The 107646-nt window shown below is 40.1% G+C and overlaps 4 protein-coding genes across 6 annotated transcripts; 1 reads left to right on the top strand and 3 right to left on the bottom strand.

The window, feature by feature from the left end:
- Positions 1-6869: 6869 nt before the first annotated feature.
- On the bottom strand, positions 6870-43567 carry rhoq (ras homolog family member Q). 3 transcript variants are annotated; one of them, XM_047351382.1, is made up of 6 exons: positions 43027-43558; positions 42668-42726; positions 17997-18161; positions 12616-12711; positions 11638-11667; positions 6870-11323 (listed from the first exon to the last, which is right to left on the bottom strand). In XM_047351382.1, exons 1-6 carry the CDS (start codon positions 43166-43168, stop codon positions 11162-11164), a joined length of 654 nt encoding a protein of 217 aa, XP_047207338.1. In that variant the 5' UTR covers positions 43169-43558; the 3' UTR covers positions 6870-11161. The 3 variants fall into 3 exon arrangements, with proteins under 3 accessions (XP_047207338.1, XP_047207339.1, XP_047207340.1); XM_047351384.1 differs by having other exon boundaries at positions 11182-11323; positions 11567-11667; positions 43027-43567; XM_047351383.1 differs by lacking the exon at positions 11638-11667 and having other exon boundaries at positions 43027-43546.
- Positions 43568-56793: 13226 nt separating this feature from the next.
- LOC124858952 (double homeobox protein 4C-like) lies at positions 56794-58646 on the bottom strand. Its single transcript, XM_047351295.1, has 3 exons — positions 58625-58646; positions 58024-58208; positions 56794-57516 (listed from the first exon to the last, which is right to left on the bottom strand). The coding sequence occupies exons 1-3, from the start codon at positions 58644-58646 to the stop codon at positions 56794-56796; spliced, it is 930 nt and encodes a 309-aa protein (XP_047207251.1).
- Positions 58647-66934: 8288 nt separating this feature from the next.
- tmem254 (transmembrane protein 254) lies at positions 66935-76891 on the top strand. Its single transcript, XM_047350923.1, has 4 exons — positions 66935-67070; positions 70788-70891; positions 72927-72986; positions 76215-76891. Exons 1-4 carry the CDS (start codon positions 66984-66986, stop codon positions 76333-76335), a joined length of 372 nt encoding a protein of 123 aa, XP_047206879.1. The 5' UTR covers positions 66935-66983; the 3' UTR covers positions 76336-76891.
- Positions 76892-77694: 803 nt separating this feature from the next.
- On the bottom strand, positions 77695-90937 carry LOC124858765 (serine racemase). The gene is made up of 11 exons (XM_047350975.1): positions 90728-90937; positions 87831-88152; positions 86322-86438; positions 85968-86209; positions 85689-85854; positions 81808-81907; positions 80734-80809; positions 80432-80557; positions 80061-80228; positions 79914-79971; positions 77695-78542 (listed from the first exon to the last, which is right to left on the bottom strand). The coding sequence occupies exons 1-11, from the start codon at positions 90841-90843 to the stop codon at positions 78444-78446; spliced, it is 1590 nt and encodes a 529-aa protein (XP_047206931.1). The 5' UTR covers positions 90844-90937; the 3' UTR covers positions 77695-78443.
- Between the last annotated feature and the right edge of the window lie 16709 nt (positions 90938-107646).

Consider the following 107646-nt stretch of genomic DNA (forward strand, 5'->3'; position numbering starts at 1 on the left):
GAAATGGTTTTCCAACAGTCTTGAAGGAGTTCCCAGAGATGCTTAGCACTTGTTGGCCCTTTTGCCTTCACTCTGCGGTCCAGCTCACCCCAAACCATCTTGATTGGGTTCAGGTCCGGTGACTGTGGAGGCCAGGTCATCTGGCGCAGCACTCCATCACTCTCCTTCTTGGTCAAATAGCCCTTACACAGCCTGGAGGTGTGTTTGGGGTCATTGTCCTGTTGAAAAATAAATGATGGTCCAACTAAACGCAAACCGGATGGAATAGCATGCAGCTGCAAGATGCTGTGGTAGCCATGCTGATTCAGTATGCCTTCAATTTTGAATAAAACCCCAACAGTGTCACCAGCAAAGCACCCCCACACCATCACACCTCCACCACCATGCTTCACGGTGGGAACCAGGCATCTAGAGTCCATCCGTTCACCTCTTCTGCGCCGCACAAAGACACGGTGGTTGGAACCAAAGATCTCAAACTTGGACTCATCAGACCAAAGCACAGATTTCCACTGGTCTAATGTCCATTCCTTGTGTTCTTTAGCCCAAACAAGTCTCTTCTGCTTGTTGCCTGTCCTCAGCAGTGGTTTCCTAGCAGCTATTTTACCATGAAGGCCTGATTCACACAGTCTCCTCTTAACAGTTGTTCTAGAGATCTGTCTGCTACTAGAACTCTGTGTGGCATTGACCTGTTCTCTAATCTGAGCTGCTGTTAACCTGCGATTTCTGAGGCTGGTGACTCGGATGAACTTATCGTCCGCAGCAGAGGTGACTCTTGGTCTTCCTTTCCTGGGGTGGTCCTCATGTGAGCCAGTTTCTTTGTAGTGCTTGATGGTTTTTGTGACTGCACTTGGGGACACTTTCAAAGTTTTCCCAATTGTTCGGACTGACTGACCTTCATTTCTTAAAGTAATGATGGCCACTTGTTTTTCTTTACTTAGCTGCTTTTTTCTTGCCATAATACAAATTCTAAAGGTCTATTCAGTAGGACTATCAGCTGTGTACTGTATCCACCTCCTGCACAAGACAACTGATGGTCCCAACCCCATTTATAAGGCTTGAAATCCCACTTATTAAACCTGACAGGGCACACCTGTGAAGTGAAAACCATTTCAGGTGACGACCTCTTGAAGCTCATCAACAGAATGCCAAGAGTGTGCGGAGCAGTAATCAAAGCAAAAGGCGGCTACTTTGAAGAACCTAGAATATAAGACATATTTTCAGTTGTTTCACACTTTTTTCTTCAGTATATAATTCCACATGTGTTAATTCATAGTTTTGATGCCTTCAGTGTGAAGCTACAATATTCATAGTCATGAAAATAAAGAAAACTCTTTGAATGAGAAGGTGTGTCCAAACCTTTGGTCTGTACTGTCCTCCTGTTTCTCCTGAAATCTACAATCATCTCCTTTGTGTTAAAATTCAATATAAGATAGTTTGACTTGTACTAGAAGTCTGAGGTGTTCAGAGTTAAAAGGGATGGTGAGAGTACAATGGCATGTGGTGCTCCTGTGCTGCTGATTATCTGGTAAGACACACCACCCTTCTTTCTCACAAACACATAACATAAATATTGAAGGTAATTCTAACAGAATATGACATTTCCTTGTTTAAGAAGTGGTGAGTATCCCCTGGAACAAATCAGAGGTAAAAATTCAAACCGCAATATGAAGAACAGATTTGCACAAACATTCTAAAAGTGATCATTGTCACCGTTTGCTTCAGCTTCAACATTCACTAGAGTATTAGATTATGGTTTAGAGGTTATCAGGGACATTGTCTGTCCAAACAGGTAGGACAACCTCCCGGACCCAAAATTCTTTAGAATAGATGAACATATGCTGAGGTCATGCCCTCTAACCAGGTTGTATTTAGTTGGGCTATATGTGTCCGATATCACATGTGTTTGATGATCTGAAACATTTGAGTAACTAAAAAAGTAAAAACAAGAAATCTGTGAGGGCAGAAATACTTTCTCACAGCACTGTAAATATAAGTTCACTGGGGTGGAGAGCAGAGAAAACCTCCCGTGGTCTGAGCAGATCTGCTGCTAGATCTCCTTAATGCTGATCTGATAACAAAAAAAGAGAAAAAGGAAATTGGATTAGCATTAATTTCTCCATCAGAAGTAATTTACACTACTTTAGTCTCAACACAGGTTTCTCTGCAAATGTTGTTTCAGTTCTAAGCATTCCATCAAAAAAGGATAGCTCACCTGGGTGATGAAGAATGCTGGCAGCATAAAAGGTATCACAATGTTTTTGCTTTTCCTTTAAATGAGAAATGCATCTTTAAATGTTCCATCATAAACTAACTTAACTGAGCCTCACCATCAGAAGGAGCAATCTAATAATCCTTAATCTATTGCAGCAAGTATCTAATCTGCCTTCAAATAAGTACATTTAAAATAATTCGTTCTATCAGCTAATATTTTCCCATGTGTATTCATTTAGCATAGAAACAAATCTGGATGTCGATCAGACACAATTTGGATCAGAGGCCTGTAGGGTGTTTAGTGGTTTTTATTTTCTTGTAAAACATTGATACAGAGCATGCGGGACTGTGCAAAAGTCAGGAGCAACCCTTAGTTACCTGCATTTTGCTTAAAGAGAACGAGAGTTCCTCATTTCTATTTAAAGTTATTTTTATTTATATTTCTTCATGCTCTCTTTAGGTGATTGAAAACTATTCTTTGGACAAGAGCTGCTTTTTCATTCATTCAACCTATGAATAATTCAGATATAAAAATGCACACAACTCGTGGCTTAAATGATAGATCAACACATAGTGGTTCATATTTGTAATGTAAAATAAAAAATAAATGTGTGCTGTCCATTTGTATCCAGCCCCCTGAGTCAATAGGTTGTAAAACCACCTTTTGCTGCATTAGCAGCTGTAAGTCTTATAGGGTTTGTCTTTACCAGCTTTGCACATCTAGATACTGAAATCTTTGCCTATTGTTTGCAAAATGACTCAAGCCCAATCAGTTGGATATAGAGCATCTGAAAACATCAAATGTTCAAGTCTAGGCACAGCTTCTCAATTGGATTTAGGTCTAGACTTTGACTGGACGATGCTCTGGCTGTTTAGGGTCATTTTCCTGCTGGAAGGTGAACATCCAACTCAGTCTGAAGTCTTCTGCAGCCTCTGCAATGTTTTCTCCTGTATTTAGCTCCATCCATCAGCTCTGATCAGTTCACCTCACCAGAGCACCTTCCTCTGTTTGCTTTGCCTCAATGTGACTTATGCAAACTGCAAACAGGCCTTCTTGTGGCTTTCTTCTCACCACTCCTCCATAAAATCCATATTTATGGAGCACACCGCTAATAGTTGTCCTGTTAGCAGATCCTCCAACCTGAGCCTTGCAGCTCCCCCAGAGTAACCATAGGGCTCTTGGCTGCTTCTCTTATTAATGCTCACCTTGCCTGGGCTGTCAGCTTAGGCGGATGTCCATGTCCTGTCATGAGGCTGAACAAGGACCCAAGGTTATCCTGCCATCAAACGGAGTTAAGAGGATGTTAAGAGAGTTTAAAAAACGAATCGTCAGAGAACTACAGCAAAGAGTGGCATCTTGAGGTCACACAGTCTCACACAAAACATATAAGGTGCTATCTACATGCCAACCAGGAGTTTGGAAGGTATACCAGGAATAAACCCTTTCTGTCCAACCATCACAACCATAAAGATGGAGTTCGATTGACTCTTCAGGAACCTTGGCTGGAATCGTCTGCTTGTGTCAAATGAGACTAAAACTAAGCTTTTTGCCAATAATAATAATAATAAACATTCCAGATTGGTCCGATGTAAAACAAAGGATGGATTTGTTGAAAAGTATTTCATCCCTGCTGTTATGGATGGTAGAGGATCTGTGATCCTGGGAATAAATCAGGTAAAAAAAAATGTAAAATGTGTCTTGTTTTATGCATATATACAAATTTTATGTGCAATGGAAAATGTAAGTGTGTCAGCTTATGAATCAAGTGCACAAGGGTAAGATTGAAAAGTTTTGTCTTCCTTTTAGAACATGTAAAATAACTATCAACATGTAATAGACATATAGTGAGGTATAATCCCCTACATTTATACATTTTGTTGTGTGTATAGCTGTAAACATTCGAAATAAATCTAAATTAGGCAAAAACACCATAACTTTCATTAATCTTCAACAAATACTTTTAGAAATAAATTGAATTGATTCCAGACCTGTTGATGCAGCGCTTCCAGAGGTCTATCATGTCATTACAAAGGTGCTGTCGCCATCTTCTGGCTGTATGGTGGAAATAAACTAGACCCTAGTAAAAGCCTCAGTCTCTGTAACTGCATATAAGTTCGAATAAAATTTGCAGGTATATTTAATTGGTTAAAGAGGAAAAGGGAATTAAATATACCACCGTCAAAGGTAGAAGTATGAAACTGGTTCTGGGACTTAATAAATCCAAAATCAAGGTTGTCTGTGGAGAAGGAGTTAAGAAAAAGACGTAGAGCTTTGAATAAAGCCAAACAGAAGAATTAGAAAGCACACATGCTTGTCCCTTTAGTAATAGGATGTTTGAGCAGCCATATTGCAATCGGTTAGGGTTCCAACATGCATATTGTTTAGTTGAAAAAATACAGGAGTCCCAAATGCAAAAGTAAAAATACTAAGGATATTCTAATATGACCTTAGCTCCTGCCACGGGGGATATGAATATTTACTGTTATCTAACAGCAGCCATTAGAGCTAATTACAAGTCATGAGGAAAACGGGAAACCTCAAGGTGATTCATGCAAACTACAGGTTGAGCAGAAACATTTCAGATAATAAAAATAAAGTTTACCATTGATAATTTTGATTTTAAAGAGGAAAAAAGCTATCTAAACCAACCAAGGGTAAAGTAATTGCTCCCAAAACCAAATAACTTGCTGTGCCAACCTTGGCAACAACAACTGCCATCAAGTATTTGTGATACCTGCCAATGAGTTTTTAACCTCACTGTGGAGGAATTTTGGCCTACAGAAACGTTTTTAAATTCAGTCACAGCATGAATGGCCCTTTTAAGGTCACGCCATGACATCTTCATCTGATTGGTCATGGGAAGGCTATGTTCTTTAACTTCTTTAGATTGGGAAAACATGTATTGCGTTTTGAGATCTTTTAGTCTACTTCATGTTGTCAGACAGGTCGTGTTTAAGTGGCTTGTTGAATTTGAAAGTAAGGAAATAATAAATTCGGCGGGAGGAAACCTCCAGCAGAACGTGAACCAGGCTCTTTATCAGGGGGTGATTGCTGCCACCGACTCGGGGTTGAGAGCAGAGCTGGTCGAAGGTTGGACGGGGCAGTAGGCAGAATTTGCTTGATCATGTTTGCATTCTGCATTTACCACAGCCCATTTTAAAGCAAAATATTGACCTAACAAGTTCATTAAGGGGATAGTTCAAATGTTTGATAATTAGGTTCTTTTGGAGAGTCATTAGCAGATAATATCTTACATCCAGTAGATAACTTTATTATTATTAATAATTAAATAACAACAGATGGAATTTTCCTGGATGCTAATGCTAATCAGAGCTGGTACTCACAGCAAAGCAGACATCTACCATCTTAAAACAACTGAAATCTCAAAAATAAAGTGGTTGATGAAAACGCTATTTTATACACCATTAAACCACTATCCTGTTTGGGCTGTGTCTTTACAACCAGCATATTTTTAACCTATCCTGGGAAATTTTAACTCCTCCTGGAGGGGACCCAACGTAGCTGCAGATACTGCTTTTGAATTGGCCCGGCTCTGGTAGAGGGGCCAGGAAGGAGACACAGAAAATCACAAAGCACTCATCCCTGAGTGCCTTCTATTGGACAGTGTTTTATACTTTCCTAAACTAGATATTGACCATTTTGCTTTTGCAAATTTCATTTGAGCACTAATCTTTGACCATCAAACTGCATTGAAATGGCTTTCAAGGCCAATTTTTGTAAGGAAAGCCAGTCTGTAGAGCTAATAATGACCTCCTTTCTTCCTTTTAAAAATTTTAAGTGCAAAAGTAAGATTTGTTTTTCAACATCCAGAAAACTGGATCTTACTTTTGCATACTGCATGCAGGAGTTTGGGGTCCAACATTTTATTCACAGATACTTTAACATGGCACGCGAGAGAACTGAGATCAAATTAATTACTCTTCAAGTCAGCTCCATCGACTAAGCTATGTCTCATAAAGTCCATCTGTTAGGCTATTATTATTATGGTTTTTGTTCTGATGTTAAGCTATTTTAGAGATCCTGCAAAACAGAAACACTGAACAGATAGCAATCACTAATAATTCACTCAAGCAAGCTGATAACATGGTCTTTTGAAATATAAAAACAGATGTGCAGCTTGAGTGTGGGTTGGAAAGATGGCTCAACCACATCAAAATGTCATATGCATGAAGTGGTACATGTGCTCTACCACAACGCATCACCCTTTCCTATCAATGTAGGAAGTGTCCAAAGTTTGAGGCAGATGGTGCAAGCAAATATTTCAAAAGAGGAGGCAAAGTGCTAGCTGTTCGCTGTCAGAGATAACGAAACTTGTACAAAACTGGACTCAGCACCTGCAGCTCATGCTCCAACTCAAAATATGGACAGAATATCATTAGTCCATCCGTTTCCATGCCCACATACACCAAATGGTGTATGTGGGCATGGAAGAACATGCAAATTTCACTTGTGAATGCCTTCATTTTAACGTAGGACTTTCTTACTATAAGACACCAATTCAATGTGCCCACTTTCTCTTTTTATGAACAGCAAAGTCTGCGCTTCCACAAAAATCATCACAGCAAACGATATCTTCACACTTGTTTTCTGCAGTAAATCTGTCCTTTGCAGAATTAAACCCACCAAAAGCAGCTAGTTAACACAGGAAACATGTTTATTGAGAAATGAGGAGCATCAATCAGAGAATGCGTTGTTGACTGTGGCACTTAGGTCCTTGATCCTGAGGAGAGGGGGGACCTTCACATGACATAAGCAAGCAAAACTGTCTGAGAGCTTGGGCCACTCACCTTGCAGCAATCTGTGCCGCTGAAAGGACAGTTATAGAACACAGGCCGGGCAGAGAGAAGAAGCACCTTCAACAATAAAGCTTCAATTAATCATACCAGACAAATTAACAGTAAGAATTGGCACCTTTGAGTAATGTCTTTAAAAATGTTAGAAAAATTAAATGCATTTTAAATGACAGAGACACGTTTTTGATATTTGCCTGGCGAAAAACACTCAATCACAACCTTAAAGTTTCCCCTACTGCACCTTAAATTGATATGTAGGCTTAAAGCTGCTGCATTCACCTCTAAGTCTTGCAATGTATTGTCTGCATTAATTCTATTAAATTATTTTTTTAACAAATTGAATAGCACTATTCATATAAAGCGTTAGATTACACTTACACCAATAAAATCATGGACAACATAGTATAAGTCCTGCCAAAAAAAACTGCACTAGGATGGCTCCTCACAATTTGCCAAATTTCTCTAAATATATTTGGAAGGCTTTTGGTCTTCCACCAGCAGTTTCAGTCTTGATGTGAAGGAAAAAAGGTTGATATGTGCAATTTGGAGGTGTAGATGCATCTCCCCAACTTGGAGAGCATCTCCATGTGCAAGGGAGGACAGCATGGATTGTTTGTTCCAGCTTCTTGCCATAATACTTTGTCCACCTAAGATGCATTTTGGTGACTTTGGCTACTTGTAATTTCAGACTGGTGTGGATGTGATAGGGCTGTAGCCTTGACATGAGCCTAGCATGGCCATACCTCCTTCAAATCCCCTGAAGACAGAGTCAAACAGGTGCTGCTAGCCTGCTAGCAGGCTCCTCCTCAGCTTACCCAGGATTCAGATATGCTGTAGGGTCAATACATCCCTTCTGGCCTAGGACTGTCTTGGGACCCCCCAGAATTACCTGGAGAGGGTCTGTGTGGATCGAGGGATGTCTCGATGCCACTAAGATCCGATCTTGTATAAGCAGAAGATAATAGTCTAGAGGTGGGTTTTACTAGGCCAGAATGTTCAAAAGTTAAACAACTGACAATAAGCAATCAACACAAAAAAGCAAAAAAAAAAAAAAAGCAGTCAACACTGTTGGATGATTGCTTTTTTTTTTTTTGCCAGGGGTAGAATATAGGTAGAACATAACTGTAACCTAAAAACAATATAATCTCAGTTTCATTGTTTATGTGATATTTCGTGTGTTTAAATATATTTTGTTTGATTTTATAAATCTAATTTAGAATGGTTCGGCAGCATAACTTTGTCAGCTACATTTGAAACGGACATGCAAAGCTGACATTAGTTAGCTAGCTAGCTAGCTAGCATTCAGGAGCTAACACAGCTAACATTAGCGTTTGGTTTCCGTTAACACTAGACAGGAGCTATATGCCAGTAACTAATGTAAATGTTTAAGGAAATACTAGAAAAGAACTAATATCTGTGGAGAAAGTCTATCAAGCAACAGCTATTAATTATGATTGGTATATAATAGAAGTTACTAGATGTTTTAACTGTAACCTATCAGCTTTTAAGGCAACATTTGACTTGATTTAAATGTTTTGTGTCTTTACTGTAATTCCCATAATGGTGACTTCTGAGAGCTAAAATTGAAACTTGTTGCAGAAGTTGAGCATGATAAACCTCTGATTGTTCATGTTGAGACGCTGTGCTACACCTGCTGTGCCTGACAGAACCGTGTGCTTCAGACAGATGTTTCCAGAACAGTGGGTGTGTTGGAAAGCAAAGGGAATGTGCATCTTTGTGCTGAAAAATAGAGCAGCAGCAGCTGTGCTTCATTGTTGTGCAGTATGAACATAATAATAATGATGCACACACATAATATATCTCCACAAGCAGCAGCAGCTGTGCTTCATTGTTGTGCAGTACATGTACAGTTTTGGGTCACCCTAGGCACAAAACTTAAAAAAAAGGCATATATCATCATATTTTAGAGAATGAAAACCTAAAAATTATTAAAGTAGGAAACATAAATCACTGTCAGCATTTCTGATGTTTTTCAAAGTGAATGAGTAATTTTAAAACACAATTTTCTAAACAAAAATAACCTTTTGAGTCAAACTAACTAAAATTGGAAAGGCACTACAACATAGCATTCAAGTTCTTCTATCCAGTTAACTGATGAGCTCTGTGAAGGTAAATAAGTGGAGAACAAATTGCTCCTCGCCCACAATAGCGGTCTCTCTGCTGGAAACACTTTTTGCACCTGTGCTTATAAAACTATTTAAATCTTGGATTTAAAGGACAAACCTGAGGGAACACAACACAGTTCATGCCCACAGCTAAGACGGCTAGCGTTAGCAGGGAGTAAACAGCCAGACCATTGAGATGGAGCATAGATTATTAAGAAAGAATATGCTATTTTTAACAGCAATTTTCTTTATGTGTGTTCTATCAGTACAAAACCTCTGCAAAAATGCTTTCTACAATCTTCCTGTATGTTTAGCCACAAAATTAACTTCTGTTGCAATTGTTTGTTTTCCCTCCTTTACTAAGCAGAAGGGACAAAAGTCCCTACACTGCAGCTGTAGTCTGATTGTATGTCAGTATTTTAACTTCTCTCACATCAACCACTGGTGTAGCATACATTTTTTAGGGGTGGAAAACACATTGTTGAAGGGAAACTAATGGCAGACAGGCCTGCAGAGATTGAATGAGAGGACAGAGAGCATCCTTTGAGTAACGTTTTAACAGAGATTATGTGAAGAAAAGTTAGACTTTTTAACCACCATCTCACACAGTTGTCCGGAAAAATGAACTGATGCATGTCTATGCATGGTAACAATGCAGGTCAGAACCAGAGCAGACATTATCTTTCTGAATGCTGCCAGAATTGTTGTGTTATAAATTAGAGTTATTGTCACAATCGGTAATTTGCCCCTGGTCTACACTACAGGCAGACTAGGCTTGAGATTGATCACTATAAATATCTCTGCAGGGTGCCAGTTTGCTAAGTATTCAAACAACAGCTCTCAGACAACAGTTTCCCTGACTTCCTCCTCCTGATCTTCACTTGATGAACTCAAATCGGACCTGGAGACTTTGATATCACAACTATTGTCTTGCTATTGCTATCTAAAACATAACGCCATCACATTTAGCAACTTTCTGCTGCATTCTCTTTTTTTCTTTTATGCTTTTTATATACTTTACGATCGAGAAGTATGTAAAAAAAAAATAAAAATAAAAAGACGAAAAACGTATTAAAAAAAGAAAAATGATGATATATGCCCTTTACTGAAAAGTGTGCATTTGATTCTTTGTGAACTAAATGAAATTAATTTCTAAAATCAAGTTGGTCTACATTTTCTCTCTTACAACTGATAAAAACATAGCATGTTACTGCATGATAAAAAAGTTATTTATCAGCTGATAAATATGTTATAAATGATATTTGATTTAGTGATACAATCTTATAAACTCTGGATAATCTAGATCCTAAAAATGGATAATAAACTATTTCATTTTCTTGTGAACTCCTCAGTCTCATTCTACTATGGAGTATTTTGGCATGCCACACAACACAACAATCATAAGGCAAGAAACCATGGAAATAACTGTCATTTGAATAGCACAGTACTCTCAGTGGTGTAATCTCAGTGGGTCCAAATGCAGAGTAATTTAAAAAGTTTTAAAATAAAAATGTAAAACTGGGCTCTGAAAAAATCTCACATGATAGACTTTGATTACTAAATACATTTTCTTTTTTCTCATTTTGGAGATTCAGGCATATAAACCTATTAGTCAAAATTCTTTAAAAAAAAAACAACAGATATTTCTGAATTAAGCATTCATCTTAAAGCTGAAATGTCCTTTTGTCTTCCATGTTTTCATATGATAGCAAACAGTGACAGAAACAAACCAAACATGATTAAAATGGTTATAAAAGAAGGTACTTTTGAGGCAAAAGTCTTGTAGAAGAAGAGAATGACTGGGCTTTGAGCTCCTTTGGTAAAAACTGCATTCTCAGCTCCAGTTTTGAACAGCAGGAGAGAGTTATGGTATTTCAAGAGTCTTGTATCTTATAGTTTGCTCTTGTTTTGTCCATCAGTCCTCCCAGTTTTTTACTTCGCATTTTTCCTTTGCCTATAGTCCATGTTTGGTTTGTGGTCTTTTACTAAAGGGTCCCAGGGCTGCCACATCACGTGATCAGGCAGCAGTTGATGCAGCGGTGCCCCAGACGTCTCTTCAGGGATCCTTTCTTCCTCTTTGGAGCAAGAATGGCGATGATGGCCTCGTCAAACACCGTCTTCAGGCCCTTCTGGGTCAGCGCAGAACACTCCACATAGCAACAAGCCCCAATCTAGTATGGGAAAACACCGGAGAAACTGTCACAACTATCAAATATTTCACCAGTTCCTAACATATCATGGTTGACTCCACAGGTTAAACTGTATTAAAGGTATTGCACACATGTCCACTACTATAAAAACAACTAAGTATTGGAAAATGCCTGATGCTATGGTATGCAGCAGTCAGGAGAAAATACTTTGAAATACATGTTCAGTCTATTTTTCCTGTCCTGAACTTTAACACATAAGTTAACCAAGGCTTGTGGAGTCCAAGATGGAGGTCTTGGGCCTTTTTCCAAATTCTCCAAGCGTTGCACGGTCTTACTTTGGAGTGAATTTGCTGGGACGTCCACTCCTGTAAAGAATGGCAGCTGTTTTAACTGTTTTCCACAAGTGAATAATTTTCAGAAGTAGAAAAAATATTCCCGGCACAATAATGGACTTCAAATTGTTTGGAAATGTCCATTCAACCTTCCAAGATTGATGAGTGGCAACAGTTGTACTCTAAGGTTATTGCTGATGACTTCCCACCCTGGGCACCTGTGTGCCCTAGAGCAGCAAACCGACAAAACTCCTGCTTTTATAGTTTAGGTTACAACAATGATGATCAGTTCATCAAGTGCACTTGATAGGCAGCACCTGGTTGCTGCTTCTCCAGTTAAATCCTGTGGAAGCAGCAAGGGTTTACCAAGTTTTTCCTCACAAAAACATTTTGGTTTCATCCTTGTCTAATAGTGAGTGGAATCTGTTTTGCAATTTTGAATGCCTGAGGTTGAATTCAAATCATTTTACAAGCCCAGAAAGACCAGATCATTGTTTTTATGTCCAGATATATTAAACTCTGGACTGACGTACTTCATTTTACCATGATTGTAACATACCTTATTTTGCCCCGTAATGACTTCTATAAAATAAGAATCCTACCTAAATGTTATTTTACCAAAACTGCATGGATTCTTAAATTAATCTACATAATAATTATTGTTATTTAGATGTTAGGGGAATTCTCTATTCTTGCTTTCTTGATGACAGGGGTAATTCTTTACAGACCACATATGGGATTTATGTATTGGAGCCCTGAATGCTGCTGGACATCCATGTTGACCAAGAATATATTCTTGGACTCATTTTACAGCAAAAAATGCTCAGAAGTCCTATTCCAAGTATTTCAGAAATAAATTACATTTTTATGGTTACATTCTTGAATAAAATCAACACACCTTTAGCTTGATTCTGTGAGAGTAAAGCTGAAAATAGGCGCTTCTCTTACATCAGCTGCTTCACTATGTTTTGACATACAAACCTCCTTGGCCAGTTTCTGTCCTTGCTCGGTGGCGACTGGCTTCTCCTTCATGTCATTCAGTTTTGCAATGGTCTTAGGGTCATCACGAAGGTCAATCTGGAAAATATTAGCAACCCTTTGTCAACATAACACATGACACATCTTTAAGTTGATTTTATCAGTTTATATGTTGCGCAAATAAAAAACATCTGATTTGACCTTTCATCCACAAGAACAGCCATCCTCCAGGTCAACTCAAAATGTCCTTGCTGGACTTTTTAGGTTTAGCCAAAATAACCTGTTCAAGAAGTGTTGTCTTAACGCCTGCCAATATATGTTAAGGTTTCTTTTATGTGAATGATCTTATTTCGCTAGTTTAGACTTTTAGAAAGCTTTGAAATAATGCATAATATGTAATAACTTTAAATATTAATGAATGTGTTGAACCCTAAATGTTAACTTGTCCTTTATACAATAAAATGATTGCATGCTTAAAACTGTGAGCATGAAAAGAGCCTCAGTTATAAAGTAGCATTATGTCTAAAGTGATAGTTGATTATATCATAAGACTAAAGAATGTGGTTTAGAAAAAGGAAATAGAACTATAACAGCTTTGACTGCTCTGTAAAGGCTTTCCACAAGGTTTAGAAGTGAGTTTCTGGCAATTTCTCACCATTCTTTCAGAAGTGCATTTGTGAGCTCAGACACTGATGTTGGACGACAAGGCCAGGCCTGTGGTCTCTGCTCAAATTAATTCCAAAGGTGTCCTATTAGGTTGAGGTCAGGACTCTATGCAGACCAGTCAAACAGATTATTCATGTCATGAACCTTGCTTTGGGCAGTGGTGTTGTGCAATATTGGAACTGAATGGGTCATCCCCAAACTACTTCCACAGAGCCAGGAATAGAACATTTTTCAAAATGTCATTGTAAGAGTTTCTTTCATTGGAACTATGAGACTGAGCCCAACACTTTAAGGACATCCCCACACCGCTATTGCCTTGGCACCAGACTATAAGCTTGACATAATGCAGCCAACCAAATGTCGTTCTCCTGACAACTGACACAAACCAAACTGGTCCATTGGATTTCCAGACACAAAGGCAGGATTTGTCCAGTCCAGAAACAGGTCTGCTCTCGAGTTCAGGATACCTTGCTTCCCACCTCTGCATCCGACACTTTTAAGAAGCTCTCTACACGCTGTCCTTAGGCCAATTTAAAGTCCACAGAAGTTCTGTAGGGCGCTGATTTCTGACCAAACAGTTTTGGAAATAGTGTATAGAGCTTCACAAAATATCACAAACTATCATTATTGCAATAAAAGTGTGCGCAACATTCACATAATCAACTTTGACTGCACTAGCTGTTAGCTTATTCTTTAAGTATCATGCATTCAAGCTTTCTATGCCTGTAATATATTTGATGACACTAGTTTTTTTTTATAATGCAGCATAAAAGATTTTACATGGTAAAGAGGTGGCAAGGTGGCCAAGTCATTAAGAAACAACAACTAAGCTGTTTCAATGCCCAAACAGCAGACGTAATCCGAAAGCAACATTTTCAATAAAATCTTGGTATTGAGAGGGAAATATTACATTTATTTTTCAGTAGCCGGATAGACTACCTATTATTTGGAGTCCGTTTGCTTAAAACCCAAAGCAGAAAGATTATAATTGTTAAATTATTTGTTATTTATTGTGAATCATTTCATGTCACAACATTCAGCAATATTATTGCATATTGCATGTTTTCCTAATATGGTGTAGCCCTAATAATGTAGCATTTTTTTTTTTACCCAAGTCTGCTTCTGATTGGCTGATCATCCCCTCCTGATGTCTCCTGTCTCAGAAGAGCAGACTGATGTGGAGCAAGAACGCATCAGAAAGCCTTGTCTGACTGGGTCAGAGAAGACTGATCAACATTTTAGATGCAGTTGCGATAAATGTTTATGTTTGCATTGTACTCTACACTATGTTTGATTATTTTGTGTTATGTTTCTGTAAGATTTTGTTTTGTTTTTCCTCCACACTTTGGGTGTGTTATTAGTGTCCAATTCAGTTCCTGAATCCAAAGGGAGGAACCACCATGACACCCATCAACCAGACACGTCAACCAAGCTACCAGATAAGAGTTTTGGAACTGCATACCTAGAGAAGTCCATTCAGTTACAGCCACACATTTCCTGCTCTATCATGGTGGTTCTGGTGTTGACAGCTGACACATTTAAAGTCGTTCCAAGATTTTGAATTGCTCAGATATTTTTCCCCCTCTCAGAACAATGTCAGGGCTTAGAACTCAGAATCAGTCCATTACTTCTTTTCTTTAGCTCACGAGAGACCAATAAAGTTTAGATAAATCCATTTTCGTCAACTTATTGCTACTGTGAAGGTCTGTGGAGTTAATATAGTGGATAATTGCCAGCGTATAAGTGGATAACAGAGAACAGACCATAGGTTGATTAATAGCAAATTTAATTCTTAATACTTTAGATTCATAACCTTTAGTTAAAACCCAAAGATCTTTGCTCTGGCTTTGAAACATATGTAGTTCTGAGAAATACAAAAACAAATTACCAAACTTTTTTCTGTAAAAGGTGTAACAGAGATCCGTCAGTGCAAATGAAAATAATTGACCCTTTAGATTGAATTTATGAAACAGATTGGTTTATAACCTGAGAATAATTGAATGTAGCACAGTCAGGCTATGTACTGTTTGGTTTACTTGCTTTGTAGAACAGCTGAAGTCTACAACTGACAGTGGGATTTCTCAATTTCAAACAAAATCATGTTCACCCTCACTTCCTGCTTTGTGCAATACTAGCTCAAAGCCAACCACATGTTTCCTCACTCCTCGGTTTAACTCACTGCAGAGCTCTCTTTATCTCTTTACCAGCAATAATAACCAGCTACAATCAAAGCTTTCATCTGCTTTTTATATCCTTTTCTTTATTTGTGAGTAACGGTTGTACAGCTTGTGCCCAGAACAGCAGCCAGTCGCAGAGCAGCAACTGAGTTACGATGGGGACTGATAAAAGAGCACAAAACATCAGCTGACACAAGATAAATCAGACACCCACTCCATCTTCCTCATCACTGCCGGGCTCTGGCTGCGCCGGCATTCGGTTGCTGGGGAACACTGACCTATAGGTGTGCAAACGGCTTTAAGGGTGCACCGGGTTTTTACTAATGATTTTAAGGCCTCATCGAATGCTTCGCTTAGCAAAATAAATCTGAAATCCCTTTTCTTAGAGGATGTTCTGTCCACTTGGCTTTATAGAAAAGAAAGCACAGCTGCAGATTCTGGTTTTATAAAACGGCATAACAGTTCAATAAAACAACATTTTGTAATTTATTGCAACAAGGGGGATACTAATGCAATCACTGTGTAATCTGCATTTCTAAAACACATGCAAAACATTTAATGCTCAAACTATGCATTTTATGCAAACCCGCTTCACTGTGGACAAACACACTGGCGTTTCAGTAGTTTCCAATTAATCTTTCATTCTTTGTAGAGCACTTTTCACACAAAACGAGGACAGAACAAAACGTTTTAAATAAGAAAATAAAACGGGAGGCAACAAAATTACATAACAAATAAAACTGGAGAACAAATGAGCTGGGCATAGAGAACAAACTGAAATGTACAGAAATGTGCAGTTAACAGATGTGACGTTGGTCTAAAGGTCTGAGAAAACCCAACCGTGTTAATGACAATGATAGGGAGACACTCAGAGGTAGACATAAAAATGGATTCTGAAATATTAGGTGTTAATACATGAAAAAACACCATTATAAAAACAATTGCTAATTAATAAATAACTGAAAACCAAAAATGAAATAAAATCCTATTAGAAAATTATTGTTGACAATAAAGCAAAAATATATATAGTAACAACTAACCCTAACCCACGTAAAAGTGCTATAAAACTAGTTAATTTAACCTCAGGATAAGATTAAATTAGAAATAGTCTTAATTTTTTCATTTCTCCCCATAATCAGCTACAAGCTACAGCAAAAACAAAAAAACCATCTCTACAGGGCTCAGAGCCATAATAAGAAAATAATGCCGCACCCTGGGTGTTTGCTCTTATTTTTGGGTATTTTCAGAAGACCTGTGGAATCACGATGGCTTGACACAGACAAAGCAGGCTAGCATTTAGCTTCTAGAATGGTCTTCCCAAAGCAGTGCAATAACTCCTCGGCTGTGGATTGTGGAATGTGGTGGGATCGGACCTCGGACTCCACCCTCAAACCGTTTTGATTGGATAGTCTCCTTCCCTCTAAATATTCGGTTTTACTCTTGCAATGAAGCCAGTTTTAAGTTGGATATTCGACAGACATTCTCTCCGTGCTGCTCTACCCGTCAGCTATGGCTTTTCATTACGTGTGCCGTCAAATAGACGGCGGTTAGCGAGACTCTGTGTATTCACTCCTGAATCCATTGGTTCCTTTAGAATTTCCATCAGCAAATTCCAGTTGATTGGAAAATCCTAAAAATACCCCGAAGAAAAATCAGTAGCTTCCAGGTGACCCAAACACTGAAACTCAGTGCTGAATTGTGTTACTACACAAGACTACTGAGACACACATATTTCTATCAATTTAATTGATTTCCTTTAAATATTAATTGGCAGTTTTCACATGACACGTGGCCTTCACACACACCATATAATGGTCTTTGAAACATTTGAAGCAGAACTGACCACACTGGCCTCTTCCCAAGGCTACAACCTCATGCCTAAAAACAGTGCTGGGAGTATAATTTAATATGGCTGTGACTGGGGAACGTGTTCAGTCACTGTTCTGGCTGCAACCTAAAAGAACAATCCACCTTCTCAATACTAATAAATACAGTGCCGTGATCCCTTGCACAGAGAGCTCAGGATTCCCTGGGCGTCTGGTGCAATATGGCACACACACCTTCAAACTGCGCACAGACTGGGACCAGAAGGAATTTTTGAATTTTTCACAAAGCAGTTCAAATAGAAAACACACATATTATACAATAATACTGCCAGCAAGAAGCGCTGGCATTATATTTAGTGATGCTTAAGATGAACATTACTATCTCAAACCTAAATGGTGTCTCCTCAAACCTCAGACAAAAGAGGATTTATTGTTATTAAATATCGCCTTCTATATGTCTTATCATTGAGCCTGTATACCAAATTTGGAGCAGCAACAATGTGAAACTATTGCACTTGTTAGAAGACCTCTTCAGTCTAACAGCTGTAGGATTAAAACTCTTCAAATCATGAGGGGAAGATTAAAATAAAAAAAATTAAATACAAACATCCACAGTATAGAGCATTTTAATGAAGAAAGGGCTTTATCACAAACATAAATCAACTGAGTGCAAGCAGATAGCTGTAGAAATATCGTAGAAATATGAAACACTGACCTGTGTGCCAATGAGCAGATAAGGAACACTGGGTGCATACTCCTGCAGCTCCGGCACCCATTCCTCACGGACGTTTTGGAAACTGGCCGGGTTGACAACGGAGAAGCATATAAGGAAGACATCGGTCATCGGATAGGACAGGGGCCTCAGGCGGTCATAATCCTCCTGGAAAAAGACAGAAATGTTACCCTTCAAGGAGCAGGAAGATTTATTTAATTCATGTCATTTTCTGAACATCAGAGAAATTATTATTTTCACCTGTTAAACTATTTCAGATTTACTGCCCTTTAGAGCAGAAAGCAGCCCCATTAGAAACCTACTGTCGTCTTTGATTTTGAAGTGTGAAAACGGGTAATTCACAGACACCAGAAAGCTCCCTTAGCCTTAAACACAGTTAAATAATCACAATGCACCAAACGTCTTCTGCCGATACCACATACAGGTCCTTCTCAAAATATTAGCATATTGTGATAAAGTTCATTATTTTCCATAATGTCATGATGAAAATTTAACATTCATATATTTTAGATTCATTGCACACTAACTGAAATATTTCAGGTCTTTTATTGTCTTAATACGGATGATTTTGGCATACAGCTCATGAAAACCCAAAATTCCTATCTCACAAAATTAGCATATTTCATCCGACCAATAAAAGAAAAGTGTTTTTAATACAAAAAACGTCAACCTTCAAATAATCATGTACAGTTATGCACTCAATACTTGGTTGGGAATCCTTTGGCAGAAATGACTGCTTCAATGCAGCGTGGCATGGAGGCAATCAGCCTGTGGCACTGCTGAGGTCTTATGGAGGCCCAGGATGCTTCGATAGCGGCCTTTAGCTCATCCAGAGTGTTGGGTCTTGAGTCTCTCAACGTTCTCTTCACAATATCCCACAGATTCTCTATGGGGTTCAGGTCAGGAGAACCTGAAAGACTTAAGATTTCACAAAGACTTGTCTCTTAACACTCTGAGACTTGAATTGGGCAAAGACTCGAGACCTGACATTGATTAATGGAGAAAGACTCAGAAAAAAGGACCAGTGAACATCTCTGGCCTTGGCTAGAAAACTGCTACCCGAGGGCAAAAGTGGTGGTATCCACAAATTTGATGAAGGTTCTGATGACCCAAGACAGACCACACCAAAGGAAAATTGTCATACTGTGATTCAAGATTACAAAACTGCCCTGACATTGTGCCTAGCATCTACTGTTTACAATGGGATGGACAGGATGTATGTGTGGGCGTCATCCACCCCTGGACATTATCAGATGCTCCTGGAAACAATGATTGGTCCACTGGGAACAAATGTACATCCCAGATACTTGACAAGTATTCTATACGACCAGCACACCTTTTCTCAAAATGTGACCCTTATGAAACTGAAGTTTGGGTAATTTTATCTAAAATAACAAATGGTTTTACCACCTGCACCTACTAAACCATCTAGCAGACTGGGTCATGTACATACACATCACTGGTCTGCATGTGAGCCAAGTTACATCCAAACTGTATGAGTGCTTCTAGGTACCTAACTGTTTGTTAGGGAGCGTACTCGTGTTGTATTGGAGCTGATGATGAATCTATCACAAAGGCGTTCAACCTGTGCTCATACGGCAGATGAGTAAACTACGCATCACTGGATGGGTGTTGAGGAGAGATGATTCACAAATGTCAGAGCTGCTCGTCCAATTACCTCTGAATGAGAACAGCATCCAACTATTTTTCAGAGAACTAGATCAGGGAGAACCTTCAAAGAATTTTCAGGCTGCTCAGTGTGAGGATTGTTTGGACAACGCCGTCCTGATGTGATAAGAATGAAGACCATCAGTTGCTCAGAGCAAGGCGGGATTGAACAGAACCGATAGTTTAGAACAAACAGAATAAAATGCGTTCCTTTTTCCTTTTCTCCAGCATGAAGAACTTTCTGTGACATAATCTGAAAGGCTGTTTTGACCTTTTACATAATGTAGTGATTGAATCATGCTCTTTAAATCCAGCTGTTTAACATCTACTTGAGTTAAGCAGAATTTTTCATAAAGGCTGCGAACGATAACCCTAAAGATGCGGTATGGTTTGAATCAGTGTAGACGTCAGATCTTTACCTGAGAGGCATGACATTTCAAAGAGGTACCCATACAGGATGCATTAAACCTTAAAAAGACTTTTGTTATGAGAAATTCAGATCCAGTGTGTGTTATGCCTCACTTATTTCAGAGAATAAAATAGACGTACCTTGACAGAATGAAGCTTTTCTAGCTCAGAAAGAACTGAAACGTGTGAGGAGTGAGGGAATATTCACTAATGGTGAAAGTAAGAGCATTTCCACATGCACAGTGTGAAGGCAACTCAGGGGGTTGGGACTGTTGAGCCTTAAGGAACCATTGATAAGTGAGACAAATCAGAAAAAAGAAAAAAGGCTTCAATTTGCTACCGAGCATAAAGGTTGGACTCTGGAGCAATGGAAGTAGGTCATATGGTCTGATGAGTCCATATTTATCACGTTCCAAGGAGAAGAGAAGATCCGTATTAAGTGATCCATCCATCATCCTACCCCAGGAGCCTGTGGGGGCTGTGCCATGATCTGGGGTTACCACAGTTGGTCAGGTCTAGGTTCAGCAACATTATGTGCCCAAAGAATGAAGTCAGCCGACTCCCTGAATATACTGAATGACCAGGTTGTTCCATTGTTTCTTCTTCCAAGATGACAACAGCAGGATTCATCAGGGTCAAATTGTCCAAGAGAGGACGAAGAAATCATTTTCACACATGGACTGGCCACCACAGCATCCAGACTATAACCTCACTGAGAGGATATGCTGGATAAGAAATTTACAGAGGTCCGACTCTTTCATCGAATAATAAAAGCAATGGAAATAAATGAAACAACGCCACAGGCAACGCATGTGGGACTTGTTTTTTTGAACAGCCTCGTATGAAAAGGCCTACTTATCTCTGCTACCTTTCAAAATGGCCATTCCAGCATGGCAAATTTGCGTTAATGTTCAAAAGTCAGGAAATGACGACAAAATGTACCTCCTGGCCTAAACTCGCTTACATCAGAGTAACAATTACGTTTACAACATCTGGAACTGTGGCAAGCAAGGCTGGGCGAGAAACAAAGTTATAGTTACCACCACACACTGAGGAGGATGGGAAGGGAGCTGAAAAAGTCCTTTTCGATACCTGCAGCAAAGAGTGGGTTCACCACGTCTCCACAGGGCTATCTATATGCCAACCAGTTAGTTTGGGTGACATACCAGAAAAAGGCCTTTCATGTCCTACAATCACAAATGTACATGTGTGGAGTTTGTTACACTTTACTGCAACTTCAACTAGAACTTGACATTTGCTCTGATGTGACAAAAACTGAGATTCCAGGCAACAAACACTCCCAGTGAGTCTGGTGTAAAACAAATATCATAAACACTGTAAAGAACAGCAGAGGATATTTGATGCTGTGGGCCTGTTTCTCTTCCAATGACCTTGGGAACTTTATTACACAACATGGAATGATGTCTGAAATACCAGAACATTTTTAATAAAAATTAAACAGTTACATGAAAATTGGTCATCACTGGGTCTTTCTGTCAAGTAATGATCCAAATCAACGCAAGAATAGCTCACTAAGCACAAAAATGAAACTTTTTTCATGTCAGTCCCCAGAACTAGATTCCATAGAAAATCTGTGAGGTAAGCTGAAGTGAGGAGAGCATAAGAGAGGAGCCAGGACTCTGGAGGAGCTAGAGAGATTCAGCAAAAAATAGTGCTCTCTAGGGGTCACCGACTGCAGTTTCCTGGCCAATCACCGATCTTTAAAAAGCCTGACCTGCCGATTTTGTCCGATTCAAAATTTTTTATTAAACAGACATTGTCAGGTGTTATAAGGTCACAATGCACCTTCAATGTTCCAATCTTATTTTATTAAAAAACACTGAACAATACCAATGAAATGATACAAACTTGTTTTAACTGCACATGAGGTGGTGCTTTCAAATATAAATGAAAATGAGCATCGCAGTTCCTTTAGTCTTTCATTTTTCACATTTTAAAAACTTGCATAACAGGTTAGACAAGTTGATAAGATCAGTGGATAAGATCGGTTTCACATGTAAGTATCAGTCGACCACAAGCACCCAAAATTAAGGAAATTGGGGCCGATCGATTGGTGCACCCCTAGTACTCTCCTATTTGGTTGTACACAGTACTGGCAGCAGAGGTACCAACAATTGTTCCACACATGATTTCATACTGTTGTATAAAAGATACTCCAGTTAAAAGTTGGATCTTACTACATTTTGCAGTGCTAGATTAATCTGCTATCAGAAGGGATCTAGTTCATTTTTTGAGTAATTCCAAATGGACATCGTGCTAGTATTGATTTTCTTAAACCTAAAAACAGCAACATTTCCTTAGTGTAGTTTTAGTTAAGCAATACAGCTCGATGTACAAAACTAAGGTAATTAAACCGATCTGGGAAAAAGAGCCAACATCGCTACTTTTCTAAAACCCGTTCAGCTGTTTTTACTCCGTTGGTCCAATAACAGCAGATATCTGCATTAAAATGTGCTCACACTGTCTCTCCATACATGGGATGATGCAGTGCACTGTGTCCTTGCGTGTTCTTTTCCTCTGCCTCCGAGCTGCAGAGACCTGTAAGCCACTCGGCAGTTTACTGTAAACAGGACTGGAGCTTGTCTGACTCGACTCTGGTTCCTCAGTAAACTTCCAACGCATTACCAAACACAGTAAAGGTCTCCGTACTCTCCTGCAGTCCTGAGTTTAACCGGCAGGTCCCCCAGACATGTTTACACTCCTGCTCAGGCGCTTAAGATGAAAGTTTCTACAAAAAATAAGTCAAACAGTTTTATTAGCTTAGTGCAAGAGTTTATGCAGACATCCCGGACGCAATATGTGTCTATTACTGTAGGAGTCTTGCAGAAAATATATGATCAGTGGAAAAGGAAAAGAGGGAAAGAAGAAATATGGTTGCACAATATGATAACCTTGAGTAAGAATAGGGTTCATCAAGAGTAACAGGTGGTGCTACTTTAGTTTCCACTATGTGACTGTCCATGTTTTCTAAAATACCTCCAAGCAGCTGAGTTTGTCTTTCTTATATGGACACAAGTGTACCTTCTTTCAGCCAGCTGATCCGCTGTGTGCAGTCGGGCATCATCTGCCCTATGCTCCATAGAGCTACAGCAAACATCACTTTCTCTTCCAGCTCCTTAAATGGAGTTTAAACTGTAGGAGAGAGGCAATCGGCAGGTTTGAAACTGTAAATCGTTGGCTTATCTTGATGCTTTTAGAAAGCCATTAATCATTCAGGTCAAAGCTCCGTCCTGCAAAGCTGAACTGTCAGCCGCTTTATGGGAACCATGTTAGAACCTGACTGCTGACTAATATGATTTCTCATCAATGTTTATGAACCATGTAACTCAAACCACCAGAAAGGCCAGAAGAGCCTCAAACAGGAATGACTTCAAATTTTATTCCCAAAACTTTGTGATTTTTACTGCGATGATGATCCAGTATTGGATATTGTTAAAACCTTAACAAGGAAAAACTAACTGGGATCTCCCATATTTGTCATCTTTTTGATCTGAAAACAAAACCCCATACAAGATCCACCATTAATTACAAAACATAATTATTTTAAGGTTTGGAGAGCAGAATCCATGGTTCCATCAGTTATAGGAAGTTGTTCTGGCCAGAAGCAGACCTTCACACCACCACCACCATGCTGGTATGATGTTCTTTGTCTGATATGAGTCATACGGCAGCTTCAGTTTTGTCTTGTCAGGTCAATGAATACTTTTCCAGAAGTCTTTGAGATGACCCAGATGTTTTGGGTTAATGTGACATGGGTCTTTGAGCAAAAATGGCCTCCATTTGAGAGTTCCAAGGTGAACATCATTGCTGACCAAAAACACTGTCTTTTGGTTATTGCTGAATTGTTGTTCCGGTTTCTTTTGTGACCTCGTAAATAAGTCGTCATTCTGGTAGTCCGACCACTTCTGGGAAGGTCCACAGCTGTCCCAAGTGTGGAGAGTGGCTCTACCTGTGGTTCGCTGGAGTCTCCAAGCCTCAGAAATGGATTTGTAACCCTTTCCAATGACTGTTTCCCATTTGTTATTGATTTTCTTTAGATCTGGGTATGATGGTTGCTTTTTAGATATCTTAGCCTACTTCCTGTTATCAGACAGGTTCTATTTAAGCAATTTATGTTCCAGGTCTGGCCGTAATCAGTGGATTCAACGGCTGCAGTTAGAGCTCTGCTTTCATTGCACCGTGTGTCACACGGTGCAATGATATCAGTGAGTCATTGCCTCCTCCCCTTATTCTCTGCTCTTCATCTTACTCCCCCCCCCCCCTTCTGCTCCTGTCGTCTCCTCCGGGCCCTTTAAACCGCCTACAGCATATCAGCAGAGCTGGAGATTTTTGCACCAACATGGCCAACGGGTGAGAACTCAAGCCCCGACACAAACCCAGCTTTACTTCTGTTCCTCTGATGTGCAAATCTGCACATTTTAGACACTTGGAACTTACTGCATAAATAAAAGCAATGCCTAGAGGTGTTCTGCCGGTTCTTTAATGATGATTAATGATGAATAATTACAGCCCGGACTCTATTGCATTCTGTCTGAGCATGCCTGCATGGTGAAAACATTCCTTCAGTTCAACACCAAGATGCAATTTAACGTTTAAGAACAAGAACTGAAACGACAGCTTATTGAGAAATGTAATTTTACTCTTTATAAGCGACACTCTGCCCAGGAAAATTGTTGGATAATCTCATTTGTGCCTCTGGAGGAGCTTTGCCAAATCCCTGATGATGTCATTAAAGGTTATCTCAAATTTATGATGAAGAGTGCAAGTTAAAAGATAGAACTGTAAATTCTGTTTTTGTACTAATACCAAGAACAAGAACAAAAACATAAAGATAATGATCTTCTAAACAAAGTGATGTACAGTGTTTTGTCTGGCTTAATCCTAGAGCTTGTCTGCTGTCCAAAGAAAAGTTAAAAACACACAAACGTGGCAGCGTTGTCGACGCTCTGACTGGATCCAAATGTGAGCAAATCTGCAGCTGCAAGCAATTCCCTGAAAACTGTGAATGGATTCAAGTCAGTACACTTGATTAGAGGAAGGAAAACACAGAACCATGACTGCATCATCTTTCAGCAGAACGTCTGGATTACACACTTGGAGAATGTTGGAAAGATGTGAATTACTGTGGCGGGATAGGAGGATGACTGCACTGTCTGAAACAGGATTCAGTGTTTCTGGACCTGGATCAGCGCTGCATTATAAATCGGGTCAAATCTTTGACTCTGCTGCTCAGACTTGTTAAATACTGCTTTAACTGAGTGGGAACATTTATCAAACAATCATGAGAAATATCTAATAGTTTTAGCTTCTAGTAAAAAAGAGTATTTGGTTTTTCCCATCTGTAGCCAAAATTCACAAAATCTTTCCAAATGTCATCTAGTTGCAGATTTGTTGCATGTCACTTGCTCTATGCTCATTTAATGCCACAGTTTGACATTTTCACGGAGTTTGTACAGGGATTAAATGACCTTTTCTGGACAGGACCAGCAACCCCCTGAAGTCCCTACTGGTTGCCAAGCAGCTGGTTGGTGGTGGTGGTGGTGTGTGTGTGTGTGTGTGTTTAGCACTGGAACCGGTTTTGGTGAAAACACCCCCGTTGATTCCAACATGTTCTCCTGTGTAGACCAAAGTACTCTAGAGCATAGAATGAAATGTGAGACAACTGCTTGGCTCAAACTAGGTCATCAATAAGACAATGGTTCCAAGCACAGCAACAGATCTACACCACAATCTCTAAAACAGAAGGACTCAAGGTGTTGCAGTGATCGAGTCAGAAGTCCAGACCTTAACCTGACCTCAAACGCTGCTGGGACCTTCTGCAACCTGAAGATCACAACAAATTGCTCTATAATGACATGAGAGGCTGATAGACTGATACAGAAAATGGAGTTACTGCAGCTGAAGGTGATTCTACATGCTGATCAACCATCGGGTGCACTTTTTTTTAAACAACCTTTTTCGCTTTGACTTCTTTGTCCAATAAATAATGATTGTTTCTGCAGTTTTCAAACCTGCTGAAGACCAGCTAATTTTTAGGATTTTGTTATTATAATGCTGTATTACTGTGTCTTAGTAGCTTAGTGAAGACAGGCTTCAACCTTCACCTCCATCCTGACCGGCCCCTGATGGAGGATTTGAGACTCTCCAGTAAGAAATCCCTCATCAGCCTGTACAGCGGGGCTGTTTGGGATTTGGATTAATGGGTGAAGTGGTAAAGGTGATTACAGGATGTGCACTTGAGTGTGAGGGCATCTGATGGGCTGAGCAAATGAGGAACATGCCCAAAACAAAGTGTGGGTTAATAGGGCAACGTGATATGGGTCACAGCACCTGAGTTTCTGTCCCCGAGGCGTTTCCACGGGCACCGCAGCACTTAACATCCTCTTCCTCCTCCCTCCTGGTCCTCATCAGGCAGGCAGCAGAGCTAGACTTGGCTGAGTGCAGCGGCAGCAGGAAGGGGAATGAATGAATAAGTAAAGACTTTCACCTCTGCTCCCCTCATCAAATTCAGCCAAACGGGCCTTCCATATGGAGTGAGTCCATAAGCAGAGTCGACATGCAGTGAGGGACAGGACTCTATCAGAACCACTCAAAGCACAGAGCCTGAGTCAAAGCCCAGCCACAATTATGTGACACATAACACCGTCGTGACAGCGTGAAGTCCCCTTCATGTTATTCAACTGATACCTTATAGAACAGCGAAGCATTGTGGGAGATCTGGACGTCTTGGGGATATAAATATTACAAAGACTATTAGCTGAACATGTGCAGCATTGGTTTAGATGTGGAGATGATGAAGCTCTACAGTGGCTTAGAAAAGTTTTAAGCATTTTTTTAAAATAAAACTCTGATCCAACTTTCACGGTAGTTAAAGCTGCAGATTTGTTGGGGTATGTCTCTACAAGCTTTGGACATCTAGAGACTAAGGTTTTCCCAATATTCTTTGCAAAATAACTCAAGCAGTTAGATTGGACGCAGAACCTCTGAATATATATGTTTTTTAAGTCTTACCACAGAAGGGATGGATCTAAAAGATGGAAGAATGGAAGTTCCTGAGGATGGTAGACCTGTGCACTCCTGGTTTAAACCATTGCATTGCAGCTCTGGCCTATGTTTAGGCTTGTCCTGCTGGAAGGTGAACTTCCACTCTGTTTGCAACTCACAATTTTATGTTGCTATGATCACATAAAAAAAAATATATATATATCACACTGAAATGTATTAATGTTTCTGGTGGCAATGTGACAAACTTCAGAAGGAATAAATACTGTAAATTTATGAGAACAAAAACAAATGAAACTAAAAAGGGCTGAATTTAGCCACTTCATCTCCAATTTCTTCTCATATTTTACCTCCCACAACCAGATCTGCCTCTCTCTCTTCCTCTTTCTGGCTCCGTCTCGCTGTTTCCTCCTCTCTTTGGGGCACCGGGTCTTTGATCAGGCTCTGAAGCTATAAACATTACCAGCTGGCCTTTCGCTCCACATGAGGAGGTCAGCCGAGTCGGAGGGGCAGGACGGAGGCACAGTGGAGGTGGGTGGGGGGGTAGTTGGGGAGCAAGTAACTCTACTCTCTGCAACTGGCGGCATCCAAAGCAGACATCTGGGACAACTTCTCCATTTCAGACACCCTTTCTAATTCAACTAAAAACAAGCCACCCCCTCATACACACACACACTATGAAACACTCTGAAATAGACAATAAGGCGTTCTGCTTTTTCCAAGCCAGTTTTAACCCTTCTGCCATCCAGTAGCAACAGGTAGCAGGCTTGGAGCATAGCTTCTTATTCGCATGCTTGAACCTTTAAGTCTGAATGCAAGCTAATAAATATTCCTTATCTGACCTTTTGAAGCTCAAGTTTTGTCTTTGAGACCAACAGATCGTGTTTCAGTTACTGTCTGAAGTGTGACTGTTACAGCAGTCCCCAGAGCAAAGTGTTAACGGTTTAGCGTTCTGCAAATGCAGTTTAAGGCTGCTCGGAAAGACAGAAGGGCAAAGGTCATACGTGCACAACATGTGAAGTGGAGCACTGCAGTACAGCTGAAAGGAATCCACATACAGGGCTGCCGTTAGTAAATCCTGCCTGCATACATTTAACGCTTTTTCACAAAAACTCATGCCGCCTTTAGGCTGAAGAAAATGCTGAATCCACTTCCTTCCTCATGCACAGTTTCAAAGCTGATTTAAAAAAAAAGAAAGTAAAAGAAGCGCTCCTGCAATGTTTACATCTGGCCTGCATTCTTGTCCTGCTGCTCCATTAATGGTGTATCGCTAAGTTTTTTTAGCTGGCAACGGTCGATCAGCAGGAACAAACCCCAAGCATTGGTATGTGTATCTTAATGCCCCTTCTGCTCAACACTAAACATCAGCCTGGTCTCAGGAGAAAATGTGATATAACTGTGAATCTTTGGCTTCATGAAAATATGCATAACATAATCTGCACATTTTGATAACTTTCAATTCAACACCTTTAATGAGCTGGATATGCGGTTTGTGCATCTCGCTCAGTTTGGGTGCTTAGAGGTGTAACAGGTGTATACTCAGCTTGCCACATTCCATTGCTTCTTGAAAACTAGCAAGTTGGTCTTTGAGCTCTTGTGTCTCAATAACAGCTATGGTTCCATTGCTTTAGTGTGGAGTGCTTATGGTAACACTACTTAAGAAAAAGCAATACTATATGCTGGCACCTCGTTTAGAATGAGAATGGTGATCACCTGTGGCTGATATATTCATCGTCCGACTGCATGAATCCACCAGTTCACTATGAATCTTAGCCTCGTTACAAGACAGCAATCTGTAATCCAACATAGTTCACCTTGGATCCTGTTATAAGTATGACAGCGCAACTCAAAATAAATAGTTTTTAAAGCCAAATCTCAACCAAGCAGTTTGTAATGGATAAAAAGAGTGAATTGTTAGACTAAACTGAATTTTAATCTTATTGTTCTGCCTTACAGTTTTGTGACCGACTCCCACCTGATGCACAGGTAGGGTTAGTGGTGGAGTTTTTGAATCTGATGGAAACTGCAGTGGTGAGAATAGATTTATCTGTTTATGATTCTTTTTGTTACAGCATATTTTATCGCTAAGAGGGTTTTTATGAGTAATGCACCGACCAGTCGGTCAAATCGACTAGTTTACCCTTGAAGATCAGGTCAAATGTTGAATTTTTTTTTTCTGTTTGATAAAGTTATTTAAACTGTTTTGATCAATACATGCATCAACAATCAGCACAGTCTATGCTGCACTTTCTTTTGAGTTTGAAAGAAAATCAGGAAAGGGTTTTAGATGTTACTTTGAATCAGAAATGGGGGTATTTTTGTACTTATTTCAATTATTGTTGTATTTAAAACTACTACTTCTATTATTGAACCTGAAAGAAACGTTTCTGTTTGATGGTGAAATTTTGTTACATTCAAAAAACTGAATTCTAGTTGTAGTAATAGATGCACCAATAAACCAGCCAAATTCCCATTAATCGGCTTTGACCGACGGTTCAAATACTGGAACAGAGGATTTTTTTTCCTATTGATTAAAGTCATTAAAACCAAGAATCCCCACCCTCTACTCTCTATAAACCATGAATTAAAAAACAACACACATTTGTGCACTTTTTTGGAGTTTAAGAAAAATCATATAAAGGCTAGGGATTTGCATTGAAACATTAATGGGGATACTCCTATAATTCCTTCATTTCTGTGGGAAAAACTACCTCTATCAATGAATTTGCAGCACATTGTTCTATTTCAAACAAACAAAAAATCTGAATCTGGACTTCAACCAACCAGAAATTGGTGTTGGCCATAAAAGGCCTGAACGGTGCATCTCTAGTAGTTTGTTTGTCTCGCTCTGTTTTTGTGAACATTTGCTTCAGATTACTTCACACTCAAACATTACTACTTCGTTCTGAACTTCTCTCATTTCGTGCCGATATATTTATGATTTTGAATCTGTTTATTTCTCTTGGTAGTTAGGCATTTTTGATGATATATGGAGAAAATGATCAAGAACCAGACTGTGCAGTTGTTCTCTAATCAAGTCAGTAAACAGAAACAGCTCAAAGTCACACTTTTTTTCAGCACACAATCAGTCTTTATTTTACTTGCTAAGACAGTGAATGTATCTAACCAGAACACCTTTTTTTACATGTTTGCCATGTGCCCCACACGGCTTGTGACAAACTCTAACCTTGACGTTTACGTCCACTGATAAAATCCAGGAGCTATTTAAGCATGACCAGCAAATCCATTTTTGCCCCTTTTGCTCCAGGAATTACTGCTTTTTAACAGCGACGCCAATCAGTCAAATTCTCAATGATTCTACCAACCAAATTATGTTTTTACTGTAAAAAAAAAAAGAAAAGTAAACAAATAATGCAAATGTCTTGCACTGTTGCTTTAAATAAACTGGTGCTTGTCATGGGTTGCCTCAGTCTGTGTGTGCACTGGCTCTGCTGCTGAGAGGAAAACATTATTGTGCGTGTGTGTGTGTGTGTGTGTGTGTGTGCAGTTTTCAGTACAGTCTCAACTCCTGAACGCCCACTGAATGACACATTGTAAAGAGAAGGCCCAGGCATTAGACAGCAAAATCTGTGACATCACTACCGGACATAGGAGCCCTGTTCTCCGCATAATAGAACTATTGAAGCCCCCTCACTACCATCACTGTCCAGGGTAAACCAGACTCTGGCAATAAACCCATGTGTGAAAACCATCACCTGTTGCAGCTTAGTGTCTGGAAGCCCCGTGGGCGTTTTGGAGGCCCTCTTGGATAGTTTTTGCCATGTGGATGAGCACAGGGGAGAAGTGCTAGACAGAGTGAGAGCATTTAGTGCTGTGAAAAATGATCTACCCCCTCACTCATTTACTCTGTTGTGGCTTTTTTCCCATTTTTAATTTCAATATCAAACATAGGTAACATGAGTAAAAACAAAACTATCTTTTAAATGTATATTTTATATCTTTTAAAAAGGGACATCTGATCCAACCTGACTGTGGAGGTTCCTCCAGCTATTTCCCAGTGTTAGTATTTTAATGTCTCTTCTACACATATTTCTTTGATGGCACTTTCTTGTATTATTTTGGATGTTTGCTAAGCTGGGTGCACACAGTTAGTAAACAGCCTATGTTTGTGCAGATTATTAATTGTTTGTTTCTTTTGCTGAGGTGGAAGGAACTAGCTGGGGGGAGCAAATGTGATGTGACACCAGGAAGTGGAGGAAGCCATCAGGCTGGTGAAAAAGGGGGACTTAACTCTGGAGAAGCTGTCAAACTCTGAAAGCTCCATTGTTTAAAAATTGTTTGGTGTTAGAATGTCTTAGTTTTTATATTTGTGTTGTAGTTATGATTTGTAAGAATGAATTAGTTGTTTAGGTTTATTTATTGTTTGGCTTAGTTGTCTTGTCCCTCCCTTTCTTGTTTCATGTAGTGCTAGCCTGTATGTTTAAATTCCCTTATGTTTGGTGTAAGAAGTCAGTCCTGGTTTGTCAGTTTAAGTTAGGTATTGGTTGATTCTTTCCTATGGGCCCATTTTTCTAGATTTGTGTGTGTGCTTTTGATGGATTTTTGTCAACTTTCATGGAAGAATAAATGGAGGATATTTCTTGTATACTTTTGTCCTTTGTCTAACTGTTTGGTCCTTGACAATTGGTGTCAGGAGAGGGATGCATCCAGTTAAGGACATTAGTATTCATTCATTTTTTTGTTAAAATGAAAGGAGCCAAAGGAGGTAAAGGCAAGTTAGCCCCTGTAGATAGGGAAGAACAAACCGACCATGAGTATTGTGAAGTGGCTGATGGTGAAGATGATGGACAGGGGAGAGAGCCGACTATATCTGATCTGGCAAATATCCTTCAAGCCCATATTGGTCAACAGAAAACTCGAGAGGAACGATGGGAGAAGGAGATGGAATGTCAGGACCACAGGTTTAAGGCTCTCCAGCATCAGTTCAGTTTATTTCAAATGGAGGTGCAGACACACCCTTCTATAGGCCTGAGGCCTGTAGTACAAGACCCTGCCCACTCCTCTGCAGGCTTGAGGCCTGTGTCTCAGAAGAGGCCGGATGAAGAGGATTTGGACCATTTGCCACTGGAATCGGTGCCCTCTTTGGTTAAACCAGGTGACTCTATACCTATCCCTTTCTCCAAAGAACCAAAATTGCAGAAGTTAAGTGATGATGATGACGTTGAACACTTCCTTATAACTTTCGAAAGGATAGCATGCGTTTGCAGATGGCCCAAACATGACTGGGCATTTCACTTGATTCCACTCTTAACTGGGAAAGTATGTACATATGGACGTGGATGACTCAATGAACTATGAGTGTGTTAAGGTTGCCATTTTACAGAAATACGAAATTAATGGTGAGACTTGTCGTCAGAGGTTCCGCTCTCTCCAGGTGGAACCAAATGAGTCTCCCAGGGAGCTCCATGTGAGACTCAAGGAGCTTTATGGGAAGTGGGTCCAGCCCCAAGATAAGACTGTTGAAGAAATTAATGAAATTATAATTCTTGAGCAGTGTTTCCGGATGTTGTCTCCAGAACTTCAAGTGTGGATTAAGGAACGTAATCCAAAAGATGCAGCAGAGGCGGTTTCGTTGGCAGATGCATTTGTATCAGCACGTAGGAAGAGCCAACCATGGGCCTTTAAAGCAGCAAAACAGGATTTTACACCGACCCCGGGTAACACCGGTTCGACTGAAACTGTGGGTAAGCAGTCGGGAAAGGGGAAATGGGGATTCTCAAGTCAAATAAAACTCCTGAAAAAACCCATATGCTATTTGTGTGGTCAAGAAGTCCACACAAAACCAATGTGTCCTCAAAATCCTGCCAAATTCTCGCAGATGTGCTTTGTACCCAGAGAGAACCACGTATTAACTAAACAAAAGCAGCCGTGGGTGGAAACTACTGTGGAGATAGGCTCAAGGCCCTGATTGACACCGGAAGCTCCCAGTCACTTGTACTTCGCAGGTATGTTCTGTTGGACCACTTGTTTGCTGAGTATTGGACTATCTGCATGTTGTTGGACATCACTGTGCCTCTCCAATGGCATTGGCCATTTTGGTATCCAGGACAGCCGCTCCTACATATCCCATCGAGCATTGCGACGGATATGACGAGCGTCCCAAGTCTGACGTCACAAGACGCTATATAGGAAGGCCTCCGTTCTGAACACGCCGCCTTCTGCTAGAGACCGGACTAGCAACTGAAGTGCGCTCCTTTAAGAGAAGAGCTCCTGGAAGTTCATTCATTCTCTCTCGTTGGACAACGAACAATTCATTACTGAGGTTTCTGGACTAGGAAGGCCAGAAATGTCACTTTGCCGATTGAAGACGTGAGCTTAACACGTAACTAAGAACACGGAGTTTCGAGGAGTCAAACCGCTACCGTGCTTCATCCCAAAGTTGACTTTTGATGGTCAGATCATATTTTCCCTTCTCGACAAGAAGGCCAGAAGACGAAGACTGACCGTTTTTCCTGAAGTTAATTGTGGATGGACAATTAACCCCTTTCCACCTTTCCTCGCTCGACCGCCCCCCCCCCCCTCCGCTCAGAAGGAAGACAACTACAAGTAAACCTATCATTTACTTTTATTCCTTTATTAGAAGGCCTGGGCAGGGTCAGAGGTTGTAGTGCGATGAGAATCGCTAGTTAGAATCTCATGTATTCTGAATGAGATGTACATGTAACCTTGTTTATTGGAACTTTGATGTGTTGTGTTGATGTCTGAAGCCGCTGTGCTCCTAGCTCTGTGCGTGTTTTACCACCTGAGAGTCAACGCAGGTGCGGGGTAAGACTGGACTGTTAAAATAACCTCATGGTGAAATTCCCCATTTTCCTTTGTCTCCAATCTCACTGCTCGCTAGCTTGCCGCCAAACGTTTTATAACTCTTTGTCCGCTCAGGAGTTGGGGGAAGTTTTATGACTCAGAATAACTGAGTTACAGTGTAGCTGCGCCCACTCTCCACTCACCACCACACCCCTTTTCCATATTCTCTTTCCTTCTTTTTGCCATAACTGCTGGTTGATTCAATACACACCCACAGCTGTTTGCTTTATTTGCTTAGTTAGATGTGTTACCCTTGCTATGTAGAATTTTGCATGTTGAGTAGGTGAAGATTAATAAATATTCACATAGATAAAAAGAGAGCGTTTTGTGTTTATTGTGTGCAAAAGTGATTCGTCAGTCAAGATAAGGTTAAAAGTTCCACACGTTTCGGCAGAAACGGTCGATTAAACAGTGACATCTTCGGCAATAGTTATTAATTATTACGGAGTATTTGACAGTTGTAATTGTCAAAGGCGTTGAGCCACAATTACAACACCAGAAACATGTCTGGTCTCGATTCATAAATGTGGATTTTGGTTAAGAAGTTAATTTTGTCAAATTATGATTTTTGATTATAATTATTGATCAAGGTTAATCAATCAATAATCATAATCCCCAACATATGGCGTTCCTTTGACGGGCCTTAAAAAGACAAACATCAAATCACGGTTGCACAGAATAAACAAGTGTGACCTCCGTTAACTAGACGTTTTATTGTGAGACTTTTGAGTTTCGCACAGAACGTTTGTGAATTAGGGGATATTTTGACTAGGTTGCGCTCAGTTCTACTGCAAAGGATAACATTATCTTTCAGAGGTGTTTGTTGTGGATGCAAGGTGAAAGTTGGTTTAACTTGTGGAAAAGTTCAAGTGAATTTCCAGTCGCCAGCCTGCTGCTGCAGCTGTAAAAACCAGCGCTGATAAGCAGCAGACCTGCCCCCAGTGTCTGCTGGGCGTAATTACAGTTGTGACCAACATTCTCCCAGTCAGTTAGAGAACAACACCTACATCTGGTGGCCATTTAATAGATTACAGATTGCAGCTGGATTTCCCAAACCGCAGACCTGCACTCAGTACCATCTGGTGGTCACTAGTGCAAATTGATTTCCTACTTTGATTTTTTTTAAATCACTCAGTTCATTAACACAGGCAGATTATTCCATCACCTATGATCAAAAGGGCATAACTTAAAGTTGAAAGTTGAAGTTACAGATCATTCATTGCCACTTTTGGATAAAATTTAAGCGTTTTGCTGGGTTTTATTGTGTGAAACATGTTTTGATCTGACTCATAAAACTAACTTAGCTGTATAACAGGAAGGTAGGTGATTCATATTAGGGAACACTAACATTTATTTGAAGCTAAGAACAGCATTGAATGTTTTAGTTTCATTTCCCATTTTTAAAATTTTATTTTTGAATTTTGGGTTTTGGGTTATTTCAAAATTCTTTCTCTTCTTCTTTCTTCCCCTTTTTGCGTGTTTGCTTGATTAACCCCATTAAAGCATAGACTTGGGTAAGCCACAGTTTGAACGGTCAAACCTGTGTGCCCATTTTAAGCAAACCCATACACCTGGAAGAGACAGGTATGAATCAGACAGCTAGCTGAATAGCTTAGCCAGTTGTGTGCGGCTAATTAATTTAGTGGTGGTTCATAGATAAACAGTTTTGTGTGTTTGCATTGTGCATTTTGGGCCAAAGATGGAGGGAACATCCCAGACTGCAGCTGGAGATGTGTGTATGGTGGAGGACCCCATAGGAATGCAGGCACAAGAGGTGATTGGGTCATTGATTCTGTTGTCCCCCGAGGAGCGTAAAGGCCTCAATGATTATGGCATTGAGCAATGTGAAGCCAGGATTCAGGAGTTGCTCCAAGTCATTAAAAACCCACCGAAGGACAGACGGGTCTCAGATGTGTTAGGACAGCTCACTCTGTTATATCAGCGAAGGTTAATGTTGGAAGTTGACCAGCGCGTTAAACTGCAGTTCGAGCTGAATGATACTTTGCAGACAGTGGATGTCCTTAGAGGTGAAATAACAGAAGTTGGAAATAGATTGGAAGCAATAGAGGGTAGCCATGCCACCCCTCCCCCCCTGGAAGAATGGGGGGACGGACCGAAACCCACCTCACAGGTTGAAACCTTTGGAGGTGAGCCACACCTGCGAAACCCTGAGAGAACCTGCAGGTCAGATCTGGAGGATGTAGAAGCTGCTCTCCAGAGATTACCTTTCCACGCTCATAGGGTTCCCCATACATCCACCGAGGCAAGAACAGGTGCAAGTAGTCAGAATAGGTTCAGTGGTGCGGTGCCCCACCCCACTGCAATCAGCAGCCATGAACGGTACCTGGCTGGGGACCCAGCAGGTGTAAATAGTTCACGGTTTAGATGCGAGCAGCCTTCAAACTTGACTCGCAGTACGGTCCTCTTCGATCCCTCACCCCCGCCAAGGCGACAAGAAAGCTGCCCCTGAGATTCAGGTGGTTCCTACCGCACTCAACCGCTGCCCAGGACCCGAGTCCGGGAAGCACAGGGCCCACCGTTGTACCGGGAGCAGCCTCCACTGCCTCCGCCAAGGATGAGGCGTGATGCACTGATACATCCTGAGTGCAGCCGGAGTGAACTCTCCGATGACAACTCAGATGGGCCGGGACCAATCCCTGAGAGCGTATTGCGCACCCGCCAGCTTGAGTCCCTTGCCAAAGACATAGAGCGTTTCGACCCTAATAAGGCAGAATCAAACATTGATGATTATCTTAGGGAAGTTGAACGCTGTCTTCTAGATTTGTACTGCCCATCAGCACAGGAAAAACTGAAGCTCATCTGGAAGACAACATCCAGGAGCGTCCATGTTTTCATGGAGAGCCTGACACCCGCAGTCCGAGACCGTTATTCAACCCTTTGCGAAGCTTTAAGGGAAGAATATTCTGTGTACACGGACCGGGCCTCCGCCACACTTGGTGCTTTCACTATCCAGCAAAAGAAAAGCGAAGCACCCAGGGAGTATTACCGGCGCTTGAGAGCCGTTTACTTCCAAGGACGCAATGCACCGGCATTGTGGAGGAACATGCTTTTAAATCCTTGTTCCTCCACAATCTTCATGAAAGTGTACGATACAATGTTACAATGTATTGCAGAACCAAGGCCATGAGCATGGAAGAGATCCGCAAATATGCTCAGATGGCGTGGGAAACACGTGCTCGCCCGACCAAGGGACCAGAGGGCGAGGCTAGGGTTTTGCAGGTCCGGACTGAAAGAACCAGCCTTGCGTTAGAAGGTCAGGAAATACCTCCAGCAGTAACCCACGCTAAGAACCGGTTCAGGGAACAACGTAGGTTTGGTCAGCAGGACCGGGGGGTTGGCAATGAACGGCAACCAAAGTCTGGTAAATCTGATAACCCTAGGTCCAACAGGCGCCCTGACTACCAAGCGAGGCCGAAAGGTAAGACTGATGGAAAAGGGTGGGACCGACATGCAGAGGGAATTATGGGGAGAGGGATGAAGGAGGCCTTACGCAAGATGGTAACAGAAGCGGTGCGTGAGGCCACCGCACCACCACCACCTTCAAAACGGGAAACCGACCACCTAGATAAACCAGACCCAAACTTCCCGTCAGCATGACTAGGCGTGGACCCAGTCTCCACAGCCATCAGAGTCTACCTGATCGGATGGGGAGACAAACCTGGGAAACTCCAAGTACCCATTGGGACCTCCCCAGGAGAAACACCACAAACCATCTTTCCAAGGTTCTCAGGTAAACTGAACCAAAATGGACAAGCACGTCGTCTACACTGTGTGATCGTGATTGGAGGACGTTTCCAACTGAGTTTCTATTCTAAAATAAAATCAGAGATCAACCTGATGCGCCCAATCATGTTTGAGGAGGTGAGTATAGCCATGCTCTCCTTCAATGAACCATTTCAGGCCGACGTTTGTGACGTAAGCATCACCAGCCGCACCCAAAACCGATCATGCATCACTAGTTGGGTGGAGCTGGACATCACACTTGAAGACACGGCTCTGGTGCACCCCATCTATACAGGTCCTTCTCAAAAAATTAGCATATTGTGATAAAGTTCATTATTTTCCATAATGTCATGATGAAAATTTAACATTCATATATTTTAGATTCATTGCAAACTAACTGAAATATTTCAGGTCTTTTATTGTCTTAATACGGATGATTTTGGCATACAGCTCATGAAAACCCAAAATTCCTATCTCACAAAATTAGCATATCATTAAAAGGGTCTCTAAACGAGCTATGAACCTAATCATCTGAAATAACGAGTTAACTCTAAACACCTGCAAAAGATTCCTGAGGCCTTTAAAACTCCCAGCCTGGTTCATCACTCCAAACCCCAATCATGGGTAAGACTGCCGACCTGACTGCTGTCCAGAAGGCCACTACTGACACCTTCAAGCAAGAGGGTAAGACACAGAAAGAAATTTCTGAACGAATAGGCTGTTCCCAGAGTGCTGTATCAAGGTACCTCAGTGGGAAGGAAAAAGTGTGGCAGAAAACGCTGCACAACGAGAAGAGGTGACCGGACCCTGAGGAAGATTGTGGAGAAGGGCCGATTCCAGACCTTGGGGGACCGGCGGAACCAGTGGACTGAGTCTGGAGTAGAAACATCCAGAGCCACCGTGCACAGGCGTGTCCAGGGAATGGGCTACAGGTGCCGCATTCCCCAGTCCTGGGCTACAGAGAAGCAGCACTGGACTGTTGCTCAGTGGTCCAAAGTACTTTTTTCGGATGAAAGCAAATTCTGCACGTCATTCGGAAATCAAGGTGCCAGAGTCTGGAGGAAGACTGGGGAGAAGGAAATGCCAAATGCCAGAAGTCCAGTGTCAAGTACCCACAGTCAGTGATGGTCTGGGGTGCCGTGTCAGCTGCTGGTGTTGGTCCACTGTGTTTTATCAAGGGCAGGGTCAATGCAGCTAGCTATCAGGAGATTTTGGAGCACTTCATGCTTCCATCTGCTGAAAAGCTTTATGGAGATGAAGATTTCATTTTTCAGCACGACCTGGCACCTGCTCACAGTGCCAAAACCACTGGTAAATGGTTTACTGACCATGGTATCACTGTGCTCAATTGGCCTGCCAACTCTCCTGACCTGAACCCCATAGAGAATCTGTGGGATATTGTGAAGAGAACGTTGAGAGACTCAAGACCCAACACTCTGGATGAGCTAAAGGCCGCTATCGAAGCATCCTGGGCCTCCATAAGACCTCAGCAGTGCCACAGGCTGATTGCCTCCATGCCACGCCGCATTGAAGCAGTCATTTCTGCAAAAGGATTCCCGACCAAGTATTGAGTGCATAACTGTACATGATTATTTGAAGGTTGACGTTTTTTGTATTAAAAACACTTTTCTTTTATTGGTCGGATGAAATATGCTAATTTTGTGAGATAGGAATTTTGGGTTTTCATGAGCTGTATGCCAAAATCATCCGTATTAAGACAATAAAAGACCTGAAATATTTCAGTTAGTGTGCAATGAATCTAAAATATATGAATGTTATATTTTCATCATTACATTATAGAAAATAATGAACTTTATCACAATATGCTAATTTTTTGAGAAGGACCTGTATGTGCACATTAAACAAAGACCTTTTTCTTGGTGGCCAGGACCTGCTGGACAGGCTGGCCCCACTCATTGACTGCCACCAGGACCAACTCTGGGTCCAGGCAGAGGTGCAGAACCCACTGAGTGTAAGCAGCAAACCATCCTTGATGACAAACCAGGTTGCCAGCTTAGAGGAGCCCAAAGAACCTCTCAGGCCCTTGTTGGTGCCAGACATAGGCACCTCTGTGACACAGCTGCACCCAGCAACCCAGAAAACTCCTCCCAGATGCAGTCAGCACCCTTTCTTTGCTCTTTAAAGAACCCAGGTGTGAAAACTTACAACCCCAAAGTGTTGGAAGGTGTACACCTGGAATCCATGTTCATACCAGGAATGCTTCTAGCATTCTGGCTGGAAAATTCATCAACCAGTAGAGAACTGTATGACCGTTTGTGCCAAAAAAACCTCCTTTTAACTGAGGCACAATACAGCCACACACTCCTTTTAGCAGACGGGCTCCGCCCTCTCCTCAAGACAGCCAGAGTGTGCACCTCCAGTGTGCAGATTGGCATCAAACAGCTCTCCCATGCTTTCAGCATGGCTACAACAGACCAAAGGGGGGTCACGTTATCCTACGCCCATTACTCTCCTGTAGGGTGCCATAGGAGCTACAAAGCCACACTCCACACCCTCCAACAGATGGCGCACTGGCCTCCAACGTCTTACGACACCCAGGTCTACACCAAAGGATGTTTAACCTGCCGCCAGTTTCAGCCATCCCAGCCAACCAGTCAACCTCTGCTTCAGCGAAGGGGGGTTACATTACCTTGGTTCCACCTTCAGACCAACTGGGTCGAACCAGCTCCAAAAGTAACAGGAGGTAACAAATTCCTCCTAACGGTGACATGCAGCTTCATTAAGTGGGTTGGATGCTTGCCAGAAAGGTTGACACCATCATCCCAGCTGCTGCGTTTTTGCTGAACCAGATGAAGTCCTACATCGAACTCTCCTCCCCAAGAACAGAGCTTGTCTCCATGTCCGGGAAAGGAGAGACCAGTGCGTAGGACCAGTTAAATAGGTGAGTTCCATTTTTAATTTCAATATCAAACATAGGTAACATGAGTAAAAACAAAACTATCTTTTAAATGTATATTTTATATCTTTTAAAAAGGGACATCTGATCCAACCTGACTGTGGAGGTTCCTCCAGCTATTTCCCAGTGTTAGTATTTTAATGTCTCTTCTACACATATTTCTTTGATGGCACTTTCTTGTATTATTTTGGATGTTTGCTAAGCTGGGTGCACACAGTTAGTAAACAGCCTATGTTTGTGCAGATTATTAATTGTTTGTTTCTTTTGCTGAGGTGGAAGGAACTAGCTGGGGGGAGCAAATGTGATGTGACACCAGGAAGTGGAGGAAGCCATCAGGCTGGTGAAAAAGGGGGACTTAACTCTGGAGAAGCTGTCAAACTCTGAAAGCTCCATTGTTTAAAAATTGTTTGGTGTTAGAATGTCTTAGTTTTTATATTTGTGTTGTAGTTATGATTTGTAAGAATGAATTAGTTGTTTAGGTTTATTTATTGTTTGGCTTAGTTGTCTTGTCCCTCCCTTTCTTGTTTCATGTAGTGCTAGCCTGTATGTTTAAATTCCCTTATGTTTGGTGTAAGAAGTCAGTCCTGGTTTGTCAGTTTAGGTTAGGTATTGGTTGATTCTTTCCTATGGGCCCATTTTTCTAGATTTTTGTGTGTGCTTTTGATGGATTTTTGTCAACTTTCATGGAAGAATAAATGGAGGATATTTCTTGTATACTTTTGTCCTTTGTCTAACTGTTTGGTCCCCGACACTGACGTTATTGGGAAAAGGATTTGTCCCTATTCATGTCAAGTCATGAATTGAAACTTTGGCTCATCAAAATGTTAGATAACCAAATTTAGTTTTACTAGCCACACCCAGGCCTGATTACTGCCAAAGCTTTGAAATCAAGGCATCACTTAAATGGAACCTGTCAGACAATATGGAGTAGGCTGAAAGGTTTCAAAAAGGCAACACATCATGCCCTGAACTAAAGAGATTCAAGAAAAACAAGAGATTGAAAGACACTAGAAGGGGTTACAAAGATATTTAAAAGGATTTTGGATTTTTGAGTCATTATCTACAAATGCAGAACACATAGAACTGTGGTGGACCTTCTCAGGAGTGGCCAGTCTGCCAGAATTACTCCAAGAGCACATTGATGACGCATCCAGTAGGCCCCAAAAGAACCCAGAACATCTAAAGCACTGCAGGCCTCACTTGGCTCAGAGTTCATGATTCAACAATAGGAAAGACTGGGCACAAACCACAGCTTAATAAAGAGCACAAAACCCTTCTCACATTTGCTAAAATAATATACTGATGATCCCCAAGAAATATTCTGTGTTTGGAGGAGAAAATAGTGAAACTATTAGAAGGTGTACATTGTAAATAGGGTAAAACTAATACAACATTTCAGAAAAATTACATCATACCGACAGCCGAACATGATGATGGTAGTATGATGGTCAGGGATTGCTTTGTTCCTTTAGGACCTGGAAGACTTGCTGTAATCGATGGAATAATGACTTCTCAAGCAGACATTTCTCAAGGAGAATATCAGTTTGTGACCTTAAACCTACTTGGGTTATGCAGCAGGACAGTGGTCCAAAGCCCAGCAGTAAGTCCACATCTTAATGTTTTAAAAAAAAAAAACTTATCTGATTTAGATAGTGACATAACTTTAAACAGTCTGTTCATGCTTGAAAACTGCCATATATGGCTCAGTTAAAACAATTCTGCAACGAAGAGTGGGTCAAAATGATCCCACAACGATCTAAAAGATGCATTGCCAGTTACTGGACACTCTTGATGGCAGCTGTTGCCAAGGTTGACACAACCAGTTAACAGGTTCAGAGGACAATTACTTTTTCACATAGGGAAAGTTTTTTTTCCCCTTTAATTCATTGATTTTTCCCTTAAACTGCATTTTGCATTTACTCAGGTTATCTTTGATATTAAGATTTATTTTATGAACTCAAACATTTAAAAAAGTGACAAGAAAAAAAGCAGGAATAGAAGAAATCTGTAAGGGGTAAACACTTTTTCACAGCACTGTATGTGTAACCAAAAACAAAATGAACTGTACCTGACCAGCTGTGTCATACAGTCCCAACAAGTACTGCTTCCCTCCGACGTTGACACTCACTAAAAGAAAATGACAAAAGAGCAGCTGAGTGGAGGGAGCAGAAAGATGAGGGTGGGGTGAGTAGACAGGGGATAAGAGGGGTGGTGGTCTCAGGGACTTGAAGAAGGCAAACAAGTGGTTCTGATTATAGCAACAGATGCAATGCAGTTACAGAAAGAGTGGCAGAGAAGTCAGACGGGATTAATCCACGCCGCTCTTCCCCTCTTGTTACATTTCAAGCTGGGAATTTATCCCCAAACAAAGAAAAGCAGGAGTACAGGAGGTCGTGATGTCATGGTTAGTGGTATATGTAACCCTACCTGCATAATGATCAAACACCGTGGGCACATACTCCTCTGGAAAGGCGTCGTTGGCATAGCTCATCAGGAGACACGTTTTACCCACTGCACCGTCTCCAACCACGACACATTTCAGCATGATAGAGCCGGTTCCGTTAGCCATGATCCCGACCGAACCACCATCATCTCCCCAACGCCTTGTTGTTCCGACCTCCTGCCGCTGCCGCTGCTGCCGCTGCTGGGTGGGGATCCCCGCACCGCGGCGGGCATCACCAGCCTCGGAGGCGGACTGCAAGGTGCACCGTGTCGGGCTGGAGCAGCATCTCTCCCCCCCCTCCTGTCCACCACCGGATACTGTCCTCCTAGATTTTACCCAGACTTTGTCCCGCTGTTTTCGGTTCCACGGGATCAGTCAGTCCAAGGAGCTCTGGGTTTCCTCTGAAGCCGAGGAGGGACCGTGTGATCCAGCGTGTCTTGCTCCCTGACGCTCCCCGGCGCACTGAGCCGCTGCTGCCGCTGCTGCTGGACTGGACAAGCTGGGTGGAGAGGCGGAGCTTGGCTTTTAAACCTGAGAAAATAGCCTGCAGTCCGCCTGCTGGGGGATCATGGGTTAAAGGACGGGGAGAAATTACATCATCAGCAACATGTTGCAAGAAAAAAACGAAGAAAAGCATGTAAACAAAAACAAACTCTGTTCATGTGGGGAAGCAGAATTAAAGAAATATCCAGAACAGAAATTCATTTTAACTGATACCATAGTTTTGGAACTATATTATAGTTATTCTTATTATTGCTACTGTTATTACTTTACCTGGACCGGATGTGCATCTGTTCTGCTGTACAGTGTGGAATATCCATCCATCCATCCATCCATCCATCTAACCATGATCAAAACTCACCCATACTTTCCATCTCTACATGCGTGATTTTATATTATTTCCAGGTTCAGAAAGGAAGCGAAACTCTGTATCTGCCCAGGGGTCCCCTCCATCTGTACCTCCAGGGCAGAACCAGGTTGACCTACAAACAAATCTTGTTTCAGTAGCTTGAACCTTGTTCTCTCCCTCATGATCCATATCTCATGACCAGAGGAGGATGGAGCATTTAATTGACAGCTTCCCCTTTTCAGCTCCTTTTCCACCCAACAGTCCAGAGCAACGCCCACATTACTGCAAACAAAGCTCCGATCAGTCTATCCAGCTCATCCTCCATCCCACTCCACTCGAGCATTATAACGTAAGAATGTAGGAAAATGCTTTATATTTGTGTAGGCCCTGAACTTTAGTAACCTACTGCCTGGATTCTTTTAATGACTTTGTGTGTGTGATGAATAGATGACTCATCTTCAAAGTGTAAGTCTTTGTTTCTGTGTGTGATGGATGGGATGTGTGGGATGGGACTACTGAGCTGCAGATGGAGACACCACATGAAGAGGTGTGAGTTTGTGAGACAAGAAGAAAGAGATCTGACCTCTGTGCTGCATTTGGCCAAGTGTGGGCTGTCATATTAGCAGTCATTACTGTCTTCATAATACACATCTGCCTGTAAAGTGAAAAAAAGAAACCACGTGCATGCATAGATATGCACTCAATTTAAGGCAAATGAAACTAACGACAAACTAGTTAGCCAAGTCACAGTCGACAGAAAGCTTCATCTCATCGCTGGAATCTGAATGTGGGCTGAGAATATGATGAGATTAAATGAGCACAACTTTGAAGGGGACACTAAAACACTTCGAAGATGCATTTGTAAATTAACTGTGTGAATTTCCTAACACTCAAGTTATTGACATCTTTACTCCTTCTCACACCAACAAACTAGTGCCGCATTATGAGCTGGATGCAAAATGATTTACAAATAAACATCAGAAAAGTGTGGCACACACCTTAGATCATTAATTAACAAACAGCATAACAGACACGTCAGGGAGAAAGGTATGGAAAGGTTAAAGCAGGGTTAGGTTATAGAAGCTTTTATTATCTAAGTGACCTCTGTTTCATTCCTTATCCAAAAACATGGACGGAGGATTCAGAACTGCAAACCTACAAATGCTTGGACTTCCATCTAAACTGATAGGGCAGGAGTGGAGAGCATTATTCAGCGAAGCAATCAGGAGCTGCAGAGATCCACAGCTCACGTGGAGAAATCTGTACACAACTATTAGTTGTGCAATCCACAAATCGGGTCATCATGGAAGCCATTGGAGAGAAAAAGGCTATCCATGTATGAGGTTCAGTTTGCAGTGTAAGGGATATATGTGGAAGAATGGGCTCTGATCAGATCAGACCAAAGCTGTACTTTTTGGCCTACAAGCAAAATGCACTGGAGGAGTACTAACACTGCACACCACCCTGAACAAAACACCCTCGCAGGGATGGCATCGTCGTGTGGGGATGCTTTTCTTTAGCAGGGACAGGGAAGCTAATGAGAAAATGGAAGGAGTTAAATATAGGGCTATCCTGTAAGAAAACCTGTTAAAGGGTGCAAAAGGCTTCAGACTGGGGCAGAGGTTTAACCTTACAGCAGAATAACACTAAACACACAGCCAGAGCTACAATGAAATGGTTTAGATCAAAGCCTATTCATGTGTTAGAATGGTCTAGTCAAAGTCCAGACCCAAACACAGTTGAAAATATGTTGCAGGACTTGAAAATGTATGTTCACAGATGCTTTTCATCCATCTGACTGAGCTTGAGCTATTTTGTAAAGAAGAATGGACAAAACTATTAATGTATACGAAGCACTTTGTGTTGGTCAGTTATATAAAATCCTCACAATTTATGCTGTGGTTTGTGGTTGTAACCAGACAAAATAAGGCGAACTGTTCATGGGTATGAATACTTTTGCTAGACATCATAAAATGTGTGCAGACTGATCTCTCCTGCTGTCATCAGATCTGACAGCTGCTGCAGCAGCTCACCTGACCAAACAACAATTACCTCATAGGTGTAGATGTAATGCTGAAGGTGACGCATTGAGTATTGCCCCCTCTACTGGGCAGGGAAGGAAAGCTCCAGGACATTTAGCTGAAATAAGAAATGTAGATTTAGTCCTTATGGGAAGACGTTCAGTTGGCTGTTTTACTTTGTTGCAAAAAGACACATTTTGTGAAGTTTGCATTGTACTCATCTGAGATAGTGCTGGAAACAATCCCCACTGTTTTTCATCTGGGAGATAATTGTTTTGATAATGTAATTTATTTGTGGAGAACTGTTTTTGTTGAACTCTGAAAGCAAACACTGAACACACTGCTTTCTGCCAATATAAACTCATAATCATGTGTTTTTCCTTTTTAATCAATCTGGCAAAGAGTAACCAAGTCTATAATCTCTCAGCCGTTTCATGACTTATGAAGATCACCCAGCACCCGACCCATAGAATGGCATGTTCTCTTGTTTTTCCTATTTTGAGCAAATGAGGCTCCGTGTCCCTTCATATTTATACTCCAGGGAAACAGGAAGTCATTGACCAACAATAAAAGATGGATCATCTTGAAAAGGGAAAGCCTAAATTACAAAGAAATGTCACCCAAAATAATGCACTACTTGAAGATTTTTGCCACTATATCACAAAACGTAACAACATTAAGATGTTAAGACATGTCACTTGACCAATCAGAGACTGAGACTGTTAAGCTGACATTCTTCTTTGTTTGCGGCATGTTGATATACAATTAAATCCTCAGCATGAATAAATAAATAAATCCTCAGCATACAGTTTACCTCAAGTCCATAAACTTCAGAAAAGCCAAATATTATGCAAACTGTAAACTGAACATGGCGTTCCCCATAAGAAATGGCTGAACAGTAGGCTGCAGCTGCTGGTCCTGGCTGAAAGGTAGAGGGGAACCAAACTGTGGATGAAATCTACATCGGCATGTAAACACCAGCTGGACAGGAATCAGGAGACAATGAAAGGAGGAGGATTTTTTTTTTTTTTACCAGGGGGACAAAAGCAAAACGTCTGACACACACTGCAGCTTAAATAACTGTAGGAAACCTTTACATCAAAACAACAGAAACCCAAATCTAAATGTAAAAGTAAAGTTTAGTTACTTAGTGTTATAAAGTAAATCCACCTTAATTTTAACATGATTGAATGAAATTGGTTAATGGATTATGTTGATAAAGTTCATACAGTTTTTGTAAAACTACTTATACTTAAATTTCAATATCTCAAAGAAATTAAATTTGCCATAAATATTTCTTAGGCATTTCTATCATTTATTTTACTTGAAATTAAAAGTGCTAAAACAATTACATTTATTCAGACAAACTTCACACAGTGACTTTCGATAGAGTCTAAGAAAAGCTAAAATAAAACACTTTAAAGTTCTAAGTTAATTTAGCATTGTTTCTATTTGTGCCCGCATGGTTTTTTGTCCGGTGTGTCTTTGTGTTGCTCTGCGATGGACTGGAGACCCGTCCTGGACAACCGGGTTCAAACAGTGGGTAAATGGATATATGATTTAATTTTTCCCTTGTCCAACAGTGAGGGGAAATACACCTTCATGCCAGTTTACTGCAACCAGTGAAACCACAGAAAAGTTATTTGGATAGTTAAGTATATGCCTATTTTCTGCTAAAGTTGTACTTAGTATTTTGCTACCGGTGAGGTCAAAAACTTTATGTGGCTCTTGTAAATGTTTAAATCCCATTTGAGTCATTTGTCATCTTATTAGTTAATGGCTTTTACTCACACTTCATATGTTAAACAAGGTAAACATGTTAAGAACAGTCAACCAAGCCTTCTTGTAAGATTAAAAAAATACTTCATTGTCATCGTAAATGCTTGTGGCAAACGTTTTAGTTTATTGTAATTTTGTAATTATGCCTTGCAGTATATACAGCTGCTTTGCCTTGAAAGAAACTGGTCTTGGGTTCAAATCCCAGCCTGGGAACTTTTTGTGAGGGGTTTGCATGTTCTGCCCTGTGCAGGCATGGGTTCTTTCCAGGTACTCCGGCTTGCTTCACCGGTCCAAAACTATGACTGTAAGGTTAATGGGTCTCACTAAATTATGAGCGTGCGTGTGTGCATGGTTGTTTGTCCTGTGTGTCTCTGTCCAAGGTGTACCCGGACATTCAGCCCATGAACACTGGACATAAACACCAGTCCCCCCTCAACCCCGTGAGGACAAGTAGGGATGGATGGAGACAGCATATATGGGATGATTTTCTGCTATTTATAAAAACATAGAATTTCTGTACTTTAAAAATTAGTTTGATGGATTTCATTTCTTGGGGCAGAGTACTGAGACAGAGACTCTGTCTACTTTTAGAACTAGGCTTAAAACTTTCCTTTTTGATAAAACGTATAGTGGTTTAGGGTTTCCTGAGCTGTCTCTAGTTATGCTGCTATAGGGTATCAGTATAACTACTGATACCCTATAGCAGCAGCTGGTTAAGGCAGATGGTTGTTTTTTCTGGCTCTGGTTCTGCTGGACATTTCTGGAGACATTTGTCTCTGCACTGCACTGGTGCTTCCTCAGGGTGAAGGAGGTTGTTGAAGGGAGGATTCAATCTAATCTTCTGGTTTAGATAAAAAACATTTTATCTTATTGTCATTTGAAGATGTACTGATTCTGAAAATAGTGCATAGTAGTTGGATGAAACTAATTTGTTTGCAATTAAATTTAACTCCCACTGTATTATACTAAATTGAGTTGGACTGAATTGAATGAATCCCAACTGGGTGAGGTTTGTTCTGTAAATTGCCTTTAGATGACATCTGTTGTGAACTGGTCCTATATAAATAAAATAAAATTGAACTAAATTGGCATAGTTGGTAGCTCTGTTGCCCTACAGCAACAAGGTCCTGGGTTTGACTCCCGGCCTGGGGTCTTTCTGCATGGAGACATGTTCTCCCCGTGCATGGTTGGGTTCTCTCTAGGTACTCCAGCTTCCTCCCACAGACCAAAAACATAACTATTGGGTTAAGTGGTGTCTTTAAATTGCCCTAAGGTATGAATGGGTGTGTGCATGGTTGTTTGTCCCGTGTGTTGCCCGGCATTAGACTGGCGGCCTGTCCCTGCCTCTCACCCATAGACTGCTGGAGATAGGCACCAGCTTCAATGTGACTTTGTGCGGAAGAAGCAGGCATAGAAAATGATTGGATATATGTGCTAACTGAACTGAATTAAATTCAGCTGAACCTAACTCTGTTTAACTGAATTGAACTGAACTAAATTAAAATAAATTTAACTGCCGCGTTGTTAGCTTGCATCCCGTGTTTGAATCCGTGCAGGGTTCTGTTTGCATGAAGCTTGTATGTTCTTCCTGTGCATGTGTGGGTTCTCTCTCTACAGCTTTCTTCCACACTCCAGAATCATGCATGTTAAATTAATTGGTCACACTCAATTGTATCTGAGTTTGTGCATGACTGGTTGTCCTGTGAGGGAAAGAATTGACCTGAAATGAGCTGAATGTTTTTCGGCGAAACAAAAACTAAACTATGAACTGACCTAAGTTTAACTTATTTGAAATGAACTGAATTGTCCATCAGGGAACTTTACTGTTCAGAAATTTTTTCATTAACTTAGTCATATTCCTTCTCATGTGCAAAGCAATGAATATCATCTTTCTATTTCTGTATGTTTATAGATGGGGCCTTTGTTTGAATGAAATCGCTTGCAGCACTTTGCATGTCTTGGCAGTTCAAACCCAAATGCAAGAAATGAAATGTATCTGAATGGCTTAATTATGATATTATGTTGATTATTTGTGCTTTTTTAATAATCATATCAGTGGTGTAGAATGACTTATATGTATTCACAGAGCACTGCAGTCCAACCTGCTGAAACTTTGCTCTTCTATTTTAGGAAGGGCAAACAAATCTAAGAGCCTTCCCTTTTACATTTCCTATCGGTTATCCAGATGCTATCTCCCAGATCGAAATGCATGAGCGCATGCAGGAACACACACACACAAACACATACTTCCTGTCTGTCACAGCCCATGATCAATCACAGTGTGGGAGTGCAAACTGAGGCCGAGGCCGAAGACAGGGAAAAGTGGTGCAGTGCAATCATAATATGCTCAGATGAGCTAAATTAGAGCATGTAGCTGTCATGGGCTCCATGGGAGGGTTTGGTCAAATTACAGGCTGTATTTTTAGAGAGAGCAAAGCTTTACCCCTGCAACCGTCAGCAGCTGAGGACCATCAGTCACATGCCCCTCTATTACATGCACAAGTATTTGGTGGACAACAAGAAACTGCAAAGGTTATTTCTACAAATCTCAAAATCCCATCTCAGGAAGGAACAGTATTGATTTGGTGTGTTTGTGGATCTCTTAGTAGGAAGCTGTTTAAGCCAATCATGCTATCATTTGGCTTATTTGCAGTATAGGAAACAATGAAATCACATGTCAGCAAGACACATCTCCACCAGGGTCAGTGAGTTTGTGTCAGTCTTTGATCATACAGCAGTTCCTGACTTGATTACGGTACAAAACCTTTCCAGGACTACAGGCAAGCAGCAGCGAGATCCCTAGGAGCCAAGGCAGAGCAACAACACAATCACAACTAACAGCAGTCTATATGTTTCAAATTTATAGGACCTTCTTCCTGCAAGGCAACAATGTTACCAGCTGTGCCACTGTGCAGCCCAACATTATGGATTATTATCTGACTGGCAATATAAAGCTATGGCTGATCTATCAAATCCGAATCAACGTAAATACCAGATGCTTTGCGTTTTGAGGTAGCTTCACACAATCTAGTATTTATTTTAGATTGACTAAACTCTTATACCCCTTCTATTCTCCTTCATAACATTTAAAACAAATTATTCATTAATGATTAAAGTAAAAAGTGTTGAACTTATCACTCTTTGGTATGTTTTTTCTTATTTTTCACATTTTGTCCTGATTTCCAGTACGTTCCTTCTCCTCCAACAGAGTAAAATCAATACAAAACTAATATTAAAACATGCCTCTGGATCTGAACTAGTGTTAGTACACAGGCTGCACATTGGTGCTGTTGTTTGAACTGTTGGTTTGCAGTGAGAATTTCATACGGTTTGAGTTAGAGCCAGATGCATTTCTGCATAGAGTTTGCATGTTCTCCCTATGCTTTTAAGGGTTTTTCCCCAGGTATTATGGCTTCCTTCTAAAGTCCAAAAACATGCATGTCAGATTAATCAGTCTCTTTAAATTGGCTCCTAGGTCTGAGTGTGTAGTTGGTACATAGTTGGTTGTCTCTGTGTTGCCATGTGACAGGCTGGCAACCTGTCCAGGAAGCATCCCGCCTCCCGTCCACCGATTTCTTGGAGATAATAGGCAGCAACCCCTCAGAATCCTGTAGGGATAGATTGGTAGAGAAAATGGATGGATATGTACTTCATTATTTATGAAATCTAAAAAAGATCCCTTATAGCATGTTGTTCTCTTGATCATTAAAAATGTAAGTAAAAAAAAAAAGTTCATGTATGTTGCACTGGCAGCCTTTAAATGGTTTCTTAAAAATAACTATCTTATTGATTAACTGATGTCATCATTTGAAAATTTACAAAAAAAAAACAAACAAAAAACACTTTTGTGACAAGAATTTCAATAAATAAAAATATGTTTTGGTTCATAGGCAGCCTTGTTTAAGCCCTTTATGCTTCATGTTCTGGTCAATCCTCCTGGAGACAGTCTGCAGCATTTCCTCTGCTGATCTATCTTTAGTACGTCCTACAAGCCAAAGGGTCATGTTGTCTCTTGCGTCTAAGCCTATTGTATGTTTTCTGCATGCACAGGGAAAGGAACTTGCATCAAATACTAATATAAGGGTAACACCCTTCCTCTCATCTTGAGTATGCAGCCGAGAGGTCAGAACAAGCAGCAACCAGCTTTGAGCTTAACATCCTGTTTATTTTGTTTTCATGGCCAGTTTGATGAGGAAATTGGTTTTATTTTGTCAGGTGAGGCACAGATAAAAGGATGAACCACTTTATTCTTTACTTGATGACTTAATCCGTGGTTGCATCAAGAATATTGATGCTACCACCGGGTTCAGCCAGAAGGAAGGAAGTGTCTGAACTAAAAAAGTTAGCTTCACAAAATAAATGTGATGGTTTAGATGGGTGACCAGTAATATAGGGTGACCCTATTGTCTAAACTTGTTTTAGGCAGACAAACATACTCCTCCTTTTATTTGTTCTTTTTTATTTATATGTGTTTTGCGGTTTAAAGCTGTGGCAGGTGGGTACAAAGCAGGGCTAACTGAGGACCTCTAGTGGACTAAAGCAGGGACACAAAAACAAATAAATCATGCAAAACAAATCCCAAAAGAAAAAAATAATAGGAGAAAATGATTAAATAATACAAATTGAATAAAGTTAAAAATTGCACCTAATATGGTTTGTATAATATGGAAGATTTAACAAGCTTCTTTCTTCTTTATAATTCTCACTATTCTTTCTCATAGTTTCCATGTTGTAAAAAATACACATCTAAAACCTTCAGTGAACCGGCCTTTAAGGCTTCTGAGCACTTAACTGTAGAGGTTTTCCGGACACCACCTCCCAGGGCAGACCCTGAACTTGCTGGAGGGAATTTATATCCCTTGTGACCTGGGAAGACCTTGGGATCCCCTAGGATGAGCTAGAGAATGTCGCTGGGAGACAGATTTCTGGGTTTCTCTGTTAAATCTGTTAACCCTGCGACCTAAACATGGGTAAGTAGGAGACAACAAATGTTTATGGGGGTTTAGATTTTATTTTCAACCCACTAAATAACATGCAGATTTTTATGAGAAAAACAAATACAGCAGTTTAGATTTTGCTCTTTAGTTAAAAATGGGTTATTGCCTTGTAAACCTTGTCTAGTGGTCAGTCTGCTGACACAGCACTGTCTCATCCCTGTTTACTGAAAGGCATTCAGTCAATCCCACCACTGCTGACAGACACAAATGAACTGCACGTGTGCAAACACCTTGATAGTCATTACTGATCCTGACCATTTTGGCTTCTTAAATACAAAGAATATCATGTAGATTGAAAACTATTTCTGACAGAACAGGAGGAACTATTCTCTAGGAATAACAATGGCCAATAGCAAACCTAGATGGAGGCACAACGCAGCCCTAGTGTGATGTTTTAGAACAACTTGAATTCTCAGGATTCTCCAGGCTATGACTATACTTTTATGCACACTCTTTTACATTGTGATCACAAAAACTTAAGTTGTGTGGTAGTTTTCTATTTGGTCCTGATTACATTTACAAGAATTTGACTCAAAATCTTTCATGTCTAATCTCATCCCAAGAGAAATTATGGATTCAATAGATATTGTCTTTCTTCATGTTATCATGTGGGTAACATCTACCTGAACTTAACCATTTCTGATGCATTATATGCAAATGCATCAGATCTGGATACAATCAGAATTTCTGTAGTGTTTTTGTGTGAAAATCACATATTAGCAAACGCTTACATAACAAACCCATATTGCACCCATTGCAGAAATGACCTAGTTCCCCCCCTGCATGATAGCAGAGCTGTCAAATACCAATGACAGAGGAATTTTTTCATGGATTTTTCTGATAACATATCACAGCCAATTCTTCAGTTATGCATTAACACAGGGAAAATTATTGAATGAGGAAAGTGAAGCTAACAGTCTTATAATTTTGAATTGTGAATTTAACTTACAAAGTGCATACAATCACTGATGTTAAAACTATTAACAAGATACATTAATGTATTACAGTGGCAAAAAAGAGTCACAGTCATAGTTGATATATTAGTACTAAAAAGTGTGCACTTTTTGGCCCTTTTTTCCACAAAGTGGATATTATTAATCTCTTATCTAATAGAGTTGATTAAAGTTGATGCAAACTTATTGAGTGTAGTTTTTCGTTCGTTCGTTCGTCGTCTTCCGCTTATCCAGGACCGGGTCGCGGGGGCAGCAGACTCAGCAGAGACGCCCAGACGTCCCTCTCTCCAGACACCTCCTCCAGCTCCTCCGGGGGGAGCCCAAGGCGTTCCCAGGCCAGCCGAGAGAGATAGTCCCTCCAGCGTGTCCTGGGCCGTCCCCTGGGCCTCCTCCCGGTGGGACGTGCCTGGAACACCTCCCGAGGAAGGCGTCCAGGAGGCATCCGGTATAGATGCCCGAGCCACCTCAACTGGCTCCTCTTGATGTGGAGGAGCAGCGGCTCTACTCCGAGCTCCTCCCGGATGGCTGAGCTCCTCACCCTATCTCTAAGGGAGTGCCCGGCCACCCTACGGAGGAAGCTCATTTCAGCCGCTTGTATCCGTGATCTCGTTCTTTCGGTCATGACCCAAAGTTCATGGCCATAGGTGAGGGTAGGAACGTAGACCGACCAGTAAATTGAGAGCTTTGCTTTTCGGCTCAGCTCTCTCTTCACCACAACGGACCAGCACAGCGCCCCCATTACTGTGGCAGCCGCACCGATCCATCTGTCGATCTCCCGCACCATTCTTCCCTCACTCCTGAACAAGACCCCGAGATACTTAAACTCCTCCACTTGAGACAGGACCTCCCCTCCAACCTGAAGAGGACAAGCCACCCTTTTCCATAGTTTTTACATAGGTAATTTCTTACCTATATTTGAATTGAAATGATAATAGTACAGCAACAGAAAATTCATAATAGACATCAAATAAAAGAGGGTTGTGACTGTACAATATTTTTTGTGTAATGAATAAAATGTTTTGATAAATACTTAAAGTATCTATTTACTGGACTATGAAAGTGTTGGTCCTTCTTACTGCTGTATGAATTCTTCTGAGATATAGTTGTGATTGCACAAAGGTTTGCTGGTGGTATTAGAGTCCCCTGGTAAAAACATTTTGAATCAGAGCACCAACTTTGAAAGTCAGAGGCTTTTTGCTGGCCCTGGCCTTCAAACCCTAAATAGCTGCAATACATATAACAGGTCGTTAAAGTTGCAGTATTTTTAGGGTGTGCATTTCCTTAAATCAGTGCCACACAAAGTAATTCATAACATTTTGGGACCATGTTCTTCAAGTGTTTGAATGCCAGTAATAAATAAAAATACATTATTTGCAAGTATTGTTATTTATACTTATTTTGATCCCTGACCACATCAGTTAGGAAGCTAAGAACTACTTAAACTACAAAAAGACCTACATAGGATCATAGTAATGCTGTTAGCTTGAATCTGAGTAGCCACAAGGGTCAAGCAAACAGCCTTAGCTACATACTCTGATTGCAGCTAACAGTTACTGAGAGTCCAGCTAACAGCTACTCAGTTAGTGTGTCCCAATTCATGGGCTGGATCCTTCGAAGGACCCGGTCTACGTGGGCTGGGTCCTTCGTTGACCGCTAAAACCACGGAGGCCGGAAGTGAGCAGCTGCGGATTGGGACGGTCTAGCCTCACGGCTGGCGAGGCAAGACGCCAGTTACTACGGCGGGAGCGGACAAGTCCGAACACGTCGGAACACGTTTGAAGTTAAGCGATGTCTTGATAAATCAAGCAGTAATTTTTCACAATTTAATCACAGCTTTTGCCACTGCGGTCCTCGTGGCTGCCCCCTGTTTGACCAATCTGCTTTGACCCGCAATGAATCATGGGAAATGATGGACCGCATCACGACCCATCCTCCAAAAAAATGACACATTTGTCAGCCACATTTGAAGGAGTCTTGGAAGCATTCATGAATTGGGACAGCCTTCGTCGCCTCGCTGTGACGTAATCGCAGGATCCCGCCCCTGAATTGGGATAAACCCAGAGTTTAGTTAAGTGCTAAACAGAGTCAAGATATACAGCTACTCTGAGTCAAGCTTGGTGCCACTCAGAGTCTGGCTAATAGCTACTCAGATGCCAGCTTATGGCTACTAAGGGGCAAGCTAAAATGTCCTCAGAATCAATAATTGTGTTGTCAGAGCCATGCAAACTGCTACACAGACTCAAGCTAATGGCTACTCTGAGTAGAGCTAACAGCTATTTGAGATAGAACAAATGTTTGTCATGTTACGCGACTCAAAGTCAAAACTCTCATAAAAGTTCAAACTAATTGTATTTTGGCTATTTCTTCTTTCCATTACTATGCCAAAGACAGTTGACTACTAAAGATTTTTTCAGTCAAACACATTTTATGTTGCTTTACTAGCTGTGAGCAGTGTACATCTTAAATGTTCTGCTGTGGGTCCAACAAACCCAGGAGTAATTGGTAAGTAAATTATTGGATGGTTAGAACCTTAATAGATGTAACAGCACCTTTCCCTTGGAAAAACAAATATTCTGTGATAATGAAACTACACAAAGTTGACTTTAGATTACATATCAAAACATTCATTGACAGTTGGACTCTGAATATTGAATAACCTACAACCCTAACGGTCCCTGCATTAAACTACATTAATTTTAGAGTTGAATAAAAAATGGCTTATAATTTACATCCTGGAAGAAAATAACTTTAGAAAAAAAACACCTACCCTTGGTTCTTTCAGTTTACTTGCACTTTTCTTCAATGCTCGATGAAAAACAAGTCCATCAAGATACAATTTTTTCATAGATATGTTGTGTAAACATAATCTGAACCAAGCTGTTGTTTTACGAACTGATGCAAAAATTATTCTTGAATGACCAAAGAAAAGAAAACAATTTAAAATTTTCAAAATACCAATTTATTTTATAAAATGTAGAATTCATCAGCTAGTTATATAAATAGTGAGTAGATTAATAAATACATGAACCCAAAACTGTAGTAATATTGAGTTAAAAAACCTTAAATTAAAAACATGTTGATTTGGTTTCCAAAATTACACCAGGGTTCTTTAAAAGAATATACAAATGTCCAAAAAATCTGCACAGAAACATCAGCAGAAAGCAGTTTTTTCTTCAGATGTACAACTGTCCAGTCCTTCTCCCCCCAACCAGTCCTCACTGAGCTCCCCCAGAATGTCCTGAAGGGACAGCACAGGAAGAGGATCATGCTGGACTGCCTTTGGATGTCCTGGCTCGTTGCTCTCCTCCAGAGGCATTCCATTCCATGACGTCTCGAGCTGACCTCCAATTTGTGAGCTGTTATCTGCGCTAACTTCCCAATATCCAGAATCAGGTGTGTTTGGAGTGGAAGACATGGAGCTGGAGGAGGAGTTACTGTACATCTGCTGCTCTGGATACAACACGGTTGCTCGGTTGGAGCTTGAGCTGAAGCTCGTCATCTCCAAAGTTTTGCACCATAGAGGAGCGACGGGAGAGCTCTGGGTGCCTGGCTGAGGCCACATACCCCACATGGGTGGATTGGAGGTTCTGCCCATTTGCTGCTGAAGCCCAAATATTGAGCTGTATTGTCCATGAACCTCAGAGGGAAAGTAAGCAGGAGGACACTGACCATAGTATGTGCCCTCCATTTCCTGCTTCACAGGGGCTGGGTAGGCGGGTGGGGGCCCTTGAGGTCTCAGAGGAATAGTTGACCCATTGCTGGCAACCCCTGGAGGTGAAGGAAAAGTATCATGGTGTGGGCTGTTAGACTGCCACAGAGCTCTTTTTGCTCCTTTACATTTCAGGGTGCGAGCTCTCCGGTTTTGGAACCACACCTGGACAGGAAATTTTAAAAAAAGAGCATCGTTTAAATACAGAGCTGAATGAACACACGTTCAGTTAATCATTTGCTGAAGAAACAGGTATCAGTGGAGCAGGAGCAACTACATAAATAAGAGCCTGATAAAAACTGACTGCACTGCATTTCAAGATGAAGCAATAAAGGGATACGTTGATGAACAGTATCTGGAATTTATGCAGGATGCATTTGAAAACAATTTTCGTCAAAAAATCTTAAAAACCAGCAATTGTTTCAATATGATAAATAATAATTTTTTTACCATCTTTATGCATAAAATTTATATTTTGTGTATTTTTATGTTAAGTTTCAAATTTTTCTCGTTTTTAAGGTTTATTTTTTTAATGCTTTTTCACAATACTCCTTTCTCTTCTTTTGCACTCTGGCCTTTCACTTTGCTGTTGTGGCAATGCAAATTTTCCATTTTAGAGACCAATACAGCATAATTGTATTGTCCTAATTTATGATTTTCTGGGGTATTTACCTGGATGCGTGATTCTGGTAAGCCAGTGGTCTGGGACAGGCTCTCTCGGAGGCTGATCCCGGGGTACGGGTCAGTCATGAAGGTGACACGCAGAAGCTCCACGTGTTCTTTGGAGAAGCTGGTCCTCTTCCTGCGGCTGGCGCTGCGGGAGGAGCTGCTGCCGGAGGCCAAAGGCCTGGCATCGTCTGAGGAAAGAGGAGAGATTAGAGTATATATCTGGAAAGAAACGGAGCTCATATTTATATTCAGATTTTTTATATATTAGGTTTCTAGGGTGGTGTCATGCACACAACTTTGCCAAAGGAGCAAAGGCAAACAACTTAACACCCTTTTTACTAATACATTTTTTAAAAATAATGATGTGCTTGTTATTGCAGAAGAGCAGTAATTCATAAATAAGTTTCTGGTAATATATATATTTCTAATGAGACAGTTTGGCTGCGGCTGTTTCATCCAAATACAAAGGTTTTACCAACATGGATATACAAATTCTGACATGACATGAATATCAGGATAAAATAGTTTCTTTTCAGCTGAAAAAAAAAAAAAAAGCTAAATAACTCTGTTCTCTCTAAATCTAATAAAAAGCCAACACTCTTACCATTACTGGAGTCCTTCCACATCACAGCAGTTGAAATGAACTAGTTTTTGGATGCAGCTGCTGGGACTGAGGTCAATTTGCCAAACTGTCAGTGTCTGTCTGTCTATCGTATCAGAACACCTTTTATACACTGATCACCTGAGAACCCTGAAATGACCCACCAAAGCCAGAGCACACTGTAGGGGGTGGAGTTGGATTTCTTTAAGGAATAATGCTTGACGGTAGTACTCTGACCCCACAGCATCACCCCACCCCCATCACCTATCCAGTACACATTTGCAGGCACTCTACTTCAAAGTTGTGGCATGGTCAACAGCAACTATGGTTCTGCAGGCTGAGGTCGGGCAGAGAAAAAAAACAAGTCATTTGGGAGTTAAGAGCAATTCATCGATACCACTTGTCTAAAAGATTACTTAATTGGGGTTGTGTCACATGAGTCTAAATATTGAATATTTATCTAAATATTTAATTTCCCTTTTCGGATTAATAAAGTATTTATGAATTGAATTGAATACACTATGTGTGGAATATAGGTCATACAAGACAAGGCACAAAGATAGAAAATCCTTTCCTGCATGACTTTTAGTCTATATTTTGCTTTTCACATTTCTTACTGTTGAGTGCATATTATTTAAGCCTATTCCAAGTCTTCTGAAATGTGCCAAATATAATATTTAAGAAAGACTGAAATCATGCTTTAGTTCTAATTATGCAATGAGATATCAGATGACTTAACTATTATTAACTAAAGTAGAACCAAGTTTGCGAACTGCCAAACATTAATCAACTAACGACTAAAGAACAATTAAAGAATTATTTAGCTCAAAAACGTTTGCAAAGTGAAAACTAGAGTAGTGAGATGAAGCCAATCAGTGGCTTTCATATGCAGAGCAGCTCTGTGTGATTATGAGGAGAAAAAAAAAGGAGGCCTCGTGCATTGAGTAATTGGACTTGATAGCTGAAAGCAGCCTCATTGCTGTCAGTGGGTGCATCAAAGTCAGTAAAACAATTGTCTTTTGCTTAAACATGTCCAGGCCTCTACCAGAGCTCTAGACCTGCATAAAATAGTATGCATACCCTTTGACTATTTGCAGATTTTGTCACATTACATCACATATCCTCAGTTAGATTTAGTTCTGGATTTTTTTACCCAGTTCTTAAGGGACAGCACCCTACGGGTTTGAAATCTGGAACATACAGGATACTCCCGCTTGCGGACTGACTTTAGACACCAGGGATTCAAAGCTATCTTAAACTCAACTGGTTTTATCCAAGTTGTTCACAATCCTACTCACTCCTGTCTTCATATGTTTGATCTTGTGCTGATGTGTGGCATAGAGTGTGAATAAATATCAGTATTTCCTTACAACCCAGTCGTGTCTGAAAATTTTTAATAATCTTGGTGATGTGTAGGATAAGTTTTTCCATCACAACCTTTTGCATGTAGGCAACAAGGTTCTTGTTTTTGGTCTAATCCGACCAGAGCATCTTTATGTATCAATATTTTTTTGCGAAGCAGTATATCTACCTAGTTTCTCTTGGTTGAATTGAGGACTTCTGGGAAGCAGCTACATGTGAAATACACTGATAATGTAAACACTAAAAGTCAATGGTGAACAAAGGGCAGGAGCAGATTTACAGTTTTGCAAGTACACAAAAAGACAATGCAGTCTGGAGTTATCAGAAGGGAACACAACAAGCACCACTGTTTTATCTTTTATCTGCAAAAGGAAGAAAATCAATGTCTCTCTTTTGTGGACACACCAACTTTCTCTGTATGTGCTTCACTTAAATACTATCATAAGCCCTCAGCATTTTTACAAACTGGTGGAAATTTACAAATTTATGTAAGAACTGCAAATTTCAAATAATGCATGATACTCAAATAACAATAAAAGAAAATACTCTAAGTTGTGCCATCATTATTTTAAATATTTCTGATAACAATCTGAAAAAGGAAAAAGTCCTCTATCACTGAGCCCTCCCATCAGATTACTACTTATGTCCCACGTTTACATACAATGATCGAGTGATTAAAGATAACCAAAAACTGTTGCAGCTAACAGGCTATCCAGCTAATGCAAAATCACTATAAAGAGTTGCACTTGGTTCAGGTCTGCTTACACAGAGATATGTGCATATTTAAAAAAAAAAAAACAAATACGCATGTAAACAATGTCTCACTTAAAAGTCGCAGTATAATCCCCTAGTGGACGAAAACACTGAGGTAAATCTCTTTCAGTTTGAGCAAGGATGGATGGATAGATGCATAGTTAATGTTTTCAATCACCAGCAGGAACAAAGGAAGCACATATATTGTGAAATGGAAAACATTTAGGACAGCTGCCAATAATCCCAGGAGTGGACATCCTGGCAAATTCACCTCGAAAGTAAGATTGTGAATTGGTCAGGGAAACCCCAAAAATACACAAGTTCCATCTCAGACTGTACTCAATTAGTAAGTAAAATGTTAAAGTTTATGACAGGAAAATTCGGAAAAGACTAAACAAAGGAGAAAGCCTCTTCTCTCTAAAAAAAACTTGCCAGTATGGCAGAAGGTCAGATGAGACCAAAGCAGAGATATTTTGCACAGAACTATGTGCTGGAGACAGCAAAACATAACATGCTAGCACAAACACAGCACAGTGGTGGAGGGCTGACAGTTTGGGCTTGCTTTGCAATCACAGGACCTGGGCACCTTGCAGTCATTGGATCAATCATGAACTTCTCTGTATACTAAATTGTTCTAGAGTGAAACGTGTTTGACAGCTGGTTTGGCCCAAAGTCGATCATAAACAGGGCAATGATCCCAAAGACAGCATCTAAAGTACAATGGAATGACTGAAAAACCAAAGAATCAAGGTGTTGCAATGACCCAAACAAAATCCAGACCTCAGCATAGTTGCATATGCTGTGGTAGGACCTACATAGAGCGGTGCAGAAACAAATATCTGTTAAACCATAATGAACTGAAGCAATGTTGTAAAGAAGTGCGCCTCTAAACGTCTCTGCAACGATATGACTGATAAAGTCAACCAGAAAACTAATACCCAGAGTTATTGCTGCTAAACGTGGTTCAGAAAGTTTTTGGGGTGTATGTCGTTTTCCCTATGAATCAGAATCAGAATCAGCTTTATTGCCAAGTTCGTACATACAAAAAAGGAATTTGACTCTGGTACACTTTGCTTTACTTCTGTTTTTGCTTTACAGAATATACAAATTTACAATGTACAATATACACATATATAATAAAAAGGTGCATTTGCAACATCTGTATGCTGTTGTTTTGTACTCTATTGAATGTTCATCAGAGAAACAGCCTGGGAGAAGAAACTGTCTCTGTGGCGGCTGGTTTTAATTCAATTCAATTCAATTCAAAAATACTACATAATATATTTTTAGCGAACAGTGCTCTGTAGCGGCGGCCTGAACAGTTTATGTGCAGGGTGTGTGGGGTCTGCAGAGATTTTAGCAGCTCTTTTCCTGACCCTTGACCTGTATAAGTCCTGGATGGAGGGAAGGTCAGCCCTGATTATTCTCTCTGCAGTCCTGATTGGTCGTTGCAGTCTGGACCTGTCCTGTTTTGTGGATGAGCCAAACCACACTGAGATGGATGAAGACAGGACAGACTGAATGATGGCAGTGTAGAAGATGACCAGCAGCTCCTGTGGAACGTTGTACTCCTTGAGTTGCCTCAGGAAGTACAGTCTCTGCTGGGCCTTCTTTTGAACAATGTCTATGTGTGAAGACCATCTCAGGTCATCAGAGATGGTGGTTCCTAAGAACCTGAAGTGTGAGGTTGATAGCATGCACAGAGAGGTTTTTATACATCAGGCAACCCTATTATTAGCCAAACATATGGGAGGCACCATTATAAGAACCAGAATAAACTATAATGGACAAGTTTGTGAGTACAAACAAGGAATTCTACTTCGGTTTCCATCACTCACATCATATATCAAACATCAGTCTAAAACAACAATCACAATATGTAAAAACACTAAAAGTCTAAACAGTTTGTGTCCAGGATGTGAGGGGTCTGCAGTGCTGTTACCTGCCCTATTTCTGACCCCAGGCCTGTATAATTTCTGGATGAAGAGAAGATCAGCCCCAATGATCCTCTCTACAGGTTTGTTCATTGTAGTTTGGACCTGTCCTGTTTTGTGGATAAGCCAAACCACACAGTGATGGATGAACAGAGGAGAGACTGAATGATGGCAGTGTAGAAGATGATCAGAAGAAGGTTGTACTTCCGGAGTTGCTGCAGGAAGTACAGTCTCTGTTGGGTCTTTTCGATAACAGAGTCTATGTATGTGTGAGGACCACCTCAGGTCCCGAGAAAGGGTGGTTCCAAGGAACTGGAAGTGCTCCACAGTGGACACAATGTTGTTGAGGATGGTCAGGTCATAATGTGGGTGCTACATTTTTCACCTGTTGTGTTGCAGTTCTCATTGAAACAGCAAAAGAAAACTGTTTTCAACCATTGACCAAACAATACCATTTTTGAAAGATTCAGTCAAACCAGAGCTCCACTTTTTGCATGAAGATGATGACAAAGCAGCTGCTAGAAAACTGCAGTAAAAGCATACCCTGACAGATAAAGACACAATGTAACACTATCTGTCATGGATCGGGCTTTCCATGCAATGGACGTCAGCATTATTGAAGTGTGAAAACATCTTGGCGAACGAAAACCTTTCAAAATAAGGTTACCAGCATCCAAACGAGAGATTATGAAAGAAGCCTTGAAAACAGTTCCCACAGTCTATTACTGTACCTATTCTGCTCTGCTTTGTAAATTGTATTTATGTTTATAAATTATCAAAATCAAGAAATATCTGCATCAATTTAAAATTTTAACAGTGAAATGAAAAGAAATTAGAGCTTTGTATGTTTTTAAAACCAATCTTTAACATTTGTTATATGATTACTTAAATTACTAAAATGAGTATTTCATTTCAGTCCACCTCTCTTTATGTACATCAATTACCAACAAAAATCAGACTTTTTGCAAAAAGCAAACGAGTTTAGTTTAAATTCATTCTAGTCAGTGTGGGCATTTAGTAAAATGTTATTTAGCTAAAAGAAACCTTCAGATTGCATCCAATCTGTACCTCTGTGCTCATGCTGAAATAGCACATGGTGACAGTGAAGAGGGATAACTCCTTTTTAACAGGAAGAACCTCAAAGGGTGGGAAGTCAACTGTCAAGCATAGAGGGATGATGATTTGGGCTTGTTTTGCTGCCAAAAGACTTTGGCACTTGGCAGGTATTAGGTCTCTGCAGGTAAGAAACCCAGACAAAGGTGAAGATAGTAAGACAACATTCATGACAATAATGTTAGATATTAGCATAAAGAGCAAAGAGGGAATGTGAAAAAAACATGCTCAGAGTCCTCCAAACCTCTATGAACTTTTTAAAAAAAGGACGTGTAAAAACTGATCTTAATACAGGTCCTTCTCAAAATATTAGCATATTGTGAGAAAGTTTATTATTTTCCTTAATGTAATGATGAAAATTCAACATTCATATATTTTAGATTCATTGCACACTAACTGAAATATTTCAGGTCTTTCATTGTCTTAATACGGATGATTTTGGCATACAGCTCATGAAAACCCAAAATTCCTATCTCACAAAATTAGCATATCATTAAAAGGGTCTCTAAACGAGCTATGAACCTAATCATCTGAATCAACGAGTTAACTCTAAAGACCTGCAAAAGATTCCTGAGGCCTTTAAAACTCCCAGCCTGGTTCATCACTCAAAACCCCAATCATGGGTAAGACTGCCGACCTGACTGCTGTCCAGAAGGCCACTATTGACACCCTCAAGCAAGAGGGTAAGACACAGAAAGAAATTTCTGAACAAATAGGCTGTTCCCAGAGTGCTGTATCAAGGCACCTCAGTGGGAAGTCTGTGGGAAGGAAAAAGTGTGGCAGAAAACGCTGCACAACGAGAAGAGGTGACCGGACCCTGAGGAAGATTGTGGAGAAGGGCCGATTCCAGACCTCGGGGGACCTGCGGAAGCAGTGGACTGAGTCTGGAGTAGAAACATCCAGAGCCACCGTGCACAGGCGTGTGCAGGAAATGGGCTACAGGTGCCGCATTCCCCAGGTCAAGCCACTTTTGAACCAGAAACAGCGGCAAAAGCGCCTGACCTGGGCTACAGAGAAGCAGCACTGGACTGTTGCTCAGTGGTCCAAAGTACTTTTTTCGGATGAAAGCAAATTCTGCATGTCATTCGGAAATCAAGGTGCCAGAGTCTGGAGGAAGACTGGGGAGAAGGAAATGCCAAAATGCCAGAAGTCCAGTGTCAAGTACCCACAGTCAGTGATGGTCTGGGGTGCCGTGTCAGCTGCTGGTGTTGGTCCACTGTGTTTTATCAAGGGCAGGGTCAATGCAGCTAGCTATCAGGAGATTTTGGAGCACTTCATGCTTCCATCTGCTGAAAAGCTTTATGGAGATGAAGATTTCATTTTTCAGCACGACCTGGCACCTGCTCACAGTGCCAAAACCACTGGTAAATGGTTTACTGACCATGGTATCACTGTGCTCAATTGGCCTGCCAACTCTCCTGACCTGAACCCCATAGAGAATCTGTGGGATATTGTGAAGAGAACGTTGAGAGACTCAAGACCCAACACTCTGGATGAGCTAAAGGCCGCTATCGAAGCATCCTGGGCCTCCATAAGACCTCAGCAGTGCCACAGGCTGATTGCCTCCATGCCACGCCACATTGAAGCAGTAATTTCTGCCAAAGGATTCCCGACCAAGTATTGAGTGCATAACTGTACATGATTATTTGAAGGTGGACGTTTTTTGTATTAAAAACACTTTTCTTTTATTGGTCGGATGAAATATGCTAATTTTGTGAGATAGGAATTTTGGGTTTTCATGAGCTGTATGCCAAAATCATCCGTATTAAGACAATAAAAGACCTGAAATATTTCAGTTAGTGTGCAATGAATCTAAAATATATGAATGTTAAATTTTCATCATGACATTATGGAAAATAATGAACTTTATCACAATATGCTAATATTTTGAGAAGGACCTGTAGAAAACAGGGTGTAAGCCTCAAAAATAAAACCTGGGAAATATATTTCCTCAGAAGAGTTTCCAAAATTAATCTAGAAAAGGGTTTATTTTGTCATTTATTTGAACTCCATCACTTTTGTGAAGGTAACACAGCAATCTAAACAAGCATTGTTTAAAGCAAAATTGTACAGAATTTAATGTGTTTTATTGAGGATCACAACTCCCCTCATACATTCCTATACGGTCCTTGAATTGGAATTATATTTGACCCACTAACTCAAATGAGCACCTGATTGTGAAGTGGGAGGAAAATGATACATGGTTTTAATTTTTTTACAAATAAAAATGTGAACAGTTTAGCAGTGACTTTGTATACATCCTGCTTTGTAGAACCAAGTATAACTACAATTAAAGCTGCAAGTCTGTTGGGGTGTGTCTCCACCAGTTTTGTCCATTTATAAATGGAAATATCTTCACATTATTCTATTTAAAATACACTATATTGTCAAAAGTATTTGGCTGTTTAGTATTACATGTACATGAACTTTGATGACATCCTATTCTTAATCTATAAGGTCCAATTTGTTGATGGACCCACTGTTGCCAGCAATAGTAATTTTAACTAATCTGTAAACGTCTTCCACAAGTTTTAGGAGTGTGTTCATTGTTAGATTAGAAAATCAGATTTGCAGCCTCCACTCTAATTCATCCTAAAGGTTTTTAAGGACAATTATGTGTTTAAGGTGATGTATAGAGTTGGTTTTCTCCCACATATGTTGTTTTGTACATAGATCCTCTACAGAAACTCAGTTAAATTTTTCTCTGATTTGACCAGAGCTAATTTTCCTTTGTTTGTTTATAGTTAGTCTCTTTAAATTAGACAAATACTTATTTCTTCTAATACCAGATTACTGGATAGCATGACTACTAGCTGTCCTGTTGAGAGATCCCACCTGAGCTGTTGATCTCTTGAGCTCTATCTGAGTCACCATAGGCCTTTTGGCTGCTTCTCTTGACCAGCTTGTTAGTTTAGGTGAACGGCCATGTCTTTGAAAGTTTACAGTTCTGATCCTGCATTAAACTTCTCCACAACTTTGTCTTTGACCTTTCTGCTGTGTTCCTTGGGTTTCACTCTGAAGCCTTCACAGAACACATTATTTGTATACTAAAGTTCACACAGGTTGACTCCCGTTTTCTAATTCGGTGACTTCTGAAATTATTAAATAATTTATAAAACCAAAACTCCACCTCTAGGGTTGGCGTGTGCGTGTCGTTTCTAACCGGTCGTATTTGACAGCGACACCACCACAGCGCAGTTATGGCTTCGAGTGACGGAAACGATTATTTTAAACGGACCAGTCCGTTTTGGGTCGTCACTGTTACAGTGGCAGTTGGGTACTTTTCCGTAAGTGATTTAACTTTCTCTGTTTGAAAATAACCCGGTCAAACATTCAATCATTTTTAAAACTTATATGGAGTATTTTTCTCTGCTGGAGTTGCCTAAATTATCCTCCCCGACTCACTTTGAATTATTTAAACAACCGCTCATCTGTATTTCAGTTTAATTTTCTTCTCTGTCGCCATTTAATATATCCTATTTAGTTAAAAACCTGTCAATGCGGCTATAGTGCTGATAGCTAATCTTATCGGTGTTAATTAGGACCTCAGCTGGGTTAAACAGACTTCAGGTTAAAGTCCATTCTCTTTGTTAGTTTTCCATTGACTGGAGCTGCAGCAAACAGCAGCCAGTTCACATTGATCATTTATTGTGCCCTGTCCTGGCGGATCAGGCAACAACAGTACGCTGGGTCCGGTTGCCCTACAGTGTTAGTGGTAGATTTGCTCTACAACAGTGGGAAATCACAAAGTTCCCCTGTTGTGATCCCATCTAAAGAGAATAAACATGTTCAAGATCCCAAACTGTACTTATAGGAATATGTATTTTTTTGAACAATAACCATTGTTAGTTGTTAGGATTTTGAACTAAATCTGATGTTGTGTAGTCCATATTCCTTAAAGACTGTTGCGTTTAGTTGTATGTGTGTTATTATTTTTAATAATAATAATCCATGCTCCATGTGTGTAATGCTTTAGGAATATGTCCCAACACACTCAAAAGACACCTATACATGTAGGATGTAGGATGGAGACAAAAATGTCAGCTCCAGAATGCATCTTTGCTACAGCTTGTGATATGTAAAACTGTACTCTATTATGAACGTTTAAAAATACACAATATATCTAAGGCTCCCTTACACATGATCCCGCTTACACTGGTCATGCTTGGGCTGAGGTGTTCTTTGATCATCATGCGAATCCCTAAAACTCTGAATATTTCGGTCAGTTTTCAAGCTGTTGTTAAATAGAATAAAGGGTTCTTTGATCATATAATGTCTTAGGTGTAATCCACATGAAAGCAGTAAAAAAGCCCTTTGCTGAAGTGCAACCAGGTCTATGTTCAAAAGTTAAGCTAAGTTGCGTAAAACTAAGAAAGCGAACAGATTTCCTGCAGTTAGCGAGCTCCTGGAGCAAGCAAAATTTGTGATGTTTAACAAGGCCCATAAACTACATTTTATTTATTTAGTTTGTTTGTGTCTCTTATCCAGTCTCTGGTTAGTGACCTTCAGACTTTTGTCATTTTATCTTTTCCATTCTTTAGCTACAAATAGGATAAATCCCAGGTGCACACACGAAGACCACAGAAGATGAAAGCAACGTTCAGTTCTGGTTCAGCCTGAAGCATGTCTGGCCAGTTTTTCTGGGTCTTGCTCCTCGCTGTGTTTTAAATTTCAGGGAGTCAGATGCTTTCTAGCTAACTTGTATGAAATGATGCAGATCTAATTTTAATTGGTAGAGAGGTGGAGAAACACGTCCAGACTGACTGTAAAGTAAAGGGATATTCATTCAAATTCATGTGCTCTAGATATCTTCTGTTCTTCCAGCTTCATGTGACACAAGTTTTGCAGAACCGATGAACTAAAAACCAAACTGATTTATTTCGGTTTCTCACAAGAAGCTGCCCTTTGTTGGTCGGAGTGGAAACTGATGCAGGGACTCATTTGTTGGAGTTCACACTTTGTTAGTGCCTCTCTGTAGCTTATTGTTGAACCGGCTGCTGGAGGCCTCCTGGACTTCCCAACATTCATCCATACAACGCAATCAACCCCAGAAGAGAGATTTGTTAAGAAAGAAAAGGGACGGGGCGCTGGGAGCGTGCATGAAATATAACCTGGGTAGACTTAAACATTAATAAAAAGTTTGAACTTTTTCCCAGCTTGTGCCAAGTGCTGTTCACCTGCAGGTCGCTCTATGATTCTGTGCTGAGGGGAAACACGGTTTAAATATGCTGCGATGGAAAAATCTGTATGGGGTAAGAACGCTGTCAAAAACAATGTGTACGTAAAGACAGAAATGTGTGCATATTAGTCAATAGTTGTCCATAACTAAAATCCAAAAGAGGTATTGTATATTTTCTCTATAAGAATACAAAATAAAATGTGACAGCTTCAAGAAATTACAAACACAAAGTTCAAGTTTAAACTTGTGGTTTATTCTTTATGAATACAATATACTATAAGAGTTTGTGAGTACGATTGATTTTCTATGAAAATACGAATTTACGTCAGCGACTTGGTGTCATGTGATCTCAGGCTGGTTAGTGGAGCACAGAGTTAGTCGATTCGCGTTGAGCATGCGCTGTCACACTCCTCACCGCCAGTAAACGTAGTGCTGGGATGGAAGATAATTCAGTCTAAAAGGAATATTAGAAACAGAGGGGAGAAATCAAGAGTATTATAAATAAAGCATTGTTCTTATTTTTATGAAATACAAAACTAAAACACAGAATATAGTGGGTAGAGTTATACAATGATGTACAGTAGATGGTGGTATGGACCTCTGAATTTGTTGCGTACTGCCAGCAGAAGAAGAAGAAGAAGCAGCACTAGCGCTAAGATGACGGACCAAGAGCATATATTAACGACATTAAGACATATATAAACTTTTTAACATTACCTGGCTTTGTACCGTAGTTTCTTGGTCCGTCATCTTGGCACTAGTGCTGCTGCTTCTTCTTCTTCTGCTGGCAGTACGCAACAAATTCAGAGGTCCATACCGCCATCTACTGTACATCATTGTATAACTCTACCCACTATATTATGTGTTTTAGTTTTGTATTTCATAAAAATAAGAACAATGCTTAATTTATAATACTCTTGATTTCCCCCCATCTCCCCTCTGTTCCTAATATTCCTTTTAGACTGAATTATCTCCCATTACCTTTTTCCGTCATCCAATCCCAGCACTATGTTTACTGGCGGTGAGGAGTGTGACAGCGCATGCTCAACGTGAATCGACTAACTCTGTGCTCCACTAACCAGCCTGAGATCACGTGACGCCAAGTCGCTGATGTAAATTCGTATTCTCGTAGAAAAGAAATCGTACTCACAAACTCTTATAGTATATTGTATTCATAAAGAATAAACCACAACTGTAAACTTGAACTTTGTGTTTGTAATTTCTTGAAGATGTAACATTTTATTTTGTATTCTTATAGAGAAAATATACAATACCTCTTTTGGATTTTACTTATGCACAACTATTGACTAATATGCACACATTTCCGTCTGTACGTACACATTGTTTTTGACAGCGTTCTTACCCCATAAATCTGCTTCTAACTGAAGTTTAATGACTGGATTGAACTCATGGTTTTGTTATGTCTTCATTATGCGTATGAACTTTGTGTAGAAGAGGTTTCTCTGCTCGAACTCTGAAGGCCGTGTGCTGGAGTAGGTTGTGCCCCTGCAACAGAACAGACAAACAGAAAAGTCGGTCCTTTTAACAACTCGACTTTCTGAGAAACTAGTTCTCACTGTTGTTTCCAAAAGCATTTTGGATTTTTCTTGTCGTTGGTATAAAAGAGAAAAATCATAGAAGAGGGCAGAGGAAAGGAAAACGAGGAGTTAATCATGTTTTATGGTCAGCTTTACTTCCTGAAATGAACAGTTTTTAGCTGCACAGACTTTGATTACATTTTGTAATTGAATAAAGAAAAAGCGGTACAAACTGTCTCAGTTGTTTTTGGTGTTTGATGTTCAAGCTTTGCACTGTTATTTTGCAGTTCACTGTGTTTGCGCCAGAAAAAATCCCATTTGATCACCTTGGTCCGTTTGGCAGCTTCTGCAGATACCTTGTGGATAACCATGCTGACCTAATGTACAAAGGGTAAGTGATTAGATGCTGTTGCACCACTATTGTTCTGCAACAACCAGGAGGACTCCTGCTGAATGACGACTGAAGCTATAAAATTAGTCGATAAATGAATGTGTGCAGATTTGTTTTAAACTCCTTAATGTACCGTTCCGACAATAGATCTTTGTTAATTCTACTAGCCTGAAAACAACTTTCTGTGATGTCTATAAACAACCTCATCAGCTCGATTCATATGAAAACATGGCTGTTCACACATACTCAGAGTAGATCTTAATTATAGTTTGAGTCGGAACAGCTTTAAATGAGGAGCTAAGTACCCCACAGAGCCTGAATACTTTGTGTAATCAACAACAGCCTTAATGGTTTGTTAAGTATCCCTTAAAGTCATATGACTGGTGTAGTTCCAGCAGAATAAAAGGATTTCAAGTCATGTGACATGTTGGTCAGTTACATGGATGTAGGCTGCTTCAGGTGGATACATTTAGTGATTTATCTTTTGTAAAGTGGTGGAGGAGATGCACTTTCCAGTTTTTTTTTTTCAGTTTTTTATGATTTGGTCAAAGGACCAGATCAATAAAACCCCTCTGATGGTTGTCCTGGTCATTTCACCCCCTTCGCTGTCTGTCTCCTAAAGGATATTTCCTGCCATGTTTTACAGCCAATATTTTAAATGAATTTTTTATATTCTACCCATGATCTGCTGTAAGGAAATGAGGTTATGTTATCTACCAACAGGAGGAGCTTCCTTACAGTTATTTTGGTTTGATCAGGCGTGATAATCTGGCCCAGACTGGGAATAGAACTACAATAAATGGAAATGAGGTGTTTTATTATAAGTGTGAATAATTAGCTACAACAAAAATAACATGATATGGGCGGGTTTACGTACATATACACTAAATGGTTCATTTATGGGTAAAAAACACGAGCAGGAAGGAACGAAATGGAAACCGGTGAGTCTGAAATGGCTGAAAAGTTACAAATTGAGCCCCTCTTGTGTATTATAAATACAAATATTATATTTAAATAGACAGAAACAACTAAAATAATTTCTGCAAAGTTATATACTTCAAAAGTACACTTTTCAACAGTCTAAAACGTTCAACAAGTGTCTTATTCTATGTAGAAAAGGCCTTCGGGAGTCATTTTCATTGTACAAATTTAGATTTTTGTCTCTCTCCGTTAGGGTCAGAGCAGTGGTTCTCTATCTTCTCAGGCCGAGCTCCCTTCTAGGTGTACACGTTTGAGTTTATTTTGGATTTTCGTAATTGCTTGGACTCAATTTTTTATCAAAGTATTATAAAGTAATATTATTACTTTTAACTTAATTAACTTTAACATCACAGAATATCTTCTGTATTTCATTATATCTGCTGGTTTAAAACAGGTCTGTCTAGAAAGTGAGACCTTTGTATTTTCGGCACAATGGGTTAAGGTCCACTAGAAATGTTGGATCAGTCGTAGCACCTAGGATGGTGCGTTCACCAGAACGCTCCATCCTATTGAAGCAGAAGTAGGTCGGAGCATGATGGACTCTGACCCGGAGCTGATCTTAAGACATTTGTTTGCAGAGATAACAAAGCAAATTCAGTGATTTCTGCAGATAAAGTGTCTCCCTGCCCTGTGGTCCTCTACAGAAACTCAGACAGGAGGAAAATCTACTGGAAGAGATGTTTTTAGTGACTAGGAGGCTCTCTGGCTGCCTTTGCTTTTACAGAACCAGGTGAAAAATCAAGCAACAGCCCTGTTGCAGTACTGGAGCAGCTTCTGTTAGGAAAACCTTAACAGACTGCTTATTATATCTTTCTTAGATTGGCACTGAACTCTTTATGTTGGTTCTAATCCATCTGTCAAGCACAGTTTTGTAGTGACCCATGTTGTTACCCGGGCCAAATGAATAAAATAATAGGTGTCATATTGTGAGTGATTATAGAGGACCCACAAAACGTATCACAGAGACCATGTTTTAGAAAAAAACACAGCAAGATCAAATGTTTATGGAAGTGCTCTGTAGATCATGAAAGGACTGCTTTTCTGTCTGATTCAGGTGGTGGGCTGCCTTCGCTGCTCATGTCTTTGAAGGCATCTATGCTTTAAAGGTGTGCAGGTAAGAACAAATCGAGCTTAAATGTCCATTAGGTGGTGCTAGAGTGTAAACTAATCTTATTTTAGCTCACTGGACCAGATCTACCCTAAATGTTGGGACTTATATACAGTGATCGTTTACATCCAATCATTGTGAGCATGAATACCATCTTAAAACTGTTCTTTTTCCAGGTTGGAAATATAATACAACAAACAGCTTCTAGGTGTACAAGTTTGAGTTTATTGTGGATTGTCTCTAATCTACACAGCGTCAAAATCATACAAAACAAGCTCAAATAGACGCAAATATTAGGATAAATGTTGCTTTTGGTTGCTTTTTGTACCCTTTGACAAGCCTCTGGTCTAAATCTTCTTGCAAGAGTTGGTAGAGTTCATTTAAATTGGTTGGCTTTCTCACAGAGCCATCTTTTAATAGTCCACAAAAGTTCGAGAGCATTCTGGAAGCCTGCGTTAGTCTGCTTTATCCATCCCAAAACCAGTTTGAACCTGTGTGTGGGATCCTTGTCCTGATGAAAAACCCGACTGTCCAAATTTCAACCATCTTGTTGTTGATTTGAGGTGAAATTGACGAACTTGGAGGGAGTTCTCCTTCATTATTATATCCATTTTGTATAATGCACCATTACCTCTGGCGTCAAAACAGCCCCACAGTATGATGCTGCCATCACCATGCGCTACAGTTTGGTACATTGTTCTTTGGTTTTGAAAGCCTCAACTTGCCTCTGAACATTTTTTTTTGTCCTTTTGGCCAAACAGCTCAATCTTTGTCTCGTCTGTCCAATAAAGTTTCTGCAATTTTCACTCGAGCTTGAATATCTTGATTTTAGAGCAGACCAACCAACCGATCTGTCATAGATCTGTCCAACCAGAGTCAGACTTGGAGCTTGCTCATGGCCACATCACATAAAACCTGTGGTCAATATGCATCTAAAGGACATCTAACTAAATATTAAATGGGGTGCAAGCCAGGGGCGTTTTTAGGGTCTCAAAACATTGGGGGCTTTAGCCCAAATCCAAAATATTTAGATTTTAATAAGATAATTTATAGGTAATTTAAAGTTAAAATAATATAGGACATATTGTACCAATTCTCTGTGTCGGCTGGTTTTAGACTGAATGTAAATTATTGAGAATCAAACCAAAAAGGTTTGCAATAATTTAACTTTTTATTTTTGTTAGAAGCTGAATGAAGGACAAGGAGAAACAGAGTTTAGTCCTGATGAAAAACTATTTTGCTGAAGCAAATAATGACACATTTTGAGGTATTTAGAAAATAACTTAATCTGAATTTTTGCTGACAAAAGTTTTTCTTAAACTCAGAGATGTTTATTATGGGCCAGATAAATGTGCTTCTTCTGTCATCTACATAAATTACCTTTTTTAAACGTTACATTCTCATCAAAGTGTTCCACTCCTGAGGCTCCATTGTCTTTATTCTTATATTTCAAAAAAGGAAAGTGGTATAAAGTTGATTTTCCTAAATCTTAGTCAAATGGTAAAAATCCTAAAACACATTTATTTTATTATGCCAAGAGCTTTAGAAACATTTTATTAAAATTGCTCCTACTTTTATGAACCTGTTCTCTTTTATCTCCATCTTTTCAGTCCTCTGTTCCACTTCTGGAGAAATTTGGCCTGCCAGAAATAATAAATGAAACATTTTACAACCAAGTCTTTTGTTCTGCACTGAACATGTGAGACATTAGTGCAGTTCTTACTATTAAACACTTTGAGAGGAAAGGGTGTTAAGTTGTGTTGTTTAAAATATAGCATAGAGCCTCATCCTGGACCTTATCAGTACTAATATTACAGTTATTAATAACTGTATACATATGGTATGTATGTCTCACCTTCAGTAAAACTGTATCCTTGTTTAATTAGTTTAGTTTATATAATATTACATTTGTAATTCAGAAGAAATAAAATAGTTAACTAACCAACGGTCCACCTGTGATTAATTGCTATGATTTATTTCTTAATTATCCTGCATCTTTAACCCCAGAGCTGTATGTTTAAAATCAGCACAGAAGATATGAAAGAGAAGAAGGAGGCTTACTGTTGCTCTTTCTACTACGTCTTACTGGAACCAGGAGATATTTCCCTGGTTTATTGAGCAACACCTGGTTCTGTCTACATGAAGAACTAGACTATAAGACTGGTTGCAGCAATGAGATCCAATGTGATGATCTGAAGGATCTTTTAATGTGTTCAGCTACGTTAGGATTAAATGCTTTTATTTTGACTGAAGTAAAGGACCAGATATTTTCACATTATGATGCATATCTGGCTAGAAGGTCACAGAGAAGGTTGCTACTGTTTTCTATCACAGCCACATCATTTAACTTCACCTGTAGCTCAGGTGAAAGTCCCTCATCATGACCCTGAAGATACTCATTAGAGTGAACCTCCACCTCATGTCTTGCTGGGTGAATCAGTGATTAGCTGTAACTTACAATTAGCCCATTCTGAGTCAGCATTCAGGTTTTACTGCTATCTTCGTCTGGGTTATACCACTCTGTTTCCACCTGTTCCTGAACACACACCCACCAGCCTCCCACTCTTCGGTTGCCTCCGCGGTTGCTCTGAAATGATCCTTGTTCGAGGCGCTCAGTGTAACTTTTCAGGTAATGAAGGACGCAGGTCGACCTGCAGTAAACTGCTGTTCTGGACTTCTCCAGAATGGAGTCCGTCTCTGGCTGTGCGCGTACTTGCACATTCGTGGTGCTGCAAGTGTACAAATAAGTATTTTCTGTCTTCTCCTTTGAACTCATTGTCAGGTTAGGTGGAGCGGGACGTGATTATATGGAACACATATGAAAAAGTCTGATTGTTTTTAAATAAAAATGTGAAGTCTAATACCGTTTTGTGGCTGCATCTTTTTAATACTTCTAAATTTCTTCTATCAAGAAGTCCGGGCTCTTCAGAAAACATCCGGGGCTTCCGCCCCGAAAGCCCAGGTCTAACTACGCTCCTGGTGGACAGGCATAAATGTTTTTATGTGTAACCTTGACCCTAAGTGGATCAGAAAAAAACCCACTATAAATCCTTGGAAGAAGAATGGTTAAAATGTATCTTTAAAGACTAGAATTGGCATGTTCATGATGATCGTGTGTAAACGTCTCACTGGCAGTGTCTTAAAGAGCTGCAGATGAGACAAATGTATGGATCCACAGGCACCGTGGACACATTGACACACCATCAATAACGCTTTCTGATTGGTTCCTCACAGAAACAAAGGCATCAGCAGCCCAACCACTCGCTTCTTGTGGTTCTTCCAAACCTTTCTGTTTGGCTTCGCCTCCCTTGGCCTGCTGCTCAAGTACGACCCGAAGCGCCTCAAAAAGCACTGATCCCGGCAGTCGGAGCCTTCAGAGCAATCCAGCTGAATCTTTCCATTCCTGGTGACTTTTCCCAAGGACCCAAGCCCTCCTATTTTAAGTGTTAAACTGATTTTATACACTACAGATGTAATTACTGAGTCTATTATGACCTTTAATTTACTAATGCATTTATGTTTTAACTACATTCCATTTATTTTCTATGAAAAAAGCTGGAGAAAAATTCAGGAAATGTTAGGATTTATGTTTCAATTTTTTTTAATTAATAATGTCGACAGAAGTTGTTTGATTAATCTGTCTTAAGATAGATTTCATGTGCAATACAATACGAGTCCTAAATGAATCATTTTAAGCTCTAATGGTTGATGATGTTTACAGTCAGCCTTCAAGGTGGCAATAAATATTTCTCAACTGCGGCTCAGTCGTAGCGTCAGGCACGTTTGCTCTACAGGTACGCTGCTGTTGGCTCAAAACAGGGAAAAGGAGATGTCTTCATATTTACCTCTGTCACACTAAGGTGCTTTCACTTCTACTGGAAGTCTTCAATAAAAAGTCATTTGCAAACCCGTTTCTGTTGCTTTCACACTGTTTATCTGTGTGTCCTCCGTTTGATTTGTTTATTCGTAGAGAGCAATGCATCCAAAATACACATCTGGACATCTGGACCATGTTGCTTCCACACACAACAGTGAGGCAGCTTTCTCCACAATGAACACAAAATAAAAAACAAATATCTCACCTTCACACATGAATGAGGAATGGGTCAGAAACACTGCTTGAAACTCAACATCCAACATGGCTGCAGCTCAAATAACTTCTTGTGAAAGCTGTAGTAATGAACTCTTTATTTTGCACTTTTGAGGGGATGGTACCTCCTATTACTTTTCCCTTATCTATTTGCAAACATGTTTCTTTAGTGTTTGAAAGTATAAATTCTAAATAAATAATGGGAAATTGATCCTGAGTGAATTAGCAAATCACAGTTATTTTCTGATTTATAACTTGGGTAAGGTTAAGTTGGGTGTGATCCGTGAATCTGTCGATGACATTGTAAACTATTGAATGATTGTGGTGGTAACTTGGAGACAACAATAAAACAACTCTTTCCTGATGAAGACAGATTCACACCCTTCCAATGGTCCAGTGTTTAATATTTAGAAAATAATTGACATAAATGCGAGGTTTTTCTTAACGTTTGGTTTTCATTGGTGCTGTGTAGACATTTCTACTACAGTGACTCAGAAGGGATGAAACTGGACTTTCAGTTGGGTAATATTTATATGCAACCTGCTGTTTATGATTTTAGCTGTCATAAAATCCCAGATCTTTAAAATGAAATGACAGAAAATCAAACAAAGAATCCATCTGAAATTGTTTGGATAGTCACCAGAATTTTATTTGAGCTTCGGTTGGAAGGACAGTGCATATCTCCACCTAAGAATTTACATGGTACCATATCTCAAAGTACCACACAGCAACGATAGCACAGGGTCACGGTGCCCTCTGCTTAAAGACAATAAGAGCTTTAGCTCATCTTAAGCAGCCCAGTCACCATTACAGCTGTCTCAGGCCATTAAATCAGCGGTGGATGATGCAGACACAACTTACCCCAGCATTCTCTGTCACTTTTACTCTTAATTATTTACACAATAAATGCATTTAGTCTTAATTTTCTTTCAGAAATCTGCACACAAACAGCATAAAAACAGACATATAAATTTTTTTGCTTTTATTTTGAGAGCATTCTTTCTTCAATACTAATACACTGGGGCGTATAAATATAGACGTATGTACAGCATTTTAAAAATATATATATACTTATATAAATATAATTACTTTTATTTGATGCCTGTATAATGTTAATGGGGAATTAGGCTGTAACTATCCATACCGTCCAACCTGCAGCTAATTCAGTGTAAAGTTCTGGTAAGAGCTCGATCCAGTCCAGTCTTCGCAGATAATCAGAAGTAATTTATGTTAATAATTGCTCTATAATATCTGGTGTGCAAGCATTTCATGAGGTTGGTTTATGTCATAGTTAAGGATGTGTTGGGAATCCCTTCCAGGTTTATTTACATTCCACTTTTTTCTATTGTGTCATGGTTTGTATGTTGTTTTGATCACCGATCCAGCCAGCATATCGAAGGGTAGCGCTCATTCAGCGTCTTGCGCATCTGAGCACTTTGTGTCTTATCCCTGGTTTCCACCACACACTCCACCTGTCAGCACAACAGACACGTACACATCAGAATCAGAGCAAGCAGCGTGTTTTCGTTGCCTGTTAGTCATCCGAGACCTTTCACCTTTTACACAGCCGGTGGACAAACAACACAGCAATGGGTCTGGCCTGCAGAGGCAATAATGCTGATCCCAGAGATTAAGAGACGTTTCAGCTTGTTTCAAGGCAGAATTAAGTACGGCTGTTGGAGATTAGAAACCTTGTCCAGAAAAAGGTGTTATGTATGGTGTGCTTGATTAGTATCTCCCTCTCTAAGTATTTTTCTAAAGAATATTTTGTAAAGAAAAGAGAAAAACAATGCTGCACGATCTGTTAGAACATAGCAGGATCTTGGGAATTTTGTGAATTTCTTCAGTGTGAAGGCACACGTCTAGATCCTGCTGAACATAACACCCTCAGACTAGTTACAGAGGTCACACCAGGTTAACAGGATTTTGCTGCCATGGCTTGATTTTCAAAAAATTCCATTTAAAATGGAAGGTTTCTGTATCTCCACCTACAGTTTCAGCCTTGCTGTTTATGAAAGTCATCCCTTTAATATAAATATCCCATCTGTCAGCCATAATATTCAGGTTCGACAGTTTGAGAGATATAGGTCAAGAGGTTTTCTGTGCAGAGTCTTGACCACATCCACCTATCTTCCCACCTCCTCCAGCAGGCATGAAGAGTATAGATTGGTCATTGCAGCCACATGGTTGCAGGCTGCAGGTAGTAGAGCCGCCAAGAACATTTGACACAAGCATCAGGCCAATGTGAAAGTTCTTCAAATTGTTGATTGCCCAGACACTCTGCTGGCTGTAAGTCACGAATACGATGCCACTACACTCCAAGTAGGACCCCAATTTGCTGCCAACTTTGCTACAGAAGTTTGGTGAAAGCTCAAAATTCACCTATTATTCTTTATCACACCCAGTGCTTTCTTCAGACACCCTTGAAGAGCTCACCAAAACCCTGAAGGTTCCACCTGATTTTTGATTCTAGCAGTATCTTCTTTGAGTTTGTTTCTTAAAGACAGGATAACAGTGAATACCAAAAGCTCTCAATGTCTGCAAACTCACTCAATTACACAGCCTACTCTGGAGCCTGGACTAAAGTCATGGGTTTGGTTTCAGTTTCCAACTTATACCACTAGATGTGACTATATCCTAAACACTGCACCTTTAACATTCAATATGAGGACAAGTCAGTTGATAAATTAAAGTTGTGAAGATTGCTTCATGTCGTGGTTGGTACTTATCCAGTAAACAAACTGGATGAAAGTTCCTTCATTATTCACTAGTTAGCTTTGCAGTAATGGAAAAGTCTATGAGCAGACAACAGATCAGGCGAAAAGGACAAATTAACTGCCTACCTTTGCTTTGAAGACATCTGACTTGTCAATGTGTCTGCGATGGCAGACATCCAATAGCCTAGCAGGGGAAAAAAAAAACAAGTAGCAGAGAGTTAAAATGGCATCAGGCATCAAAAAGGAAACAGAAAGCAGAAGATCTTTCCCTACCTGACGTCCTCTCTGGACAGTACGTCCAACAGTTTCGCCATGTCTCCTGGCCATTCTCCCAGTTGCACAGAGAACTTACTGACCCGGTCGTCCAACACCAAAGCTCGGTCCACACACTGCCTCATCAGGTCCGGCTCCATGTTAGCGCTACTCACCACAACAACCACCCTACAGCAGAAAGAGGCAGGAAGTTTAATATGAGCTGTAACCAGAAGGGTTACGGCTGGCAATTGAGCTGAATCACCAGGGCGCCACCTGGGTCAAACTCCAGACTTTAGACTTCTGTATATTTAAAACGATTTGTACCCTGACTGATTTACACAAGCCAACTGCTAAACTGTGTCTTCTTTGACAGATTTTAGCCAACCCACCTTTTCCCTCTTAGTTCTGGCAGTTGCCCTGCCAATATGGCAGCCAGTCCCATTGCTCCCACAGTGTCCACTGTGGAGTGTTCTACCTCCTGAAATCGCAGCATCGCCACCAGGGAGTCTTCCTCACTGAGAACACAGACAAAAATCCAACCCATGTGAACTTCAAATACACTGTGAATGGCTGAACACTAAAAATCCTAAAAATCACACTGATAATATTATTTATTCTGTAATAATTTAAGTAATGACACAACACGTTTTAGGACATTTTAAGGTGTGAATATGTCGTGAAGGTGCGGTACCTGACAGGTATAACCTTGTCTATCAGTTTCTTGGCCAGTTGGAAGGTGTTTGCACCAAGCGAATGCTCGTTAAAATCTGCGAACAGCAATAAGATCATAACGTAAAACTAACTTGTAACAAAAGAAATGTTCAGTGTGATCTATAGTCATGGGAAAAGAAAGCAAATCAACTGATCACTATTAGTGAGACCAGTGCTATAAATAATAGTTTAGGCACCTCGATGAATTTTTTATTAAGTTGTATGTGTGCTAAAACAAAATGCCTGAGTGGAACAACATCAGCAATGACCTTAGAGAAGCATTTATTGTTATCCAGCATTATAGAAGGGTATATAAAGCTTTTCTAAGTAATATGAAGTCAATCATTTTATAGAGAAAGAGACTATTCACACTGTAAGTCTGAGTAAAGCTCTCTGGAGAAATGTAGATATATGAGACCAAAGTAATAATGTTTGGTGATAATGTAAAGGTCCATGTTTACTCTAACAACTGTTAAACACAGTGGTCGAGTCCTGATGATGTGGGCTGTTTTTGCAGCCACAGGACTTAGACACCTTGGAGTCGCTGAGTCAACCATGAACTCCTCTCTGTACCAAAGTGTTCTAGAGTCAAATGTTAGGGCATCTGTCTGGCCGCTAGAGTGGTCCAAACTGTGTTATCAACAGGGACTATGATCCCAAACACAGCAGCACATCTTCAACAGAATGGCTGAAAAGAAAGGAATATAGGGGCTGCAATGGATCAAAGTCCAGATCTCAAACTGATTGAAATACTGTGGTGGGACCTTAAGAGAGCTCTGAAGGATGAAAGTCTGCAAACTAAACTGAACTAAAGCAAAGTCAGAAAGAAGGGTGGGCCAGAAGACATTTACTGCGAGTTACTTCTGCTGAAGGTGGCCTTCTAAGGTATTGATTCATGGGGCATAATTAGGTTTTTTCATTATATATTGAGGATCATGGACACTTTCTTTTTTTTCCATAACTGCAAATCAACACATCCAACAATCATCCATAAACCCTGAAAATGTCCCAAAACTCAGGTTTTATGAAGCCTCCAGAGATGAAGTGATCTTACCTCCATAAAGTTTCTTATTGGGGTTGCTGTGCATGTTTTTGATTGGTCCATCGGTCTTCAGCGATTGTAGCAGCAGAGGGAAATCTTCTGGTTCAATTCCCTGTTAAAGGACGTTCAGCAGTTAATATTTTAAAGTATTCACAATGCCGTATTGTCATGAGCGCATGTGTTAATAGGACGGGATGTTTACTATGGTTAAACTCATCAAGGCAGATAAAGAACAGATGGTGGCTAATTCATAAACAAACAGGATTTTCTAAGGATGTATTTCTCTTTCACATGAATGTTTCCACATTATATATAGCCACTGGGAAACACTTTGCAACAATGAATTCAGTTTTATTCTCTACTTCAGAGCTTTACACATTTAACAGTTGCTGAACAGTGAAAATGTGGTCTTTTAATTAAGTTACATGATCTTTCTAGAAGCTTGTTTTTTTTTCTGGACTTGTAGTTATCTACAGGGGTGAAAGTGAGCCGGTGCGGTCCGGTACTGCGTACCACTAAAAGATTCTGCGCCGGTATGCAGTACCGGGAAGAGGGAGGAACGGCTGTCTGCTATGAAGCCGTCATCCAGAACCAGTTACGGCTGCAAAAACTCACGAGCACACAAAGAAGATCAGATCCGCTACCAATAGACAGTCTAAAACATAAATGTAGCTTTTTCCTCTCATTCCAGATAGTTTCTGAACTGTTCTGCTATGATGGAGCCTCAATGCTCTTGCTTTGCTTCTCTCTCCTCGGAGCTCGAGGTTTTTGTGAACGGCCAGCCTTTAAAACGAGCACCGCTACGTTTAATGTCTGTCTGCTCGCTACTAAATACCCCAGTTAAAAGCAAAGGGAGAAAACTAGTTGTATTTCATGTTGTTTTGCTGAATTACAACACAGTACAGCTCGAAAACAGCGCTTAAGACCAGAGATTTCACATACGCTACATGAGAGCGCATGCGCGTTTACTTCCAAAACGGAGCGGTTACCAAGGAGATCAGTGCGTTCGATTTAATGGACTGGGAGATTTTACACAGGTGGTGCACAGACATAAAAAACGCCACTTGCATTAGGACAGGACGAACAATAAATCACTTACCATCTGCAGACTTTTAAATAAAAACTGCAAAAACAACCGAACTGTCAGATTTTTAATTTAAATGAAATCAAAACTTCACCACAATGCAGAGAACAATAACTTCTGTGTTAAAAAAAAACTACTTTCACCCCTGGTTATCTATATGTGCAATGAAAGTAGCTTGTTTAACTAAAGTAAACAGTATTTTCTGTAAAAGTAACCTGTAACTTCCACAAAGTTCCAAAACAAAAACTTTAAATTCCAGAAAGTAACTTGTATGCTAAGTTAAAGTAAGTTCTGGAAATGTGCAAAAAGTAGACATTAGGTAGTGGAAAGCAAACTGTGTTTCATAAAGTAAATTGTAAGTTGTGTAAAGGAAATTTGCAGGTTTAGTGAAAGTAACCTGTAATTCCTGTCAAAGCAATCTGTAAGTGTATTGGATTTTTGAAATTCTGTAAGTTCCAAAGTTTTTCATCACTTCCAGAAAGTAACATATTTGCTTAGTGAAAGTAACATGTAAGCTTTGAAAAATATCCAAAAGTAAAAGCATAGTTCTGGAAAGTAATTTGTAAATTCCAGAAAAACAGCTGTAGGTTCTATGAAATAATCCTGCAAGCTCTGTAAAAGTAACCTATAGGTTTTGTCATAAAAGTATTCCATAAGATCCACAATGTTCCAGAATGCAACTGTTAAAGTAAAGTTAGTAAAGTTTTGACCTGTCTATAAATTAAAATGTATGTTGTGTGATAGTAAAGGCACCCTGGAAGTGATGTGAAAGTGAATTGTAAATTCTGTTAAACTAACCTGTAAGATTTGGAAGGTTTCAAATAACAAGCTGTAAATTTTAGTAGGTAACCTGTAAGTAAAAGTAACATTTATATTATTTGAAAGTAACCTGTAGGTGCTGTAATTTTCACAAAGTTTAAAAAAAGTTTAAAAATGTAAATGGTACATTCTGGAAAGTAAACTGTAAGTTCCAGAAAAAGAAAACGTACGTTCTATGAAAGTAATCCATAAATGTGTTGAAGGTATCCCAGAAGTTCATAATGTTCTTGAATCTAACCTGGATGCTCAGTTAAATCACCCTGTAAACTCTGGAAGTTAACCTCTAACGGGTGTTCTGTGAAGGCAACTTGTGAGTGAGGTGAAAGTAAATTGTACAATCTGTTAAAGTAACCTGTATGATCTGGAAGATTTCAAAAAGTAAACTGCAATATTCCAGAAGTAAACAGTACATTCTATACTTGTACATTCAGTGAAAATAGCATGAAAGTTTTAAAAGTTATGAAAAGGAATCCGTAGGTTCTGGAAAATGAACACCAAGTTCTGTGAAAACCACCTGAATGTTTTGTGAAAGTAATCTGTTTAAAAGTATCCTGTATGTTCCAAAAAGTTCTTAAAATTAAATGAGTTCATATGAGATCCAAACAGTAATATGTATGTTCAGTAAAATTAAGTTTCACAAAGTTATCAAAACATTGCTTCTGGAAAGTAAATTGTCAGTTCTAGGAAAAAAAAACTGCAAGTTCTGTGAAATCCATCTACAAGTTCTGTAAAGTAGTCTTGTTAAACCAACTAGGGAATTCTGGGAAAATAATCTGTAAATTTGTTGAAAGTATCCCATCAATTTTGAATGTTCCTGAATTCAATCTCTATGCCAATTTAATGTTACATGTAAGCTCTGGGAGTTAACCAGTAAGTTCCATAAAGTTCTGAGAAGGTAACCAGTAAGTTCCATAAAGTTCTGTGAAGGTAACCAGTAAGTTCCATAAAGTTCTGTGAAGGTAACCAGTAAGTTCCATAAAGTTCTGTGAAGGTAACCAGTAAGTTCCATAAAGTTCTGTGAAGGTAACCAGTAAGTTCCATAAAGTTCTGTGAAGGTAACCAGTAAGTTCCATAAAGTTCTGTGAAGGTAACCAGTAAGTTCCATAAAGTTCTGTGAAGGTAACCAGTAAGTTCCATAAAGTTCTGTGAAGGTAACCAGTAAGTTCCATAAAGTTCTGTGAAGGTAACCAGTAAGTTCCATAAAGTTCTGTGAAGATAACCAGTAAGTTCCATAAAGTTCTGTGAAGGTAACCAGTAAGTTCCATAAAGTTCTGTGAAGGTAACCAGTAAGTTCCATAAAGTTCTGTGAAGGTAACCAGTAAGTTCCATAAAGTTCTGTGAAGGTAACCAGTAAGTTCCATAAAGTTCTGTGAAGGTAACCAGTAAGTTCCATAAAGTTCTGTGAAGGTAACCAGTAAGTTCCATAAAGTTCTGTGAAGGTAACCAGTAAGTTCCATAAAGTTCTGTGAAGGTAACCTGCAAGTGATGTTGAAGTAAATTCCAAATTCAGTTAAAGTAACCTGTAGGATCCAGAAGGTTTCAAAAAGTAAGCAGTAATGTTTTCTTTTTTTAAATAACCTGTAAAATCCAGAAATTAAGTACATAGAGTACTTAACATACAGTAAATCGTAGGTTGTGTGTTTGTTACCAGTGAGTTATGCATTTCCATACATTCTGCAAAAGTAGCATAAAAGTTCTAAAAAGTAACATCTAAGCTATGTGATAATCCTGTTGAAGTTCTGGAAATTAACTTGGAAAGTATTTGCCAAATGGTGCACTGCTGATAATACTGTTTCTCCATACAATTAGAGACTTTCATAGATTTAGTAAAGCCTCGCAAAAAATGAAAAGGAATCCTAAATGGAGATACACAAAGTGAGTGGCAGTGCATTATTACAATATAAAGTAACAGATCTTTTGAAACAGCCGTGGTTATTGCACCGATGTGAAGCAGCAGCTAATAAATGTCTGACTTTTTATGCATACTTACTGCAACGAGAATCTGAGAGTTGAAGTGTTTGATGGCTGCAGCGGTGCTGGCCAGAAGTCCATACTGTCCTGCTGCAGGAACAATCACTGCATCCACTTTGGGCACCTGCTCAAAGATCTCCATGCCCACAGTGCCCAGTCCTGCTAGGTAAGCTGCACTTTCATCTCTGGAAATACGTACAGGTTTTAATTTCATAACAGTACCGCATGTAGATGAACTCCTGCGAGTTCATCTTAAATCTGATATAGCAAATGTTAAAATGAACATGTTGAGACTGACTCTTCTAGATAAAGGTATCCGTTCTCTTTGGCCAGATGGCGGGCATGATTTTGGGAGTCATGACTGGTGCCGCCGTATGAAATGACCATGGCACCGTAGTCTCGGTAGGTCCGGAGACGTGGAGAAGAACAGCTTGATGGCATGATGACAAACACTGGAATCTTCAGCTGTACTGCATGGTGAGCCACGGCCATGGAAAAGTTACAGTCGGTGGCCACAATCACACCCTTCCTCTGCTGCTCCTGGAGGGAGAGAAACTCATTTTCATTTAACATTTGGGACTACAGGTCAGCTGCGGATCACACAACCTGCAACCAGGCCAACAGAAGAAGGCCTCCTTGTGGTTAGTTTTACCTGTGTGAGGCAGGTCAGCAGGTACAGCACTCCTCTCTCCTTCACAGAGCCTGTGTAGTGCAGATACTCCTTCTTCAGGAAGATCTCCATCCCGTACTGTTTGGACAGTCTGGAATACTGGCCATAAATAAGCAGCATCATTTGTTTAATATTCCCTGTTAGAGTTTGTTCACTAGCAGCTGTTTTAGTTGAAATTAGACATTAAGGTCTGGTTTCTGTTTGGTAGAAACCAGACAAATAGTCATGGGGAAGAGGGTCCATTCATGACTGACAATTTAATTCAAAATTACTTTATGCGTCTCAAAAGGAAATAAGATACAGCCAACACAGTCAAGGGAAGAACGAAGTACACCCCTTGATTCAGCAGCTTGTAGAACCAAATTTAGGAGCAAAAATGTTCAGTAGTTGTTCTTATGAATCTTTTACGTCACTGTGGAGTAATGTTGGTCCACTCTTCTTTACAGCATTGAGGTTTGCAGACATTTGGTTCTGCACAGCTCTATTAAGGCCCCACCACAGCATTTCAATAAGGTTGAGATTTGAACTTTGACTGGGCCTGTTGATAAGCTGCTTCAGCTGTTAGACAGATGGACTCACATTAGACTCTAGAACCCTTTGCTATACAGAGAGGTTAATGTTTCAACCCAGTGACTGAAAGAAGCCTAGATCCTGTGGCTACAAAACAAGCCTACATGATCATACCTCCACCACCGAGCCTGATGGCTGTTATGAAGTGCTTGTGCTGATGTGCTGTGTTTGGTTTTTTCCAAACATGGAGCTGTGCATTATGGCCAAATATCTATTTATTGATTTCATCTCTCAAAACAACATTGTTACAGAAGTTTTGTTGGTTATTTGGGAGAAGAGAGAATTTTCAAGCAGCTCTTTCCTAAAACAACAAATTAATCAGCTACCTGAGGTCATTGACGTCTGAAATGGAGGTATTGAGTTTTTGTCAGCTCTCTGGGTATTGTAGAATCTGACTTTGGAGTGAATTTGTGGGATGTCTACACTTTGAAAGATAAGCAGCTGTCTCAAATGTTTTCTACTATGAATAAGCTTTCTCAATGTGTAATGATGGATATCATATTCATTTGAAATGGCCTTATCACCCTTTCCAAATTGATGGACACCAACAATTGGTTCTCTAAGGTCATTGCTGATTTGTTGTCGTCTTGGTATTGCGTTAACATACACCTGGATGCTCAGGTCCACGTCAATTTTTTTCCCCATGACTGTTTACAGTTAAATCTACATAAGTACTCAGGGTAATCAAAATCTGTCCATTCCTACATCTGAAGAAATCAGTGTGCACTATTTTGTACTATTATTTTCACAAATCATGACCAGAATGCGTTTCTGTCAATGAACACATTTAATAAAATGTGTAAGCTAATATAATCTATTTTGCTTTATGACAGCAGCTATGCATTGTTCCCTTAAAGCTGACTGCACACCTCTTTCTATTTCCACCGTGACCCACTACACAAATTCACACAACCAGCATACCGTGCAAGGTGTCTTCTGTATCACTGACTGGATCCTGAAGGCTGCTGCACTGATGTCCTCAAAGCGAAGGTACGGAACTGGAGGTCTGGGAATGATCCTGAATTCACTTACTCTTCTGGTTTTGGGGGGATCCATGAGCTTTACCTGAGGAGCTGCAACCACTTTGGTTTCGTAGAACTTAACATCTCCATTCAGAAGTTCCTCCTCACCAAAGTCTTTGAGACGCTCTGGTTCAATGAGAGTAGGCCGGCGGCCCACAGTGCCGTTACAGACAGATTTGTAAGAGCTGCCCGGCTGACTGGGGCCCAAACGCAATTCCTCTCTGAAACAATAATAAAAAAAGTATAGAATATCACTTTCTTGTCCTAATGTTGTTGTCGGAAGGTATCGGTGTCTGGGGCTGTAGCGGTGACTATCAAACAAAGACAATTTAGCACATACCAAGCTCACTGGAACCTCTAGTAGAGATTTGTTACCAAAATCCGATTGAAAAGTCTTGAAAAATCCAACTTTTAATAAGTTAATTTATTCAATGAAGAAAAAAATTCACATTAAGAATTGTTTTTAACTAAATTACCAAATGCTCAATTATTGGCACTGTTAATGCTTTGTACGACCCCCTTAGCAGCTGGTCTTGGAGCATGCAAGGGGGGGGATCTTTGACCATTCCTTTTTGCACAGTCACTCGAGATCATCCAGAGTCCTCCCTTCACTTTAGCGTACCCTACAAGTTTTCCATAGAATTTAGGTCAGTGGAGTAAGATGGCCATGGAAGAAGGTGGATTCTTTTGTCTATTGAACCACAGAACTTTGATTTGGCCATTCGTTTGGATCATTATCCTGCTGAAAAATCCAATGATGACCAATTTCAGTTTACTGACAGATGCAACCAGAATTGTATTTAAATTGTCCTAGTATTTGAAATGAGGCTATGCACTTTAACAAGGTTCCCATGGCTCTTAGAACAGAAACAGGCCCACAGCATAACAAATCATCCACCGTACTTTGCCGTGGGCATTTTGGTTTGTTGCCAAAAAGTTCAATCTTACTCTCATCTGGTAGACTTAATTTAGTGTCCCAGTACTGTTCAACAAAGTTTGCGTGTTTACGTTTGTGAAGGTAGGACAGAAAAAGCTTTTTCCTAGGATGCCTCCCAGACAACCAATTGGCATGTAGATAACCCCAATGGTTGCTGTGGAGACTGCGACCTCAAGATGCCACTCTTTCAAGCAGTTTTTCAGTAGTGAGCCCAGCTTTGTTTATGCACGCTGTTTTAAACTTTGTAGTTCTCGCTACGACTGCAGATGTCAGCAATTTTAGCATTTCTTTTCGCCATTTGCTGACTCATTAGGTTCAGCACTCATCTCCCTTTCTAATGACATGTTCACTTGTCTTTCCTATGTGAGTGGCTACATCATATTTACACCCTAGAGAACAGCAAACCATGGCTTAACAATGACAGCTCCTTGACACTGTAATCACCTTTAGAGGTTCTTTAAAATCTTTTCTTACATTTAATTTCTTTGAACTGTCAGGTATGCCAGCTTATAACATGTCCACATATTTACTTCTATTTTATGCTTGTAGACTTTCTTGCTAGAAAATACTTTTTTTTAACACATTATACACTTTTAAAATGACAGTTTCTGAGACTTCCAGGTTTAGAAGAAACAGAACTGACCTCAAGATGTGTATACATATACTGAAGGTGCTATTCTTCAGTCTGAGATTAAGTGATTTATCTTTACATCAAAACAGCTTAAACCATCTATGAATGATGACATCACTAAGCCTACTTATGATTTAGTTTGGCTCCTCTTTTTTGATTTATCGTAGCTTGGTAAATGGACACAGGATGGGACAATTAATCTAAATTGTCTAATTTTGCTCCATATTTGCTCTCATTTCTCAAAGAACACCAAACAAACCTGGTTTACACTCTTTTTTTGGATGCATACCTCTACGTGTAATTTATAGAGCAGGATTTCTGCAACATAAAGGATTACCCACAATGCATTAAGTAATGTGATTGGGCACTAAAACAAATCAAAATGGATTTAGTGGATATGCTTCTATTTTGGTAGATAGCCACCAGATGGAGCTGCTTTCTCAGACAAATATGATACCAGCACTCTGCAGACAACACCCCACTCTATTTCTTTCACTGTGATCTATTATAAGCCGCACATTCACCTTTCACCTGGTCTCACGAATCCATTACCGGTCTCTGCCCCATTTTATCCATTATTTTTAGTCCAGTGCAATCAGAGTACCCTCATTATTGTGAATGAGGAAAAAGAAAAAAAGTCCTAAGGTGCACATGCAATAAAGAAGCTATGATTCAAGGGCAGTATTCAATAAAAAAGCATCAAAAAAGGAAAAGAAAAACACAGCAATCTTGAAGAACCTCTTTAAAGTAGAAGAAAAGGAGATGAAGAGGTAAGCCTTTTTTACTTTAAATAGTCCAAAACATAAAGATTGAGAATAAGACAAAAAAGGTGAAGGAGGCTTTTATCATCATCTGCCTCTTAATGTCCTAAAAACACACCGTTCCTAAAAGAGTTCATTTGGATAAACGGTGAAGCCTTTTCTGCAGACACTGCAGACTGCTGATGTTGTTTTGTTGCATGATGGGGTTTGGTATAATGTTTTTAGTAGTTTATGTTTCTTTCTTGGCTTTAGCCTCCCTGGGTGCAGAACTAAAAGATCTTGATGTAGACAACAGGGCCAGTGAGTTATTTGCTGAATGACTCTTAAAAGGCTATTTTTCTCCAAAGGTTTTTAATTTCTCTTTGCCTTTTCGGCAAATCATTCAACATTACCACAAAAGATCTGTTACTACAGGGTTGATTTGAGGATGGCAGGGGTCTGGGTCACTACAGGTTGCTATTTCCCACCTCTCCCAGAAGGGGTCATGGTCCTCGCTGTCTTTAATTGCAGGTCTAGGTGAGAACAGACGTTCCAGTCGCTCGCTCAGGTATCTCGAGTAGAATAACTGGGCAGCAAAGTTCATCCTGACTGAGGAAACTCCCTCTTGCAATCCGAGCGTCTGTGCTCTTCTGCTCCGGCTGCCGTGTGTCCGAGGGATAACAGGACACTGACTGGCGTACCTCCCCTAACCGAGCTCCCTCACTCTATCCCTGCCCTGCAGTTATTTAAGGGCGGATTACCAATGGACACATGGTGGCTGCGGAGAGCCTCTACTGTGGCTCTATTCCTGGGCCCGGATTACTTCCCCTTTCTATGACGCGATGCTAATCAGACGGTCTAAGGAGATAGATGTAGAATTAGGGTTTAACTGGAGACTGGTGAACTGGAAGCTCCAACACACTGAAGAAATAACCATGTATGGCATAAAAAACTACAGACTTTTGGGTGAAATTAGTTTGTTGCCAAAACCTTTGAGACAATTCACGAGCAGCCCTCCTTTTTCTTGGTTTGCAGCTGCTGCCATGAGAAGACATATTTTTATAAGAAACAGCCAATACTAGTGAGAAAGGATGTCCCAATGGGGGACCTCCCTGGTGACGTTAGCAACAAAAGGAGATGGGCTGCCACCAAAAAATAGATAAAAAGTGAAACTGGCCCCAATTAAATCCCAACAGGCAGTCCAGATCCTGTTTACCTATGATCAGGTGTCCAATGTGTTCCTCAAATCTAATTTTAGCAGCAAACAGAAATGCCAAGAATTACTGGAAAGGCCTCCTGAAGGTAAGGCGAGCGTTCCCAAATTGTAGCATAAGTAAAAGGAAGGATGGCATAGGCAAAATACCCATCCCAGGGAATAAACCAGCATTCTGAGGAGTTCTCTTGGCTCACAAGGTTTCTGAAGAGAACTATGGAGATCATCAAACACAAGGGAAATCATTTATATCACCTTTGTTGGGTCCTCAGATAGAAACACCAACTTCTGCTCTTGCTAAACTCTATTGTGGTTGCAATAGAAACTGTGCCTAGTCATTAAAGGTACCAATGTGTCAGCACTGAGGCAAACCCTCTACTATTTAAAGTGTTTCTTCTCATGTTTCTTTTTCCATCATGGTTTTTGGATCTCTTCCCACATTGTTGCAAAAACAACCAAAAATGCAATAATAATGCAGTACGACAAAGGAAGTGTCCTTTGACATTTGATGGCAATACATTGTACTTTATTGACAAATTTTACCAAAAACCTGCAAAAATGTTCCCTCTAAAACTAAAAACAGGCCTCTTTGGAGTTCCACAGCTTTGCTGAACTTTGCAGTAGACATACCATTATAAAAGTTCAAGAAAGACTCCGAAGGTTGGTTTGTACCTAACTGAATAGGCATTTTAGGCATTTTCGATCCAGTATTCCTGGAACTTTCATATCCCCTTTCCATTTTTTGGTGTTTTTCAACTGTCAAGTTCAGAGCAGGCCATTAGCTCAGTAGATGCTTAGTGGAAACTCCTTCCTCTGCAGCAGTGTCCGCCGAGGTGTGCCTCAAGGGCTTAGTGTAAGAGAAAGAGGCTTTTACTGCTGAATTAAAAGTCATTATTTTTAGCAATAAAACCACAGTAACTACACTTTATAACATATTTAGAGTCACTACAAACGCCACAGAAAGGTGTAACTGTACTAAATTTTGGTTTTCTAGGATTTCCATGTTCTGTCACATCTGAGGCGAGAAAAGGGAGAGAGACAGCTCCAGAGAAGATTAAAACCCAATATTGTAACCATACCTTTTTTATCATTTACAGCGTTTACACTGTGAAACTGTATTATAATCGCTTCAAAGTCAGAGTAAGTTTGTAACATTCACAGATATTTAGACCAAAGAAATATATCCCAAAGGAACATAAACCACACACACACACACACACAGACACACACACACACACACACACAGAGCAGCAGCAGCAGACATTGATTTAACGTTAACAGAAAGTATTACCTTTAGAGGCTTATAAACTGATACGACTGAATAATAATGTTGAATAAAATTAAAGAATTGAAAATACTCAGCAGTCTGCCTCTACAACACCCTACTTAAAGGTTCCTGGTTAATGAAAAAGTACTACCTTCAGGAACTAGCCTGGTTCCTGGAATAATAGAACCACAGCCTATGAAACCTATGAAATGGGTTTTCACACAATCACAGTTAAATTTTTATGGTTTTCATAATTTTCTTGGATTTTACCAGGAAACCTTTGGCTTAGAGTTTGAAAAATTCATACTTTTGAAATAAAAAAATGTTTTGCCTTCAGTTTTTCCCACATGTGGCGCTTGTATATCTAAACAAATTTGAAGAAATATTTTGTCTACTTTAACCCCTCATGGTTCTTAAAGCTGAGTTCTTCACATTTTCTGTCAAATCACCGAGTGCACACTGTAACTCTGATCCATTCCCATTTTGGTGCAGCTCTGAATTTTTCTTTGAAACCCTTAACAGGAAAGTCTGATGAGTCTGTCAAACACTGTTGACTCATGAATGGTTGTATCTGTGCCCACCTGAAGGGTTTTTCAGTACAACTTTTAATTATTACACAATCCCTGCGTGTTTAAGGCTCAAAAATCTGTATGCTTATCCAATAAAACAGTGGTGCTGTGGGCTCATGCTTACCCTGCCTCCCCTGCCAGATAAATTGGAAAACATAAATTTTTGTAAAACCAGTGATTTATCATTTTTGGGTCTCTTTCTTCCTTTCTTCTTTTTTATATTATTCCATCATGACTACCCTCTACAGGCAATGTATACAAATGAGTAAAATAAAGTCACTAAAAATAAATAAATAAATGAGTTAAAGTAAGCAAGAAAATAAATACATAAATGAGTAAAGGAAATTAGGAGGTGAAAGTAAATAAGTTAGTAAGTAACCAGTTTTCACACCGTCTTACATTAAAAGTAGACATTTCCTGTTCTAGGTCAGTTAGGATTACAGCATTAATGAGAATGTTTTTATTTTAGATATTTATATTACTTTCATTAAAGTCAGAAATTTGCATATACTAAGATCAATATGCCTATAAGGAATTTTGAAAAGCCCTGATGTTGATGTTATATTTCTGATAGGTTACCTTCTCCACCTGAGTTACACTCAGGTCACACTCGTGAATGTATTTTAAGATAATGCCTCAAACACACTGCTTGGAAAAATGAATATCTGCCAATTTATCAGGAAGATAAGTATACCTTGATGCCTAAAGGTCTCCTGTTCATCTGTTTAAATATTTATGCAAGTATTAACACCATGGGAATGTCCAGCCGTCATACAGTTCTGGAATGGAACGGGTTTGGTCTCCCTGAGATTAAAGTGTCTTGGTGCCAAATGTGAGTATTTTCCTATTTTGTTAAGATATTGGCTCAAGCTGGTAAGAGAATGTCAGTGTCCACAGAGAAATAAGTCCTGAATCCACATGGTCTGAAAAGTCCCTCAGCGAGGACGACGTTGTTACTCCAAAAGGAAAATGAAAAGCAACCGCAAAATAAAAAGCGTCACCCTGGACTAGCCTCTTGCCATGTCGGGGTACTGGGATAGCAGCACCATGTCAGGTGGGTGTTTCACTGCAGGAGGAACTGGTGCATTTCACCAAACTGATGGAATCATGAGGAAAGAAATGTCACGGAGTCATCTGACTCAGTGACACCAGTTCTGTTGAGAGGAATGGGCCTAAATTCCAGCAAACTATTTTAAGAAGGTTGTGGTTCGACACCAAAAACACCCTACAATTTAAAAAGCAATTAACTAAAAAAGATAAGTAGTCACAGTGAGTATGGCAAGCACCATGGTGTAAAAGCAGTAAAAATAAGTAAATAGTACGGACAATAGTAGTAAGGACAATTAAGACATAAAAGTAAAGTTCAGTTACTTTACTAGCAATAAATCCTAATTCTTTCTGGCAGCAAAAATAAAGCTGACCTTTTGGCCAGTGGTTGTACTGGCACTCTTCACATTTTCAGACATTTTCTTTTCAAATTGCTGTTATATATATATTTATTATTAGTTTTACAATTTGGTTAAAATGTGTCAGGTTTGTGAATACCAAAAACTTTCTCAAGCAGAAGAAAGAAAAAAACATGGAACATTATTTCCATTTGTTTAGGTCTCCTATTCTATTTCCCCACTTTGAGTCTTTCCCCATGGTTAAGTAAAGATGTATGCTGCCTATTAAAAAGGTTATTAATATTCTTACATAGGACTCAATTGTTCTGTGTTCAATTTTATCAGGATCTTCCACTCACCAGTGGCCATTATGTGCTCTGTGCCCTTGATGTTAGTAAATCAAAGCAGCTAAAGCACAGAGTGATGACGCAACCCCAGGAGCATCCAGGTAAATCCAAAGACAAAGAAGCTGCCATTCGGATGTTGGGATCATCTTGATCCCCGCTGCCTGTAATACGGACTCAACATAGAACATTATAGAGCTTCCCTGGCAAGCTATGGAGACAGTTTTATTATTATTTTTCTGTAACAGAATTATGACACCATTACAAACACAGACTGTTTATTATGCTACCATTTTTATACATGTATGGTAACAGTTGGGGGTCAGTGCTTTAAGGGGTCTATAAGGTAAAAAGTAAATGACCCTTAGGAGAAATAATTTACTGGCTTCCCTCCTTCATCTCTTTAGTCAAGCTGTTGATAGTCTTCGTAAGTACAGAAAAGCCACAATAGGATTAGAAGAGGACAAAGTCAAGGAAAATCAAGGGTCAAGTAATGACTTCACACGCCCTGCCGCACATCTCATTCAGATTAGATTTAGTATCTTGCAAATGGCAGGAAGGCAGTGCTCTGACAGGCCTTAGGTTGAATGAAACAAAGAGATATATGAACAGCAGGAAGAGGAGGGGAGTACAAGAATAGACAGTGAAAAGGTGACCCTGCCTCCAGGAAGTTGTCACACCACGGATCAGCGTGACACAGGCCAAAGATGCTGTGATCCTCTGGTTGTGTGCTCTCTGAGGACCTTTTTGTTTTTTACATTGTGTCTGCTGGCCAGTCCTGAGCCAACATTTACAAGGATCAGAAAGACAAATAAACAGAAAACAAATTACTAAACTAAACTAAAAAACTAAACTAACCGAGATCATGATAAAAGTTCAATTTTACTTCTTTCATATATATCATCGGCTGTTTTTGATGTTGTTTTCTTATTGGTCAGTTGAAATTGGGTTGCCCTAAAGTTTTTGCATTTTTCCGCTGGTATTTATCTTTAGTGATGAGCTTCAAGTCTTTAAGGCTGAAAGGCCTGCTTGCGATTACACTAATCTTTGGCTCCCTTCGCAAACTCTCTGTCCATTTTAAGCTGGACCTTTGCCTGGGCTGCACCGAAACAATAATATTACTTCTAGTCAGAAGCAACATGTTGTTAACATTCTGCTGGGGGTATGAATAATTAGGGGCTTTACTGTACATCTCTGTGTTTCACAGGTAAAATTGTATTATGGCTTAATTTCTACTATATAAATATGCATAAGCATCACATAAAGTTTCAAACTGGATTTCACCAGAGAGATTCCATGATTTACTTCACTCTTTTCTATTTGAGTGGTTTGGGGATGGTAATGGAGATATGAGAATCAGATGCTTATTATCCTGACATGTCCTTGACCTCTATGCTTCCATTTTGATCTGTTTACAGTCAGGCGTGCCTCCTAACTCTGTTCTGTCATAAACCCCCCTGATCCCTTCACTCGTTTGCCCCCCATTTTTGTTTTCACCGTGCTTAAACCGTAGATCTACTTAAGCGGCCAGACGAGAGTGCCAGAGGAGGAGGAGGCTGAAGAAGGTCTGGCTTAACCAAGATAACCGTGTTTACGACGTAACAGTCATATCGGTCTTTGTGTGGGGAGGCGTGTGAGTCAGACACAGACAGAGGGATCGAGGCAGGTCAGTTCAGTGGGAGGTACAGGAACTACTCAATGCAATTATAAATAAAAGGCTGTCAGAGCTACAGATCTTCCCAGAAGGAGGAAAGCAGCTTTAATCCTCTATGTGTTTTTAGCATGAGGAATTTCAAAGAATAAATTGTAAATAATTAAAAGGTGGTTCTGGATCATAATGAGAAATATTTGATGCACTGCAGTCTAGTGATGCAAGTCGGTGTAACACAGTACTGATGGGATTATTTTTCAGCACTAGAGACCAGTTCATGCAGGCTGATACAGTTCACTTTACATCCAATCATCCTATTTATTTCAGGCTAATGATTTATTTGAAGAGCGATTTTTCCAAGGTGGAAGGACTCTACAACTGCATTGAAATCTAAAAACACGTTTCAATTTACTGTGGATTTTCTCTAATCCACACTAGGTCAGAATTATGCATATAGGCTCAAATGTAAATACATTCAGGCACAAAATTTAATAAGTACTGCTGAAGGTTTTAAAATTTCTTTTAACTTGACGATGAGAAGACCTGCTAACGTCTGGTTTGAGATCAGGATTGATTCCAGCAGATTGCTTCTCTTTGGCAGCATGAAAAGGTTTTGTTTGACTGAACATATTGGACTGACCAATTTTCAGAACAACTGGAAAGTCTGAAGACCGTAAAGACCTAAGAAGGGGAACTGTAGGTCTTCTGAAGCCATTTCTCAACAACTGGAGATACCAAGATCATCACATCAAACAGCGGTATGGGGATACATGTTATCCTGATTTGTCGCCAGTTTGCCGAGGCCTTGAGGAGAACACAAACTGCCCTTCTAAGATGAAGATAACTTGGTTAGGATGTTTAAAAACAACTCAGGAACTGAAGCCAGTTTTGCATCAACATGGACCGTGAGAGTGCTGACCAGGACAGAAGTTCCTCCTCCAAAATCAGCGCCTTCAAACTTGACTTTAATTTTCTGATGCCAACACGGACCAACTACTTACATCCTGGAAAAAAAGATCAGAAGATAGTTTTCAGGAACTTAAAGAATACCCAGAATGTTTTACAGAACTTTCTTGGAATGTGCTACTTACTTCTTTAGAACTTACCAGGTACTTTACATTCCTGGAACTTAATCGTTATTTTCCAGAACTTGCAAGGAGCTTTTCTGAAACTTTTCTGGAATGTACTGGTAATTTACTCTGAACTGTTCAGGTACTTTTCTGTAACTTTGCTGGAACCTGCTGCTAATTTATCAAAACTTATCACATACTTTCAGATAATTTATCTAGGTAGGTTCCTAGAACTTAGAAGATAGATTTGAGAATTTAACAAGTTACTTTCCCTAAAAGTCCATGTATGTTATGTAGTACTACCAAATCGTTTTATTGAGGTATTTGGTCAAGATCACATGACATATGTTTGGAAGAGTCAATGTGAAGAACAAGCATGAAGCATGGTGGTGGTTGCATCATGCAGTGAGACTGAATGATGCCAGCATAAAGGAGATGGAATAATAATGTTTGAATGCTTTGAAAATGTTCTTAAGACTTTGCGGCCCTGCTGGCCTTTACTCACAGTTATTGGTCAGGAAACCAGGAGGGAAAAAGAATTGGGGAAGGCAAGGCTCTTAGGTTGGAAGTCAAGCCCTAGACGTCTGCGTTGAGGCCTAACAGCCTTCATTCATGGGAGCACCCGCTCTAGCACTTCACCAATCATTGACTTGTATGTCGTTTAATTCTTAATGTGACATTCAAGTCTTAGTCTGATATTTAACAGATTTTTCAGCCTTAATTTATAGTCTGGAAGCTATCAAGAGAAGCCCCTCCATGTCATGTTCTCCTTAGGGTAAAGATGAGTGCATGAATATCATAATGAAGAACAGAGACAGGATGACAAACAGTTTGCAGCTGAACTGAGAAATGAGTCCCCTCCCCAGTACATCCCACCCACCCCTTCCCAGATACTAAGCTCTTTGTCCTGCAGTTAATGTTTTCATTAGGAAACTGGGCGCAACCGAGTCGAGCAGGAAAGGATTACGGATAAAGTAAGCAAATGCATGAAGAAGAGTAGGAGTCATTTGGAGCTTTTTAAAAAACCTGCTTCTGAATTTATAAAACGAGACCTTGGTCTCACTCCTTCTGTTAACTTCTTTCATGCATTCTTCAGTCTTTGTCACCAGCTGCACTCCACCTTCGCCTCCTTACCATGACCCGTCCCTCCTGCTCATCTGTTGGACTCCTGCTTCTCCTGATTGGCTACACAGCAGCAGGTAAGGGATGGGGCTGGGACTAATTGGGAATGGTGGGAATGGTCAGTGTGCTACCAGAACACGGGTGTTGGGGAAGACATATATCCTGTGAGGATAAAATGCTGCCTCTGTTTAACATGTTGTGTGTTTGTAATGTATAGTATACATTCAACATTCAAGTTTTCCACAGATTTATACATATATGATGCAAATGGAGCCTGAACATGAATTCAAACATGGTAATTTGTGTATGTTCAGACTTTTGCGAGCACATCTGTTTCTAATTTGGCTGAAGCTCTTGCTTCACTTCATCTGATTCACTGCCCGCATAGTTTCTAACAAACACATCATATGTTGTGTTCATTTGTTTGCTTGTAAGCCTTTCTGTTTCTTAATGTTATTCAATGGAAATTTACAACAATGAAGACAAATCCTGAGGAGCCAAACTTGTGAGTGGCAGAACTCCACTCAGGTTATACTGCTAAAGCAAAGTTTACCCACAATTACTAACAAAGAAACATATTTTTCATCTGATTCAGATTACATCTGTATTTATTTAACATAGTATTGATAAATCCTAATAAATCATGAGGAAAACTGGTCGGAATAACATGATCTTGCTGACTTTAAGTAGAAAACATGGAAACTGTGACTGCTGACAGCTGCAGAAAGGGGTCCAGCTGTTGGGGTCCACTAAAGGTTTAGGGTTAGCAGAGCCTGAAGCAAAATAAAATTGTTGCATGATTGTGTAACTGCTTGTAGTTGGAGTGCAAGTAAACCTATACTAGTGTTTATTATTTCTTATATTATTTCTTCTGATTATGAATTCTTATAATGAGCACAGCTAGATTGCCACACTGTGAAAGCAGACCTATACAATACAAGTTACTTCCTTAACATCTTATACGGTGCATTGCAAAGGTTTTCATACCCGTTGAACTTTACCACCACAAACTTTAAGGGATTTTATTGTGATTTCATGTGATGAACCAACACGATGTACACAGATGTATACAATAAAAATCTGAAAAGTGCGTCATGTGACTTTGCAGAAGCACCTTTTACTGCAGTTACAGCTGCAAGTCTTTCGGGGTTTGTCTCTACAAGCTTTGACTGAAATGTTTGCTCATTCTGCACAAGGTCAGTCAGATTAGATTGAGAGCATCCGTTTTCAAGTGTTGCCACATATTTTCAACTGGACTTTGACTGAGCCATTCTAGCACACAATTATGCTTCAATCTAAACCTCTGTAGCTCTGGCTGTGTGTTTAGTGTCGTCCTGCTGGAAGCTGAACCTCAACCCCAGTTTCAAACCTCTTGCAGCCTCTAAAAGGTTTCCTTCCACGATTGTCCTTTCTTTAGCTCCATCTAAATACCAATCAACTCTGACCTGCTTCCCTGCCCCATGCCCACAGCATTGATGCTGCCACCACCATGTCTCACCTTGATGATGGTCTGTTCAGGGTGATGTGCAGTTGTAGGTCACTCCTTTCAAGCTGTGGTACCTCAAACCTGGAAGATGCTTCCCTTGTCTCTTTTTTATATAAAATTTTGATATAAAGTTTTAAAAAAATAAATCACATTTGTATTGTTTTATTATTTTATTGTGGTCAGGTTCATTCAGGTTATATGTAAACATAATATTATTTTTTCCTTACAATAATTTCAGACATTTTCACTATTTCATTTCATTTGACAGGTTTTAGGTAGCAGGGGCCTGGATGCCCAAACTAACATTAACTGACCGCAAAACAAAGCAGAGATACCAATAAACAAGTCTGTAAAAATTAATAATGAAAAATGTGTTAAATCTCTTTTTGATTCCATTCAGTCTTTTTTGGTGGAGTCTAACATCTCTACTTGGTGATTTTTGTCCACTTTATCTTGAACCCAGATCATGATGCCACCACCACCATGTTTCACTGTGGTGACGGTGTGTTCGGGGTGAGGTACAGTCTTAGTTTAAAAACCTGGGGAGATTGCTCCTTTCAGGCTGTTGTAGTTAAACACTGAAGTATTCTTCCCTTGTTTTTCTTTATGCTGTACTGAAGATGTTAACATATTTGGTTTGAAATTGTTTTTTTTTTTTATGCAATTTGTTTTGGTTGTGCTTCATCGGACCAGAGCACATTCTCCCACAAGGTTTTGGGAGATTTTAGTCATGCCTGGATGTTTAATCTAGAAGAAAACCCAACTGTCTCGCACCCTTCCTCCTTAGTCCAGACAGAGGTTTATCTTCAGTTCAACTGTGTAGAATAAATGATGCAAAACAATTTTCCATGGTCTCATTTTTTACATCAGCATAGCTAGATATTTAAACAGGTTTGTGGACAACCTTTAAATCTACCAGATGTTTGAGTGTGTTTGAGCTTGAAAGGTTTTGGTGTGATTTCTCAATCTGCTGATGCTGTACTAATGGAAAGAAAAGGAAAAAGTCCATACATGATCTAGAAGAGGAGAAAAGACCTTCCCACTTGTGATTATAAACCAGCTGAGCCACATGTATTTTTCTCTTTGATGTGCAACTTTATCCACACATGCAATTTTATGGAACACACAGCCCTGGCCAACTCGCTACATGAGGCATTCATCATGAAGCTCTCGCCTGGAAACGCTGCAGTCGTAAAGAGGAGGTGGCGCTGTGCTCGCTCTGGCTCTCAGATGGGGGTACAGCTGTGGTTTGGATGGATTTAAGAACTCCTTCTCCATTTTCTATTCCTCTTGGTGATTGAAAAACCAGCAGAGGGCTGTGGCTCTTGTGGACTGCAAAAGAAAAAAGACTGAGACACATCTACATCCAGCTGTTTTTGTCCGGTTTCTACTGTCTATAATGATTAATCTGTCACTGTTGAATGAAAGGAGGAAAGATGGGATGCCAAGTTATCACATGCCTGAGTGAGTTCAACAAAACCTCCCACTGTGGAGCACAAGCTAGGGCAGACAGCTTCTCTGTCCATCCTGCTGTTTATTGGCCTACGTCCTGCATGTAATGAACTTGGCATTCCTCCGACTGGCATTGTGAAGCCTAGAAAATGTTTCTGAAGGATGTTATTGTGAAATGAAGGCAGCTCAGTGCCTGGGCTTGTTCTCCGTTGGATATTATTTTTGGATGGCTCCACAAGAACCCCTTTTAGCTCTTCATGGTAGACTGGATCACTTTTGGGGATCCATGTAACTTACAGGATCCATTACATGTGAAGCAATTTCTAGACAACTGCAAGGAAAAAAACTGTTTATACTGTCTTTGTTTTCTCAAGTACATATTTCCAAAAACAAGAGAAGAAAAATGCACCATGGAGAAGACAGAATGAGTATTGAAAACGTTCGACCATGGAACAAATGACATCACAACTGTGGTTTTGGACTGAAAAACAAACTTATCTGAACCTGGTAAATGTAAATAGATGAGAAAAAAAACAGGAATCCAGCTGCAAGGAGCAAACAGTGGAAGTTTCATCTAACTGAATGAAAACATTTTCAGTAAACACAAACAGCAAAAACACATTTTGGCTCAACAATGTGCATCCAAATGATCAAAACCCAAATTTCTGTTAGACGTCAGCAAAGAAGTTTGCCAAAGCAATGTTTCTCAACCCTAGTCCTCAGGGCCCACAGCTCTTTGGTTTAGATGTGTCCCCGCTCCTCTTTACAATACTGAGGCCCGGTTTGAGCCGAGCTCCAGTTGTTGGACATATGGCCTCACATTGCTTTGTTATGCAGAGGAGTTCATAGTCCGCTCAGTGACTGCAAGGTGCCCAGCTCCTTAAACCCAAATCATCACCCCCTCACCAATCTGCCTGACAGTTGGTATTAGGTGCTTCTGCTCATGTGCAGCTTTTCTCCTAACATGGTACTTTTCATTTCTGGACACACATCTCTCTATGGGCCTCATCTGTCTGAAAGACATTGCTCCAGACGTGTTGTGGGACATTCGAAGGCAACTTTGCAAACCTAAGTTACAAAAAATGTGTTAAAAAACATTATTTTTAGAAACATGACTCCCTCTCATTCAACCCTTACTTGTTCAGCCTTTTTCTAATTATCCTGTGATAAACTTTACATTTAACATGCTAGCTGATGCCTCAAGGACCTGAGATATATTTTTATCTCTGTAATTTCTTGAAGCATTTCACAGTCTGACATGAGGCAAATCTTAAGGGTAGTCCAATACTTTGAAGATTGGCAACTGTCTTGAATATTTTCTACATTCTCTCTGCAGAATGATGGACATCAAATGGTTAGGAAATGGTTTATAACCTTAGATTAATTACCAGCAAGGTCGCTGCTGATGTCCCTCTGCCCTCGTATCAATTTACCCCAATGGTAAGAGCAGTTTTCTGGATCATCAAAAGAGGTGATGGCTTGAGGTACAAAAGAAAAAGGGCTTCAGAACATCCAAGCGCATCCAGCAAGCTAGGACCTTCTCCTGTTAAAAGAGTGATACAGAATGATGTTGCTGCCTTTGCAGAGCTTGCACAAATGTTGGCAGCAGGTGGGTGAGTGCAGTAAATTCAAGAGCAGCGTAAAAGCCACTTCGATCCAATAACAAACTGTAATCCAGTAGGAAGTACAAGGATGGACAGCAGAAGACTGGAGTGAAGTCCTTCTCTTTGTCGTATCTTCCTTCTGATTGTTTACGATATCTAGAAAATCATTTATATGGAGCAGAACCAGTGACAGCTACCATGACTCCTGTGCAGTAAAGCATCCTGATTCAATCTGTGGTAACCCACAGATCTGTATATATTCCAGCATGATGGGGCATTATGTCACAAGGAGAAAGTGCTAACAAAGTGGCTCAGAGATCAGAATATTGGGATTTTGGACCAGCAGGAAGCTCCCAAGATCACTAAGAACATGTGCTCAGTTGTCAAAGAATGGGACGTCATCAGTAAGGATTTAGTAAAGAATTCATATCCAGCATGTCAGAGAGAATTACAGAAGATATAAAGAAGATGGATCAGCAGTGGAGATATTAAATCTTTGTATCTTTCATAAAAGCCTTTGATGCATGAGAGACATTTTTAATTAGAGCATCAATCTGTGCCTGAATTCCAGTAATCTATTCTGTCTTGATGCACTTCAGCAGGACGCGTCAAATCTGGACCGAGTTATTCCACAATGATTAATTACAGATTCTTGAGGACTGCCGTAAAAAATGTCTAAAATACTAGATTTTTGCAGCACTTATTCTGGGTAGAAGAATCAGCTGGCAGCTTTTGGTCCCCATAAGAAATTTGTTTGGGAGGCGCGGCGGTGCCACGGGTTAAGCACCCGACCCATCTGGGGAGACCACAGTCCTCGACGCAGCCGTCACAGGTTTGAATCCCGGCCCATTGAACATTGCTGCATGGATTCCTCTCTCTCTCCGACCCATTTCCTGCTGGTCAACTTACAAAATAAAAGCCACCAGCACCAAAAAATAAAAGATATCTGTTTGCATCCATGACAACAAGATATCTCAGCTTCAACAAAAAGCTTTTTTCTGGGATGACTATATCTATTCCTGCGGTTAACACTAGTATCTTTCTTATAAAAGTCCTAGAGGATGAAACTGCTTTAAGAAGCTACACAAAAAGGCAAAAATCGATGGCAGTAGTAGATTCACTCGTTCAAAAAGTGCTCGTGCCATTACATGGCAGTCCAGGCTATAGAAGGTGTTGTAAAACACAAGCAGAGTCCTGTGAAGGAAAGTAGACTTCCTCTCAAACATCCTGGCATCAAAGAGAAAATGATAATTGGGAGCAGAACTGTGAGCAGGAAACAGCTGGAACAATGAGTGAGTCCCTCCCCACCATGCTGGAGAGAACTCACACTTTAGTTGTCTGTTCAAACGAGTGTGGCTGCAAGAGGAAGAGGGTTGTTAAAAGGATGATTTGAGATGGGGATAAGCAAAATGGTCAATAAAAAATGGTTTATTTACATTACAAGTTACCTTTAGAGTCATTTTTGTCCACAAAATATGTGCAAGTCATTCCTGAGGTCCTAATTTTGCGAGTATGTTTTCCCACGTTGAAATTAAAGGGATTGGGGGAAACAACATGTTTTATTTAAGATGAAGAATTCAATCTAAGGAAAAACGATGGTGTGAAGCCTAGTTTTTTGTTGAATCATATGCCAACAGAACAATGATGCATCCAAACAGACGTTAGCAGACTAACATTCAGCTTGTTGAATGTCCTCCCTAAAGCCCAGACCAAACTTCTACTGAAGATTTGCTCACTATTTCTCTGAAGTGTGGTGGGGGAAGCATCATGCTGTGGGGCTCTTTAACTGCCACTGGTACTGGAGTATTGCAGAAAGTGGATGGAAGAATGAAGGAGGACGATCACCAGCTGCACATCAATCCCCAACATACATTGAAATTTGGTTTGTGGTGTGGATAAAGCAGAATAACATTAAGCTTCTGGAATATCATACCTAAATTCGCTACTATATTAAAAAAAAAAAGGGGTCTGTGCCAGCAACTCGACCATTTTTAATGATTTCAGTACAAAGTGAAGTAATAAAAGTTAGCACACAGCTTCAGTTAATACAGCTGGAAACCACCAATCAGGCTCGAAACCTGGTTGTAGTGATGGACTCAGACCTGAACTTTCAGAGGCGCATAAAGACAGTAATAAGGTCGGCCTTCTATCACCTAAAGAACATCTCCAGGATTAAAGGACTAATGTCTCAGCAGGACCTTGAAAAACTAATTCATGCGTTCATCTTTAGTAGAATTTATTACTGCAACGGTGTTTTCACAGGTCTGCCTAAAAAGTGGATCAGACAGCTGCAGTTGATCCAGAACGCTGCTGCCCGCGTCCTCACTAGAACTAAGAAAGTGAAGCACATCACCTCGGTTCTAAAGTCCCTACACTGGCTTCCTGTAGCTCAGAGAATAGACTTTAAAATACTTCTGTTAGTCTATAAATCACTGAATGGCTTAGAACCAAAATACATTACAGACTTGTTGTCAGTGTATCAACCACCCAGACCATTCAGGTCTTCTGGCTCAAATCTACTCTGCAGAACCAGAACCAAACATGGAGAAGCAGCTTTTAGTTCTTATGCTCCACTAATCTGGAATAAACTCCCAGAAAACTGTAAAAGCGCCGAAACCCTAAGTTGCTTTAAATCAAGATTAAAAACCTATTTGTTTAGAGTGGCCTTTGACTGTTTTATCTAAACATTATTAGTTAAGTTTTCAGTCCAGTTTTCCTTTCATTTTCTTATCCATTATTCTATTCTCTTTATTTAAATTTTTTAAAATTACCTCTTGTTTGATTTTCTGTATCATTGTAATGTTTTTCCTTATGTACAGCGCCTTGAGTGCCTTCTTGCTGAAAGGCGCTATATAAATAAACTTGACTTGACTTGAATACTGGTTTCACTGTGGACAGGGACACTGGAGTTCCAGCTGTTCCTAGTTAATGGCAAGCTTGAGCATTTTTAGTGGTTCCTGAATATATAAACCAATTTCTTGTGATGTTGACAATTTGGTTCAGATGGTTGAAACTCGGAAAGAGTTGGGCGTTCTAATGGAAAAAAAGATCCAAAATGCACACCAAAATTGGTTCTAGAAAGGGTGAAGCAGGATAACCTCAACCCTATTAAAATTTAGTGGACTATAAAACAATCAATAAAGGACATTTAACTAAATGTTTGAGGGGGTGCACTTGTATATAAAGCACGTATGTATACTTTTGACCCTGAAAAAACCCACAATAAATTCAAACCAACTGCATCTGATTTTTTATAGTAGTTCTTTGTTGTTGACTCAGGGATGCTTTTGGTTTGCTTGCAGGCCTGGAGTCCAACCGGCAACCTCGAGCAGTGCAGACAAGCATCTGTCAGGAACACATACACCTTCATAACCGGCTGGATGTGGTGGAGAAGGTGCAGCACCCAAAATAGCATCACTTCCAGCCACCAGTGGTCCAACCAGCAGTTTATATGTGATACAGTTTTGTTACACCAGTTTGCTGTCTTTTTTCCTATGAAGGATAAACTGACCTCAAAGCTGACTCAGCACCTTCTAATGACTTACTGTAAAAACAATGACAAAGCACAATACTCTTTTTTTTTTAGGTCAATTTTTGCATTATTCATGAGTGACGATTCAATAATCTATAATAGAACATAATGTATTATTCACTTGACAACCACATTCACGTAAGCTATGCCTTCTGTCTTCTGCAGAGGGTGGAGAACACAGTCAAGAAGTTGGAGGAGGAGCTGGCTGATCTGATAGAGACCATTGAAGCACCACAGTGGCGCCCTCTGTTGGACACCTCTGGAAAGACAGCTGTAGACATCGTGGAAGATCCAGCTCAGGGCCACTCGTGAATGGACCATACACCCCACACCACGATGACTGGATAGACAATTGTGCAAAAGTCTTGTCGCATGCCCCCCCCCCCCCCCCCCCATAGAACCTTAAACTACTACTTTTTAATTCATTTTAATTCAATTTCAGCATTCCGTCTTCTTTTGTAGACGTTTGTCAGCATCCCACATCTTAGTATTATTTGCCTACTCTACCTCTCAAAAGTCCTTCAAATCTTCAGATCTAGTTCTGGACTCTGGTTAGGTTGTTCTGAAACTTACATTTTCTTCTGGTAAGGCCACTTTTTTGATGAGTTGAATGTATGTTTGAACCAATTGAAGTTGAAAAATAAAGTCCTTCATTTTTAGCTCTCTCACTAATATCTGAAGGTTTTGGGTCTAAACTGGCTGGTATGTGGAA

The sequence above is a fragment of the Girardinichthys multiradiatus genome, chromosome 22 (assembly GCF_021462225.1).
Source record: "Girardinichthys multiradiatus isolate DD_20200921_A chromosome 22, DD_fGirMul_XY1, whole genome shotgun sequence".
In the NCBI taxonomy this organism is placed as follows: domain Eukaryota; kingdom Metazoa; phylum Chordata; class Actinopteri; order Cyprinodontiformes; family Goodeidae; genus Girardinichthys; species Girardinichthys multiradiatus.

Excerpts from the sequence above, each read along its gene's own strand:
- rhoq (XM_047351382.1), bottom strand. The coding sequence starts at position 43,168 with ATGGCTAACGGAACCGGCTCTATCATGCTGAAATGTGTCGTGGTTGGA. Across the intron at positions 12,712-17,996 it reads ATCTGCTCATTGGCACACAG|ATTGACCTTCGTGATGACCC; the intron begins GTCAGTGTTTCA and ends AATATTTTCCAG. Across the intron at positions 11,324-11,637 it reads CCCAGCAAATTCACTCCAAA|ATTGGGGCTTGTTGCTATGT; the intron begins GTAAGACCGTGC and ends TTCCCATACTAG.
- LOC124858952 (XM_047351295.1), bottom strand. The coding sequence starts at position 58,646 with ATGTGGAAGGACTCCAGTAATG. Across the intron at positions 58,209-58,624 it reads GTGGAAGGACTCCAGTAATG|ACGATGCCAGGCCTTTGGCC; the intron begins GTAAGAGTGTTG and ends CTCTTTCCTCAG. Across the intron at positions 57,517-58,023 it reads TACCAGAATCACGCATCCAG|GTGTGGTTCCAAAACCGGAG; the intron begins GTAAATACCCCA and ends TTTCCTGTCCAG.
- tmem254 (XM_047350923.1), top strand. The coding sequence starts at position 66,984 with ATGGCTTCGAGTGACGGAAACGATTATTTTAAACGGACCAGTCCGTTT. Across the intron at positions 67,071-70,787 it reads TGGCAGTTGGGTACTTTTCC|TTCACTGTGTTTGCGCCAGA; the intron begins GTAAGTGATTTA and ends GTTATTTTGCAG. Across the intron at positions 70,892-72,926 it reads GCTGACCTAATGTACAAAGG|GTGGTGGGCTGCCTTCGCTG; the intron begins GTAAGTGATTAG and ends TGTCTGATTCAG.
- LOC124858765 (XM_047350975.1), bottom strand. The coding sequence starts at position 90,843 with ATGAACTTTGCTGCCCAGTTATTCTACTCGAGATACCTGAGCGAGCGA. Across the intron at positions 85,855-85,967 it reads GGATACCTTTATCTAGAAGA|AGATGAAAGTGCAGCTTACC; the intron begins GTCAGTCTCAAC and ends ACGTATTTCCAG. Across the intron at positions 80,229-80,431 it reads CCAGAACTAAGAGGGAAAAG|GGTGGTTGTTGTGGTGAGTA; the intron begins GTGGGTTGGCTA and ends TTTCTGCTGTAG.